General features: G+C 37.3%; 2 protein-coding genes, 71 non-coding genes and 2 pseudogenes across 74 annotated transcripts; 2 read left to right on the top strand and 73 right to left on the bottom strand.

The window, feature by feature from the left end:
- Window positions 1-43064: 43064 nt before the first annotated feature.
- LOC131157541 (DNA-dependent metalloprotease WSS1-like) lies at window positions 43065-76582 on the top strand. 2 transcript variants are annotated; one of them, XM_058111777.1, is made up of 5 exons: window positions 43065-43196; window positions 48953-49172; window positions 49260-49455; window positions 49667-50125; window positions 76205-76582. In XM_058111777.1, exons 2-5 carry the CDS (start codon window positions 49018-49020, stop codon window positions 76394-76396), a joined length of 1002 nt encoding a protein of 333 aa, XP_057967760.1. In that variant the 5' UTR covers window positions 43065-43196; window positions 48953-49017; the 3' UTR covers window positions 76397-76582. The 2 variants fall into 2 exon arrangements, with proteins under 2 accessions (XP_057967760.1, XP_057967761.1); XM_058111778.1 differs by having other exon boundaries at window positions 43067-43196; window positions 48953-49149.
- Window positions 76583-77779: 1197 nt separating this feature from the next.
- Window positions 77780-78304, bottom strand: LOC131158567 (LOB domain-containing protein 24-like; the record flags this gene model as incomplete). The annotated part of the gene is given in 2 exon segments (XM_058113434.1): window positions 77780-77932; window positions 78164-78304. Coding segments are annotated over 2 exon segments (294 nt in total), but the record flags the coding sequence as incomplete, so codon positions are not given.
- Window positions 78305-80775: 2471 nt separating this feature from the next.
- On the bottom strand, window positions 80776-80894 carry LOC131158930 (5S ribosomal RNA). The gene has a single exon (XR_009137557.1). It is a non-coding gene; the product is annotated as a 5S ribosomal RNA (ribosomal RNA).
- Window positions 80895-81116: 222 nt separating this feature from the next.
- Window positions 81117-81235, bottom strand: LOC131158937 (5S ribosomal RNA; annotated as a pseudogene).
- Window positions 81236-81408: 173 nt separating this feature from the next.
- On the bottom strand, window positions 81409-81527 carry LOC131158932 (5S ribosomal RNA). The gene has a single exon (XR_009137559.1). It is a non-coding gene; the product is annotated as a 5S ribosomal RNA (ribosomal RNA).
- A 225-nt stretch (window positions 81528-81752) lies between these two features.
- Window positions 81753-81872, bottom strand: LOC131158927 (5S ribosomal RNA). The gene has a single exon (XR_009137555.1). It is a non-coding gene; the product is annotated as a 5S ribosomal RNA (ribosomal RNA).
- A 218-nt stretch (window positions 81873-82090) lies between these two features.
- On the bottom strand, window positions 82091-82209 carry LOC131158940 (5S ribosomal RNA; annotated as a pseudogene).
- A 234-nt stretch (window positions 82210-82443) lies between these two features.
- On the bottom strand, window positions 82444-82562 carry LOC131158935 (5S ribosomal RNA). Its single transcript, XR_009137561.1, has one exon. It is a non-coding gene; the product is annotated as a 5S ribosomal RNA (ribosomal RNA).
- Window positions 82563-83226: 664 nt separating this feature from the next.
- LOC131158931 (5S ribosomal RNA) lies at window positions 83227-83345 on the bottom strand. Its single transcript, XR_009137558.1, has one exon. It is a non-coding gene; the product is annotated as a 5S ribosomal RNA (ribosomal RNA).
- Window positions 83346-83560: 215 nt separating this feature from the next.
- Window positions 83561-83679, bottom strand: LOC131158925 (5S ribosomal RNA). Its single transcript, XR_009137553.1, has one exon. It is a non-coding gene; the product is annotated as a 5S ribosomal RNA (ribosomal RNA).
- A 227-nt stretch (window positions 83680-83906) lies between these two features.
- Window positions 83907-84025, bottom strand: LOC131158922 (5S ribosomal RNA). The gene has a single exon (XR_009137550.1). It is a non-coding gene; the product is annotated as a 5S ribosomal RNA (ribosomal RNA).
- Window positions 84026-84255: 230 nt separating this feature from the next.
- LOC131158921 (5S ribosomal RNA) lies at window positions 84256-84374 on the bottom strand. The gene has a single exon (XR_009137549.1). It is a non-coding gene; the product is annotated as a 5S ribosomal RNA (ribosomal RNA).
- Window positions 84375-84599: 225 nt separating this feature from the next.
- LOC131158920 (5S ribosomal RNA) lies at window positions 84600-84718 on the bottom strand. The gene has a single exon (XR_009137548.1). It is a non-coding gene; the product is annotated as a 5S ribosomal RNA (ribosomal RNA).
- A 227-nt stretch (window positions 84719-84945) lies between these two features.
- LOC131158919 (5S ribosomal RNA) lies at window positions 84946-85064 on the bottom strand. The gene has a single exon (XR_009137547.1). It is a non-coding gene; the product is annotated as a 5S ribosomal RNA (ribosomal RNA).
- Window positions 85065-85286: 222 nt separating this feature from the next.
- On the bottom strand, window positions 85287-85405 carry LOC131158918 (5S ribosomal RNA). The gene has a single exon (XR_009137546.1). It is a non-coding gene; the product is annotated as a 5S ribosomal RNA (ribosomal RNA).
- A 217-nt stretch (window positions 85406-85622) lies between these two features.
- On the bottom strand, window positions 85623-85741 carry LOC131158916 (5S ribosomal RNA). Its single transcript, XR_009137545.1, has one exon. It is a non-coding gene; the product is annotated as a 5S ribosomal RNA (ribosomal RNA).
- Window positions 85742-85965: 224 nt separating this feature from the next.
- LOC131158915 (5S ribosomal RNA) lies at window positions 85966-86084 on the bottom strand. Its single transcript, XR_009137544.1, has one exon. It is a non-coding gene; the product is annotated as a 5S ribosomal RNA (ribosomal RNA).
- A 217-nt stretch (window positions 86085-86301) lies between these two features.
- LOC131158913 (5S ribosomal RNA) lies at window positions 86302-86420 on the bottom strand. The gene has a single exon (XR_009137542.1). It is a non-coding gene; the product is annotated as a 5S ribosomal RNA (ribosomal RNA).
- A 226-nt stretch (window positions 86421-86646) lies between these two features.
- LOC131158912 (5S ribosomal RNA) lies at window positions 86647-86765 on the bottom strand. The gene has a single exon (XR_009137541.1). It is a non-coding gene; the product is annotated as a 5S ribosomal RNA (ribosomal RNA).
- Window positions 86766-86983: 218 nt separating this feature from the next.
- On the bottom strand, window positions 86984-87102 carry LOC131158911 (5S ribosomal RNA). Its single transcript, XR_009137540.1, has one exon. It is a non-coding gene; the product is annotated as a 5S ribosomal RNA (ribosomal RNA).
- Window positions 87103-87322: 220 nt separating this feature from the next.
- On the bottom strand, window positions 87323-87441 carry LOC131158910 (5S ribosomal RNA). The gene has a single exon (XR_009137539.1). It is a non-coding gene; the product is annotated as a 5S ribosomal RNA (ribosomal RNA).
- A 225-nt stretch (window positions 87442-87666) lies between these two features.
- LOC131158909 (5S ribosomal RNA) lies at window positions 87667-87785 on the bottom strand. Its single transcript, XR_009137538.1, has one exon. It is a non-coding gene; the product is annotated as a 5S ribosomal RNA (ribosomal RNA).
- Window positions 87786-88006: 221 nt separating this feature from the next.
- On the bottom strand, window positions 88007-88125 carry LOC131159128 (5S ribosomal RNA). Its single transcript, XR_009137737.1, has one exon. It is a non-coding gene; the product is annotated as a 5S ribosomal RNA (ribosomal RNA).
- A 223-nt stretch (window positions 88126-88348) lies between these two features.
- LOC131159127 (5S ribosomal RNA) lies at window positions 88349-88467 on the bottom strand. Its single transcript, XR_009137736.1, has one exon. It is a non-coding gene; the product is annotated as a 5S ribosomal RNA (ribosomal RNA).
- Window positions 88468-88691: 224 nt separating this feature from the next.
- Window positions 88692-88810, bottom strand: LOC131159126 (5S ribosomal RNA). Its single transcript, XR_009137735.1, has one exon. It is a non-coding gene; the product is annotated as a 5S ribosomal RNA (ribosomal RNA).
- A 225-nt stretch (window positions 88811-89035) lies between these two features.
- Window positions 89036-89154, bottom strand: LOC131159125 (5S ribosomal RNA). The gene has a single exon (XR_009137734.1). It is a non-coding gene; the product is annotated as a 5S ribosomal RNA (ribosomal RNA).
- Window positions 89155-89373: 219 nt separating this feature from the next.
- On the bottom strand, window positions 89374-89492 carry LOC131159124 (5S ribosomal RNA). The gene has a single exon (XR_009137733.1). It is a non-coding gene; the product is annotated as a 5S ribosomal RNA (ribosomal RNA).
- A 224-nt stretch (window positions 89493-89716) lies between these two features.
- On the bottom strand, window positions 89717-89835 carry LOC131159122 (5S ribosomal RNA). Its single transcript, XR_009137731.1, has one exon. It is a non-coding gene; the product is annotated as a 5S ribosomal RNA (ribosomal RNA).
- Window positions 89836-90063: 228 nt separating this feature from the next.
- LOC131159121 (5S ribosomal RNA) lies at window positions 90064-90182 on the bottom strand. The gene has a single exon (XR_009137730.1). It is a non-coding gene; the product is annotated as a 5S ribosomal RNA (ribosomal RNA).
- A 228-nt stretch (window positions 90183-90410) lies between these two features.
- On the bottom strand, window positions 90411-90529 carry LOC131159120 (5S ribosomal RNA). The gene has a single exon (XR_009137729.1). It is a non-coding gene; the product is annotated as a 5S ribosomal RNA (ribosomal RNA).
- Window positions 90530-90757: 228 nt separating this feature from the next.
- On the bottom strand, window positions 90758-90876 carry LOC131159119 (5S ribosomal RNA). The gene has a single exon (XR_009137728.1). It is a non-coding gene; the product is annotated as a 5S ribosomal RNA (ribosomal RNA).
- A 226-nt stretch (window positions 90877-91102) lies between these two features.
- LOC131159118 (5S ribosomal RNA) lies at window positions 91103-91221 on the bottom strand. Its single transcript, XR_009137727.1, has one exon. It is a non-coding gene; the product is annotated as a 5S ribosomal RNA (ribosomal RNA).
- A 223-nt stretch (window positions 91222-91444) lies between these two features.
- Window positions 91445-91563, bottom strand: LOC131159117 (5S ribosomal RNA). Its single transcript, XR_009137726.1, has one exon. It is a non-coding gene; the product is annotated as a 5S ribosomal RNA (ribosomal RNA).
- Window positions 91564-91781: 218 nt separating this feature from the next.
- LOC131159116 (5S ribosomal RNA) lies at window positions 91782-91900 on the bottom strand. The gene has a single exon (XR_009137725.1). It is a non-coding gene; the product is annotated as a 5S ribosomal RNA (ribosomal RNA).
- Window positions 91901-92126: 226 nt separating this feature from the next.
- LOC131159114 (5S ribosomal RNA) lies at window positions 92127-92245 on the bottom strand. Its single transcript, XR_009137724.1, has one exon. It is a non-coding gene; the product is annotated as a 5S ribosomal RNA (ribosomal RNA).
- Window positions 92246-92472: 227 nt separating this feature from the next.
- LOC131159113 (5S ribosomal RNA) lies at window positions 92473-92591 on the bottom strand. The gene has a single exon (XR_009137723.1). It is a non-coding gene; the product is annotated as a 5S ribosomal RNA (ribosomal RNA).
- Window positions 92592-92810: 219 nt separating this feature from the next.
- On the bottom strand, window positions 92811-92929 carry LOC131159112 (5S ribosomal RNA). Its single transcript, XR_009137722.1, has one exon. It is a non-coding gene; the product is annotated as a 5S ribosomal RNA (ribosomal RNA).
- A 224-nt stretch (window positions 92930-93153) lies between these two features.
- LOC131159110 (5S ribosomal RNA) lies at window positions 93154-93272 on the bottom strand. The gene has a single exon (XR_009137720.1). It is a non-coding gene; the product is annotated as a 5S ribosomal RNA (ribosomal RNA).
- A 223-nt stretch (window positions 93273-93495) lies between these two features.
- LOC131159109 (5S ribosomal RNA) lies at window positions 93496-93614 on the bottom strand. Its single transcript, XR_009137719.1, has one exon. It is a non-coding gene; the product is annotated as a 5S ribosomal RNA (ribosomal RNA).
- Window positions 93615-93840: 226 nt separating this feature from the next.
- Window positions 93841-93959, bottom strand: LOC131159108 (5S ribosomal RNA). The gene has a single exon (XR_009137718.1). It is a non-coding gene; the product is annotated as a 5S ribosomal RNA (ribosomal RNA).
- A 223-nt stretch (window positions 93960-94182) lies between these two features.
- LOC131159107 (5S ribosomal RNA) lies at window positions 94183-94301 on the bottom strand. Its single transcript, XR_009137717.1, has one exon. It is a non-coding gene; the product is annotated as a 5S ribosomal RNA (ribosomal RNA).
- A 228-nt stretch (window positions 94302-94529) lies between these two features.
- On the bottom strand, window positions 94530-94648 carry LOC131159106 (5S ribosomal RNA). The gene has a single exon (XR_009137716.1). It is a non-coding gene; the product is annotated as a 5S ribosomal RNA (ribosomal RNA).
- A 226-nt stretch (window positions 94649-94874) lies between these two features.
- LOC131159105 (5S ribosomal RNA) lies at window positions 94875-94993 on the bottom strand. Its single transcript, XR_009137715.1, has one exon. It is a non-coding gene; the product is annotated as a 5S ribosomal RNA (ribosomal RNA).
- Window positions 94994-95221: 228 nt separating this feature from the next.
- On the bottom strand, window positions 95222-95340 carry LOC131159104 (5S ribosomal RNA). Its single transcript, XR_009137714.1, has one exon. It is a non-coding gene; the product is annotated as a 5S ribosomal RNA (ribosomal RNA).
- Window positions 95341-95568: 228 nt separating this feature from the next.
- On the bottom strand, window positions 95569-95687 carry LOC131159103 (5S ribosomal RNA). The gene has a single exon (XR_009137713.1). It is a non-coding gene; the product is annotated as a 5S ribosomal RNA (ribosomal RNA).
- A 226-nt stretch (window positions 95688-95913) lies between these two features.
- Window positions 95914-96032, bottom strand: LOC131159102 (5S ribosomal RNA). Its single transcript, XR_009137712.1, has one exon. It is a non-coding gene; the product is annotated as a 5S ribosomal RNA (ribosomal RNA).
- A 225-nt stretch (window positions 96033-96257) lies between these two features.
- LOC131159101 (5S ribosomal RNA) lies at window positions 96258-96376 on the bottom strand. Its single transcript, XR_009137711.1, has one exon. It is a non-coding gene; the product is annotated as a 5S ribosomal RNA (ribosomal RNA).
- A 225-nt stretch (window positions 96377-96601) lies between these two features.
- LOC131159098 (5S ribosomal RNA) lies at window positions 96602-96720 on the bottom strand. Its single transcript, XR_009137709.1, has one exon. It is a non-coding gene; the product is annotated as a 5S ribosomal RNA (ribosomal RNA).
- Window positions 96721-96946: 226 nt separating this feature from the next.
- Window positions 96947-97065, bottom strand: LOC131159097 (5S ribosomal RNA). Its single transcript, XR_009137708.1, has one exon. It is a non-coding gene; the product is annotated as a 5S ribosomal RNA (ribosomal RNA).
- A 228-nt stretch (window positions 97066-97293) lies between these two features.
- LOC131159096 (5S ribosomal RNA) lies at window positions 97294-97412 on the bottom strand. Its single transcript, XR_009137707.1, has one exon. It is a non-coding gene; the product is annotated as a 5S ribosomal RNA (ribosomal RNA).
- Window positions 97413-97639: 227 nt separating this feature from the next.
- Window positions 97640-97758, bottom strand: LOC131159095 (5S ribosomal RNA). Its single transcript, XR_009137706.1, has one exon. It is a non-coding gene; the product is annotated as a 5S ribosomal RNA (ribosomal RNA).
- Window positions 97759-97986: 228 nt separating this feature from the next.
- Window positions 97987-98105, bottom strand: LOC131159085 (5S ribosomal RNA). Its single transcript, XR_009137697.1, has one exon. It is a non-coding gene; the product is annotated as a 5S ribosomal RNA (ribosomal RNA).
- A 224-nt stretch (window positions 98106-98329) lies between these two features.
- LOC131159073 (5S ribosomal RNA) lies at window positions 98330-98448 on the bottom strand. The gene has a single exon (XR_009137686.1). It is a non-coding gene; the product is annotated as a 5S ribosomal RNA (ribosomal RNA).
- A 229-nt stretch (window positions 98449-98677) lies between these two features.
- On the bottom strand, window positions 98678-98796 carry LOC131159061 (5S ribosomal RNA). Its single transcript, XR_009137675.1, has one exon. It is a non-coding gene; the product is annotated as a 5S ribosomal RNA (ribosomal RNA).
- Window positions 98797-99025: 229 nt separating this feature from the next.
- Window positions 99026-99144, bottom strand: LOC131159049 (5S ribosomal RNA). The gene has a single exon (XR_009137664.1). It is a non-coding gene; the product is annotated as a 5S ribosomal RNA (ribosomal RNA).
- A 229-nt stretch (window positions 99145-99373) lies between these two features.
- Window positions 99374-99492, bottom strand: LOC131159038 (5S ribosomal RNA). The gene has a single exon (XR_009137653.1). It is a non-coding gene; the product is annotated as a 5S ribosomal RNA (ribosomal RNA).
- Window positions 99493-99720: 228 nt separating this feature from the next.
- Window positions 99721-99839, bottom strand: LOC131159026 (5S ribosomal RNA). The gene has a single exon (XR_009137641.1). It is a non-coding gene; the product is annotated as a 5S ribosomal RNA (ribosomal RNA).
- A 223-nt stretch (window positions 99840-100062) lies between these two features.
- On the bottom strand, window positions 100063-100181 carry LOC131159014 (5S ribosomal RNA). The gene has a single exon (XR_009137628.1). It is a non-coding gene; the product is annotated as a 5S ribosomal RNA (ribosomal RNA).
- A 228-nt stretch (window positions 100182-100409) lies between these two features.
- LOC131159003 (5S ribosomal RNA) lies at window positions 100410-100528 on the bottom strand. Its single transcript, XR_009137617.1, has one exon. It is a non-coding gene; the product is annotated as a 5S ribosomal RNA (ribosomal RNA).
- Window positions 100529-100758: 230 nt separating this feature from the next.
- LOC131158991 (5S ribosomal RNA) lies at window positions 100759-100877 on the bottom strand. The gene has a single exon (XR_009137606.1). It is a non-coding gene; the product is annotated as a 5S ribosomal RNA (ribosomal RNA).
- A 230-nt stretch (window positions 100878-101107) lies between these two features.
- LOC131158979 (5S ribosomal RNA) lies at window positions 101108-101226 on the bottom strand. Its single transcript, XR_009137595.1, has one exon. It is a non-coding gene; the product is annotated as a 5S ribosomal RNA (ribosomal RNA).
- A 228-nt stretch (window positions 101227-101454) lies between these two features.
- LOC131158968 (5S ribosomal RNA) lies at window positions 101455-101573 on the bottom strand. Its single transcript, XR_009137584.1, has one exon. It is a non-coding gene; the product is annotated as a 5S ribosomal RNA (ribosomal RNA).
- A 229-nt stretch (window positions 101574-101802) lies between these two features.
- On the bottom strand, window positions 101803-101921 carry LOC131158956 (5S ribosomal RNA). The gene has a single exon (XR_009137573.1). It is a non-coding gene; the product is annotated as a 5S ribosomal RNA (ribosomal RNA).
- A 230-nt stretch (window positions 101922-102151) lies between these two features.
- Window positions 102152-102270, bottom strand: LOC131158944 (5S ribosomal RNA). The gene has a single exon (XR_009137564.1). It is a non-coding gene; the product is annotated as a 5S ribosomal RNA (ribosomal RNA).
- A 228-nt stretch (window positions 102271-102498) lies between these two features.
- On the bottom strand, window positions 102499-102617 carry LOC131158939 (5S ribosomal RNA). Its single transcript, XR_009137563.1, has one exon. It is a non-coding gene; the product is annotated as a 5S ribosomal RNA (ribosomal RNA).
- Window positions 102618-102838: 221 nt separating this feature from the next.
- LOC131158926 (5S ribosomal RNA) lies at window positions 102839-102957 on the bottom strand. Its single transcript, XR_009137554.1, has one exon. It is a non-coding gene; the product is annotated as a 5S ribosomal RNA (ribosomal RNA).
- Window positions 102958-103187: 230 nt separating this feature from the next.
- On the bottom strand, window positions 103188-103306 carry LOC131158914 (5S ribosomal RNA). Its single transcript, XR_009137543.1, has one exon. It is a non-coding gene; the product is annotated as a 5S ribosomal RNA (ribosomal RNA).
- A 230-nt stretch (window positions 103307-103536) lies between these two features.
- LOC131159123 (5S ribosomal RNA) lies at window positions 103537-103655 on the bottom strand. The gene has a single exon (XR_009137732.1). It is a non-coding gene; the product is annotated as a 5S ribosomal RNA (ribosomal RNA).
- Window positions 103656-103876: 221 nt separating this feature from the next.
- LOC131159111 (5S ribosomal RNA) lies at window positions 103877-103995 on the bottom strand. Its single transcript, XR_009137721.1, has one exon. It is a non-coding gene; the product is annotated as a 5S ribosomal RNA (ribosomal RNA).
- Window positions 103996-104221: 226 nt separating this feature from the next.
- LOC131159100 (5S ribosomal RNA) lies at window positions 104222-104340 on the bottom strand. Its single transcript, XR_009137710.1, has one exon. It is a non-coding gene; the product is annotated as a 5S ribosomal RNA (ribosomal RNA).
- A 230-nt stretch (window positions 104341-104570) lies between these two features.
- Window positions 104571-104689, bottom strand: LOC131158924 (5S ribosomal RNA). Its single transcript, XR_009137552.1, has one exon. It is a non-coding gene; the product is annotated as a 5S ribosomal RNA (ribosomal RNA).
- Window positions 104690-104918: 229 nt separating this feature from the next.
- LOC131158923 (5S ribosomal RNA) lies at window positions 104919-105037 on the bottom strand. The gene has a single exon (XR_009137551.1). It is a non-coding gene; the product is annotated as a 5S ribosomal RNA (ribosomal RNA).
- Window positions 105038-105268: 231 nt separating this feature from the next.
- Window positions 105269-105387, bottom strand: LOC131159020 (5S ribosomal RNA). The gene has a single exon (XR_009137634.1). It is a non-coding gene; the product is annotated as a 5S ribosomal RNA (ribosomal RNA).
- A 230-nt stretch (window positions 105388-105617) lies between these two features.
- Window positions 105618-105736, bottom strand: LOC131158908 (5S ribosomal RNA). Its single transcript, XR_009137537.1, has one exon. It is a non-coding gene; the product is annotated as a 5S ribosomal RNA (ribosomal RNA).
- A 16619-nt stretch (window positions 105737-122355) lies between these two features.
- On the top strand, window positions 122356-122461 carry LOC131158999 (small nucleolar RNA R71). The gene has a single exon (XR_009137613.1). It is a non-coding gene; the product is annotated as a small nucleolar RNA R71 (small nucleolar RNA).
- Window positions 122462-138553: the final 16092 nt, after the last annotated feature.

Raw genomic sequence — 138553 nt, 5'->3', positions numbered from 1 at the left:
CTGTCTCCACCTCCAAGTGGGAGATTGTTGAATTTGCAGGTGTGGAGCCGCTGACAGCTGCACCAACCCAGCCACCACCTTTGACACTGAAGATCGGTGGCCACCTACGCTGCAGATTTTGTTGAAATCTGCAGCCACCTTCTTTGAACTCTCCGCTCCCTCTTGTATAGATATATGTGTTGAGTGTGGAGAGCTTAATGTGTAGTGAGGTGTGTTGCAGAGAGAACTGAGTGCAGAGTGTGTTGTGCAGAGAGTTGAGGTGTGATAGAGAGAGAGAGTAGAGTTGAGCAGTATGGCTCCTCCTCGTTGTATTTATTCTCCAGTTTATAGTGCAGTGGTGTGTGCTCCCGTGGACGTAGGTCAGTTTGGACCGAATCACGTAAATCCAGTGTTCCATTGTGGATGTGTTTAAATTTTTATTCATGTGTGATTGTTGCTCTAGATTTTATTCCCCAACATAGGTGTCATACTCAACTCCTCTAGGAAATAGGTGAGATCCTTTTGTTGCCTATTAAACTTGTCTCCATAAGAGATTTTGCAACATCAATTTCATTGGATCTCTTGAGTAGTGAAAACTTTTATAGTGACATAGACATAGTTTATTCGAAATTAGACGCTTCAAGAGATTGCGATTCTTTGCATTTGTCGCATTAGGTAGTCAGTCATCTATTTGTTCTTCTCCTTTGATTATTTTTATAAGTAACAATCTTTCACCAAGTAAGCCTCCCATTGGGGAGAATTGTAAATGGGTCTACGATATTAGAAGTAACTCAACTAATTCAAATTTGAACCTTACCCTTAATAGTAATTCCTTGTCAATAGCTGCAAATGATGATAGAGAGTATTACTATATTCAGCCCAAGTCGAACCCCTACTGTCATGCGCAAAAAATGCCTTCCACATATGCATATCTAACAGAGGGATCTCTATTAAAAGTTTAGTAACCTTAATAGGATTTATATTTTTATGACTATAATTATTATTTTTTATTATGACTATGATTAATTTTTATATTTTTTTTTTGTAAAAAATAAAAGAAATAAAAATAAAAATAGGATTTTATTTTTTTAAAATTTGCTTTTTAAAAATAAAAAAAATTCAAATTAGAAAAAAATAATTTCAATAATTTATATTTTTTTCATTATTTTATTTAAATCACAAAAAAAAAAACTTAAAAATTAAAAAAAAAAAAAAAGGCAAAAATTTCGTAATTTTCATTAAAAAAAATCCAAAAATGCCACAAAAATTCAAATTTTTCGAAAATGCTAAAACAATTGTAGAAATTGTACGAAGACTAAGAAAAATTTTAGAAAAATCTAGCATAATAAAATGGCTTTAAGCCTTTAATTTCATGCATTAGGAGCATCATTCATTGCTTGTGTGCGTACTGAATCCAACAATGAGACTCAAAAGCTGGGTAATATATAACATCTTCTTAAGATTTCCCGAGGTGATGAATTTCACATGCATGATTGAGATACCAAATGGTTGCGAAAGGACCTAATATATAAATAAAAAAGTAATCATTGTGTCATAATTAAAGAATCAAGGCCCATGTTTAATCAAACTTGAAATAGTGCAGTTATTTTAGGGTATTACCCATGGGACAAGTGTTTTGGAGGGCAAAATTTTTTTCCGAACATATGTTTACTTTAATCTTATGTTTAGAGAGGTTTTGGATTTGGATTTGTATTGAATTTGGATAAAACTTAATATAAAATTAAATTAAAATTTGTTCAAATTCATCAAAATCAAAATTCAAAATTTGAAATCTATGCTCCCAAACATGACATAAGTTCTTTTCAAATAGTAGTATCGTGATACTTAATCATACCTAAAAGGTTAGCAGTAGCTCCATCAGACTAAAAAATATATATGTTTTTTCCTATAATCAAGATATTGTTGGGCTTTTGTGGAATCTAATTGTGTTAAATCTGGATGATAACCCAATTTTTCTTTAATAAGATATTTCTATTATAAGGTTTAGTTCATGGAGTGAAGGATTGGACCATAAGGCGTACATGTGCGGGTCCGGGCCGTGAAAATTTTTCGGCCCGTTTTGTAATTCATTCGGAACCCTACTCGTAGCATATAAAATGATTGTTTTTTGGTGATTAGAGTAAGCAGTCACACTGCACGAGAGAGAGGAAGAGAGAGCATTGTACCTCCGCACTCTCTGTATTTTTTTCCCTGATAATAGTGAAATCCCTGCAACTCCGTGCACGTAGACAAAATTGTCGAACCACGTAAATACTGTCTTGTGCGTGTGATTGATTTTTTTTTGGCGTGTATTCTTTCTCTATTTTGTTTCTCACATGTTTCGGGAATTTGTTGTTAATTCCCAACATATATTTTTCTATGTTTTGATTTGATAGTTTGGCAAATATTTATTTATCTCTATAAAAATTAATTTTATGATGTAAGCATTCAAGATAAAATTTGTAGCAACAACAATTAGCTTATTCATCCATATTCCATAGCATGCATATACATAAACAATTGTCTTAACATGTATGATGCTTAGGTACAAATAATCCTTTGGTGGGTGACTCTGATTCTTACCTTTCATTTCTTAGGAAGTGGATAGTAAAGTTAATTTCATTTTAAATTTTATTTTTAGAAATTTTATTTCAAAAAACTGTTATTTCTATATTTTATATTATGTTTTGAAGATAGACTTGCCTATTTGACCTGCTTTAAGATTCTAGAGGGTGAGCACTGATTTGTTGTGTCCCTTCCTCTAGTATTTATGATATATCTGATATTCTAACTGTGGGCCCTATTTACATGCGAATGGGTGTGACACTGATTCTAAATATTTTGTTTTGTTTCTATTAATCTAACATATTTGTGTGTCCACAAGGTTCTACACTCTAATTATTATTATGCATATTGATAATTTGATATAAAAATATCATAATATGTATTATATCCGAATTCTAAATGTTGATGATGAGATTAAATTTAGTTTTCTAGAATAAAAAAAAGTTTTTCAAAAATTACATTTTATAAGCATAATGTAGCTTTTATTACCTTTATTTTCTATTTACTAACCATTGCCTTATTCCGATCATTTACTTTTTGCAGAGTATGTTGTGTTTAGTTAACCTTCCATTCTTGGCATCGATAAAGGGACCGAGTTGCACTATTTCCAGTTTTATTTTGTTTCACTAGTGGCCCATTGTTCTAAAATTTATTTTGCGCAAATTATCTTAAATTTTATTTTTAGAAGTTTTATTTGATATTAGGGTTTCACTTTGTAGTTAGAAGTTAGTATGAAAAATTGACAAGAACAATGTTATTTTCATAAAACTGTTATTTCCATATTTTATATTATGTTTTGAAGATAGACTTTTTTATAGTCCATCCTAACTTAGCTTAGTGGTATCCACTAGGTTGGGGCATGACACTTTGGCGATATCAGAGTCTAGGTTCTAGGTCATGTAGAATCATATTTCCATACTTTTATATTCTGAACCTTTCATCTCCTTGTACATACTATGCGTAGTTGCAGCTGATACTGCAGGACTCCTCATCATCAGCCTCTTTCTCCTATTCATAGGGATCTAGAGATTTGTCATATTCTTTATGATGAGCATGTACTTGAGCCAAATGTTATTTCTATTCCTTGAGCACCTCCACTTGCACCTGCATCTACACCTATTGCACCTACTAGTGCACTCGAGTTTTGACATACAGTAGATGTACTTTCTTGGGCATTTGTGTTAGTTGTTTCTAGGTTACTGTTATCTTTGGTTTATTCCCAAGAGGGGGGTGAATTGGGTATTTAAATTTTCTCCCTAGGTTTGACCAGACATTCGCAGTATCACACAACCTAAATTATGTTTATGTAATCCCAAATGCGCAGATAAGTATAATATGTAAAAATTTAAATCATGCACATCATTCACACAATAACATACATGTATAGGAATATAAATTGCGAAAATATAAATAGACACACGATATGTTATCGGTGTTCGGCCAACTGTGCCTACGTCCCCGCCTCTAACTCGTAAGCCCAATGATTTCACTAATGCTCACTTAATGGGTGGAGTGGCACCATTTACAACCAAGTCAATTAGTGGGGCTGACCTCAACCTACACTTTACCAAGATGGTGCACTTAACTTTCCTAACCGGGTCTAAGTCAATCCGAGACTATTCAACAGGGCTAATCTCCCTCTTGGAATACAATAGATATGAAATTTATGTATACGTAAATGTTTCTTACACAAGCAGATATGTACCACTACGCATAATATCACAAATCAATGCGCACTACTGAATGATAAGATATGATAAGCTTAATGTAGTTTTGATATCTACTCTCAAAATAATATAAGAATGGCAATCAGTTCGTGAGAGTATATATGTAAGAATCTTTGTGTCAAGATAATGGAATCAATCACAATGCAGCAACAAAGATTTTTAAGCACACTTCAAATATCCGTAACAAATATTTTTCTCAAGATAAATCACAATAAATATTTGTAATTGGTTGGTAAAATAGTATTTATCTTCAAGCACACTTCAAATACCTTCAACAAATATTTTTCTCAAAATAAACCACAAAAGATATTTGAAATAAATTTATAAAATAGTATTTCACAAACAAAATGCAATATGAACTCTTGAATATTGCAATAAATATGCAAAACTCAGAAGCTCTAAGAAGTTTTCCTACAGAAGGCTTATCTACGAAGCTCCTTAGAAAAACTAAAAGCTTACTTTCAAAGAAAAATTAATCTCAATCAAAACAAGCAAGTGAGAGTTTAAGCTTGGTGATATGAACACAATAGCACTCTTACTAAGTGGTATTTGCAATATGGATGAGTAAGAATGGGAGTATGAAGCTTGAATATGAAAAATAGGCTTTTTGAAATTCAAAGGATATTTGCTAATTATGTTTGCTAATCTCTCACTAATTTTTGCAAATGAGGGAGTATATATAGACACCCTTGAATTTTTTACCATTTGGGACCTGTTTGTCAATTTTGGAAATGTTTAAATGAGGTTATTTAAAAAATAACAGCATTTTAACCTCGGTAATTTTGGACAACCCGAGAGGATCGGTCGACCAAACTTAAGGTTCAGTTGACCGAGTGTCTGGATTCGGTTGACCGAAAATATTTTGAACTAGAAAGATGGTCGACCGTACTTGAGGGTTTCAAAGGCGATTTTCCAAATCCTCGCAGTTTGGTCGATCGGATCGTTTTGAACTAGGAGGTTCGGTCAACCGGGCAGTTGTAAATCCCACATGGGGGTTCGGTTAATCAGGGCGTTGCCTATATGTTTCTGGTCGGTCGACCGAGTGGTCAACATGTTGACCCAGGGAGGTTCGGTTGACTAGGGCATTAGAGTACATTTCTGGTCATCGACCGAAGGGTCAAAATGTTGACCCAGTGGAGGTTCGGTCGACCGAAGAGTTCTGCGTGTAAAAGTTTAGTCGACCGAACATGCCCTTTTGTGCATTTTAGTCTTTTTCTTCTTATAAAGTTATCCCTATTCACATGATAATTAACATTAAGATTATGGGCGCCATTTTCATGCAATATTGTGGGTCCTATGGTCAGTCTAAGGTCTTTGAGCATATATCCTAAAAATCTAGCGTCAGTCGACCGAAGGGTGATCCCTAAGGTCCATCTATAGTTTTAAGCTTATCTATCCTACCATGCAGGTAAGACATTAATTATTACAGACTCTTGAACTTAAATTATTACCGACCCAATAATATTACAACAAATATATATATATATATATATATATATATATATATATATATATGCAGGGTCTTCATAATTCTTCAAGTTGCTGCATGCTATCAATGTGATCCAGTTAGTATGATCATACACACAAACTTGAAAGTCACCAAATACAAAGAGCATTTGTCATTATCAAAACCGGGAATGACCTATAAGGTCAATAGTTACCACCCATGCTAAAGGTAAGAAAGCTTTGACGCTCTATTGAGTAGGCTTGTAAGTTGGGAACTACATATTTTTCAACTACTGCATACTCACTTGGGAGGCATAGCATTGGTTTGAGTAGCTAGATAGTTTGTGCTTATAATTATATGGATTACATTGATGAGGAGAAGGTTGACTTTGCCACCTTTCTTCTTAAGGGCAATGCCCTAAAGTGGCGGCAATCAGTAACCCTTTCATACCTAATATTAGGCTACTTTCTAACAAGAGTTTTTCAAGGCTTTTTGTCCGAGAGTTTTGGTGGATAAGAGCCAAAGAGAGTTTCTTGGATTGACTCAAGATTCTTGTCAGTTATGCAATATAAGAAAAGGTTTAAGGAGTTATCCTATTATACAAAGCCTCTGTTTGAGGATAAGGCTGATAGATATATACAATTTGATGATGGATTGCAACCAAAAATTAGGTCTAGTATATATATGCTAGGCCTGACCAACTAACATGCTTTGATTCAAGTAGCGATGAGAATTAAGAAAGATGTAATTGCCTTTTGTAGTTATGCTGATTAGCATAACAAGAGACAAGAGTTAATGGCAATTTCATTTTTGGGGGGGGGGGGGGCAATCGATGTGGGGCCAAGAGGGGATCCACTTCTTCACGCATGTCGCCTGCTTGTAGGACTTAGAGTAGTCATAATGATGAGTCTCGAAGGGTGGAACAACAATGATCCTAGGGTAACTATATATATATCCTATGTAGTTTGTTGCCAACATTTCTAGTAGTTTTAAAGGAGTTTCTTAAAGTTAGGTTGAATCTCAGTGGACAAGACAGTCACAAACTCGCCCTCAGTGTCTTGATTGTGGTAAACAACATGATAGTGAGTGTAGATGGTCCACTAGTACTTGTTTTTGATGTGGGGTAGTTGAGTTATCAAGCTCAACATTGCCCTTTAAAAGTAGTGATGTTGTGAAGACCCGGGGAAAAAAATTAAATAAATAAATAATTATTATTAATTAAATAATATAATATAATATAATATTAATTAAGTTATAATAATATAGATATATATACTTAAACTAACATAAAGGAATGAACTCCTTCAGGTAAAGGATCCAAAGGTGTTCCTCTCTCTCTCTCTCTCTCTTTCACGTTTCCCTTGTCTCTCCTCACGCCTTCCCTCTCTCTCTCCTCAATTTCCTCGTCCTAATGTGCGCCGATCGAAGAATGGAAAATACCCCTAGGTTCCATTCTCCGCCACCAACATTTTCACCGGAGTGGATTCGTGATTAAGGCGCTATATGCACCACTCTTGGGGTAAGGTAAACTCTCACTCTCTCCTCAATTTTTCCTTAAATCTTCAGTCAAATTGACGATCAGACACAACCACAGGGTCCTAGGTTCGATTCTCATCACGTTAATCGGAGCAATTTTTTGATTTGAGGGTCCTAGGCACTACTCCAAAGCTAAGGTGAGGAGCACAAATTATTTCAATTACTTTAGAAATTCAACCAGTTAAATTATAATATGGGATTATTAAATTGGAGTTCTTGATTATAGTAGATTTTTGGGGAATATTTTGGAATTAAGTTAAATTTCAAGGATTTGATTAAATTAGATTTTTGAGAATATTTTGAAATTAGATTAACTATGGGGATTTGATCATATTGGTATTTTTAATATGTTAGAAATTAAATTTAAATATAGGAAGTGGATCAAATCCGTATTTTTAGAATTTAACCGGTTAATGGGGGTGTGTGAGCTTAGGAAATGTTAAAAATAATTGTAATTTTGGGTTTGAGTTAATTGAATTGGAGAAAAAATGATTTTAGGGTTTGGAGCTTTGAACACCATAGAGCGTGAATTTAGGGTTGTTAGCAGGCCTCTCAGTAAGTCAAATAAGGGGAATAAATTATAACGTCTATTTTGGGAAATGAATTATTGATTTAAAGTATGAGAAAATAAAATATGATATTTTGCCTATGGATAACATGTTACAAATATTAGATAAAAATTGTGTGGCATGAGAAATATGATATAACAGGTTTATACTGAGAGGTGTCTCACCCAAATATTTCAGCATTTCAAGAAACCGTGATAGACGAGTAGATAGAGCTAGGAGATAAAAAGGAATTGGTACCCTGATAGACAAGGTGAGTGTTAAAAGGCAGGGATGTATGATTTCCCTAGAGCATTTTGTTGATTTTGGGAATGTGTTTAGATATGTATATAATATATGGATGGTTAGAACTCTGATTATTTGTATTCTGAATGGTTTGTAAGTATTGACTTCCACTGTTAGGTATGTTTGTATGAGATTGATTGTTTACCCAGTGCCCACTTTGGGATGGGTTGTGTTGATATGGTATCAGAGTTGTGACGTGACGGATAATTGTATATTTATTACTTATGGAAAAAAATTGTATGAAAATTGGGGTGTCACAACATATCTAAATTCTAAATATTGATGATGAGATTAAATTTGATTTTTTGGAATAATAATATAGTTTTTTAAAAATTATATTTTATTAGCACATTGTAGCTTTTGTTATCTTTATTATCTATTCATTGAGTGATGCCTCATTCCAACCATTTACTTTTTGTAGAGTATATTGTTTCTAGTTACCTTTCCACTCTGATGGATAGAGGGATTGACTTGTACTATCTCCAATTTTATCTTCTCTCATTAGTGAGTCATTATTCTTTAAATATTTTGATTTTTTAAGACTATTTTAGTTAGATTTGTTGGAAGTTGGAACCTTTATTATTTTTTGTGTGTACTGCAAATTGTAACAACTAAATTTCTCCTTTATTTTGCTGCTCATTATATTATCTTTGGGAAAATGTCTTCTGATGATTAATATTAATTACTTAAAGTTTGAAAATGTAGGTTTTCTATAGTCCATCCAGACGCAGTTTAGTGGGATCAACTGGGTCTGGCTATGACATTCATGCTCAAACTATAAGTATTTATTCACCACTTGGACAACGATGTTGAACTTGTGATCATCTATTCATTATTCATACGCAGTTTAGTGGGATCAACTGGGTCTGGCTATGACATTCATGCTTAAACTATAAGTATTTATTCACCACTTGGACAACAATGTTAACCTTGTGATCATCTATTCATTATTCATCCATCCATGCTCAACTAGTGAGCATATATTCATCATTTATCCATTCGTGCTCAACTAGAGCATCTATTCACTATTTATTCATTTGTACTCAACCAATAAACATCTATTTATCATTCTTCCATCCATACATAACTAGGGAACATCTATCTATTCATCACTCTTCCATCAATACACAACATGCATGCATTTGTTAATCAATGTATCCATTTGTTTGTCTTACCATCCTCTCCTCCATGCTCTCATTCATTCATTCTACATAACAACATTTCTCTGTCCACTTACTTGTGTAATCTTTAATAAGCATTGTAGGATTGTTCATGCAAGCATTAGTAGGTATGATTTTCTTTGGATTTTCCAAGGCACCAACTAGAAGTGTTACATTTTTCTTAGTAAAATAGGTTTAATTGAATTGTGGAAGCAATTGATTTTGAGTCTAAGTCACAAAGACCAAAAGAGCTGCATCTATATGAGTCCTTCACTTATCAAATGCTATTCTTTTCTCTAGGGTAAGAGTACATATGATCTCCTTCACTTATCGAATTCTATTCTTTTTTTTTTTTTTAGATATCGCTCTGGGTGTCCACGTCCGTTTAACGGTCCGTGACTAATCCCGCGCCCCGTGCAAGCCTGCCCCACAGCCCACGGAGAGGTTAAATTTCAGGAGCCCGCCGCAGGAATCGAACCCGGGAGGGGAGAAAGCCCTGACCTCATGAAAGGCACTCCCAAGGTCCGCCCTGCCAACTGAGCCACGCCCTGGGGGCTTATCAAATTCTATTCTTTTCTCTAGGGTAAGAGTACATATGATCAATCTTGATTTTAAGCTTTTAACAAGGAGGGATTTTTCTTGAACTATGCAAAGAAGCAAGCTAATGAAAGCAATTTAAGTCCCCATTTGAAACATCTTAAAAAATAAGTATTTATTATGAAAAGTATTTAAATTAAGTATTTGTGTTAGTATGTAGTGTCTAATTTACAATTAGATGAGTAATTATTCAGAAAGTACTTTTTTCAAGCTACTGTTTGTTTAGGAAAATGAATATTTTTTTATTTTTATTTTTGAAAAAAGTACTTATTTGAAAAAGTACTTATTAGTACTTATAATAAGTAATTTCAGACTACTTTTATATAAGTACTTTTTTCAAATAACTAGTTTTTTTTAAGAAAATTACTTTTCTATAAGTGTTTCCAAACAATCCCATGACCTAGCAAGTAAGTAAACTCGCCTAATCCTTCAAGTCGATCCACTGACACATTGTTTTTTACCAAAGGTGATAATGATAATCCAAGGTAATTGTTCACAAATACTAAACCTAAGAGGTCATATCCTATGACATTGAGGGAAAAACTACCACCTTCACGCAGTCAATTTCAAGAGCAAATGAACAAAGTTGGACTATGAAGAGCCTGAAAATGCAATTGTAACCTCTTTTGAATTTTTGATTTTATAGATAAGACTTCTACGTTACTAAACATTACTAAATGTCTTGAGTAGAAAAAGCCAAGTAACTATTTTTATGCCCAAAAATTTTCTCTTTTTTTTCAATGCTATTTTTTAGTTTTCACTATGCTTATTCATGTTTTGAATTGCAAATAGTTTAATTGATTTTTTTTTTAATAAAAAAACATTTGTTTATCTATCTGTTTTTGATTTTACAAACATATTGCAAAGGCTTCTACAAGACCTAGAATCTAAAGCAAAAGGCCCGACAGAGTATTTTTGTACCAAAAAATATAATTTTTCTTTTGTTTGTTCTGTTTTTCATTTCGGTTATTTTTATTCATATTTTTGGATTATAAATGGTTTAATTGATTCCCCTTATAAACATAAAAAATGTAAATGAAAATGAAGTACATGATTTTTGTGCTTTTTTATTTGTTATGAGTACAATTTTAGCTCGTCACAACACGCTATTTTTTTTTTTCCCCCCAATTTAGATAGAGGTTTTTTCTACTCTACAAGTTTGGCTAGCTACGTGAAATGTAGTGTGAATCTTTTTTAAGATATTTACCCCATCTTTGGTTTGCGAAATCAAACTTGAAATGGAATCTAATCTTAGGAATGAAATTGCATCCTTATGTTTTGTTTACGAAATCGAGGATTGAATTGTATCTCAGTTGGGATATGATTGTGAATGCGAAAATCACGATTTTAGTCCTGATAGGTTGGAATCGATTTTCATTCCATGAAATCAAACTCATTTTATAATAAAAAACTTTAGAAACAACAACAAATGCTAGTAAATACTAATTATTATTACTATTATACTAAAAATAATAACAACTAATAATAATTATAATAACAATAAATAATATTTATTATTATAAAAAATAATAAGAACAATAAGAACAATATTTATAATAAAAAGGCCAAAAAAATAATTATTTTTATTATTTTAATATTAGGGATAATAATTATTATAAACATAATAAAAATTAATAACAATTAATAATAACTACAATATAAATAATATTTATTATTTTTAAAATAATATTAACAAATAAGAGAAATGATAATAAAAAAGAGGCACAAATAATAATAATTATCTTAAGGAGAATCATTATTATAAAAATTAAAAAGATTGTAATTGTTAGTCGTCCCAACCCCGGGAGTATATAGTCTAGAGTGGGGGTGAATAGACTCTTTTCGCAGAATGCGTATTTCTCTACAAAATAAAAACTTTTGGCAAGATACAAGAAATTACATCGCAATATAAGAAAATTTAAATCATGCACAAGACAAATAAAATGAAGAGAAGGGTAGAGAAAATTAACACCGGTATTTTTACATGGTTTGGCCCCAAGCCCACGTCCACGCCTTGAGACCAACCCAAGGATTCCACAATCCACTAAGGAACTCCTTCACTGGCGGAGAAGTCTCACAACTCGGGATCAAATCCCTTCCACGCTAACAAAGAGTCTTCACTCGGGAACAAATCCCTACCCGCTCACAAAGAACCTCTTCGGTTCACAAAGAACTTTCACCAAACGGTTCACAAAGAACCATTACAAGAAGATGATGAAAACAAAATATGATGCTCCTCAAATGAGCAAATATTAAATACAAAGCAAACCTCACACTATCTCTCAAGTAATGAATCAAATAAAAGTAAAGAGCAAGAGAGAATGAGCACTTGTGAAGGAAGAACAACAATGCAAAGTGTTAGGTGTTTAGGTTTTGGTATAAAATGATGTTTTTCACTAAGAATGATCAAAATCCTTCAAAACCATGTTAATATAAGTCTAATAGCTTACATTTATAGCCCAAGAGCCAAAGGAGTCATTAACTAGCCATTAAGGGGAAGAAAAGATTTTTTTATTTGGTAAACTAGCCATTTTCTGCTCATTGGAGCAGTGTTGCCCGTTGTACTCGTCGACAAGACCCCTACTGTAACGACCCGAAGAAAAATAAAATTTAAATAATAAAGAGGAAGGGAAATGGAGATCGGAAACAGAAGGAGGCAGTCGACTTCGTCGACGAGATTGAACTTTGGACGGAATAACGGAAAGGTGACCATCAGGGCTTCATCGACGAAGACTAAATTTCGTCGACAAAGAAATACCGAGAGAGGTTTGAGCCGACTAAATTTCGTCGATGAAGGACTGAATTTCGTTGACGAAATTAATAAAGGATTTGTAGATGAATGACATGGCTCGTTGACGAAATCCCCTATCTATAAATACTAAAAATCTAATTTTTAACTTCCAAATGAAGCCAACTCTCTCCTCTCTCTCTCTCTCTCTCTCTCCCCTTCGATTTTCTCTCTCTCTTTCATCGATTTTGGGCCAGATCTTCGCCGGATCAACAATCCGAAGTCACCACGACGCTCTTGGGGAAATTCTCTCCAAGTTTGCCAGAGCGGATCGTCGGTGGGATTGAGTTGGAAATCATCCCATATCCAGGGTAGGGCTTTTTACTCAATATTTGGATTTTTGACAGCTGTAAAAAGTGATATATGCGTAGAAATACTGAACTTTAATACTGGGAGTTTTCATTTTCAGGGTGTTGAGTTAGGAACCCTGCGAGTGTGGGGCAGTTTTCTTAGGAGCTTTTCAGGAATCAGGTAAGGGGATAAACTAAGCTAGTACTTTTGAGAAAATGCATGCATATATATTTATAGCATTTGATTTTAGGAAAATAAATATATTTATATATGATTTATATTTGGGAAAATACTGTTCAAATGATCATATGTTGAATATGCGGAAAAATCTGTTAGTGTGGCATGAGTATTAATGATATGAAATATTGTTTTCTGGGGAATGTGATTATGATATTGGTTTTTATAATGGAAAATTGGCGTACAGGCCAGGATTTTTATGTGATTTTCCGACGTACGAGCCGTGCTATGTGGATGTGATTTACCAGTGTACGGGTTGTGCTATGATTTGCCGGCGTACAAGCCGTGCTATGTGACTGTGATTTGCCGACGTACGGGCCATGCTATGTGACTATGATTTGCCAACGTACGGGCCGTGCTATTTGACTGTGATTTTCCAGCGTACGGGTTGTGCTATGATTTGTCGGCGTACAGGCCGAGTTATGATATAATGTGTAATACCAGCGTACGGGCCGATGATTTTTATGACACATATATTTATGCAAAATGATATAATTGATGTAAAAATTAATGATATGAGATATCCATGTATCACCATTTCAGTATATGTTATATGATATTAGAACTTGGTGGGCTTGGTCCAAGCTAGCACTTGCACGGTACCGTTGCTTTGTGTCCATGGTCCTCGTGATCATGATATTTGTATTAATGCCACTTTACGGAGTGGTGTGAGATTGGATGGTCGATGTGGTTATTAAAGAAGTGTGTGTGATCGCCTCTGGTGTATAGACCAGGTCAGGCAGACCCATCGGACTTACAGGCTACTGTTGACTTGGCAGTGGTCGGCCAACCATTGTCAGGTCCCGCCTTCGGGCCACACAACCCAGTCATGTGGGGGTAATACATGACAACAGCCAGCTAACCTACTAGGAATGTTTTTGTATTATACTTTATGAGATGAAATATGATTATGGAAATGCAGTATGTTCTGCCATGTTTTGATAATAAATATATGTTTTCCCAAATTTGATAAACAGTTACTGAACATGTTATGTATGGTATATGTAGAACACGGAATACTCATGTTGTCACACACTGGTATTAGTTTATTTTCCTTACTGAGAGGTGTCTCACCCCTAAATTTTTTAAACTTTTCAAGAGCCCCTAATAGGAGAGCGGGAAAAGCCCCGCTGATCTAGAGTTGTTTATTTGCCCTCTGTGAAGGGTAAGTTTTTTTTGTAGGGATAGTTAGATTTTGGGGAAGATGTCCCTAGATATGATTTTTGGGATGTATATACTGAGATACGGTGATTGTAGTAACTCTGGTATATTGTGATATATGGTATTGATATTTATATGATTGTATGTTTCCTACTGTTTAGGCTTCCATGTTGTGTTTTGATTTATCCCTAAGACCCACGGGTCCAAGTGGATTGTGACCTACTGAGCTGGAATGTATGATGTTGATTTTATTATTATAAAAAAAATATGAAAAATAAGCAGGTCGTCACACTTACTCTCGTTGACTAGTCAAACACTGCCACTCGTTGACAAGTCCCCTGTGTTCGTCGAGGAGTGCCCTGAATTAGAAAAAGTTATCAACATGAAAGTTGTGACATTTTGTCTTAGCTTTCCAGGGAAACTAAGATCGTCCTTTTTGAACTTTTTAGCAAAAGTTATGCCCCAAATACCGAAAGGTGTTCAGGACTCAAGGCTGCACTACGATTGTGACGATTGCTTTGTTTTTCCTTATCAAAAAGTATTTTAATGACTTAAAACATTCTTGGACAAAAGTATATGAAATATATTAAGTCTAATGAAGATTAAAACTTGTCCAAATGAGTTTCGTTTTGAATATAAGATATCTTGATTAATAAAACACAATTGAAAACCTATTTTGATATCTTATATGCTTGGTATGTCCTTTTATAAATATACTTGAATTTCTTTGAACCTTTAGGACATGAAACTTGTTTTAACACAATCAGTACTAAGTATAAAAAGTTTCTTAAAATTAGGATGTTAAAATCTTATCCCTTTGAAAACATATTTGAGTTTTAAGATTCATTTGACAACTTCTTGTTTTAACTTAGAAAACTATGAATATTGAGTTTGTAACTTTAGTGCAATCTTATATACTCATGTGTCCTAGTATGCATGCATTTGCTCAACTCTTACTTAGAAATCATGCAAGAAATACACTCGCAAGAGTTACAAAACATACTACCTCACACAACCCTTATTACAAATAATTCTACAAATAAGCTTCCTTTTGGTTGTGCTTGGTTCCTTTCGAGTACGTGTTCATTTGATTTTTCCTTCTTAACGTCACTCGGTTCGATCTTTGCCTTCGATCCAATAATTCATGTACAAGTACCTGTACTAAACATGATCTGCAAAGATAGAAAAACACTAGGAACAACATATAGGTTAATATCATCAAAACACATTAAACAATGATGGTGTAGCCACTAAAACTAATATTCTCCCCCTTTTTGATGATGTCTAACCTATTACTAATTTAATTAATATTTGCATTTGTATTTATACTAATCACGGTTTGATATGCAAAGATAAGCTTACCTAGAACCACTAACGGGTTGTTATCATCAAAACAATGCAGTTAACCTCACATAACCTCTAAGGCTAACATTCTCCCCCTTTTTGATGATGGCAAACCATTGGTGTTCTCCTATAGGGTGAAATTTAAAGTTCCCCCTTAATTTATGCATATTCTATAATGGTACTAAAATATGCTCCCCCTTACTATATGCATATCTATAATTTGCTCTCCCTTACTTTATGCATATAAGGTTTAACTATATTTTTTTCATATCTATGGAGCTTTTGACTTGCAGTGCACAAGATAGAAAGTTCATTCAAAATAAAACAAGTAAGCAAAATGAACTTTCATGCAACCATATGCATTCTACCCCATATGCATCTTCCTTGCATTTACTTCTCCCCCTCACATAACACCACACAACATTTTCCTAACAAAGAGGACACCAAAAATCTTCTCCCCCTTTGATCATCATCAAAAAGAGAGGTACAATTCATTTTACTAAAAAAAATTTCTTCCCCTTAATATAAGATTCCATGGTGGTGAGGTGAGTGTATGTTATACTCATATACCAAAATATTTGCTAAACCATAACATTGGAAAGCCTAGAAGGGCTTTCTTGCAAATACATGAATGTTGATTTTTAAGAAAATATCATATGATGTAGGTCGATCATTCAATGCAAATTTTTAAAATGATCACAAAATATTCATGCTTGTATTGTAAGCATGGTAAATGTATCCAAACAACTTGGTAAAGAGAATGTGTATAATTTAGAGCATTCTAGGAAAATTCAAAGGATTATTGAAAATTTTGCATGTTTTTCAATATAACACACAGTGTTTAGGATTCAACATGCACCACTACCTATTCAATTATTCAATATGCATTATAAAAATATTCATAAAGTTCAATATGCATGCAATGGATTTCAAGCCATGACCATTCAACATGCAAAGGCTTATAATTACCATTGAATCGTCATGCAAATGATCTTTTTATCATGCATCATTATTCATTAATGACAATGTGCATGAACCAGTCTAAGTGACCACTTAAGGTTAAAACACTAAGTTCAACTTGGTCACTATACTGATACTACATAAGACTTTCTAAAGTATTTAAAATTTAAAAATAAGTCTTATGAAGTCATAATTTCAGTCGACTAGCTAGCATATATGTCTAAAATAAATCAATGAATTCAACATGCAAAACCCTAGTCAACTACTAGCATGCAATGTACAAATCTGCATCGGCCAAGCAGATGATGTTCAAATCAAGCATGCAGTTCAGTATATCCAATCAATATAAACTATTCATCAAGTAATATAACATTTAGATAGTAGTGGATGGTAAGCTTTTAGTTCACACAAAGCATCCAAAATAAGATATTTCTAAAATAAGCACAATACAATGATGTATTTATTGAATGAACTTTAGATTTGCTGCTTCCCCTCAAAGCACTAAAATTTAATGATCTCCTGAATATATTAATCATTCAAGCTTCAAGATGAGTTTAGGGCTATATGTGCAAATTCTATAATTCCCTAAAGCTCAATTTTGTATAATGGACAAAATATGTTATATTTTAAGATATTCATATAAAAGCATATGTATATAGCATTTAAAAAATTATTTAACTAGTTAAGATCCTTTATCCATTTAGGGGGTTTACTTAATTATGCAATAACCAATACTATCATATAATAACCAATCATAATGATATATATATATATGTTAAGCGAAAGAGATTGGATGTTTCACTAAAGTTCTCATATTGGCTTGATTTTCCTAAGATTCTTAGTATAATAATAATGTATGCTAAAATTTAAAATTTTAAGCACTTTTTTTTTTTCTTTTTTTTTTAAAGAAGGGTGGTACCTCCATTTATTTATTGATAACCCCTCACTTTTGGCGGAGGAATACCGTGGTTACAAGACAATCAATAAGAGATAACAAAAGACAAACGTTAAAAATCTCCCAAAGAACAACACCAACATCCAGCCAAAACCGGGTTACAAGTCCAAACAAAACAAAACAAATCATGACTACAAAACAAATCTCACACAACATAACAAAACAAAAGAAGAACAGCAAAAAGCATAAGCAAAAACCAAAAGAAAATCAGCTAAACATACCTCATATAACCCTACCCATCTTCTCCAATTTATACAAACCATTGCTAACTTTAGGGAGTTGACTACTATCGAAAAATTCACTCCCTCCAATAAACCAATAAGCTGCTCCCAAAAATCCCACAAATACCACAATGAGCATTTCTTGACTCTAATCCAATTAACTACAATATTCGAATCACATTCAATATCGATACAGGTATGACCCAACTGTTTGCAAATCTTTATTCCTTCCAACACAGCTCTCAATTCAGCTTCATTATTTGAACAAGAACCAAAATATTTTGAAAAACCAAATACAAAAGAACCTGTATGGTCTCTAAGGATGCCACCACCACCCGCCGGCCCTGGGTTCCCCAGGCTGCTCCCATCCAAGTTTAGTTTCAACCTCCCTTGCCTCGGTTTTAGCCATCTTACACTTTGCATAGTTTTAATTCTTTTATTCACAATTTGCACTTCCAGATTCTGCAAAACCCAAAAATCAGCATCCTTTAACTGAACCATTTCTGTCATGTTCCTACTCAAAACCCCCACCCAATACTTAATGGAGAGCCACACATCAGTACTACTCTCTAATTTTCCTCCCATTTTAGCCACACATCTCCTTCTCCACAGCCTCCAAATTACTAAACAAGGAATCAAACCCATCAATGAACCCAGTTGAGAGAACCTAGAAGCCCTATTAAACCACATTTGGACTCTTTCTTTCCAACTTTGTTGCCTAAGGAAAGGAACACCTACCTCCACCGAAACCTTCCTCCAAACCTCAGAAGCAAGGTCTCCCTTATTTAACACATGCTCCAAATCTTCTAATTGCCTTATCTCACAACAATTACATGCCGAAACCAGAGAAACCCCCACCCTTCTCACCTTTTCATCAACACTTAGGCACTCAAAAGCAGCCTTCCACATACAAATAGAAATTTTCTTCGGTAACCATTTGTTTCAAACCCACTTAGCCCAATCAAATTTTGGAGCTCTAACTCTAATAACATCCCATGCGGATTTTGTATTAAAGCAACCATCCTTTTCTGGGAGCCATAACAGAATGTTCGAAAAATTTCTAAGATTTCCCACCTTTTCCATCACTTCATCCGCTTTATTAAACCCCAGAATCCTCTGCAAATTTTCCACATCCCACGCATTTTTGATAACCAAATCTTTTAATTTGATATGAGATTGTGCATCATTTGGACAATTTGCATACAAAGGTCCCGAATCTAGAAACTTATCGTACCACAATTTTACATCTCCTTCTCTAACCTTCCACTTAGATTTACTTAATAGATCAGGCATACCCTGCAGAACTTTCCTCCAAAAGGAAGAATCTGATCCATGCGATCTGCAAAGAGCAATATGTCCTCCTTTCACATATTTAGCTTTAAAAAATCTAGCCCATAAAGAATTCTGCGTTAATAAATGCCAACCAAACTTCATGAATAAAGACCGTTGCACTTCCGAAATGTCCCTTACTCCAATGCCCCCTTCCTCCACAGGAACACACAATTTCTTCCAAGCCCTCCATTTCATTTTTTCTTTTCCATCCTTAAATCCCCAGAAAAAAGAAGCAAACATACCTTGAATCTTTTTAATCACTAGTTTCGGTACATTTAGAACAGCTAACAAATGCAATGACATACTTGAAAGCACATGCCTCACCAAAACAAGACGACCTCCTTGAGACAATAGTCTACTTTTCCAGCCCTCAACTCTCTTACTGATTTTTTGGATTAAAGGGTCAAAATGACAGCCTTTCAATTTACCATCCACTATTGGCACCCCCAAATACGTAAAAGGAAATTTACCCTCAATTAAAACCAGTCTCTTGTAGAATTTCTCCTTTCCTCTAGACACCCAACTTGTTTGAGAAAAAAATAGCTAATTTATCTTTATTCACCATTTGGCCAGTCCAGTTTTCATACTCCTTAATCACCTCCATTAACTGACTAACAGATTTTTTTCCAGCATTAGCAAAAATAACAACATCATCCGCGTACATTAAATGCGATATAATAGGTGCACCACACGGGTGTGCAAATGGTAAAATCTGCTTCTCAGACAACTTTTTTTGAATTAATTTAGAAAGAATTTCTTCCATGATAATGAAAATATACGGCGACAACGGATCCCCTTGCCTCAAACCCCTTTTTGACTTGAAGAAACCTCTATAAGTGCAATGCATCATAACAGAAAACCATGGAGTGGAAATACAATTCTGAATCAACTTACAAAACCAGTTTGGAAAACCAAGAGCCTTAAAAATCTGATCTACCACCTGCCACTCCACTCGATCATACGCTTTGCTCATATCAATCTTTAGCATTATATTACCTCCTCCCACCCGCCTATGTAATAATTTTGTCATCTCTTGAGTAAGCGTTATATTTTCAAAAATACTCCTCCCTTTCACAAAAGCACCCTGTTCTAAAGAAATTAAATCACTCATCACCAACGAAAGCTTACCAACAAGGATTTTGGAGAAAATTTTATAGATTACATTACAAAGGCTTATCGGCCGAAATTTATCAAAAGACTGAGGATCCTTTACCTTAGGAATAAACACTATGTAAGAGGAACAAAAATATCGAGGCAACATATCACTTCTGAAGAATTCTTTTACCGCATCCATCACATCATTTTTAATAATCTTCCAACAGGTAATATAAAAAGAAGACCCAAACCCATCAGGTCTCGGGCTACTATTCACATAAATAGACGAAACAGCTTCATAAACCTCCTCCTCGATCGGGTCTTCACTTAGCTGACCTATAGACTCCTCAGAAACTACCGACTGGATAATCTCTTCCAGGTTTGACCTTTGCACCGAACTATTTTGCCCTAAGAATTGCTCAAAATACTTCACAGCCTCATCATGAACCATCTGCATATTTTCTAACACCGAACCATCAGGAAGCGTCATTGAATTTACACAAGAATTTTGTCTCTTTTGCGTCATCACAGCATGGAAAAACTTTGAATTTTGATCCCTGTCTATCAACCATTTCACCTTTGCTTGTTGCGCCAATCGAACCTCTTCCCTTCTATACCAAACCTCCAATTCAGTTTTAGATACAAGGAACTCTTCTTCAACTGATTCCGAGTATTCTGTCTGCAGTAAATTCTCATAATTTTCCACCCTTTCCTCCAACTCTCGAATAAAACTACCAACACGACCGAAGATCTGTTTGTTCCACACCCTAAGCCTTTGTTTTAGCCTTTTTAATTTACCCGCCAATTTACACAATCCTGAATCTGCCACAATGTGTTCTCTCCAAGATGATTCAACCATTTCCAAAAAATCCCTATGTGACGTCCACATGTTCTGAAACCTAAAAGGCACTGGCCCATACCTCTCCATACTCGCACACAGCTGTAATAAGATAGGAGAATGATATGAAGTATTTCTTTTCAACAAAGAAGTCTTAGCTTCACCATATTTTATAGAAAAAACATTATTAATCAACACCCTGTCCAGTTTCGCCCAACTTCTTCTCAAACCTTGTTGGCCATTACACCATGAAAATTGACTTCCTTTGAATTTGACGTCCAATAACCCACAACTATTAATACAACCATTGAATTCAGCCATAGACGAACCCAAGTGAGGTCTACCTCCCACCCTTTCCTCATCTGACCGAATTACATTAAAATCTCCCATAACAACCCAAGCCATGTCAACACTCGACATCCCTTGAAGCTGTTCCCATAAATCTCTTCTCTCAATATGATAACATTTAGCATATACAAAAGTAAGAAGCAAGGAGTCTCTATCATCTGTTACCAAAACTGTCACACATTGATTTAAGGTACCCACCCAATCCACTTGAACATCATCTTTCCAGAACAACCAAATCTTTCCACCTTCCTCTACATTAGAGCAAAAGTTAGTAAATTGCAAATACAGCGCCCACCTTTGTAACTTTTCTATATCTTGAAAAGGTTCCGAGACAGCCAAAATCGAAACTTTCTGATCCTTCACGATTTGTTTCAATCTTCTTTTCGATGTGCTCAACCCTCTTATATTCCAAAACATAATTTTTTCAATCATAGGTTCAACTTTTAAGGTACTGCCTTAGACCTCTTAGACTTTCTCACTTGTATATCATCTTTCTTTCTTCCTTCTGATTCACCCACTGTCACATTACCTGGATCAGAATAATATTCTTTTTGAGTATCAATGCAAACCTCCAAATCTCCCTCAGATACCACATCATAATTATCCCTCCACAATCCACCCTCCACTTCACCTCTCTCTCATCCACCTCCTCCACTAAAATCAACTCTTCATCCTTATCCTTTTCAACTTCTCCCCTCCCCCCTTCATGAACAACTCCAATTTCCTGAACAGACCTAGAACAATCTCCCCGTTCTACCTGCACCCCTGCCTTCTGGTCTTTACAACGATCGCCTTTCTCTCCACTATTTTTCTCTACCAAATTAACTTCCTCCACTTTTTTAGTACCCACATTATTAACCTCATTCACAATTTCTTTATTTTCTCAATCACCTTCGACGGACCATTCACGTTTCCATCCTTCTTCTCCTCCATCCGTTGTTCCTGACTCTTCAAAATAGGATCTTCCTCTTCAACTATCATATTCTCTTTTCTATTCACTTTTTTCCAAACCATCTCATCTACCTCCTTTCTCATACCTACCTTCCTTTTATCCTTAGACTTAACTCCAAACTGGCATACTATTTCAGTGTGACCTTGTCGACAACATTTGTTACAATAGAAACCCCTCTTCTCATATATTACCCTTTGCCAATTCTGTTTTTGTCCTACCACCAACGGAAAACCCTCCACAAGATCCTTCTGCAAATCCACTTCAACACATAATCTCGCACCCATGGCTCGTGTTCTATATAACGTGGCATTATCCGTTCCCAAGAATCTACCAAATCTTGTGGCCAAACTCTGTAAACAGTCCATTCTATATAAATGTAAAGGCAGACTTGGTAAGAAAATCCATTGAGGTGCGATTGATGGCTCCTTATTGACATCAAAATTTACGGACCAATTAAAAAGCCGAAATTGGCACCCTGCCACCCATCTTCCTTCTCGTGCCCATGCATGAATGTAGTCCTTTTCGTTTACCAAATGCAACAGAACATGGTAGTTATCCATGAAACTTATCATGGGGACTTCAGAGAGACCCCAGGATTGGATAATATGCCTTCGAAGGACATCAATAGACGACCTTGCAGAAAGAAACTTAAGCACCAATGCAAACTTCAGATCCTCCGTAGCCTTTTCCATCTCCACATCTGAGAAAACAAAACCTAATTCTCCATTAATTAGTTCCGGTTTCCTCAATGTGATTTTGAATTTTGAATTTTGAAGATGGAATTGGCCTCTTCAAGGCTTCCGCAAATGATTTTCCCCCAACGAAACCTTCCCCCTTTTCGATCTTAACATCCCCCGAACCACTCCCTGTCTCCCGTATACTAGCATCGACACCTCCCCTCAATCCTCCGGTAACAGTTACCGAAGATGGTTCAGTCATGTCTAAAAAATAAGTTACCTGTTTTCCATATTGACCACCGAAAAGCAAATACAAATAATAAATAACAAATAACAAATAAAAAATAAAAATAAAAAACCAAACCTGTAGTCCCGTAGATCTATGTCTGCCGTCCCCATATGTTTCTTGTGCAGATTCGCTGGCTACGTCTTTTCCCCAACACTCCTCGCAACAACGCCGGAGCCAATCGCTGCCAACACCCGAGGCGAAAACGCTGCCACTGCGTCCTGGAACTCTGTTGCTAGGAGACACGGAAAGCCGCTGCTGCAAGGCCAAATCCGTCATCGACGCGGGCACTCCACAGATGGTCGCGGGATGCCGTTGCTGCAAGGCCCGCTGGCGACGGCAAGGCAGTCCCACCCTAATCTTCGTTCGAAGATCCAGACGCGACGACTAGCGAACGAGGCCACGCGAGTGACAGAGATTACGTCCGGCAACGGCGGCTCGCAAGAAACGCGAGCAACAGTCCGGCGAAGACGGCAGGCTAGGAGATGCGAGCGACAGAGACGTCCAGCGATGGCAGCTCCCAAGAATCTTAAGCACAAAATACTATTTAAGCATTTAAAACATTACTTCCCCTTGTAACCTAATAAGAATCTTATGAGTAAAAAAATTTTCTTTTAAGATATCTCATAAGATAGCATGCAAATATAACCCGTGATTCAATAATGAATTTAACACGAGATGTAAATCATGAATCATGTCATGAGATAAAGTAGAAGGAGGTAGATATACCTTTTCAATTAACTTGACTTTATTTGACAATGCTCTTAGAAAATAGGAGACATGTTCTCCTAATTTGCCACTAATGAAAAGGTATTCCTCAAACATATGATATCACAAATAAATGCTTCATTTTAAAATGCCACTTGTTGTTATGATTATTTTTACTAAAATTCAAAATGTTATGTTTAGATATTCTATTATGCATTCAAACAAGAGCATATATCATCAAAACGAATTATGTGACTAAGACCATTCAGTAGGCCTAGTTACCTTATTTGAAGAGTTGCAGCTTGGTAGGTTGCCTTTTAAATTTTTTAATTTGTGGACTAATCATTTGAAAATTCAGGAAATTATCAAAGAGAGGTGGATGGAGTGCTTTCAGGGGTGCAAGCAGTGTTGCTTCGTCAAGAAACTTCAATCCTTGAAGATAACTCCCTTCAATTTTCCCATATATCTGTGAGAGCTGAACTGGCCTCTAAAGAGTTGATGGAGCTCCAACAGATGCTTCATGATGATCCTGGGAACTCTGAGTTACAGAGGGCTTTGGAACAAAAGAAAGGGGTAGCTATTAAAATGGAGGAAGCAAACAGATTTTTCTTAGCTCAGGTTTCGAAGTGTAAGTATCTCAAGGACTGTGATAGAGGTTCGACATTTTTTCATGCTCTGATGCGAAGAAATACTAACAGGAACCATATTGCTTCTATCACAAGAGCTAATGGAGAAATGACAAAGTCTTATGACCAGGTCATTGAAGAATTCCTGAGTTACTACTGGATGTTGCTGGGAGAGGAGGTGCCATGTTCTATGGTGGATAGCCATATTGTTGCTAATGGCCCTATTTTGAGTGACTCTATGAGAGCTCAGATGACTGGTCCAATTACTGAAACTGAAATTAAGGAGGCCCTGTTCAGTATTGGAGATGAGAAATCTCCTGGTCCTGATGGCTTCTCTGCAGGATTCTTTAAAAAAGCCTGGATTACTGTTGGGGAGGATTTTATATGTGCTGTGAAGGAATTCTATGAAAGTGGGAAGCTACTTAAATAGATCAATCATACTAGTATAGCTCTCGTTCCTAAGACAAATCATGCTGCTTCTGTGAATGACTACAGGCCAATTGCTTGCTGTAACGTGATGTACAAAGTAATCTCAAAGGTTATTGCTGCCAGACTGAAACCTGGGCTTGAGGAGATTATTAATCCTGCTCAGGCTGCGTTTTTTGAGCAGCTGAGTATGGTTGAAAATATTTACTTAATTCAAGAACTGGTAAGAGGTTATGCGAGAAGGAGGATTTCCCCCAAGTGTATGTTCAAAATTGACCTTAAAAAGGCGTATGATTCTGTTTCTCGGTCATTTTTGAAGGATATGCTGTTGCAGCTGAACTTCCCCTCGGCTATGGTCAGTTGGATTATGGAGTGTGTTACTACCACTTCCTATTCTATCTCACTGAATGGTAGAATACATGGATTCTTCAAAGGAATGAAAGGCCTTAGACAAGGGGATCTTATCTCCCCCCTTCTGTTTGTCATAGTCTAGAATACTTGTCCAGATTGCTGAAATCTGTGGAGTGTAAGTCAGGCTTTCATTTTCACCCCAAGTGTGATAAACTAAGAATTACTCACCTGGCTTTTGCAGACGATTTAATGCTTTTTTTCTAGGGGTGACAGTACTTCAGTTGGATTTTTAATGGACTGCTTGAACAAGTTTGCTAGCTGTTCAGGCTTATCTGCAAATTGGCTGAAATCAAATTTGTTTCATGTTGGTGTGAAGGATTAGGAACTGGTGAGCTTACTGCAGCTATCTGGAATGAGTGTTGGGTGTTTTCCTTTCAGATATCTTGGCATTCCGTTAGTTGCTTCTAGATTGAATTGTTCTCATTATGGCCCGCTAGTGGATAAATTTTCTAGTTTTTTTAAAGGGTGGCCTGGACATACCCTATCCTATGCGGGGAGTTTAGAACTTATTAACTCTGTTATTCAGGGTGTTGAGTGCTTCCGGCTTGCGATTTTCCCTATCCCAAAGAATTTCCTTGAGCAGATTGTGAAACTCTGTAGGGTTTTTCTCTGGGGTGGAAAAAGAAAACCTGTGGTCTCGTGGAAGGTAGTCTGTCTTCCCAAATCAGAAGGGGGGCTGAGAGTATTTGATTTGAATGCTTGGAACTTAACTCTACTCACTAAAACCCTGTGGAATATTCATTTAAAGAAGGATTCCTTTGGGCAAAATGGATTCACCAGGTGTACCTTTCGGAATCTGATATTTGGGGAGTCAATTCAAAGCATGGTGATTCCCCCCTATTCAAGAAGATGGTGGAAACTAAATGTCTGTTGCTACAGCACTGTGGAAGTTCTGAAGAGGCTATTAGGCTTCTGAATGGCCGGGACTTGGCCAATAGCTCCCATGGGTGTTATGAATTTTGGAGACATAAAAGTAATAAAGTTCACTGGATGAAGGAAGTCTGGAAGTGTGGATGCACCCCCAAATATGCATTCATACTTTGGCTTGGATTGAAAGGGAAGCTATATACAATTGATAAACTAGTTAGTGATGAGGTTGACCATTCTTGTGTGTTCTGTAAAGAGGAAGTTGAGATGGGAGACAACCTATTCTTGCGGTGCAAGTTCTCCTCATCGTTGTGGGAACGAATTAGAGTGTGGCTGGGGCTTAAAAGAGCAATGGCTACATTGAAGGCTGCTGCCAAATAGCTCCGTAAGGAGGTTAAAGGAACGGGTTACCAGGCAGTGGGGAGGAGAGTTGGCCTTGCGACTGCCGTGTATTTCCTGTGGCATTTCAGGAATAGGAGGAAATTTGAAGGTGCGGACATATCTCCTGAGGACTTGGTCAAGGTGATTCAAAGGCACGTCTTCATAATTGTATTTGGTAAATATGATACGTTCTTCATTACCTAGGAGATTTTTGAATTAAATAGATGGCATGTATCATTAGATTTGATTTTCTTGTTGGCCAAGTTGGCCCCTGGGTATGCCCGGGTTGCCCTGTAATCCCATTTTGATGATTTTGATTGTTTCCATGATAGGGGTTATGTCCCCTTTATCTTGGGGATGCCCAGTATACAATGCATATACTCTTTGATCAATATATATTTATCCAATTTGATAAAAAGAAAAAGAAAAAGAAAAAGAAATACATCTCTTTTCTATAAGAGATGGATTTGCCTATCATAGCATGCCTTTGAACTTGAATTCAAAACCTTTGTAACTTATATGAGAAAAACAAGGTATTTCCCTTTAATAAGCTTGGAGCACATGCTATTTATCCCATAAACAATAGGCAACATTTTCAAAAAGAAACCAATTGATAATGTCATATACAATTAAAGCATCACATTGGTTTTATAATTGGAACTCGTTAATATTGGCATGATTTTCAAAAGTTCCCAACAAAGTAATTTAAACAATTCAAAATTTGGGATTTTTCACTTTGAGCTCATCAAATACTTTTACCTAGGTGGGGTTTAAATCTACCTAAACCTAATTCCTAATCCTAGGTCTTAAGGAAACAATTCAAAGAGCTCATGTGTTTCTTTTTGGTACCTATTCTTCCTTGGGTCCCAAGGGGTTGGTTTTCTTTACAACCCATTTCATTTTTCTTTCTTTACCTCTAGCTCCTCTAAATGGACAAAAATATCTAATATGACCATTTCTTTCACAATATAAACAAATCTTGTTTTCATGTGAGGGTCTTGACTTAATTGCATTATTTTTACTTGTTGAGACATGATCGTGTGATTTACAAGAGGATTTCAAATTCTTTTTCGAAAAGTTATTTCTTTTAACTCCCAAGAATTTATTTGTGTTTTTTTTTTTTTCCTCTTATGATTTTACCATGCTTTTTAACTTTGTTTTTCAAAAGAGTATTTTCTATCAAAACATTTTCAATTTTATTTTTCAAAATTCCTACTTCCCCCTGAAGAATTTCATGGTTTTTTTTAGCTTTTTCTATAAGCTCCTCATTTTCACTTTTTAAAGAGCAATTTTCTTCTTTCAAGATAGAACAAAGACAAGGTTCCTTGCCTTTTAATTTTGACAATTTTCCTTCCAAATTTTCTATCTTTTCTTTAGTTTCATGCTCTTTTTGAGAATTTAAAACAAACTCTTCATTTTTCCTTTTAAGGGATTCTGCTGACTTTTTAAGTCCAATCCTTATTTTAATGTTGACAAAACATAAGTATCTTATCTGTGCACTGAGCTTATGAACAGGGTTAATTCTTCACACACACAAGTGGTAAGGACACAAGGAAGCCATAAGGACTACAAAGATCATACTTCATGATAGCTTAACAAGAGGCAAAAAGAATGAAGACATTTTTGTGTTGTATTGTAATGCATTTAATTTGGTTTGTAATTTATTATGGTCTGTAATAATTGCATCATGCATGATAGGTTTATAAGCTCAACATGACCGTAGATTGACCATAAGGAAATAAATGACCATAGACAGAGGGCGATCGACGCCAAATTTTTTAGGCTAAGTTAAAATGTCTAAAACCTTAAAAAAGACCCTAAGTTCTTGCACTTGCACTTAGGTTAGTTCCTATTATCACATATACTATCAGGGAAAACAATTAAAATGAAACAGGACTTAAAGGACTAAAATTATTGGGCTTCGGGCAACCGAACCTTGGTGTTCAAAACACCTCGGTTGACCGAACCATTGAATAGTCAAAAAGTTTACATGCCTTCGGGCGACCGAACTCAGAATGAATTGAGTGTCCACGGTCGACCGAACTCAAGCCCTAACTTTTTCGAACAACTCAGGTGCCCAAACTTCACGTTCAAAATACTCCCAAGCAACCGTATGTTCAAGTTTTGCAGACCGAACTTGAGACCAGGAGATCAAACCTCGGACAGATTGGAAAATTGCCTTGATCAACAAACTGAACCCTCATTCGGGCACCTGAACTTCAAAAATCACCTTTTTCTGTTTGTGTCTGTTCAGGCGACCGAACCTATAGCTCAGTCGACCGAAATTATTGGGTTGCACAATTTTTACCGCTGGTAACTGCGATTAATTAAGGGTAAATTGATTTTAAAATTTATTAAACAAATTTAAGAATACCCTTTGTGTCCTAATAGTTATGTTTTTGGTGAAAACTATATATAGGGGCTCATTTGCAAAAATTAGTGTGTGATTAGGGATTTTGACTAGGGAAATTTTCTCTGAAAATTTTGAGAGCACCCTCTTCATATACAAAGCCAAATACTCTTTCTTTTATCACTCCTTTGCAAAATCTATTTGAGTAAGAGTATTCTAAAATCATCCTACATTGTTTACCAAAGCTATAACTCTCTTTGCTTTGATTGTTTGATTATTTTTTTATTAAGAGTTTAGCCAAAGTTTTTCCCCCTGATTTAATTAATAAATTCATTGTGTAGGGAAAACCTTTTTTGCTAGTGAGTCTTTGCATTATTACTGCAAGACTTATTAAGCTTATCTTGTGGTTTGTGAAGCAAAAACCCATTTTGACAAACTAGTATTACTAATATCTCTTGTGCTTAAATTTTGAGAAAATCATTTTGAGATATTTGATTACATTCTTGGGAAATCTTTGAAACCCTACTTGTGATTGATATATAGTTATATATTGTTTCAAAGATAGATTGATAATACACTCGCATGCTTAATTGCTTATTGACTTTACCTGGAGTGTTTGTTATTACACATATCTTCATTGAGCTTATAGATCTATCATATGAAAATGCATTAATTATAGCTTGTGTGTGATGACCCAAAAATATATATACAATTAAAGTACAATAATAATAAAATAATAAAAAATGGTTATTAAGTTAATATCAATACAGAAGTATTTTTCTGTAAGATTCTTGATTTCATGTTTGATGCCTAAGAAAGACCTTGTCTTAGCAAGTTTTCAGAGACCATTGCGGCTTAGTCGCTCCCTGGAGGTCGACCTAGTCAAAATGGAATTTTATAGGATAAACAAGATAGACATTGTTTGTACACGTAAATAAGTACATAAAATAATATTTTGACTGACATAATTTGTAGAAATATATGATAAAATAATAATAATATAAGTATTCTATGCGGGGCCCACAAGACTGTGTGGGGCCCACATGAGTCCCGAAGCCGTGTGGAGGTTTATACGAGTCTCGAAACTGTGTAGGGCTCATAAAATCGTATAAGGATTTTTGGAGTTACGTACGATCCATTTGGGTCTCGAAGTTGTGTGAGGCTCACATGAGTTTTCAAAATTCAAATTTAATTTTTGTTTAAAAATAAATAATAAAATAAATAAATACTAAAAATAGTTTAAAGATAATAACAATGTTAATAATAATGATAATAATGATTAAGAAAAATAATAAAATAATAAAATAATAAAATAATTAATTAACTAATTGATTAATTAATTAAAAATTTATTTAATAGGAATGGTGGCAAGTACTCTCACATGGCCTCTATCCTCATCCCATACTCAACTCATACCTTACCCATCCCTTGCCCATTCTTCAATTTTAAAAAAATTATAATTTCACTCATCTCTCCACATTTTTATAAATTTCATTCCTTCCCCAAAATTTTCCTATAAATAGGAAGCTCTCAACCTTTATTTTTCACAACAATTTTTTCAAGGAAGAGAATAATTAGTGAGTGAAAGAATTTGTGGCGGAGAGAGAATTTTTGAGTAAGTTTTCACTCACCCACTCTTTCCGATCTCATTTCTTAGAGATAGTTAATGTGTTCGTAACACAAGGTAAAAGAAGAAGGTAAATAAATTTGATTATGTTAGTTTCTTTTTTATTTAAAATTCATACCTGAATTTATTTTGTAAGTAAATTTCAATTATGTTACTTAGTTCCATAAAATTTTCATGAGTTTATTTTTACGTATATTTAATTATACCAGTTCTATCTTTAATATACTTGCATTTATTTTTGGGTTAAGAAATGTTCTAATCCCCTCGGGTAAATTTTCAGCATTTCTTTCTATGAAAAAAAATTTATATATATTTTTAACACAAAAATTGTGTGGCATGAGTTTATTTTTACGTTGCATTATTCATGAAAATATGAGTAAAGAGGAGATTTTTACGAGATTATTTTAAATTGCATAAATTATAATAAAATGGTTTTAAAACCCCTTATGGCAAAGCAAGTTCAAAAGTTACAAATGTTCTGTATCGCAACTTAAAGTTTAAACGGATCAGAGTACACCCACACTGTTTACAGAGTGGTTATTTATGTTAGTGGATTTCTCCTGAGTGCATACCTAGTTCCGGACCAAGCCTTAATAAGGAAAATCTCACTTAATGTTTATGTACGTTGATTTAGTTTGGTCGACCAGCCAGTTAAGTCCAGTCTTCGGACCGTACAACCCAGTCATTGGGGTAAACATGACTTACGGCAAACAGGCCTAAGGATGGTTTTTACAATATATGTTTATACATATTTAATTACGTGTATAGAGTTATTAATGAGTTGAAGGAAAAGTATAAGTTTATATGAAAAGGGTCATTCTTATGCCTAAATGACGATTTAAAGAAAACGTATAAGGAAAAGTATATCTATGTATATAGTTAAATATTTTTATAGTTTTAAAGTTAAAAGTTTAATTTAACGATCACATGATATGGTTATTAAATTTTACTGTTATAGTAGATGGTAAAAGTTTTATGCAGAAATTTTTAGATTTATATTTATTTTAGAAAAAAATTTGAAGTTATAGTATTAAATATTATTTTACGAAATTTTTAAAATCTCATTTTGGCCACACACTAATAATAATCTTATTTACTTACTGAGCGTCATCTCACTCCAATCATATTTTTATTTCAGATAACCTTGAAGGGCATGTCGGAAATCAAGCTTAGCAAGCACACGGGTGGGGATAGAAAAAAATAAAGATTGATTAGAAATATTAGTATGATGTCAGATATTTATGCTTGTGTAAATTTTCTTCTTTTGAAATAAATGATTGTAATATGGATAATTAGCACTCTGGTTTAATACTAATTGAGTTTATTTACTTCCGCTGTAAATCAATAGTAAAAAGTAAATATCCCAGACCTTTCGGGGTCGAGATATTACATTGTGTGTATCGGTACAAATCTTCTTGTATTAGAATCATCTTTAATTGTACGTAAAAATCATATTGATTATTGTATTCGAGGCGTGGTCTGAGGGGGTTTGATCTAGCCCGTAAGGATTAGGTTGGGGTCAATTCTGTGAATTTGACCTAGGGCCTTCTTCGCCCCGCAAGGAGAGTTTGTAAAGGTTGAGGTCAGCCCTGGAAATTTGACTTAGTTGTAATCAGTGTCGCTCCACCCGTTAAGTGAGCAATAGTGATAATTCTTGAGCTTGCGAGCTGAGGCAGGGATGTAGGCATAGTTGGTTGAACCCGGATAACATATCGTGTGTGCCTTGTTTTACATTTTCGTAATTTATTTACTGCACGTGTATGTATGTTATATTATGAATGTTGCGTATGATTTAATTTCCACATCTTATATTTATCTGCACATTTAGGTTTATGAGTATATATACAGACCCTAGGTTGGGAAATACTGTTTGTGGAACTGAAATCAACCTATGAAGTTTTAAATACCCAATTCACCCCCCTCTTAGGAATACACCAATTCCAACAGATTCACTTTTTTTCTTTCAAAGAAAATTCCATTTGTTTTGACAAAGCAAGTTCTTTCTCAACATTTTTATTCTTCTTTTTTTACTAAAAGTAATTCATCAATCAATTTAACACAACTATTCACAATTTTATCATATGAAGGTGTATAATCCTCCTAATCCAAACTTACTTCATCTTCTTGTTCGTTAGTCATAAAATAAGGATGTGCTTCTTTCTCATTTTCATCATCGGTGGCTAATCCATCGATTCGATCCCAAGTAACATCATTTATGGCATTATGATCCCCATTTAGAAAATTTTCTTCATTTTAATTTAGGAGACAATTTATTATGTCATGCCTAGAGTTAGTACAATTACAACATTCAATCCATGACTCTTCTTTTTCTTTTTGTTGCATTCTTTCCTTAAGATTTTATTAAGTTTTCTTGTAAAGAATGCAATATCATCCTTACCTATTTTTTGGTGATTAGCACAAAGTGTATCTAAGGCAAGATCATTTTTTATTTTAGGTTTTTCTAGATTTCTAACTTCTTCAATGGTTATTGATGACTTAGGTAAAGATTGGAAATTTTTTTTAATATAATCGTTCAATGAATAAACTCTACCATGTGTCTTTAAATTGTTTATGATGTGTGTGAACCAAGTGAGCATGGATGAAATTTCTTCATCTTCATTTAATTTAAATATTTCAAATTCTCTAACTAGTATGCATATTTTTGATTGTTTATTTTGTGATGTGTTTCTATAGATGTTTTCAAGTACATTCCACATTTCTTTTGCAGTTTGACATTCGCAAATAAGACTATGTACATCATCATTTAAACCATAAAGAATAATATGTTTTACTTTAAAATTTAGTTCAACTAACCTTTTTTTCGCTTGGTGATTGTTCTAATAAAGTCTTTGAAATATCCTCATATTTCTTTGTGATTTGAGAAGTCTCCTTTGGAGATGATCTCCCACAAATCAAAGTCATATGTTTGAATGAACACGGACATTTGATTTTTCCACGCGTGGTAGTTTGAACCATTGAATATCGGTGATTGATAAATGGATCGTTCATATGAAGAGATGCTCACCGAATACTCTATTTGATATTTTACGCTCTGGATTTTACTTTGAAAATACAAGCATCTCGCTCTAATACCACTTGTTAGTCGTCCCAGCCCCAGGAGTATATAGTCTAAAGGAGGGTGAATAGACTCTTTTAATGAAATGCGTATTTCTCTACAAAATAAAAACTCTTTGCAAGATACAAGAAATTATATCACAATATAAGTAAATGTAAATCATGCACAAGACAAATAAAATGAAGAGAAGGGTAGAGAAAATTAACACTAGTATTTTTACGTGGTTCGGCACCAAGCCTTGGGACCAACCCAAGGATTCCACAATCCACTAAGGAACTCCTTCACCGGCGGAGAAGCCTTACAACTAGAGATCAAATCCCTACCATGCTCACAAAGAGTCTTCACTTGGGAACAAAACCCTACCTGATCACAAAGAGCCTCTTTGGTTCACAAAGAACCTTCACCAAACGGTTCACAAAGAACCTTTACAAAAAGATGATGGAAATACAAAATGGTGCTCCTCAAATGAGCAAATATTAAATACAAAACAAACCTCACACTATCTCTGAAGTAATGAATCAAACACAATTAAAGAGCAAGAGAGATTGAGCATTTGTGAATGAAGAAACAACGCAAAGTGCTAGGTGCTTAGGTTTTGATATAAAAAGATATTTTTCACTAAGAATAATCAAAAGCCTTCAAAACCATATTAATACAAGTATAATAGCTTGTATTTATAGCCCAAGAGCCAAAGGAGCCATTAACTATCTATTGGAGGAAAGAAAAGATATTTAATTTGGTAAACTAGCCGTTTTTCGCCCGTTAGAGCAGTGCTGCCCATTGTACTCACCGATGAGTCTCCTGCACTCGCGACTAGTCACAAACTGTCACTCGTCAACAAATCCCCTGTTTTCGTCATTGAGTACCCTGAATTAGAAAAATTCATTTACATGAAAGTTATGGCATTTTGTCTTAGCTTTCCAGAGACACTAAAATAGTCTTTTTGTACTTTTATAGAAAAAGTTATGCCCCAAATACCGAAATGTATTTAGAACTCAAGACTGCACTTCGCTAGTGACGATTGCTTTGTTTTTTCCTATCAAAAAGCGTTAATTACTTAATACTTTCTTGGACAAAAGTATATGAAATATATTAAGTCTAATGAAGATTAAAACTTGTCCAAATGAGTTTTCTTTTGAATATTAGATATCTTGATTAATAAAACACGTTTGAAAACTTATTTTGATATCTTATATGCTTAGTATGTCCTTTTATAAATATACTTGACTTTCTTTGAACCTTTAGGACATAAAACTTGTTTTAACACAACCGGAACTAAGTATAAAATTGTTCTTAAAACTAAGATATTAAAAACTTGTCCCTTTGAAAACATATTTGAGTTTTAGGATTCATTTGATAACTTCTTGTTTTAACTTAGAAAACTATAAATATTGAGTTTGTAACTTTAGTACAATCTTATATACTCATGTGTCTTAGTATGCATGTGTTTTGTTGGAATTGGTGTGATTCCAAAAGGGGAGGGGGTGAATTGGATATTTAAAAACTTTTTGGCTAATTAAAACATTTCGATTCACCGCAGTTCATATCTCATTCAATATTTAAAATGTGTATGTAAAATGATTAAACTATCAGTGCAGATATGCACGTGCGCAACATATCGCATTTAAATTAAATGTATGCATGCAATAATTATAACAGGAAACAAGCAAGCATACACATATGGAAATTAAAGGGCAATAATTAAATGAGATAAGGAGAGAGCGACACATGATATTTGTTATCGAGGTTCGGCCAAACTAGCCTACCTCCCCGCCTTGAGCATACCCCCCAAGGATTACACTAACCCTGCTCACTTAAATGGGTGGAGCAAAAGTCGTTACAACCTCGCCTTATAGGACGAGGTAAACCCCAGCTCAATTACAAAGCTAAGCCTAACTTGTCTCACTTACAGGACTGAGACTCCCTAGTTCAATTTCCGAGCTGAACCGAACCAGTCTCACTTATGGAGCTGAGACTCCCCAGTTCAATTTACGGGCTAAACCCAACCGGTACAATAAAAATATTTTTGTACATATAATATGCTTTTAAAAATACAAGCAAAGATGTACACGTTTAAAGCTCAAAATACATGCACTCTAATATGATATGAAATATGCTCAGTAAAGTAAGGGTGCTATCAAATGATTTTGCACAAATAGAATATATAAGAAAAATGAGTATTATTGTTCTCCTATAAATATTTTGCAAATAAAGAATATTTGAAAATTTTAGGAATTTAAACTCAAGAAAATATTTGTACAATAAAAGATTACTTCAAAAAATGTTTATTAAGAAAAATAACTCGAAGAAATGTTAAGGCTACTTTCAAACATGATTTTAATAAGTGAAGATGCAAATGAGAGTAAGTGTATATGAGTGTAAAATAAATGCCCAAAATAAATATGCTCTCTTTCAAAATAAATTTTGAAATAAATAAACGGAAAGAGACTGAAACATATTTGATAAAAATATGCTCCAAAGAAATGATTTTATCAATAAAAATTGGTTTTGAGAAACTTTTATTAACAAAGGGTTTAAAGAGAATTTGGAGTTAATTAAAGTTGCTAATCTGGAGTTATGAGGGGGTATTTATAGATTTTCTGAAAATTATGATCGTTGGGGACACGCTTGGTATTTTAAAAAAGTTTAATTAAAAAATTAATGACGTTTTAACCCTTAAAAAATTTCTAACTCGAGAGGTTCGGTCGACCGTATCAATTTTGAACTACAGGTTTGATCAATCGTCTTATGGTGATTCTAAACCCTTCGTAAGTTTGGTCGACCGAAGCTAAGGTTCGGTTGACCGCTTATGTGGTTTGGTCGACCATGGCTAAAATGAACTATAAGTTCGGTCAACTGAATAATTGGGTGTCATACACATGTCAATTCGGTCGACCGTGGAAGATACGTTCAAAAACTAAACAGTCGACTGATCGAAGTCAACAAGTTGACTTCTGACCTATTTGGTTGACCGAGACATTTATACTGTCAAGGGTTCGGTTGACCAAGACAGTCAAACTTTGACTCAGGGCTGGTTCGATTGACCAACTTAATTTGTATTAAAGGGTTCGGTCGATCGAGGCTTTTGAATTAAGCCTAAAAACCCTACATTCTTCAGTTAATCGAAGTTACCTAAAACTGTTCCAAAACCTTTGTTTGATTTTAATTTTTATGAAAAAGGTTTTTGGCTAAACTCTAAGTGCCCTAAGGTCAGTCTATGGTCATCTCAGCATTCAAGACATATCATATAGATGCATGCATTATTACAAACCAAATAATAAAAATTAAATGCAATTACAATAAGAAATAAACATCTTCTTCGTATTTTTGCTCTTCTGACTTTATGAAATGCGTTTGATCGTATAGACTTTAAGTCCTACAAGCTTCCATCATTATTTCCTTATGTGTGTGTTAAATTAATGGACCTATTCACATGCTAAATACACACATAAGAAACATGTACTTTGTCAGCATCAAAATAGGGATCAGACTCAAAAAGTCAACAAATTTGCTCAACTCTTACTAAAAAATCATGCGAGAAACACACTCGCAAGAGTTACAAAACATACTACTTCACACAACCCTTATTACAAATAATTCTATAATTAAGCTTCCTTTGGCTGTGCTTGGGTCCTTCCGAGTATGTGTCCATTTGATCTTTCCTTCTTGACGTCTACTCGGTCTGATCTTTGCCTTTGATCAAATAATTCATGTACGAGCACCTGTACTAAACATGATATGCAAAGATAGGAAAACACTAGGAACAACATATATGTTAATATCATCAAAGCACATTAAATAATGATGATGTAACCACTGAGACTAACAGTAATAACAACAAGAAAAATTCATATTTACACTAATAATAATCACTATTATGAAAATCACTAAAAAATAATAATCAAACAAACACAACAAATAATAATAATTATTTTTATTGTTATAAAAACAATAAAAACTAATTATAGTCACAAGAACAATAATAAAAACTAATAATATTATTCATTATTATTAAAATAATAACTAAAATAATAATAAAAATAAGAAAAATATTAATAATAAAAGGTCAAAATAATAATTGCTATTATTTTAAAGATAATAATTATTATACAATAATGAAGAAATAATAACAACTAATAATAACTACAATAAAAATAATATTTATTATAGTAAAATAATAATAACAACAAGAACAATAACAATAAAAATGTCAAAAATAATAAAAATAGTAACAACAACAATATAAAATAATAGTTACACTAATAATAATCATCTTACGAAAATAATAAAAAAGCAATAATCAAGCATAAACAACAACAAATAATAATAAATTAATTGTTATTATTATTATGATTATTATTATTATTATTATTATTATTATTATTATTATTATTATTATAAGAACAATAAAAATAATAATAACTAATAAAGATATTTATTACTATTATCAATTAGAACAATAATAATAAAAAATGTAAAAAATAATAATGACTACTATTTTGAGGACATTAGTTATTAAAAAATAATAGTAACAACTAACAATAACTACAATGGCAATAAGAATTATTACTATAGAATAATACCATAAAAACAAAAAAAACAAAAAACAACAACAACAACAACAATAATAATAATGATAATAATAATAATAAAGAATTAATAATTATTGTTATTTTAAGGATAATAATTAGTATAAAATTAAAAAAATAACAATAACAACAATAAAAAAATAATATATAAAAATCACTATTATAGTATAAATACTAATAATTAAATAATTATGTATTACAGATTTTTAATAAAAAAAGACTTATTTTTTATTTCATTATAAAAGTTTTTTTTTTTTTTTAAGAAGGGCGGTATCTCCATTTATTTATTAATAACCTTTCACTTTTGACGGAGGAATACCGTGGCTACAAAACAATTAATGGGAGATAACAAAAGACAACACGTATCTCCCAAAGAACAACATCAACATCTAGCCAAAAACTGGAATACAAGACCAAACAAAACAAAACAAAACATGACCTACAAAACAAACCTCACGCAACAAAACAAAACAAAATGAAATATAAATAACATAGGGCATAAGATAAAACCAAAAGGAAAACAGCTAAACATACCTCATATAAGCCGTACCCATCTTCTCCAATTTATACAAACCATTGCTAACTCTAGGGAGTTGACTACTATTTGTAAACAAACTATTCCTCCCTATAGCACCTTGTCGAGCCAAGGCATTTGCCACTTTGTTCCCTTCTCTATACCAATAAGTTGCTCCCAAAAATTCCACAAATACCACAAAGAGCACTTCCTTGCTCTTATCCAATTAACTACAATATTCGAATCACATTCAATATCGATACAAGTATGTCCCAAATTTTTGCAAATCTTTATTCCCTCTAACACAACTCTCAATTCGGCTTCATTATTTGAACAAGTACCAAAATATTTTGACAAACCAATCACAAAAGAACCTGTATGGTCTCTAAGGATGTCACTACCACCCGCCGGCCCTGGGTTCCCCAAGCTACTCCCATCCAAATTTAGTTTCAACCTCCCTTGCCTCGGTTTTAGCCATCTCACACTTTGCATAGTTTTAATTCTTTTATTCACAATTTGCACTTTCAAATTCTGCAATATCCGAAAATCTGCATCCTTTAACTGAACCATTTCTGTCATGTTTTTACTCAAAACCCCCACCTAATACTTAATGGAGAGCCACACATCACTACTACTCTCTAATTTTCCTCCTATTCTAGTCACACATCTTCTTCTCCATAGCCTCCAAACTACTAAACAAGAAATCAAACCCATCAAAGAAACCAATTGAGAGAACCTGGAAGCCCTATTAAACCACATTTGGATTCTTTCTTTCCAACTTTGTTGCCTAAGGAAAGGAACACCTACCTCCACCAAAACCTTTCTCCAAACCTCAGAAGCAAGGTCTCCCTTATTTAACACATGCTCAAAATCTTCTGATTGCCTCATCTCACAACAATTACACACCGAAACAAGTGAAACCCCCACCCTTCTCACCTTTTCATCAACACTTAGGCACTCAAAAGCAGCCTTCCACATACAGATAGAAATTTTCTTTGGTAACCATTTGTTCCAAACCCACTTAGCCCAATCAAATTTTGAAGCTCTAACTCTGATAACATCTTATGCAGATTTTGTATTAAAACAACCATCCTTTTTCGGGAGCCATAATAGATTGTCTGAAGAATTTGTAAGATTTCCCACCTTTTCCATCACTTCATCCGCTTTACTAAACCCCAGAATCCTCTGCAAATTTTTCACATCCCACGCATTATTAATAACGAAATCTTTTAATTTGATATGAGATTGAGCACCATTTGGACAATCTGCAAACAAAGGTTCCAAATCTAGAAACTTATCATACCATAGATTTACATATCCTTCTCTAACCATCCACTTAGATTTACTTAATAGTTCAGGCATACCCTGCAGAACTTTCCTCCAAAAGGAAGAATCTGATCCATGCGATCTGCAAAGAGAAATATGACCTCCTTTCACATATTTAGCTTTAAAAAATCTAGTCCATAAAGAATTTTGCATTAATAAATTCCAACCATACTTCATGAACAAAGACCGTTGCACTTTCGAAATGTCTCTTACTCCTATGCCCCCTTCCTCCACAGGAACACACAATTTCTTTCAAGCTCTCCATTTCATTTTTTCTTTTCCATCCTTAAAACCCTAGAAAAAAGAAGCAAACATACCTTGAATCTTTTTAATCACCAATTTCGATACATTTAGAATAACTAACAGATGCAATGACATACTTGAAAGTACATGTCTCAACAAAATAAGACGACCTCCTTGAGACAACAGTTTACTTTTCCAGCTTTAAACTCTCTTACTAATTTTTTGGATTAAAGGGTCAAAATGACAGTCTTTCATTTTACCATCCGCCATTGGCACTCCCAAATACGTAAAAGGAAATTTACCCTCAATAAAATCAGTCTCTTGAAAAATTTCTCCTTTCCTATGAACACCCAACTTGTTTGAGAAAAAAAATAGCTAATTTATCTTTATTCACCCTTTAGCCAGTTCAATTTTCATACTCTTTAACCACCCCCATTAACTGACTAACAAATTTTTTTCCAGCATTAGCAAAAATAACAACATCATTCGCGTACATTAAATGTGATATAATCGGTGCACCACACGGGTGTGCAAAAGGTAAAATCCGCTTCTCAGACAACCTTTTTTGAATTAATTTAGAAAGAATTTCTTCCATGATGATGAAAATATATGGCGACAATGGATCCTCTTACCTCAAGCCCCTTTTAGACTTGAAAAAACCTCTATAAGTGTCATGCATCATGATAGAAAACCATGGAGTGGAAATACAATTCTGAATCAACTTACAAAACCAATCTAGAAAACCAAGAGCCTGAAAAATCTGATCTACCACCTGCCACTCCACTCAATCATATGCTTTGCTCATATCAAACTTTAGCATTATATTACCTCCTCTCACCCGCCTATGTAATAATTTTGTCATCTCTTAAGTAAGCGCTATATTTTTAAAAATACTCCTCCTTTTCACAAAAGCACCTTGTTCTAAAGATATTAAATCACCCATCACCAATGAAAACTTACCAACAAGGATTTTGGATAAAATTTTATAGATTACGTTACAAAGGCTTATCGGCCAAAATTTATCAAAAGACTGAGGGTCCTTTACCTTAGAGATAACCACAGTGTAAAAGGAACAAAAATACCAAGGCAACATATCACCTCTAAAGCATTCTCTTACCGCATCTATCACATCATTTTTAATAATCTTCCAATAGGTTATATAAAAAGAAGATCCAAACCCATTCGGTCTCGGGCTACTATTTATAGAAATAGACGAAACAGCTTCATAAACCTCCTCCTCAGTCGGTTCTTCCCTCAGCTGACCTATAGACTCCTCAGAAACTACCGAATGGATGATATCTTCTAGGTTTGACCTTTGCACTGAACTATTTTGCCCTAAGATTGCTCAAAATACTTCACAGTCTCATCATGGACCATCTGCATATTTTCCAACACCGAACCATCAGGAAGCGTCATTGAATTTACACAAGAATTTCACCTTTTTTGCGTAATCACAATATGAAAAAACTTTGAATTCTGATCCCCATCTATCAACCATTTCATCTTTGCTTGTTGCGCCAATCTAGCCTCTTCCCTTTTATAACAAACCTCCAATTCAGCCTTAGAAACAAGGAACTCTTCCTCAACTGATTCCAAGTATTTTGTCTGCAGTAAATTCTCATAATTATCCATCCTTTCCTCCAACTCTCGAATAAAACTACCAACACGCCCAAAAGTCTGTTTATTCCACACCTTAAGTCTTTGTTTTAGTCTTTTTAATTTACCCGCCAATTTACACAATACTGACTCCGCCACAATGTGTTCTCTCCAAGATGATTCAACCATTTCCAAAAAATCCCCATGAGACGTCCACATGTTTTGAAACCTAAAAGGTGCTGGCCTATACCTCTCCTTACTCGCACATAGCTGTAATAAGATAGGAGAGTGATTTGAAGTATTTCTTTTCAACAAAGAAATCTTAGTTTCACCATATTTTATAGAAAAAAACATTATTAATCAGCACCCTGTCCAGTTTCGCCCAACTTCTTCTCAAGCCTTGTTGGTCGTTACACCATGAAAATTGACTTCCTTCAAATTTGAGGTCTAATAACCCACAACTATTAATACTGAATTCAACCATAGATGGACCCAAGCAAATAAGAATACCATGTTCCAAAGAAATTAAAATTGAATTCCTACAATCATTTCATGATACTAACTAGATGCAATAATTACATTCCCAGCTTGATTGCAGTTCTCGCTCTATTCTTTTGTTATTTCAGTTTCATTTCTCAAACCAAACGGAAGAATCCATGTGCCTAATGTAGCCATACTGTTTCAAATATTTGGATTGCTTTACTATGTAGTGTCTGATTCTACACTACCACAATCTATGAATTCAAATTGATTTGAGTATATTTGTATATTTATGCATGTAATTTAATTTTTTATATGCAGATGTTTGCATGTGATCTTAAATTTTGTGTGATAAATACACTATTACTTAAAATTAACATTTATAATTTTAAAAATTAATAATGTTATATCCTACACATCTCTACTATTAATTAATTAGAGAACCTATTTTCAATTTATTTCCCAATCATTTAAAAACAATAATTTTCCTATTTTACACATTTTATTTGAAAACCACGCAACTTTCTAAAAACAAGCCTCATCTATCAAGCTGCATCCTACCCCCAGTCAAGCATCTCCGTCTCTCATCACTGCCGGCGGTCGATGAGAACTGATTGCGATGATCGCAGGTATGCTGTTACCCCTCCCTCTCCACACCACACACGCAGAGACTCACTGTGGAGTTCGTTTGGTCGTGCTGTGTAGCTCAATTTCAGTGATGGTGATTTATGATTGTGCTCTATTTCGTTGTACAGTTACACCATGGTTGAGTTTGTTTATGTGATAAATAGGAGAACTTCGAATCAACTGCTCTTCTGCTTTTTTTTTTTTTAAAGGGGGAGGTTGTGAAGCTGCGAATTCCTTGACTTTGATTTGGGATTTAATTTCCTTGGAGTTAATTTGATTGATGTATGAGTGAATGAAAGCTGATATGTACGCTTCCCGTATACTTTCTTCTTTCTGCAGCAACACAAAGATTCGGATTATAATGATAGTTCTAGTTGTAAATTCAGATGTTTTTGGGTTCGTTAAGATTTGAATTCTAGTCAGTGAAAGAATTGCGGAAATAGTATCTTTAATGAGCTCCTTTAGGTTCCATGGCACTGTCCCTTCCTTGGTCATGTCTTTAACAAGATCCTCTTATAATTCTTCCTCCTAGTCATTATTGCAAATACTCCTTAAATTTAATATAACATGTCATTTATTTAAAGTAGAAGTCATATAAGTATGTGGAGCCATCTAATTTCTTAATTCAAATCTCATGTCCTTAAGACTTCTCTTGTACTTGTCGCTTCATAGTCCAAATTCTATTGTATGTTTCTGCTATTGTTTGTCTTGCTTTAGTCATAAAGATGTTGAGGAACCTTAATCTACTATATAGCAATGGGCGATATTTTGCAATGCACAATCTCTTGGTCCTCCCACTTTTCTCTATTTATTGTTTTTGAGCATTGCAACAAGGGTGGAACTAAAGAAATGTATTGGTCATGATTTGGGGGATTCAAAATAAATTCATTGAAATAATTAGGAGCAACACTGGTGTTGCTTTCTTCCTTTACAAACAAAGAATGGTCACCAAGGAATATTGTGGCAACACACACATATGGCTTTCATATAACTAACACAGACAAAAAAAAAAAAAAATATAGAAACCTATAAAAATAAATAAAAAAGTACTTGGTTTATTCTTGCTTAGCTTCCCTTAAACCAAGTTCTTCAAAACTAAGCATCCCCGACAATTCCTTGAACTTCAAAGAAGTATTCACTTTAATTGGCTTCGTAAAAATATTTGCACATTGATCTTTAGACTAACAAAATTCAGTTGCAGCTTCTTTGTCACACACCAAATCTCAAATTTAATGATACTTGATGTTGATGTGCTTGCTCCTACCATGGAATACCGAATTCTTTACCAAAACAATAGCAGACCCATTATCACAAAAAAAATTGTAAGATTATTGTAATGTTGTAAACTTGTAATACACCAAGTATTCCACACAACGATACTACTTGAGCAGCACTCACTTGTAGTTGCACTATACTCCACCTCAGCCATAGCAAGAGCAACCATTGGTTGTCCTTACTTATTCTTCATTCTTTCTTCATCCTTCTTCTTCTCCTCCTTCTCTTCTCTTATTTATCCTTCTCTCCTTATTTTTCTTTTTTCCTTATATTCCCTTGAGAAAATATCAATTAGTGTCCTAAATCTTTTTAGACAGAGCTAGTCCCAAGCCCAGACAAAGGAGGAGGGTTGCGTTAGGTAGTTGATAGCCAGCTTAAAACTTGTTAGATCTCCATGATATGAATCCAAAAAGTAAAAGTTGCTAAAATGAGAATGCTACGGTGGATGAATGATATAACCTTAAAAAGGATAAGTTAAGGAATGAATATATTCGCAGTAAGCTAGAGTAGATCCTGTAGAAGATAAGGTAACGGAGGGGCGGCTTAGATGGTTTGGGTATATGCAATGTAGGCCAAATAGTGTACCAATGAGGAGGAGTGAGGTCTATTTATTTTAAGGGGTAGTAGTGGACCAGTAGGGGTAAGAGTGGACCTAAAATAACTTAAAATGAGATAGTGAATAAGAATTTAATAGAATTGAAATTGTCATAGGAAAGTGCTTATGGTCGCATAAATTGACGGAAAATGATTCATGCAGCTGACTTCACCTAGTGAGACTGAAGGCTTGGTTTGTCGTTGTTGTTATTGTTCTAAGCCCCTTGGGTCTGGATCTATCTGCACGATCACTGCCCTTCGCTGCCTCTGCTCTCATAGAGAAGATTACATTGACTAGAACAAGCCGCACTCACTTCAATAGACTGTTTATCTGAAGGTTTCGCCAAATACAGCAGCTGTGGGTCATTCAAACATCAGTTCTTTGCAAATATTTTTGTGACTCCTCAACTACCATTGTAAACAGACATGAACAACCAGCTTATATGCATAAATTCATTGGATTCTGACAGTCTGTATGTGCTCACGTGCTGATGAAAGAATTCCTGACACTCCCCCCCCGCCCCTTCAAAATTTCCCCCTTCCCAGAATATTCTTGTCACGCTACTGTTGCCATCAACTTTGTTGATTTCTAATCTGTCAGCTCTCAGAGAACCATAGCCAGAAAGTCATTGCGGGTGACAAATGTGCCTCACACGCTGGCAACATGTGTGACTGAGTCTAAATTGTGAGAATTTCATTTGAGCCATGATATTGTCGGTTTCTTTTTTCCTTGAAATTTGATGCTATCCAGAATATGTTGAACTACTAAGGTGCTGTCAGAATTATGGAGTATAAATTAGTCATGCCACTTCCAGAACCTGACTTGATTGCAGTGTTTTGCGGTAACTTGAGTGAGACTTAAAGAATTTCTGTTGAGGAATTGGAGGAACTAGTAATGGGAAGCCATCTTTTTTAATATTAGGTAAAATATAACTTCTGCTATGTGGGCTTCCATGCTTTGTCTTGAGTACATTGCCTGTTTGGATGGTAATTTTTCCAATGGAGAATTCATAGATTAGCTGTTTTATCTTGATATTTATTTTGAATATGATAGGTACTAGAAATAAGGACAGTATATGCATCTTATAAGCTTGTAGGCTATGCCGCTTTGTTAAGTGATAAGATGGACTGTGATACTACCAAAGACAAGAAGGTAAAATTCCAATCTGCTTTTAGTTTAGAACAAAATGTTTGTTAATGTTTGAAAATTCCTCGTATGTTATGATGAGATGTCCATCCATCTCAAGAGATGAATGTATATAAATATATGTATCTATGTGTGTATGTGTGTATCTATGTACGTATGTATTAGTTTTTATTTTGGGTGACATGAGCTTCAAATCTCACAGCAGCCTATCAAAGATGAAACATGAATTATTATTTGTTATGGACTACAAGTCCACAGCCCCAAAAAGGAAGAAATTGCAAGTCAACATGAAATTCTTCATGGTTTATCATTTTGGAAATGAAAGCTCCATCGACTGTATGGATACTAGATCACACGATGCGATCCTTGAAGAGCAAGCAAATGCAATGAATCAAAGTGTTGTTCAAGTCCTAGAAGAGTCCAAGGAACAGGCAACAAAGTTCAATGCTCAAATTGAGGATTGAATTCAAAGTATGAGATTTTTTGAGGATGAAATTGTTGAATCCTGTGATATGTCTGTGATGCATAGACCCCAAGCATTGATTCATTTTCCAAATTTATCCACTTTATCAACTTAATTGGGATTGAGAATCTTGAGGAGAATTTCTATAATTTGTTGGTGATGTTTTCTTGTCAGTTGGAAATGGACAATATGAAAGATTGCAAGTTGAATGGCTCTTGGATATATATTTTTCCACTCTTTTGCGATTGTTAGCCTCCCCAAGCATTGATTCATTTTCCGAAGTTATCCACTTTATCAACTTAATTGGGATTGAGAATCTTGAGAAGAATTTCAATAATTTGTTGGTGATGTTTGCCTTTCAGTTGAAAATGAACAAAATGAAATGTTGCAAGTCGAATGGCTCTTGGATATATATAGTCTTCATTCTTATTGCGAGATTGTAAGCCTCCCCAAGCGTTGATTCACTTTCCAAAGTTATCCACTTTATCAACTTAATTTGGATTGAGAATCTTGAGGAGAATTTCAATAATTTTCTGGTGATGTTTGCATGTTACTTGAATATGGACAACATGAAATATTGCAAGTTGAATGGCTCTTGGATATATATATATATATATATATTCTTCACTCTTGTTGTGCCATTGTAAGCCTTAAGGCTGGATTTTCTCAAACATGGGGAGTTTGATAGAGGACCTGATAATTCTAGGCGATCATATTTTGTTGAAGATTGAAAAATTAAAATTTTGTTTAAAATACTATAGGAGTTTTAATTAATTTTAGTATTTGTTTTATTTTTAAGTTGGATGGATAAGTACTTTCTGTGTTATACTATACAAATTGTGCTTCTATTTCCTCTCTCTCTACATAAACTCATACAACTCTCTCCAACATCTTCTTCCTCCTGCCTTCATCTTTTTTCTCCCTCTTATTTCTCCTTCTCTCCCTTATTTACGTCTCTTTCCCTGTATCCCTCTACTGAATTGAGTCTTACTACTTGTGAATTTAATTTTGACGCAATCTTGATATGTTTTACTCCATTACATACTTCTAATTGAGAGCTTCCTGAACTCAGCCAAAGCTTTATCGTAAACAATGGGTTGAACTTGTCTAATTAAGGTGTCATTCCACATGTGCTAGGGATGTTATGGCCTTTAAACCGATTGGCAAGATGTATGAGAGCACATATCTTGTCGAGCATTTTCCCATTCTTGGACCTTGTTTCGTAGCTTGTGAACAACATTTTTGGTGCAGTTGGCACCTTGAGTAATCATAAATGCTCTTTTAGGCTTATTCTATGTTCGTCTGTGCTTGACTGAGATTTGTGAATTAGGAAGATAGGTTTATGAGTCACTGATATCCAAGTTGTGTAAATTTTGTTATACTCTGATTCCTGGCTTTTTAAGAAAATTAGAAAAAAAATTCAATTGTGTTTTAAAAATTGGATCTATCCTCTTAACTTCTTGGTAACTTTCAACTCTTTGCACAAGTTCGAACTCTGAAAAGTATTCCCTACTTAATCTATAGTCTCAAGGCAGATGGCAAGACAAAAATTGTTCTTAGTTATAGGTTGCATTCATTTCTTGTGGCTTTCTCTCTCATTAATTTGCTAGAATGCAGGTTGGATTAAAGCTTTAGGACCAAAACAGGATTTGAGAAATGATTATGGTGCTCACCAAAGTGAAGCTATAATTAAAAGAGCAATTGCCCGGCTTATTTCTTATTAAATAAAATATTTAGTAATATCAAAGTACAACTGTGAAAAATCGAACTGGTCCTCATATTTGATGGTGTTTAACAACCCCTCCCCCCATCCCACCAACACCACATTCATCAATTGTTTTCCCTTTATATTATCTTGTTCCTCTACTTTAGAAATCCTTATATCACCCTAGGTACTCACAATGTTGTGAAAATTTGCAACATGCATATGTATGTATATGTTTATTTATTTATTTATTCTCTAAGAGGGTTTCACATTCATCTTACTTTGTTCCCCATTTTGTTTCTGCTCAAGCAGTAAGCTCCAAATGAGTTATTTTTATCCAATTTTGATTTTTTTCTTATATTATGGCATGCATTAAATTTCATGATACTCTTAAAGAAATTGTTTACCTAAAATGGTGCATCTGTGATTCATCCCTTTAGGATATGCTGTTAAGATATGTCAGCTCTAAAGCTACAATAATAATAAATAAAACCTGGGATGCTGTCCTATGGGGCAATCACTTTTAGAATCTCATTTGCCGATTCTTACTTATATTCGGATGGCTGCATTACAGAGATCAGGGGAACGTCTGATAAGTGAACCTTTCTGCTATTTTGATTCATATTTTTCAAAATCCACATGGATCTCAATGATCTTAACAAGGTCTGGGAAATCAAGGCTCTCAAGAAGGTTAGAGAAGATGAAGCAAGGCAGATTCTTGAAAATGTTGCAAAGCAGGTGCAGCCAATCATGCGGAAACATAAATGGAAAGTTGAGATTCTTTCTGAGTTCTGGTACTGTTAGTATTTTCCTTTCTGTTGTTCCATTGTTTTCCCTTTCCCAATGCAGTGTTCTCACCTTCATCATTAATTTGAATGCAGTCCTTCCCATCCATCCATTCTGGGGCTGAATATAGGAGGAGGTGCAGAAGTTAAGCTGAGGTTGCGGAGGCCAAACAATGAGTGGGATTTCTTCCCTTTCAATCAGATTCTTGATACAATGCTGCATGAGCTCTGCCACAATGAATATGCCCCCCACAATACTGATTTTTACAGACTTTTGGATGAAATAAGACAGGTTATTGGCTTATGAATCCTCAGAAATTTATTAAATCTTTGTTGCTTCTTTTGATCCACTTTTCAGATTAACTTTATTTTTTTTTAGGTTTTTATGAAATTAAATTCCTTCATCAATTTTTCCAGCTCAGCTCTGACTTCCTTATCAGTCAGTTTTTCATAATTTGGTTTGGTACATCTGTCTTGGATGTGATTCAGTCACTCTGCTGTAGGAATGTGAGGTGCTGATGGCTAAGGGGATAACGGGTACTGGGCGAGGATTTGATCTTCCAGGGAGACGTTTGGGTGGGCAACCCCCTTCATCATCAGTGCATCAAAATGCCCTGGCTGCTGCAGAAAATAGAACACGGTGTGGAGCACTATTGCCATCAGGACCAAAGCGTATAGGTGGTGACTCCAATATTATGGCTGCACTTAGCCCAATACAAGCTGCTGCTATGGCTGCTGAAAGGAGATTACATGATGATTTATGGTGTGGCTCCAAATCCTTGGAAAGTAAATCTGATATCCAAGGAAATATTGAATCTTCAGGACCTGCTGGAAGGTTAAAAGCTTCAGCATCTTCTGATGACAGATCTATCCAAACTCCATATTTTGAGTCTATCACTCGCCTGGAAAGAGCTGATGATCAAGCTCTGTGGCAGTGCAATACCTGTACTCTGTTAAATCAGGTAAAACTATTCCCATTGCTTTCTCCCTCTGCTTTTAAACTTGCTGCCACAAACGCCTTCCTCATGTGAACATCCCGGAAGCATGGAATTCAAGCCTTGGATTTGGAGTTGTGTGAAATTTGGATAAAATGTTGTTAAATTCCACATAAATCAAAATCCAAGCCTCAAGCTCCATGCTGTCAAACACAGCATATGTTCTTTCTGGTAGAAAATTGATAAAAGAATCAATCCTGCACATCGTTAGTTGACACCTCTGTTAAGAAAGTGGATTAGTGCTTGTTGCTAGTTTCATGTGGGAAGAGAGAGAGAGAGAGAGCATGAGAGAGGGAAAGAGATGATATTATGAGAAACTGGAGAGAATAGAAGGCTTAGGTATTCTTTGTAGGCATAAAGTTATATTGAAGAGACTAATAAATTACAAAAACACCCATTAAAGCATAATCTCTTGTTCATGACATTCCCCTCAAGCTGGACCATAAATATGACATAGTCCAAGCTTGTCACATGCAAATGTTACTTGACCAAGACCTAATTCCTTGGTAAATAATTTGCCAGCTTCTCAGATGGGATGCATGGATCACAAATATCTCTGCTTGACAAGTTTTTTTCTTGCACAAAATGACAATCAACTTTGACAGGTTTGATCCACTCATGAAACATTTGTTTTGAAGCTATATGCACTGCAGCTTGCTAGTCACAATGTATAGCTTCACTGGTGGAGGACTAAAGCCAAGTTCCTGCAACAATTGCTTTAGGCACATCAATTCATAAATCGTGTCAGCCTGTGCTCTATGTTTTCTTTCTTGCTAGATCTAGCACAAACAGTTGCTCTGAAAAATTAGATAACTCCTTGATAAGTGCAATACTGGTAGTAGATTTCCTAATTCCTATAGATGCTGAACCTGCATAGTTATAATAGGAAAATCCAACCAGTTTCATATTACCACAGAACTTATATGGTAAACTAAGGCCTGAAGCTTTCTTCAAATATCATAGTATGTGAATAACTGCATCCTTGCGTGACATCCTAGGCCAATCCATAAATTGGTTCAGAATGCTAAGAGCAAATAATTCAATTTACCTACAAACCTGCTATGACAGTTTAGATTTTCCCCAAAAGCTCCTTCATCAATTACAACTTTAAAATAGGACCCAAAGGCAAATCAACTGGTTTACATTTGTTTCTTCAAGAAAATCAAGCACATATTTTCTTTGAGATAAATTAAGTCCTTTAGGAGAATGACCCACTTCAACTCCAGGAAATATCTCGTTTTTCCCATATCGTAGATGTGAACTTGAGATGAAAAAGCCTTTTAAATTTAAAATACTTATAGTATCATCCCATGTAATAACTATATCATTTACATGGACAGCTTTATAAATCTTCCACTAGCAATGCAGTTGTAAAACACAATATGATGACGTTGATACTGTTTCATCTTGAACTTCAAAATAGATTTGCTAAATTTCTGCAAAACTTTGCATGAAGTGATTGCTTCAAACCATAGATAGCCTTGTTTAACTTGCACACATAACCATGGTATTAAATTTTCACGAAATTGTTGAAATTTCTGATTTTTGTCACCCTTGAAATCGAAACGGCAGTCAATCTCTGTCTTGTATAGTTTCCACTGAAATCTCAACAAATCATTTGAAATTTATCGAAATCTCTAAATTTTAGTGAAACTTGTTGAAATTTGAATGCAATAAAATTTCCTTGGAATTCAAATGAGGGATTTAGGAGTGAAATAAAATTTACTTTTTAATTTATTTTATTTATTTTTATCGAAACACAATGATTATTGCAAGTGCTTTTGAAATTATATGAAAAAATAAACTTACAACAACATTTTATTTAACCATTCATTTCTAAATTATCATTATTTGTATAATAAATAATATTTAAAAGATTTATGAATTTCATTTGTATTAGTTGATTCACTAAATATGTTTAATGTACATTATCTTACTAATATGTTTGACACACATATTATTATACAACTTCTCCACTTTATACACAACATAGATGTATTTACTTGTAATATATTAGTCCTAAAAATTACATTATTTTGTCTATTAATCATTTCTAAAGCTTCATAAAAGAATTCCATGTTTTACTACTGATTTCCACTTTTTTTGCAAATCAAAATCAAAATTTTTTTAATTTTGGAGCTTTGATATTTGAGTCAAACTTGAAATTTAAGACCTTGCACATAACCATTGGCCTCTACTTAGGCAACAAACCTAGGAGGTTGCTCCATATATCCCTCATGTAAATCACAACATAGGAAAGCCTTTTTTAACATCAAGTTGAAATAGGGGCCAATGATAGCTAGCAACAATAGGGAAATGGAAATCAAAACTCAAAGAAAAGTAATTTAGTTGCAAGAGAGACTCTTCACAAACAGATCCATCAGGTTGAAATTTAATTGCATAGAACAGTTGACAACCAACAACTACTTTTGTTGTGCAAATCAATGCACAGCGGAAATAACCGATCGTACAATACAACAACCAACGATGAATAATACGGAAACACAAGGGTTAATGTGGTTTGACAATGCCTACGTCCACGGGAGCAAACGATTGTAATTTTCATTATCTTATCAAACAAGGGTTACAACAATTGTATATATGCTAACCCTCTGCAACCCCCAGAGGTTTTCCCCCGAAATCCCAACCTATTCAACTTCCCAATTCAAAATTCAAAAACAGCGCTGAGTACGCTGAGTAATTGAGCAAAACCGTTGACGGTTTTAGACAAACCATTGACGGTTTATTCCTGAGACCAAATCGTTGATGTAACCATTGGTGGTCTCTTCTTGAGCTTGACTCCGTCGATTGCAACTCTGCAAACCGTCGACGGTTTCCTTTGTAAACCAGCTTCTCTGTTTTTGTCACCATGTTTTCTTTGTACATGTGTTCCACTCAATATATGAGCCACATATTACAACAATCTCCACCTTGGCGAATATACACCCCTTAGGAGAAAAAACAAAAACATAACCCGCAGCTCCACCTGAGACAATAGGTTGGGACGCCTCTCGTTTAGCATATGGAGATGTTGATCAAGTTCAATCAATGCTTGAACTTATCCGTGGTAACAAACTTTGTCAACACGTCTGCTGCATTATCAGAAGTGTGAACTTTCTAAAAATAGTTCACTAGAAGAAACCAATTCACGGATCCTGTGAAACGTCACATCTATGTGCTTGGTTCTCGCATGATACTCTTGGTTCTTCGCCAAATAAATGACACTTTGACTATCTCAACGCAGCTGAACTCCACCTTGATGAATAAATATCGGCTCCTTGATCAATCCTGTAAGTCACAATGCTTCCTTGGCAACTTTGGCCACTGCCATATACTCCGACTCAGTTGAAGATAGTGCAACTAGAGACTATATCATGGACCTCCAACCAAATAGGCCATCCCACAAGAGTAAGCACATACCTTGTTATAGACCTCTTGTCATCCAAGTGCTCTGCATGGTCTGCATCCACATATTCCACAACTGAAGGATCACTCTGTTGCTTGTTGAATATGATGCCATAGTCTGTAGTACCCCTCAAGTATCTAAAAATTCACTTGACTACATCCCAATGCTGTCGACCTGGATTTGAAAGAAACTTGCTCACCACACTGACAGCTTGTGCCAGATCCGGTCTTATACATACCATAGCATACATCAAGCACCCCACTACATTGGCATATGAGACCTTTGATGTCACAAACATCATCATCCATCTTTAGGCATTGGGCGGTAGACAATCTAAAATGATTCGCCAATCGTGCACTCACCAGTTTTGTATTATCCATGCTAAACCTCTCCAAAACCTTCTCAACATAGCCACCCTGAGATAACCACAATCTCCCTGCAGCTTTGTCCATGCGAATCTCCATTCCAAGAATCTTCTTGGCCACACCCAAATCTTTCATGTCAAACTCTTTGCTCAACAGAGTTTTCAACTGATTAACCTCAGTCATACTCTTCGTAGAAATCAACATGCCATCCATATAAAGCAATAGAAATAAGTGAACCATCATTAAGACTCTTCGCATAAACACAACAATCATACTCACACCTCCTCTAGTCAATCCGGATCATGTAGGAGTCAAAACGTTTGTACTATTGCCTCGGAGCTTCAACCCGTAAAGTGATTTCCTCATTTTACAAACCAAGTGCTCATGTCCAGGTTGACTAAACCCTTCTAACTGTACCATGTAAATCAGCTCCTCCAAATCACTATGGAGAAACGCTGTCTTTACGTCCATCTGCTCCAAATGCATATCGAAATGCGCCACCAATCCCAACACTATCCCGATGGAAGTGTGTTGACCGCAGGGGAGAAGGTCTCATCATAATCAACCCCTTTCCTCTGTGAGTAACCCTTTGCTACTAACCGAGCCTTGAAATTTTCTCCTTCTTTTTCCTGATACTGCTTCTTTCTTCTTATGCACCCATTTGCATCCTATCGTTCTCATCCCTTCTGGAAGTTCCACAAACTCCCACATCTAGTTCTTATGCACTAACTCCATCTCCTCCACCATAGCACCCATCTATCTACTTTTCTCTTGGCTGTGCTGGCTGTGCACTGCCTCTTGAAAAGTAGTAGAATCGTTGCTACTATTAATGAGTGCATAAGATACCAGATCATCAAATCCATACTTGGGTGGTGGCCTGATAGTGCGTCTAGGTCTGTGTATAGCTATAGTGTGATGCTGTTGGTCTCTCGAGCTAGAACTCCCTGCATTATGAACATTGTCATCTCTACCCCGAGTCTCTAATTCCACCTGTACTACATGCTCATTGCTGTTACAATTTTCTGGCACATGTTTCTCTTCTTCTTCCTCTTGAGTATGCTGCAACATGGTTTTCTCATCAAAAACCATGTCTCTACTGATCATCACTTTGTTTACCTTTGGATCCCACAGTTTGAACCCTTTCACATCTTTCTGATACCTCAATAAGATACACCGTCTAGACTTTACATCAAGTTTCAATCTCTCCTCACTAGAAACGTGCACATAGACTGGACATCCAAATACTCTCAAACCAGAGTAGTCTATTGTGCCGCCTGTCCACACCTCCTCTGTAACTTTTCCATCTAGTGATGCCCTTGGTGATTGGTTAATAAAGAAACACGTCATATTTACTGCCTCTACCTAGAAGTTCTTTGCAAGCCCTGCATTCAATCTAAGACACCGAGCTCTTTTAGCTATAGTTCTATTCATTCTTTCTGCCACGCCATTCTGTTGTGCTGTCTTGCGCACTGTGAAGTGTCTCCTTATGCCATGTTGCTCGTACAACTTCATGAACCTCAAACTAGTGTACTTAGTTCCATTGTCTGACTTGAGGCATTTAATCTTCCTCTCGGTCTGGTTTTCCACCTTGCTTTTCACAATTTGAAACTGACAAACGTCTTTGATTTGTGCTGCATGAAGTACATCCAGACTTTTCATGAATAATCATCTATAAAACTCACGATGTACATATGTCCTCCCTGTGATGCTACCCTTACCGGCCCCCAAACATCTGAATGAATATAGTTGAGAATCCCCTCTATCTTGTGTGTGGTTGTTTTGAATTGCACTCTATTCAGTTTCCCAAGAATACAATACCTGCAGAAATTCAGCCTGCATGTTTTGACTCCCTTTAAAAGATTTCTCTTATGAAGCTCCATCATTCCATGCTCACCCTTATGCCCTAACTGCATATGTCACAAGACAGTATTATTTGACTCGGACTCTGTAGCTACAGCTCCACCTACAGCTGTGGTACCCAACAATGCATAGATATTTCTTGCTAATTTCTATCCCTTCATCACCATTAAGACACCTTTATACACCTTCATTACCCCACTTTCATACTTGTAGCTAAACCTGTTACAATATAAAGTGGCCAATGAAATCAAATTCTTCTGTAAATCCCGTATATGCCTAACATCACATAATGTTCTCATAATACCACCAAACATTTTAATTCTGATATTCTCTATTCCAACAATTTTGCATGAAACATCATTTTCCATCAGAACAGAACCAGAATTTACTGACTTATAGGTGCTGAACCAATCTTTATTTGGTGTCATATGATAAGAGCACGCCGTATCTAGGATCCAAGAATTTGTGGGATGATTTGAACCCGATGAAACAGAAAGCATATCACCATCACCACTCTTTGAGTCTCTTTCTTCCACTACATTCGCAAATTTTGATGAACCCTCTTGATTTTCTGCATTCCCCGTTTTCTTCTCTAGACCATCTGATTTTATGTGCCCCTTGTTCTCGCACTTAAAACACCATATGTCCTTCTTCCTGGACTCGGACCAAGATTTATTGTTACTCGATCCGCTCCGAAACTTGCTTCTCCCACGTTCCTGGTTATCCTTCACCACAAGCCCTTCATCTTGTGAAATCTCATCGCTGACTTTCTTCCTCTGATGAAAACCTAACAGAGCACTTGTGACCTCCTCCAAATTCAGGGTTTCTTTTCCCCACGTTAGAGTTATAACCAAATTTTCATACGTGTGAGATGTAGGTAGAGAATTCAGTAGCATCAACGCCTTGTCTTCTTCTTCGAACTTCACATCAACCCGCATCAAATCACTAATGATATGATTGAATACATTGATGTGCTGGTTCAAATCTGAACCCTTTGCCATCTTAGGCCAATACAGTTTTGCTTAAGATACAACTTGTTCGTCAACGACTTATACATATACTGAATTTCTAGTTTCTGTCAAACTGCCACTGGAGATTCCTCATCCATGACATGATACAACACGTCATCAGTCAGACAAAGCCTGATAGTTGCCACAATCTTTGCTTCCAATTCCTTCCAACTTGTTTCATCCATGCCTTTCAGTTGACTTCCTTGCACTAACAGATCCTTAACCCTCCTTTGCTATAGTCCAAAATTTCCCGATCCGTCGAACTTGACAACGTTGAACTTTGCAGAAGAAATCCCAGCCATTGTAACAAATTTCTCTAATACCAATTTGTTGTGCAAATCAATGCGTAGAACTGATCGTACAATACAACAACTAGCAATGAATAATACGGAAACACAATCACGTAGATTATATGAAGGCAATAAAACAATGATGGAAAGGATTAACGTGGTTCAGCAATGCCTACGTCCACGGGAGCAAACAATTGTAATTTTCACTATCTTGTCAAACAAGGGTTACAAGTTACAACAATTGTATATATGCTAACTGTCTTCAACCCCCGAAGGTTTCCCCCCCGAAATCCCAACCTATTCAACTTCCTAATTCAAAATTCAAAAACAGCACTGAATAACCGAGCAAAACCATTGACGGTTGAAGACAAATCGTCGGAAGTTTATTCTCGAGACCAAACCGTCGATGGTGTCTGCCAAACCGTCAATGGTTTCTTCTTGAGCCTGACTCTGTCAATGCAACTCTACAAATCGTCGACGGTTTCCTCTGCAAACCAGCTTCTCTGTTTTTCTATGTGTTCTACTCAATATATGGGCCACATATTACAACAAATTTTTTGGAAGAAGAGGAGCAAGTTCCTTATGTGATGAAGGGTTTCAATGGCTTCACTCATAGTTGCCTTCCAACCCACATCAACCATGGGTTTTTGCAATGACTTTGGAAGAAGTGGCAAAGAAAAAGAAGCACTAAAGCAAATGATGTGATGGGCATAAAGTGAATAACAAGTATAACTTTCCTCAGGATTTGTGGCATTGGAACTAGTTCTCTTCCAAATAGCAAGAGGGAGATCCAAATCATACATGGAGATTTAGGAGAAATGGTAGTACCTAAAATAGAGTCATCAAAACACGTGGCGAGAAAGGAACCTTAAACGGATCATGTATTGATGAAGGCATGGATTGGAATGTTCTATTGTGCTCTTAGATCTTTGTGATTGGAGGCTTGTAGGTGCTCAACTCAGTAAAATCAATAGGAGGATGAGAAGGTGGAATGATAAGGGGAGGAATGTACCAAGATAAATTATAATGCTTCAGAGGAAAAACAAGGAGAGGATTCAAAGCAGGTGACTTCTTTATAAACTAATGATGAGAGGGAGGATAAAAAGAACAATACCCTTTTTTACTGCAATAATAGATTAGTAGCCGAATAATACTCATTTAATAGACTGAAGAACGAATTTACCAAAACCAAGAGTGAGATTATAGACAACAAATACAACCAAATTTATGCAACTAATTTTTTTTTTTTTTTAAAGATGAAAATTGACTCACTCTAAAAATGAGCAGCGCGAAGGCTATCCCAAGTATATGGGTTCAGTTGTGTAATAATTAGCTCAATGGTCAGATCGTCTCCTTAGGGAATACAGTTTAATTCCAAATTTTGTGTAAATCCAAAAGAAAATAAAAAAAGAAAATTTTACTGAACACAGTTTAGATTCAGTTTCTTGGATTTTTGAGATTTTTGTAATGAAACTTAAAACAACATAAACCCTAACTAAAAGATTAACATGCATAAAAATAACTAAATAGATGCTAGACTCAATACCAGAATAGCGAAGTAAATAAACCCTGCAATCATCCAACTGAATAAAAACAAACTAAACTAGTTAATAAATAAAGCTCAACTAAATAAAAATACTGAATTTAATAACAAGCCTAAACAAGATTAAACAAAATAAAAATGCTGACTTTAATAAAAAGAATACTCAAAGTAAATATTTAAACCCTACAAAGATGTTTAAATAAAACAAAAGAGAGCAAACTACTGAATAATCCAACCACAATTTAAAGTTCAATAATTATTTTAAAGAAAGAAAGAAAAACAAATTGAAATTAACAATGCTCCAATAAATATTAAAGAGACATAAAAAGAGAGAGAGAGATTAAATAAAAATTAATCTAATAAAAGGATTCTCCAACAATAAATTAAAATAAACACACTAACTTAAACAATTATTCATTCCCAACTTTACTTTAAATAAAAATAACTAAAAACTTAACCATGAGAGAGAGAGAGAAGGAAAGAGAGAGAAGGAGAGATGAGAGAGTAAAGAGAGATAAGAAAGATGAAAGAAGAGATGACAAGAGAAGAGAGAAAAAAAAGAAAAAGAAAAGCAGGCTGTGAGATGAAGTTGCTCGGGTCCTCCACGCCCAGCTGCTGTGCATGGCCCTCCTGCGGCGCACCAACCCAAAAAAGAAGACCTCCCAAACTTTTTCTCCAACCCTACTAAAAGCTAATAATCTAATAAAGCCTACTTTCCCCCCTTTTTACCCTAGCCTTTTGCTTTATATTAAATGCTCTCCAAAAAGACTTACACAAGGAACCCAGCTCTCCATTCGGCCAGCTCAAAGAGACCTCCAGCGCATTGGGCCATGCATGGCCGTGTCACATCCGCAAGCTCACAAACCTACTCACTTTTCAAATGCCTAGCCCAGCCCACAATTTTTGACATTTCCTTTCTTCCTTTTGTTAGCACAAGGCCGGTTCTTCTTCAATTTGAAGCCCTCAAGCCAGCCCACATCCATCTTACATTGAAGGGCAGCGCATTGCACAATGTATATATATACACACATATTTTTCTTTTTGATTTTTCTTTAAATGTCCAAGAGAGCCTTTGGCGCTTAATCTCATTTGATGCTCACTGATTGCATGGCTGCTTCATGTACACGACCTCTCTTTGGTTGCATGGCCCGGTTTTAATTTCCAAAAATTATCCTGCAGTAATAAAGCACGAATATCTGTAAAATTTCGGCAAAATAGGATAATTATCTTAAAATTATCAAATGAGCTCAATATTAAAGTATGAGACATAATCAGACATTTAAGTGAAATTGTAATATTTAATTAACAATTTTAAACGTCTAATTTCGCAACTTTGATGCGTAATAAAAAATAGCATAAAAAAACAAGTTTAATTTCGAATTATGGAAGAAGATTGACAATTAGAAGATAAATATTTCAAATCTAGGATGATCCAAATGACTAATTGAGAAAATAGAAAACATAGGGTTAGAGAAGGTAGGAGTGGTTAGCTAGACCTTGAACAGAGGTACATACTGCACGCTTTAGATTACCCTAAATATATTGTTAAGCAACACCACTTTACCTAGAAGCCTAATCTGTTAAGTTGTTGGCCAAGTGAATGTCCCCAAAGTTTTTTGGAGTGATGCCATGCTTATGATATAGTATCGTATTAATAAAATGCCATCCTTTCTCCTTTACTCCTTGGTGGAAACATATATTCAATTCTCTTCCCAAAGGCTCCTTTGTTCTCATTTCCTCCCAAATCCCAATATATTTGGCATTGTGTCCTTTGTCCATCATTTAAGTGCAAGAACAAGTATGTTGGATCCTTGTGCTACTAGATGGATTTTTTTGTGATACTCTTGCACTCATAAGGGATATTGATGTTATAGCCCTACTTTACATTGATTCTTTGTGCTTGCTAATGTTCTTTTCTTTTGAGTGTACACCACACTATTCAAATTTCTTGAGCCTTGCCAACCTTGATGAGTCCTTTCTCTGCCTAGGCTTACTGATTCTTACCTATAATTTTTGCCTAGTCCTACTCATCTTCATCCAGTTCTTCTTGTCACTTGTGTTATCTTAATTTGTAGACATACACATGTGACCAACTCAAGGGAGGAGAGCCTCCTTGAGATTCCACTTCTATGCCTTTGGTTTTGTGCCTTAGATGTAAATTTTCCTTGTGACGTTTGGAAAGATAAATGCACCTATACCCAACATCCAATCTCTAATTTTGTTTGCTATGATTTTTTGTCACCCTCATTTTACTGTTTTGTTAGTGTGCCATCAGCTATTACTCTTCCTTAGTTGACGCCTTATCCCATTTTCGTGGGGGATCGCAATGGTTGAATATATGTGTCTTAAAGGAAAATTACACTTGGAGTTGGTACCTCTTGATGCCGATAAGTTTGTGATTAGCTTATTGGCTTCGTGGCTCATTAGAAGAATTGCTTTGTTGCTCAAGGATATACTCAAGCGTATGGATTGGATAATTGTGGCACATTTTGTCTAGCTCCCAAACGTGCCTCGATTAATTTGTTAATTTCCCTTGATACTATGTCATTGGTCTTAGCATTGATTATATGTGAAGAATGCCTTCCGACATGGTGAAGTTTGAGAGCTCTATATGGAGCAACCACCTTGGGTTGTTGTTTAGGGAGAGATAAGATCAGTGAGTTGACTCGAGAAATCTCTATGGTCAAACTGAAAGGATGATTGAGTGTCATAGTGCTTGAGTTCGGTCTTCAGCGTGTGCAATAGATCATTTTGAATTTTATTCGATATGATTTTGCTTCTTGTATATGTGAATAATATTGTGATTACTAATGACGATGATCAAGGAATCTAAAGCCTGAAGCATTTACTGCAGACTGAATTTCAGACCAAAGATTTAAGGTTGTTGAAAATTTGAAATACTTCTTGGGTATAAAAATCTCCTAGTTTTGTATTAGGACAGTTTTGTCGCAGGGGAAATATGTTCTAGACTTTTTATGAGACTAGGCTGGTATCCAAATCAGTCGATACACTTATGGATACTATAGCAAATTAGCTCTAGACATGGTTGATTTCTTGGCTAACCACCACAAATTTGTCGGAAAGTTGAAATCTTAGTCACTTGACCATATATATCTTTCTTAACAAACAGTGTGAGTTGGTTTCTTGATTCTTTGAGAACAAGTCAATGGATGCATCATTTGTATCTTGAGATACCTTGTGCACCTAGGTGATGTAGACAAGAAGCAAGATCTTGGAAAGATCCATGATGGAGAATAATTAAGAAGATTTAGGTATAAGGTATTGTGGGGCTTAGTTAGTAGTTTATTATGTGTTTAGTTTAACTAGTATAGTATTATGTGTTTTTGGGGGCTTGTTTGTAATTATTGTGTATGTAAGGGTTGTGTTTGTAATGTAATATAGTTTCAAGGGTATATGTGTAATTTCATGTGAAGAGGCTTTCTTATAGAAAGTGTGTGAAAGCCATGATGTAGGCAAATGTTGAATTTGAATTGAAGTGAACGTTTCCCCCTTGTATCTTCTCTCTCCTCTCTTCCCCATCTGTCCTTTTCAATTCCTTCTAATCTCTGCCATGGTTGCAGATCCTTGATACTGCCCCCACATCACTAGGAGAGGTCTCTTCTATTAGGATTGAGGTTGTACTCACTTTAAGGATAAACAAATGTAGATTGGGCTAGGTCACTTTCGGAAAAAGATCCACAATAGGAGATTGTCTTTTTGTTGGTAGCAACTTGGTATCCTTGAAGATCTACCAACTGTGGTGGCCTAGATGAGTGGTGTGTCAAAGTATCAGGTCTTGATCCGCACTGCCTGTGACAATGTTGGGCTAAAGAGCACATTGGGAGGACCTGATTTTTCACATTTTTGGCCTATATAGTTAATGTATGATAATTGAGTTGCTGCTCATATTGCCTCTGACCCAGTCTTCTATGATCCAATAAAACACATTAAAGTTGATTGTCACTTTGTTTGGAGAAACTTGTGTAGAAGCTTAGTACAATGACTCATGAAGTTTGAATTCCAACTTGCTGGATTATTCACTAATCCCTTGTTTGGTTTGTGGAATTAGGGCCGGAATGAATTATTATTCTGTGCTTGATTCCCATTCCCATGTCTAATTTGCGTAAGGCTGGAAGATGATGACTAACATTCAATGGAATGCTGGTTCCTCCTTTTACAGTTAGGAAGCGCAATTCCATTCCTTACGCTTTTTGGAAGACAATTATAACCCTCATTAGATAATAAATTCTTAAAAAGACAAGTTGACCATCTCACCACTGTTAATGATGATGAAGAAGATGATGATCATAATTGTTGTCAATAATAATAGTAGCTAAATAATAATCACAATTATTATTATAAAATATAAAATAATAATAATCAAACAAAAAATAATAATTATAAAAATAAAAATAATAATTATAAAAACGAATATTTTTTAATAATTAGTAAAAATAACAACAACAACAATAAGAAAACAATTATTATAATGATAAGAATAATAATAATTACTATAAAAACAATAAAAATTGTGATAACAAAATAAAAATAATTATGATCATTACACTAATAATTATTATAAGAAAATAAGAAACAACTACGACTAATAAAAAATATCAACAACAAATAATAATAGTTTGTTATTATTATTTTACTTATTGTTTATCTTTGAAAAATAACAAGAAATTCAAATGAAAATATTATTTATTATTACTATTTAAAAATATTAAAAAATTATGGCCCAAAAAAATGTAAAACATTTCAATAAAAAGTAGAATTGAAGTGAAGTCATATATTTGATAATTTAAAAAATTATAATAGTTTTGTATTAGGGATATTTTTGAAAATTGAAAAAATTAAAATTGCAATTCCTACAGTCAATTCGTGTTTCTAACTAAATGTAGTAATTGTATTCCAAAAGTGATTCCAATCCTGTCCTTTCCATTCCTCTGGTTCTTTTCCTATTTCAGTTTCATTTTGCAAACCAAACAAAAGTATAGTCTTTTCCTTGTTTAAATCCATTTTGTTAACTAGCCAGTAATCATATCTATGCTTTAGCTTGAGGGAGAGTGTTATTGGTTACTTTAGTTATTTACCATTGTTGTTGTGTTAGTCAACGTGAGTTGGTGCATTAGTAGGGGTTTCGTCATGGTCATGTACTTGGCATATATTATAAATAAAGTGTTGGCCTAATATGACTTTCAAATCTTATTTTGATGATAACAAATCAAGGTAAATTTAACATGTTGTGGTTTAAGTAATGATGTTTCAAGAAATCAAGTATATGAAGTTCAAAAGTTCAAGTATTAAGAGTCCAAGATCATAAGTGATTATTAAAAGTTCATACTCCAACAACAAGTGAACAAAAGGAAGCTTAAAAGGTCAAAGATAGACAAATCTTGTGGAAGCTTAAAGGATATTGAGCTCAAGATAAAATGGACTCAAAGCAAACATAAACATGAAGACTTCAAGTTTAGAAAGTTTTAAAGTCTTAAGGAAGTCTTGTGTAAGTACTTCAACTAAATATCAAAATGAATGCTTTGAAGCTCATTAGGGTTGATCATGACCTAGAGACCTTATTTTGGAAACCCTTGAAAATATCTTTCAAAAGTATCAAAACAAGTTGGCAAAAGTTTTTGGAAACAAGGTTTAAAAAATAATGTTCTAATTGCCTAGGCGACTGACCCTTGTCTGGTGGCGACTGACAATTTTGCTGAATTAAAATGGGAAGACAGTATAGGCACAGGTGACTGACTCCTGTGAGTTCAGGCACCTGAGCCTATTCTGACTGTGATAATACGCTGTATTTAAAGTCCAGGCGACTGACCCCGATGAGTTCAGGCGCCTGACCTTCGTAACGGCTATTTTAAAACAGCTTTTAAATGTTTCCAAATTAAGTTGCTTGTGCCCCAAACTTTGTAAAAACTTGGGAAACACTCTAAGTAATTTGGGCAACACGAAAATATGACTTTTTAAGCTTATAAATACATGATTTCACAAATCAGATCTTACAAAGAATTCATAACAGCAATCAAGCATACAACTTTCATACTCTTCCAAAAGCTTTCTTGCTCACATACTTGCTGGAGTTTTACTGATATTTACTAAGCTATTTTTCACCGATCTTTGAGCATAAAACTCTGAGTTTGATCAATCCAAAGAAACCCGGTGATATAATCTATGAGTTTCAATTCTATTCTTCATTGATATTTAAATTGAAGTATTCTTAGCTATGCTATAACTTGTACTAATCTGCTCTTTTTGAGAGTAATTCTTGTACGCAAGAAGTTCTTTCTTGTTTTCTTGACGGTTTAGGGTTGTTGAATCATTGTACCGAGCGTGGGGTATCGTTTGGAGAGGAGGGTTCCAACCTATTGAAGGAGTGTTGTAAGGTTGCTCCTATCCGTAAAGGAGTGGTATAGTGGAATTTTTAGGTATGTTGCCTAAGGTGAGGACGTAGGCGAGTATAGCCTAACCTCGTAAAAAACTCGGTCTCACTCTCTTCCCAACTCTTTAATTTTCTGCATATATAAATTGCGTGGATGTTTATTTAAGTGCTGGAAATTAAATTGATATTGAGATTGAGGAAAAATTTTAATTAAAGGGAGTACGTTGATTAATCTTTTGCGGAAACCTTAAAGGGAGTACGTTGATTAATCGTTTGCGGAAACCTTGATTAAACGAAGAACATTGATCAAGAAACCTAATTGATAACAAAGTTTGAATCTTGAAAGCACTGCTGCAATTCATATATTATTTAAGTAACTTATGGATTGTGTGGCTTATTGATTGATTGATTGATTGGGTGTGGATTTAAATTGCTGCAAAATCAAGTTAATATACTTTCTAATTAAGATTTAAAAGTAAATTTGGTTTTCAGCTGATATTGTGATTGAAATTTATACTTCATTTAATTGACTAACTTGTGAATTGAGATTGGCTTATTATTTGGGTATTAAGTTAAAATTGCTGCAAGATCAATATACTTGCTCATAAAGTTTTAAAAGTGAATATTGATTTCTAGCTGATATTGTAATTCAAATCATCCTAGCGTGATTACTAAACTTACCATAAGTTGGGAATTTATAAAAAGAGTTCAAAGAAATTTTTAAAAAACCCAATTCACCCCCCCCCTCTTGGGACTACATCGTACTTTTCAATTGGTATTAGAGTGAGGTTGTAGCAAATAGAATTGACATGCTCACTAGTGAATATGAAGCCTTTAGGATGAACCTGGATGAAACCATTACTAATATGTACATTAGGTTCACTCATATAATAAACTCCCTCAATGCCTTAGGGAAAAACTACTCTACATATGAGATGATCCAAAAAATCCTTAGAGGTCTTCCACCCATTTTGGAACCTAAAGCCACAACAATTACAGGAGGAAGAAATCTCAAAAATACCTCCTTAGACGAATTAATTGGATCACTTCTCACCTATTAGATGACAATGAATGAAAGGAATGCTGAAAGTAAAAATAAGAAATCTATAGCCCTTAAAGCTACAAAAGAAAGCTCTAGTGAAGAAGAGGAAGATGAAAACGAATTAGATAATGATGAGATAGTACTACTCACCAGAAGACTTGGAAAGTTCTTTAAAAGAAATAAGAAATTTGTTAGAAAGTTTAGAGGTTTAAAATTTGAAAAAGGAGAGACAAGTAAAAAGAAAAATAAGAATGAACTCCTTACTTGTTATAATTGTAAAAAGGTTGGACATATTAAACCTGATTGTAAGGACTATAGATGGAGAAACTAGAGAATTTCCAATTGCCATAGGTGTACATCAAGGATTTGCTTTGAGTCTTTATCTTTTTGCTTTAGTGATGGACCAATTGACTAAGAGTATTCAAAAGGAGGTTCCATGGTGTATGTTGTTTGCAGATGATATTGTATTAATTGATCAAAGTAGGGACGGAGTAGAGGCTGAGTTAGAATTATGGAGAGAAGCTTTGGAATCTAGAGGCTTTAGGATAAGTAAAAATAAAATAAAATATATGAAATGTAATTTTAGTAATGATAGGAGGAATATTGGAGACAAAGTTAAACTTGATGATAAAGAAATAAATAGCACTTGTAGATTTCGATACCTTGGATTTGTTATGCAAGTTGAAGGAGAAATTGAAGATAATGTAATGCATAGAGTTAAAGCAGGAGGGTTAAAATGGAGAATTGCTTCAAGTATGCTGTGATCGTAGAATACCCTTAAAATTGAAAGGGAAGTTTTGTAAGACAACTATAAGACCAGCTATGCTATATGGATTGGAATGTTGGGTGACGAAGAAACATAATATCCAAAAAGTAAAAGTTGCCAGATGAGAATGCTTAGATGGATGAGTGGTATAACATTGAAAGATAAATTAAGGAATGAACATATTCGTGGTAAGTTAGGTGTAGCTCCTATAGAAGATAAGATAAGGGAGGGATAGTTTAGATGGTATGGACACTTGCAACGTAGGCCTTATAGTGCACCTGTGAGGAAGAGTGACTTAGTTACTATGGGGGGCAGTAAAAAGGGTAGGGGTAGACCTAAAATAACTTGGGAAGAGATAATAAGTAAGGATTTAATATCCTTGAATCTATTAAAAGAATGGTTTATTTTCGCATAAATTGGCGGAAAAGGATTCATATAGCCTTCCCCACTTAGTGGGACTAAGGCTTGGTTTTGTTGTTGTTGTTGTATATTGAAAATAGAATAGCTTCCCAAGAGGGGGGGTGAATTGGAATTTTTAAGATTAATTCAATTTTAATTCTTTGTTTACTATCAACAACCACAATAAGTAATTCAATCACAACTAATCAAGAATTCAATCTTTGTCTCAATAGCCCTGTAATGAATTGAAAATCAAGCTGAATTTATGTAAGCCCTGTGTTTATTTCAAACTCACAAGTCTTCTTTATGTTTAGCTTTTAAACAAACTTTCAGATTAATAAGTTTAGGTTGATCAACTAACGTAGTCCCTTTCGGTTTCCGCAATCAATGCTGATCAAACCAAAAACAAATTATCCTCTGGTCTATTTAACAACTAAACACTCAGAATTAACAATTTAAAAACATACACGCAGGTTATAAGTCTTTGCTGAAAAAGTAAAGAGTAAGGAAGAAGAGAAACACAAGATTTTACGAGATTCGGCTTATACCCAGCCTACGTCCTTGCCTTTGGCAAAATACCAAAGGATTCACTAGTTTAGTTCCGTTGATGGGTGGAACAATACCGATTACAAACACTCCTTCCGTTAGGCTAGAGCCTGCCTCTCCAAATGATATTCCCTCGTTTGGTCCAAAGATTTTACAGCCCTGAATCGTCTATGAATAAGAATCAAGAGAAAGATTTTGTGTACAAGAAAACACTCTCATAGTAGAGTAGGTTAGTACAAAAATTCAACACAATAGTACATCAAAGCAATTCAAATATAAAAGAATTTAAAGCTCAATACTTAATTTGAATCACCAAATATCTTCCAAAATATGAAAGATTCTGACTTTGAAAGCTTTGTTTCGGAGTTTGAATCAGTAGTAATTCAGTAATTGAACACAAGAAAGTTTGAGAGCCTTTGAGAACTTTGATTGCTTGAAAATTGCTTGGATATCTCAAACCTTTGAGGATTGGGGCTCTTTATAGATGTTTAGAAGCAATTCCTTACCCCCAAAGTTTCCTTAAAATAGTTTCCAAATTTTTAAAAATAATTATGTCCAAAACTTTGTTTAAAAAATCTTCCCGTTAAGAGTTTTTAAGCCAACGTTCGAGTGGATGTCTCCTGCCATAGAACAAACTCTTAACACAGAATACTGGAAGTTGCTTGCCAGAACCAAGGCAGTCGCCTGGCATGTTCATGCAGGCGCCTGACATGTTTAGGCAGTTGCCTGCCATAGAACAAACTCTTAACACAGAATATTGGTAGTCGCCTGCCAGAACCAAGGCAGTCACCTGGCATGTTCACGCAGGCGCCTGACATGTTTAGGCAGTCACCTGTCTTGCTACTGTCTCTTTAAAAAATCTTCTTACTTAATTTGGCAGTCGTCTGCCATATCATGGCAGTCGTCTGGCCCTTCTCTATTTCAAAAGTTTTTCTTTTTCAAAACCCTTTCTTTTCATTGACTATAAAAATATTCTTTAGAATATATAAAAATATAATTATGAATATGTTTAAGAGTTTCAATTCAATTTATATTTGAAATTTACTTGAAGTACTTACATTTAGAACATCTTTAAAAAATATGATCCTTTGATCTTCAATCTTGTTCTTCCATCATCTTTGGGTTTTAAATCGTTTCTTTGAGCTTTCACCAGTATATCTTTAATCCTTATGCTCTTTAGTATCTTTTTGTAATCCATAAACTTTATTATGCTCTTCAAGATTTCTTTTAATCCATAGGCTTCCTTATGCTTTTGAGCTTTGTCACTTCCTTTAAACTTTGCTTTTTTCCTGAAAAACTTTCACTTGAACCATATTAAACACATCATTGATTTGTTATCATCAAAATAAGAATTGTAAGCCTTATTAGGCCAACATATATTAAACCCGATTGTCCATAGTTGAAGAAAGACAAAAAGAAGAAGAAGAAGGCAATGAAAGCTACATTGGATGATACAAGCTCAAGTGAATTAGAGAACGAATCAAGTGAACAAAAGATGACAAACATATGCTTCATGACTCATAATGCTGAGGTAAACTCCTACTATAGTTCACCTGTAGAATCCAGTGATGAGTCATGTAGTGAATCATGTGATAGTATGCCTTCATATAAAGAAATCCAGGCTGAATTATTTGCCTTACACAATAGGTTTGTAAAAGTAACTAAAAGAAACATTGCCTTGAAGGAACAAATAAAAAGCTAAAGAATCAATTAGAAACTTCAATATCTACTGAAAAAGAAAAAGACTCACATATTGATGATCTTATGAAGTAAATAAATGAGATGTCTCAAGATTTAGTTAAATTACAAGTGAATGGTGAAAGCAAGGAGGACCTAGAAATAAAATACCTTAAAAGTAAAATTGAGGATAAGGATAGAATCATCAACAATTTTATAGAAGGAAAAGAGAACTTTGAAAAGTTGATTGGAACTCAAAGAATGTCATTAGACAAAGAAGGACTAGGAGACAATAGAATCGAGAACAAAAAGAAAAAGAATTTATATATGGGATACTTTGTAAAAGAATCAAAACATTATGCAAGCACATCTTCCATCAATATCTATGAACACACTACGTGCTTCTTTTGTAAGAAAAATGGACATATAAAATTTGAATGCCCATTTAAAAGAAAAAATGTCAAAGTTAAGAAAGTATGGAAAGTCAAAGAAAATAAATCTGATATAAAAAGATCTAAGAAGGTTTGGGTACCTAATAGTAACACATTAAACCCTTCTTGTAGGTTTGCTTTAGGACAACCCCATCAAAAGACAAATGTTACTTGGACTGCGAGTGTTCTAGGCTCATGATCGGAGACAAATCCAAGTTCACCATATTAAGGCAAAAAGATGGTGGATACGTCACATTCGAAGACAATGCCAAAGGCAAAATTATTGGGATTGGTGAAATAGGTAAAGAACCTACCCTCACCATTGATGATGTCTTATTGGTAGATGGATTAAAGCATAACCTATTGAGCATAAGCCAATTGAGTGACAAAGACTTTGATATAATTTTTATGCAAGACAATTGTATTGTTGAAAATAAAGAAAAACATAATATTCTATTCACCGCCAAAAGAATTGGTAATGTGTATTGCATAAATTTTGAAAAGCTAAAATCTCAAAATATCACATGCTTAGCAACTATGAATGAGGCAAGTTGGTTATGGCATAGAAGACTAGGACATTCTAGTATGGACTTCCTATCAAAGCTAGTCAAGAAGAACTTAGTTAGAGGACTACCTAGCACAAAGTTTGTTAAAGATAAAATTTGTGATGCTTGTCAATTAGGAAAACAAACTAAGTCTAGCTTTAAGAAGAAGAAACACATCTCCACTAGCAAGCCCTTAGAGCTTATTCACTTAGACTTATTTGGTCCCACTAGGACACAAAGTATAGGAGGAAAGCAATATGCTTTCGTCATTGTTGATGACTACTCCAGGTTTACCTGGGTACTTTTCTTGGCCTCAAAAGATGAAGCATGTAATATGTTGATAAACTTGTGTAAAAGACTTCAAAATGAAAAAGGCTATGATGTTCAAAATATTAGAAGTGATCAAGGAAGAGATTTTAATAATAAAGATGTTGAAAATTTTTTTGCAATGAACATGGAATTAGATATAACTTTTCAGCACCTAGAACTCCACAACAAAGTGGAGTTGTCGAAAGAAAGAATAGATCCCTTCAAGAAATGGTTAGAACTATGTTAAATAAATACAAGCTCCCTAAGCACTTTTGGGCTGAAGCGATTAATACTGCATGCTATGTAATGAATAGAGTTTCCATTAGATCAAGTTTAAATAAAACTCCCTATGAATTATGGAAAGGAAGAAGACCTAACATAGCTTACTTTCATGTATTTGGATGTAAGTGTTTTGTACTTAATGATAAAGATGACTTAGGGAAATTTGATACAAAATCAGATGAAGGTATCTTTTTAGGGTATGCATTAAATAGTAAAGCCTTTCGAATTTATAATAATAGAACTCTCACAATCATTGAATTAGTCCATGTAACCTTTGATGAATCTAATCCTTTTACAAAAGCAATTGAGATTGAAGAAAACAATGATGCTTCACAAAAACTAGAAAATGTAGAAATCATAGAAGTTAAAGAAGAGAAAAATGAAGAAACTCCAATGATGATCGTATAGAAAAACCTGAGTTACCCAAAGAATGAAAATTTGTAAGAAATCATCCTAAAGATCAAATCATAAGAGAACCTTCTCTAGGAGTATCTACTAGATCATCATTGAAAAACTTATGCAACCACTTTGCATTTCTATCCCAAGAATAACCTAAAAACATTGAAGAAGCCTTTAGTGATAATTCTTGGATAATAGCTATGCAAGAAGAGTTAAATCAGTATGAAAGAAATAGAGTATGGAAAGTAGTTCCTAAACTCAATGACCATTCAATAATTGGAACATGATGGGTATTTAGGAATAAAAAGGATGAAAATGGCATAGTAGTAAGAAATAAGGCAAGACTTGTAGCTCAAGGATACAATCAAGAAGAAGGAATAGACTACGATGAGACTTTTGCTCCCGTAGCAAGAATGAAAGCCATTAGAATGTTGTTAACATATGCATCTTATAAAGAATTCAAACTCTATCAAATGGATGTCAATAGTGCATTTTTAAATGGATTTATTAATGAAGAGGTCTATGTGGGAACAACCTCCTGGTTTTGAGGATATAAATAACTTTGATTATGTATTTAGATTAACAAAAACATTATATGGGTTAAAACAAGCTCCTAGAGCTTGGTATGAGAGGTTGAGTGGATTTTTATTAGAAAATGGATTTTCAGGAGGAAAGGTGGATAGCACGTTATTCATAAAAACTAAAAATAAGGACATGCTTATCATACAAGTTTATGTTGATGATATTATATTTGGTGCTACAAATGAAGATTTATGCAAAAAATTTACCAAATGTATGCAAGATGAGTTTGAGATGAGCATGATGGGAGAGTTAAATTACTTCCTAGGATTACAGATTAAGCAAGTTAAAAATGGAACTTTTATAAATCAATCAAAATATATAAGGGACATGCTTAAGAAGTTTGACATGGAAGGAAGTAAGCCCATAGGAACTCCCATGAGTACCTCAATAAGTCTTGATAATGATGAAAAAGGAAAACCAGTAGATATGATATACTATCGAGGTATGATAGGAAGTTTATTGTACTTAACAGCTAGTAGACTAGATATAATGTTTAGTGTATGTTTGTGCGCTCGGTTTCAATCAGCTCCCAAGAAATCCCATCAGATAGCTGTCAAAAGAATCCTAAGATGCTTAATAGGCACAATTGATTTAGGATTATGGTATCCTAAGGTCACCGGGTTTGAAATGATTAATTACTTAGATGCGGACTATGCGGGTCGTAAGATTGATAGAAAAAGTACAAGTGGGACTTGTAATTTTCTAGGACGGACTCTTGTCTCTTGGTTCTCCAAGAGACAAAATTCCGTAGCTTTATCCACCGTTGAAGTTGAGTATGTGGCAGCAGGTAGTTGTTGTGCACAAATACTCTATATGAAACAACAATTAAAAGACTTTAATTTAGAATACTCAGCCATACCAATTAAGTGTGATAATACGAGTGCGATAAAAATTTCTAAAAATCCGATATCACACTCAAGAACCAAGCACATAGATATAAGACATCATTTTCTAAGAGATCATGTGCAAAAAGAAGATATACTATTTGAATTCATAAATACAAATGACCAATGGACGAATATTTTCACAAAACCTCTTCTAGAAGATAGATTTATATCAATTAGAAGAGAACTTGGTTTATTACATAATAGAGAAGTTGTTTTGGAAGAAGACATGATGAGTGAAAAACTAAGAATGGAACTTTTTTTGTGAGGTCAGGCGATTGTGCTTGGAAGCCCAGTCAACCGGACTATGAAAGGTGCTTGAGCTTTTTGACCTCAGCCGACTGAAGTGCTATTGACTTGTGAAAATTGAATTTCATTAAATGAGACTGATGGGACTTTATATATTTTGAGCGCGAAAACCCTAACCTTTCAAATCCCAGTCAACTGACCACTGTTCCATCACTCACCCGAGCCTCCCTCTCTTGATCTCCCTTGATCCTTAGCCTCAAAATCCTTTGAATTAAAGCCGCAAAATCACTTTCCTACACCTTTCTCCATGAATTCTAGGGTTTCTCTTCGTTTGGTTCTCTGAAATCAAGATGCCTCACACTAAAACTGCGGCGAATCATGGTGCCTCTTCCGAGAGAGATGACGGAAATATCGAGAGATGACTCGTAACTCCTCAATCTCAGCATTGATACTGAACTCATTTTCGTTCTACGGATCCGATTTTTGGTAAAATCCTTGATACCATGTTCTTTAGGTCAAAATTTTCAGGCATTCTACCAATGTTTCAGGAAATTGGATGGAAAAATTTTGTAGTTTATCAATCAAAAGACCTTTATCCGAACTTAGTGAAAATATTTTATGCAAATATGGTACAAGGTGAGTCCGTATTAACCACTGAGGTTAGGGGAAAGGCTATTGCCTTAACACCACAGACTTTGGCCTTTATCTTGCACATTAGCCCAGGAGAATTTGAATGTCCGGCACTTGCTCAATCATGGATTATGGAGCAAGGGTTCACCCCTGAGGAATTTTTGCCGTTGATCATGGTTGAGGAACCAGTATACTTTGGACATCCTCCCTTGTATAAGCAGCTGAACCTACAAACACAAATCCTTTAGAAAATAATTACGAACAATATCCTACCCCAAGTTGGTTCATATAATCACATATCCTATGGTATTTGTTAAAATGGAAGAAACTTGATTTGTCCAGCTTAATTCTGAAATGGATGTGGTCTAAATTGGAAGCTCGTCGAGTCACTCTTCCATATGGTGGTATTCTAAACCTTCTAAACCTCCTATTTGCTCACCTTAGTGTCACCACTCCTTCTGAGCTGTTCATAAAGAGAACTCGATATGATCTTTTCAATTCTATGACCCTGAAACAAGTGGGATATGTAAAATATCAGCAGGGTTGGTTTCTAAAAGGGGGTAGACCATCGAGACAAGCAGATGCACCTCCACCTCTAGCTCAGCAACAAGAACCTGAGCCTGACACTCCATCTTGGTTTGTACACTTCCATCATCAGTTCACTACATTTAGTAGTGATATGCGCTCAGGACTACAGTCACTTCAAGAGAACGTGACCTCACTCCAAACTACCTGTGTCTCACTTGACCAGCACCTTACTTGCATAGAGCAGTATAGGGTTAGTTCTTCTCGGAGTGCTGCTCCATTTCTAAATAGTTCTACTTTCAAAATAAACTATTTTTTAGGAGAATAGAAACCATTTCCTTGATTTGAAAACGATTCTGGAAACGATTCAAAAGAGAGAGAAAATAGAAACCATTTCCTTTATTTGATCCAAAAGGCCCTTGGAATAGGTTTCAAGGCTTTCCGCATTGAAGAATACTGAATTTTTGGATTTTTGAGTAATTGGATTTGATTGGGAACCAATTGGATATATTGAATTTGTGTTGGATGTGAGTATACCTGTTGTATGATAATTTTTTACATCTAAACATACAAAATACATTTAAAATGAAATATATTGATGAAATTTGAATGATCATGTATCCTAATATACATGCATGAAAAGTACATCACTTGTTAGAAAGTTGAAAAAAAATGAATGTAACTCTTGGAAATGTTGAAGTACTAAAATATCTCCATTTCTAAACAGTTCTACTTTCAAAATAAACTATTCTTGAGGAGAATCAAATAAATGGAGACTTTATGGAATTGCAAACTTTGTAGTAAAGATCAAGGAGTCCAAAATTTTGAAAACAATTCAAAATGGAGAGAAAATAGAAGCATTTCCTTTATTTAATTCAAAAAGGCTATTGGAAAAGTTTTCAAGGCATTATGCATTTTAGTTGTGAATTTTTGGATTTTCAAGTGGTTGGTTTGATTGGGAATCAATTGAATATTTTGGATTTGGATCAGATGTGCATACCTAATGAATCATGATGACTTTGTAAGATTTGAATTGGGAATCATAAGATTTAATTCAGGAATCATAAGATTCAAGCTCATTCTTGCATCTTTCAACTCATGTACTAGATTCAAATTAGAATTGAGAGTTGTGCGATTTTAACAGCTGGGGGTTAGGCGCGTTTCCTTCTTTTCAAATCTGTTTATTGATGTGTTTTGGACTTTGATATCAACATTTCAAGCATGGACCTATTGCTTGCAAGCTCCATCTCGCAGTTATCCTGGTGGTTTAATCTGACAAATGCCTTCTTTGCCCATGTTTTTTGTTAAATTTTTATTTTCATTAAAAATTACTACTGCAGAATAATGTTTGACAAACTTGGGATTTAAAATGCTAAGTGGGGTTCAGGATCATGGGATCCTCTTTTCTATCAGATGGGAAGGGCTGTAAGGGAAAATGTGCTTCCAAGTAATTGCCCCATAGATCCAATATCTATTTATATGAAGAAGAAATCATATGATGAAGGGGATTCTTCGTTATACAAATGGTACTTCAAATTCAGAAAGAGCATGAAGAAAATAATGATTCTTCTTTGCCCATTTTAATAGTCGTTTTTGTTTGTCTTGTGTTTACTAAATGTTACTTCTGATCTATACAACTATGGGCAGGTGTCATAACTTCAGAATATTGGGCAAGTGTAAGCTGCAATATATATATATATATATATATCACCAGGAGTTGTCGTAATGTTCATTGATTTATTTTTATTGATAAATAAGTTGAAAAAAATTGATTTGTACGCATCAATAGAAAGAAAATATCAGGTTTTACAAATACTTGCTCATTTATTTGGAGAGACAGTTGCTTATTAGTTAATAAATATCCCGTGTGTGCGCGCGCGTGTTCATGTGTTTCTTATGCTTGAATGTGTTATTGCAGCCACTTGCTCTAACATGTGGAGCTTGCGGGATCCAAAAGAACATGAGCGTTGGCACCCAGTTGAAGGCATGGTCTTGCAAATTCTGTACTCTGGATAACAGTGTTGAGTTAGACCGATGTGTGGCTTGTGGAGAATGGAGATACTCATACGGCCCTCCTGTTGCCACTCCAGGACCCTATCTTGGCACTTGAAAGAGGGAGCTAGGGACAGAATCATATGCCCTATTTACGAGTTCTGGTATACGTGTCTTTAAATTCAATTGTCACTGTTGTTACAAGGAGCTATGTTTACAAATGTACAAATGTGCCTACTCAACTAAAATGTTATTATACTTCAATTTTGTTCATAAAAATAATGAAAGATCTTATACTAGTCCACTCTCAAGTGCAACACTATATATACATTGGCAAAAATACTCTAATTTTTAAATTTTCATCCAAAAAGACAGATCTTAGGCAATGATGTTACTGCCTTTTAATCTCTCATTGGCAAAGATCTTAGGCAATGATGTTACTGCCTTTTAATCTCTCATGCATGAATAACAATTAAGCTTTTAAGTTGGGGAGTTATATATATGACTGTTTTTTGCAGCACATTAGAACGATTATGACACTATTAAGTTTTGAATGTCGTCAACTTTTTTTTTTTACAATTTTAATTCAAGTTATATTATGTCTCTGACTTTCTGTTCATTAGCCACCAGTGTTAACTAAATTACTTTCTTGTTAGAGCTGTATTACATGTGTAAAAATGAGGATACCAATGTGTTGGAAAAGAAAGATGGAGAAAATATTTTAATAAGTTATATATGAGAATGAAACAAAATCCTACATTTAGAATTGAGTAATGAGTTGAAAGGCTAAATGATTAAGATATATTTGTAAAATTAGAGCACATGAAGTTAATTCACACCACTGTTGATTTAAACATGTCATGTATTTTTCCAAAATCACTTGTGTTCCTCTCAATGGTTTACATATTTTCCACTAACTAGAAATATTTATGTGTAATAACTGGACTAATGTAGCTAGATGCCATCTAAGAACAGAAAAGAATTATATCTGCTATGAGTTTATCTAAAATAATGCAATTTATTTTCAAACTATCGACCCATTAGTTCATTTATCGTGTAATATATCATTAAAATAATTAATGGATTGGATATATAATAATTATCAAAATACTATATATTATTTTGAATAATAGTTTATGTTGTTATGGAAAATATATAAGACTTTCAAGTGCCTTTGAAAATAAACATTACATGTTTAAATCGACAATGGTGTAATTCATAAGTAATATTAATACCCAAAGTCATGCCACACATGGCTTACCCAACTTTAAAAACTCTAGAAAACTCATAAAACAACATGAGACATTGTCTCTACTCTTAAAAATCAAAGGAAACAAACCCTAATAATTTGATCAAACTGAATCATTTTTCTTGGGGTACCAGACACAAGTGCAGCTGCATAAACCGATTATAAGGGGATTTGGTATAAGGATGTCGTTAGGGGGCGGCGCCACCATGTTGAAGAGGTTGATGATGAAGATGAGCATTGAGGAATGCAATCTCAGCCTGGATTGGCCTGCTCTCTTTCTGAATTTTGTATTTGTTGGTGCAGTAGAGATATGGTTCTCACACATCCTTACACTGGGGCTTGCATCCTACACTATGCCTCAAAATATAAATTTTCTACTGGCCCTCTTTGGTCCACCGGGACTGGCTGACCATTAGTGATTAACAAGATATTAAGTTAATTAAATGGATCAAACTATGGAGAAAAAAAGATTAAAAAATAAAAAGCATGTAGCTAATCTCAAACCTAGATTTGAAAATGCAGGCACATAAATGCTTTTGCATGTAGGCTGTAGCATTGTTGCAATCTTTGGACCGTAGTTTTTTTCCTTTTTTTTTTTTCCCTAGAGAGAGAGAGAGTTAATATGTACATAGGCACAATGATAAGTTTACCTGCAAAATTGCTGGCACCATAGATTTTGTGAACACGAGCAAATTTTTTAGGATTATTAGAAGGAAAATAAGGTGAGAAATTGCAATCTAAGACACATTTTCTTCTCAAATATTTGCAAGTTGCACAACGATTAGAAATTGTTAGTGATAATAATTATTTGCATTATATCAGGGTAGAATAGTTTTTTTTCCTTTATTTTTGTAGGTGATATAAATCATCTTTATCTCTTTTGGAACCCTAATGATTCAATGAAAGCTTTTTGTTGGCCTAACAAGGCTTAATCTTGTTTTAATGATAACAAATCAAGGTTACCTAACATGTCTATGTAAGTTTGAATGTCAGGATTTAAGTGTTTTTGTGAGCGTACTTGAAGAACTTAATTAATTTGAACACTTAAAGTCATGAATCATGAAGGATATAAAGTTATGTGGGACATGAAGCTTGTTGAAGCAGTGCATAAAACTCAGAAGACATATTGGAAGCTTCACAACATGAAGACTTAGGCACTTAGATAGAATAATAAGATAAAAGTCTCATGTAAGTACTTCAAAATCCAATATTGAATGAATGAAGCTCCTAGGATATGTCATTGGACTTAGATACCTGATTTTGTACATGAAAATATTTTTTAATAGTTCAAATTAAGTTATTCAATAAAGGAATTTAAGTTTGAAACCAAAAATAATGAAAAACAAGTTTTCTGAAAGGTTAGGCAACTCATGATACTTCATCAGGCAACTGTAGTGCTACTATCTTTGAAAATATGCAAACAGAATAGGCACAGGCGACTGACCTATCAGGACCAGTCTACTGACCCCATTCTGACCTTCAGAATGCGCTAATTTTAAAAGAGCACAGGCGACTGACCCTTTGAGTATAGTCGACTGATGTGTATGTTTAAATGAGTTACAATGCTGATCTTGTTTCCATATCTTGCTTGATTGGTTTCCGAATTAAGAGAAAACTTTAGGGAAACCTTTTGAAACCCTAATGTACTATTTAAATGTACTATTCTCGCACATTAGGGCAAGACAAGAGAGAACGACACACACATTTTTCCTGGTTATACTACTACTGTGTTCTTACTGCGAACAAAAGAAATTTTGATTTGTTCTTTTCAAACTTACACTCGTAAATCAGATTTATGGTGATATATTTTCAAGCTTCAACTTTCATACTATTTATTTGAAGTATTTTTGGATACTAACATGTACTAATCTGCTTATTTGAGGAGCTTTTTATTGTACAAGCAATTGTTGCTTTCATTGTATTGTTTTGATGATTTAGGTATTGTGAATCATTGCCTAGTGACAGAGTTGTTCTCATTAGAGAGGCGAACTCCACCTTGAACGGAGAGAGGTTGTAACTTCATCTGGTAACGAAGTTGGGAAAGGAAATCCTCATAGTGGGTTGCTTGATGTAAGGACGTAGGTTGCGGCCAAACCTTGTAGAAATAATGGTGTTTAGCTTCTTCTTCCCTACTCTTTTTAATTTCCACAAGATTTAAACTGCGTGCATGATTTTATTTTCATAAGAACTTGTTGAATATTACCTCTTGTTGAATATTTGATATTGTGTTGAATATTTAAGAACTTGTTGAAAATTGGAATCTTATTGAAAATTGTGAACTTGCTAGACATATTTTTGTGTGATCAAATATATATCAGTTACTTGATTAAGGTGTTGACTTGAAAATTCAAAAAAAGCTTAAAACTCTGAATTCATAAGTAAATAATATGAGATTAATTAGTTGTAAATTGATTTTCAGATAAAGGCTTAAGTGCTGAAGTTAAACAAGAGTTTTATAGAGATTTTTTTGAAGGAAAATATTATCTTTGCTGAAAATATGATCTTAATATTAATTATATCATTGAGATATAAGTCGAATCACTGAATTCATTTTTCTTGATTATATTGTTGTAAATCTTATTGATTCTAGCTGAAAGTTATATTCTGAATAAGTGCTTATGTCAACCTTATAGGTCATACACTGTTTTGATTATGACAAATAATCAAGTATTTAATGTCTATCAAGTTTGTGTGCATGTTTATATTAGCAAGATCACTTGATGGCATAAGAAGACTTAAAGTCTAAAGACCTAGAAGATTGATTCTTGTTGTAATTTATTTTATGCTCATTCGGGTCTGTAATAGAAATATAGGAAAAGGTCTGTAATAATTACTTTATATCATGCATGTAGATGCAATAAGCTCAAAATACCTTAGAAAGACCTTAGGACCTTGCACATACACATAAGTTGTCATCAAAAACACTTATATTATCAGGAAAATTAACTGAAGTAAAACTAGACTTATAGGATAAAATTAGTGAGGCTTTGGGCGATCGAATAGTTGTGTTCAAAACACTTTGGGTGACTAAACCATTGACCAGTCAAAGTGTTGACTTGGTTTCGGGTGACCGAACCAAAAGGAACGTGGCGTCCCCGATCAAACGAACCACAATTCTCACTTTTCCCACCAACTCGGCAACTCGAACTTCACTTTCAAAAATGCTTCGGGCTACCAAACACATAAGTTCGGTAAACCAAAAAAAGCAACAAAAAGAGCCGCTGCACGAAAATTATTTTCAAAAAAAAGGGGTGCAACGCGAGGGTTTCCTAGGAGGTCACCCATCCGAGTACTACTCTCACCCAAGCACGCTTAACTGCAGAGTTCTGAAGGGTTCCGGTGCATTAGTGCTGGTATGATTGCACCCATTCTTGTAGCTCTCCTTCTTTCCTTATAAATGCCTCCCTTGCTCGGTTGTCCATCTTTAGCAAAACGTTAAAAGGGCATATCTTTATACTCGGTTGTCTGTTTTAGGTGATTTTTTTAATTCCATGTAACTTTTCGAGACGTAGGTGATGGCAAAGGAAAAAAACAAAAAGGAAAATAACAACAAAAAGAGCCACGACACGAAAATTATTTTCAAAAAAGAGGGGTGCAACATGAGGACTTCCCTGGAGGTCACAAATCCTGGTACTAGTCTCGCCCAAGTAACCTTAACTGCGGAGTTCTGATGGGATCCGGTGCATTAGTGCTGGTGTGATCGCACCCATCCTTGTAGCTCTTCTTCTTTCCTTATAAATGCCTCTCCTGCTCAGTTGTCCATCTTTGGTGAAACGTTAAAAGGGCATATCTTTCTGCTCGACTGTCTGCTTTAGGTGAATTTTTTTTTTTGATTCCATGTAACTTTTCAAGACGTAGGCGATGACAAAAGAAAAAGAAAAGGGGTGCAACATGAGGACTTCCTAGGAGGTCACCCATCCTAGTACTACTCTCGCCCAAGCATGCTTAACTATAGAGTTCTGATGGGATCCAGTGCATTAGTGTTGGTATGATCGCACCCATCCTTGTAGTTCTCCTTCTTTCCTTATAAATGCCTCCCCTGCTCGGTGGTCCATCTTTGCCGAAACGTTAAAAGGGCATGTCTTTCTGCTCGGTTGTCCATTTTAGGAGATTTTTTTTTATTCCAAGTAACTTTTCGAGACATAGGTGATGGCAAAGGAAAAAAAAAAAAACAGGAAAACAGCAACAAAAAGAGCCGCGGCACGAAAATTATTTTCAAAAAAGAGGGGTGCAACACGAGGACTTCCTAGGAGGTCACCCATCCTAGTACTATTCTCGCCCAAGCACGCTTACCTATGGAGTTCTGATGGGATCCGGGTGCATTAGTGCTGGTATGATCGCACCCATCCCTGCAGCTCTCCTTCTTTCCTTATAAATGCCTCTGCTGCTCGGGTGTTCATCTTTGGCGAAACGTTAAAAGCGCATATCTTTCTACTCGGTTGTCCGTTTTAGGCAATTTTTTTTATTCCATGTAACTTTTCGAGACGTAGGTGATGGCAAAGGAAAAAAAGAGAAAGGAAAATAATAACAAAAAGAGCCATCGAAAATTATTTTCAAGAAAGAGGGATAAAACACAAGGACTTCCCAGGAGGTCACCCATCCTAGTACCACTTTCGTCCAAACACACTTAACAATGGAGTTCTGATGGGATTCAATGCATTAGTGCTGGTATGATCACACCCATCCTTGTAGCTCTCCTTCTTTCCTTATAAATGCCTCCCTTGCTCAGTTGTCCATCTTTTGCAAAACGTTAAAAGGGCATATCTTTCTGCTTGGTTGTCCGTTCTAGGCGATTTTTTTTTTTTGATTCCATGTAACTTTTTGAGACGTAGGTGATGGCAAAGGAAAAAAAGAAAAAGGAAAATAGCAAAAAAAAAAAAAAAAAGCCGAGGCACCAAAATTATTTTCAAAAAAGAGGGGTGCAACACAAGGACTTCCTACGAGGTCACCCATCCTAGTACTACTCTCGCTCAAGCACGCTTAACTACGGAGTTTTGATGGGGTCCGGTGCATTAGTGCTAGTATGATCGCACCCATCCTTGTAGCTCTCCTTCTTTCGTTATAAATGCCTCCCTTGCTCAATTGTCACAACCTGGACTAACTTCAAACCAAGCCCATTGGCAGAAGAACCTAGCTGAATTTAATTTTGATTTTGAATACAAAGCGAGGAAGACGAATGAAGTGGCCGATGCTTTAAGTAGAAAAACCGAATTGGCAACATTGAAACTCATTAGCCATTTATCAACTAGTCGAGTGATGTTATGTTTAAAAAATCTTATCAGGGAACATTTAGGTATAGACCAGCAGGCGCAGTCACTGAGCAAACTAATAGAAGAAGGGAAGACATGACAATTCTGGGTAGAAGATGGACTGATAATGACTAAAGGCAGGAGAGTGTATGTGCCCAAAGCTTGAAACTTGGGGAAAACCTTACTTAAAGTGTGCAATGATACATTGTGGGCTGGTCATCAGGGATGGTGAAGAACTCATGCATTGATTACATAGGGGTACTATTGGCCGAATATGCAAGATGATGTGACAACGTTAAAAGGGCATATCTTTCTGCTCGGTTGTCCATTTTAGGCGATTTTTTTTTATTCCATGTAAACTTTTGATACATAGGTGATGGAGAAGGAAAAAAAGAAAAAGGGAAATAGCAACAAAAAGAGCTGCGACATGAAAATTATTTTCAAAAAAGAGGAGTGCAACACGAGGACTTCCTAGGAGGTCACCCATCCGAGTACTACTCTCGCCCAAGCACGCTTAACTGGGGAGTTGTGACGGGATCCGGTGCATTAGTGCTGGTATGATTGCACCCATCCTTATAGCTCTCCTTCTTTCCTTATAAATGCCTCCCCTGTTTAGTTGTCCATCTTTGGCGAAAAGTTAAAAAGGCATATCTTTATGCTCAGTTGTCCGTTTTAGGCGATTTTTTTTATGATTCCATGTAACTTTTCGAGACGCCCGTAATGGCAAAGGTAAAAAAAAAAATAGCAACAAAAAGAGTCCGGAACGAAATTTCTTTCAAAAGAAGGGGTGCAACACGAGGACTTCCCAGGAGGTCACCCATCCTAGTACTACTCTCGCCCAAGCACGCTTAACTGCGGAGTTTTGATGGGATCCGGTGCATTAGTGCTGGTATGATCGCACCCATCCTTGTAGCTCTCCATCTTTCCTTATAAGTGCCTCCCCTCCCCCGGCTGTCCATCCTTGGCGAAACGTTAAAAGGGCATAACTTTCTGCTCGGTTGTCCATTTTAGGCGATTTTTTTTTTGATTCCACGTAACTTTTCGAGACGCACGTCATGGCATAGGTAAAAAAAAAAAATAAAAAAACAACAACAAAAGGGCCCCGGAACGATAATTTATTTCAAAAAAAGGGGGTGCAACACGAGGACTTCCCAGGAGGTCACCCATCCTAGTACTACTCTCGCCCAAGCACGCTTAACTGCGGAGTTCTGATGGGATCCGGTGCATTAGTGCTGGTATGATCGCACCCATCCTTGTAGCTCTCCATCTTTCCTTATAAGTGCCTCCCCTCCCCCGGCTGTCCATCCTTGGCGAAACGTTAAAAGGGCATAACTTTCTGCTCGGTTGTCCGTTTTAGGCGATTTTTTTTTTGATTCCACGTAACTTTTCGAGACGCACGTCATGGCATAGGTAAAAAAAAAAAAAAAAAGGAAAATAGCAACAAAAAGAGCCCCGGAACGAAAATTTCTTTCAAAAGAAGGGGTGCAACACGAGGACTTCCCAGGAGGTCACCCATCCTAGTACTACTCTCGCCCAAGCACGCTTAACTGCGGAGTTCTGATGGGATCCGGTGCATTAGTGCTGGTATGATCGCACCCATCCTTGTAGCTCTCCATCTTCCTTATAAGTGCCTCCCCTCCCCCGGCTGTCCATCCTTGGCGAAACGTTAAAAGGGCATAACTTTCTGCTCGGTTGTCCGTTTTAGGCGATTTTTTTTTTGATTCCACGTAACTTTTCGAGACGCACGTCATGGCATAGGTAAAAAAAAAAAAAGGAAAATAGCAACAAAAAGAGCCCCGGAACGAAAATTTCTTTCAAAAGAAGGGGTGCAACACGAGGACTTCCCAGGAGGTCACCCATCCTAGTACTACTCTCGCCCAAGCACGCTTAACTGCGGAGTTCTGATGGGATCCGGTGCATTAGTGCTGGTATGATCGCACCCATCCTTGTAGCTCTCCATCTTTCCTTATAAGTGCCTCCCCTCCCCCGGCTGTCCATCCTTGGCGAAACGTTAAAAGGGCATAACTTTCTGCTCGGTTGTCCGTTTTAGGCGATTTTTTTTTTGATTCCACGTAACTTTTCGAGACGCACGTCATGGCATAGGTAAAAAAAAAAAAAAAAAAAATAGCAACAAAAAGAGCCCCGGAACGAAAATTTCTTTCAAAAGAAGGGGTGCAACACGAGGACTTCCCAGGAGGTCACCCATCCTAGTACTACTCTCGCCCAAGCACGCTTAACTGCGGAGTTCTGATGGGATCCGGTGCATTAGTGCTGGTATGATCGCACCCATCCTTGTAGCTCTCCATCTTTCCTTATAAGTGCCTCCCCTCCCCCGGCTGTCCATCCTTGGCGAAACGTTAAAAGGGCATAACTTTCTGCTCGGTTGTCCGTTTTAGGCGATTTTTTTTTTTTGATTCCACGTAACTTTTCGAGACGCACGTCATGGCATAGGTAAAAAAAAAAAAATAGCAACAAAAAGAGCCCCGGAACGAAAATTTCTTTCAAAAGAAGGGGTGCAACACGAGGACTTCCCAGGAGGTCACCCATCCTAGTACTACTCTCGCCCAAGCACGCTTAACTGCGGAGTTCTGATGGGATCCGGTGCATTAGTGCTGGTATGATCGCACCCATCCTTGTAGCTCTCCATCTTTCCTTATAAGTGCCTCCCCTCCCCCGGCTGTCCATCCTTGGCGAAACGTTAAAAGGGCATAACTTTCTGCTCGGTTGTCCGTTTTAGGCGATTTTTTTTTTGATTCCACGTAACTTTTCGAGACGCACGTCATGGCATAGGTAAAAGGAAAATAGCAACAAAAAGAGCCCCGGAACGAAAATTTCTTTCAAAAGAAGGGGTGCAACACGAGGACTTCCCAGGAGGTCACCCATCCTAGTACTACTCTCGCCCAAGCACGCTTAACTGCGGAGTTCTGATGGGATCCGGTGCATTAGTGCTGGTATGATCGCACCCATCCTTGTAGCTCTCCATCTTTCCTTATAAGTGCCTCCCCTCCCCCGGCTGTCCATCCTTGGCGAAACGTTAAAAGGGCATAACTTTCTGCTCGGTTGTCCGTTTTAGGCGATTTTTTTTTTTGATTCCACGTAACTTTTCGAGACGCACGTCATGGCATAGGTAAAAAAAAAAAAAAAATAGCAACAAAAAGAGCCCCGGAACGAAAATTTCTTTCAAAAGAAGGGGTGCAACACGAGGACTTCCCAGGAGGTCACCCATCCTAGTACTACTCTCGCCCAAGCACGCTTAACTGCGGAGTTCTGATGGGATCCGGTGCATTAGTGCTGGTATGATCGCACCCATCCTTGTAGCTCTCCATCTTTCCTTATAAGTGCCTCCCCTCCCCCGGCTGTCCATCCTTGGCGAAACGTTAAAAGGGCATAACTTTCTGCTCGGTTGTCCGTTTTAGGCGATTTTTTTTTGATTCCACGTAACTTTTCGAGACGCACGTCATGGCATAGGTAAAAAAAAAAATAGCAACAAAAAGAGCCCCGGAACGAAAATTTCTTTCAAAAGAAGGGGTGCAACACGAGGACTTCCCAGGAGGTCACCCATCCTAGTACTACTCTCGCCCAAGCACGCTTAACTGCGGAGTTCTGATGGGATCCGGTGCATTAGTGCTGGTATGATCGCACCCATCCTTGTAGCTCTCCATCTTTCCTTATAAGTGCCTCCCCTCCCCCGGCTGTCCATCCTTGGCGAAACGTTAAAAGGGCATAACTTTCTGCTCGGTTGTCCGTTTTAGGCGATTTTTTTTTTTGATTCCACGTAACTTTTCGAGACGCACGTCATGGCATAGGTAAAAAAAAAAAAGGAAAATAGCAACAAAAAGAGCCCCGGAACGAAAATTTCTTTCAAAAGAAGGGGTGCAACACGAGGACTTCCCAGGAGGTCACCCATCCTAGTACTACTCTCGCCCAAGCACGCTTAACTGCGGAGTTCTGATGGGATCCGGTGCATTAGTGCTGGTATGATCGCACCCATCCTTGTAGCTCTCCATCTTTCCTTATAAGTGCCTCCCCTCCCCCGGCTGTCCATCCTTGGCGAAACGTTAAAAGGGCATAACTTTCTGCTCGGTTGTCCGTTTTAGGCGATTTTTTTTTTGATTCCACGTAACTTTTCGAGACGCACGTCATGGCATAGGTAAAAAAAAAAATAGCAACAAAAAGAGCCCCGGAACGAAAATTTCTTTCAAAAGAAGGGGTGCAACACGAGGACTTCCCAGGAGGTCACCCATCCTAGTACTACTCTCGCCCAAGCACGCTTAACTGCGGAGTTCTGATGGGATCCGGTGCATTAGTGCTGGTATGATCGCACCCATCCTTGTAGCTCTCCATCTTTCCTTATAAGTGCCTCCCCTCCCCCGGCTGTCCATCCTTGGCGAAACGTTAAAAGGGCATAACTTTCTGCTCGGTTGTCCGTTTTAGGCGATTTTTTTTTTTGATTCCACGTAACTTTTCGAGACGCACGTCATGGCATAGGTAAAAAAAAAAAATAGCAACAAAAAGAGCCCCGGAACGAAAATTTCTTTCAAAAGAAGGGGTGCAACACGAGGACTTCCCAGGAGGTCACCCATCCTAGTACTACTCTCGCCCAAGCACGCTTAACTGCGGAGTTCTGATGGGATCCGGTGCATTAGTGCTGGTATGATCGCACCCATCCTTGTAGCTCTCCATCTTTCCTTATAAGTGCCTCCCCTCCCCCGGCTGTCCATCCTTGGCGAAACGTTAAAAGGGCATAACTTTCTGCTCGGTTGTCCGTTTTAGGCGATTTTTTTTTTGATTCCACGTAACTTTTCGAGACGCACGTCATGGCATAGGTAAAAAAAAAAAAGGAAAATAGCAACAAAAAGAGCCCCGGAACGAAAATTTCTTTCAAAAGAAGGGGTGCAACACGAGGACTTCCCAGGAGGTCACCCATCCTAGTACTACTCTCGCCCAAGCACGCTTAACTGCGGAGTTCTGATGGGATCCGGTGCATTAGTGCTGGTATGATCGCACCCATCCTTGTAGCTCTCCATCTTTCCTTATAAGTGCCTCCCCTCCCCCGGCTGTCCATCCTTGGCGAAACGTTAAAAGGGCATAACTTTCTGCTCGGTTGTCCGTTTTAGGCGATTTTTTTTTTGATTCCACGTAACTTTTCGAGACGCACGTCATGGCATAGGTAAAAAAAAAAAAAATAGCAACAAAAAGAGCCCCGGAACGAAAATTTCTTTCAAAAGAAGGGGTGCAACACGAGGACTTCCCAGGAGGTCACCCATCCTAGTACTACTCTCGCCCAAGCACGCTTAACTGCGGAGTTCTGATGGGATCCGGTGCATTAGTGCTGGTATGATCGCACCCATCCTTGTAGCTCTCCATCTTTCCTTATAAGTGCCTCCCCTCCCCCGGCTGTCCATCCTTGGCGAAACGTTAAAAGGGCATAACTTTCTGCTCGGTTGTCCGTTTTAGGCGATTTTTTTTTTTGATTCCACGTAACTTTTCGAGACGCACGTCATGGCATAGGTAAAAAAAAAAAAAAATAGCAACAAAAAGAGCCCCGGAACGAAAATTTCTTTCAAAAGAAGGGGTGCAACACGAGGACTTCCCAGGAGGTCACCCATCCTAGTACTACTCTCGCCCAAGCACGCTTAACTGCGGAGTTCTGATGGGATCCGGTGCATTAGTGCTGGTATGATCGCACCCATCCTTGTAGCTCTCCATCTTTCCTTATAAGTGCCTCCCCTCCCCCGGCTGTCCATCCTTGGCGAAACGTTAAAAGGGCATAACTTTCTGCTCGGTTGTCCGTTTTAGGCGATTTTTTTTTTGATTCCACGTAACTTTTCGAGACGCACGTCATGGCATAGGTAAAAAAAAAAAAAAAAATAGCAACAAAAAGAGCCCCGGAACGAAAATTTCTTTCAAAAGAAGGGGTGCAACACGAGGACTTCCCAGGAGGTCACCCATCCTAGTACTACTCTCGCCCAAGCACGCTTAACTGCGGAGTTCTGATGGGATCCGGTGCATTAGTGCTGGTATGATCGCACCCATCCTTGTAGCTCTCCATCTTTCCTTATAAGTGCCTCCCCTCCCCCGGCTGTCCATCCTTGGCGAAACGTTAAAAGGGCATAACTTTCTGCTCGGTTGTCCGTTTTAGGCGATTTTTTTTTTGATTCCACGTAACTTTTCGAGACGCACGTCATGGCATAGGTAAAAAAAAAAAAAAAAAATAGCAACAAAAAGAGCCCCGGAACGAAAATTTCTTTCAAAAGAAGGGGTGCAACACGAGGACTTCCCAGGAGGTCACCCATCCTAGTACTACTCTCGCCCAAGCACGCTTAACTGCGGAGTTCTGATGGGATCCGGTGCATTAGTGCTGGTATGATCGCACCCATCCTTGTAGCTCTCCATCTTTCCTTATAAATGCCTCCCCTGCTCGGTTGTCCATCCTTGGCGAAACGTTAAAAGGGCATAACTTTCTGCTCGGTTGTCCGTTTTAGGCGATTTTTTTTTTGATTCCACGTAACTTTTCGAGACGCACGTCATGGCATAGGTAAAAAAAAAAAAATAGCAACAAAAAGAGCCCCGGAACGAAAATTTCTTTCAAAAGAAGGGGTGCAACACGAGGACTTCCCAGGAGGTCACCCATCCTAGTACTACTCTCGCCCAAGCACGCTTAACTGCGGAGTTCTGATGGGATCCGGTGCATTAGTGCTGGTATGATCGCACCCATCCTTGTAGCTCTCCATCTTTCCTTATAAGTGCCTCCCCTCCCCCGGCTGTCCATCCTTGGCGAAACGTTAAAAGGGCATAACTTTCTGCTCGGTTGTCCGTTTTAGGCGATTTTTTTTTTTGATTCCACGTAACTTTTCGAGACGCACGTCATGGCATAGGTAAAAAAAAAAAAAAAATAGCAACAAAAAGAGCCCCGGAACGAAAATTTCTTTCAAAAGAAGGGGTGCAACACGAGGACTTCCCAGGAGGTCACCCATCCTAGTACTACTCTCGCCCAAGCACGCTTAACTGCGGAGTTCTGATGGGATCCGGTGCATTAGTGCTGGTATGATCGCACCCATCCTTGTAGCTCTCCATCTTTCCTTATAAGTGCCTCCCCTCCCCCGGCTGTCCATCCTTGGCGAAACGTTAAAAGGGCATAACTTTCTGCTCGGTTGTCCGTTTTAGGCGATTTTTTTTTTTGATTCCACGTAACTTTTCGAGACGCACGTCATGGCATAGGTAAAAAAAAAAAAAAGGAAAATAGCAACAAAAAGAGCCCCGGAACGAAAATTTCTTTCAAAAGAAGGGGTGCAACACGAGGACTTCCCAGGAGGTCACCCATCCTAGTACTACTCTCGCCCAAGCACGCTTAACTGCGGAGTTCTGATGGGATCCGGTGCATTAGTGCTGGTATGATCGCACCCATCCTTGTAGCTCTCCATCTTTCCTTATAAGTGCCTCCCCTCCCCCGGCTGTCCATCCTTGGCGAAACGTTAAAAGGGCATAACTTTCTGCTCGGTTGTCCGTTTTAGGCGATTTTTTTTTTTGATTCCACGTAACTTTTCGAGACGCACGTCATGGCATAGGTAAAAAAAAAAAAAAGGAAAATAGCAACAAAAAGAGCCCCGGAACGAAAATTTCTTTCAAAAGAAGGGGTGCAACACGAGGACTTCCCAGGAGGTCACCCATCCTAGTACTACTCTCGCCCAAGCACGCTTAACTGCGGAGTTCTGATGGGATCCGGTGCATTAGTGCTGGTATGATCGCACCCATCCTTGTAGCTCTCCATCTTTCCTTATAAGTGCCTCCCCTCCCCCGGCTGTCCATCCTTGGCGAAACGTTAAAAGGGCATAACTTTCTGCTCGGTTGTCCGTTTTAGGCGATTTTTTTTTTTGATTCCACGTAACTTTTCGAGACGCACGTCATGGCATAGGTAAAAAAAAAAAAAAGGAAAATAGCAACAAAAAGAGCCCCGGAACGAAAATTTCTTTCAAAAGAAGGGGTGCAACACGAGGACTTCCCAGGAGGTCACCCATCCTAGTACTACTCTCGCCCAAGCACGCTTAACTGCGGAGTTCTGATGGGATCCGGTGCATTAGTGCTGGTATGATCGCACCCATCCTTGTAGCTCTCCATCTTTCCTTATAAGTGCCTCCCCTCCCCCGGCTGTCCATCCTTGGCGAAACGTTAAAAGGGCATAACTTTCTGCTCGGTTGTCCGTTTTAGGCGATTTTTTTTTTTGATTCCACGTAACTTTTTGAGATGCACGTGATGGTAGAGGGAAAAAAAAAAAGGAAAATAGCAACAAAAAGAGCTGCAGCAACGAAAATTTCTTTCAAAAGAAGGGGTGCAACACGAGGACTTCCCAGGAGGTCACCCATCCTAGTACTACTCTCGCCCAAGCACGCTTAACTGCGGAGTTCTGATGGGATCCGGTGCATTAGTGCTGGTATGATCGCACCCATCCTTGTAGCTCTCCATCTTTCCTTATAAGTGCCTCCCCTCCCCCGGCTGTCCATCCTTGGCGAAACGTTAAAAGGGCATAACTTTCTGCTCGGTTGTCCGTTTTAGGCGATTTTTTTTTTTGATTCCACGTAACTTTTCGAGACGCACGTCATGGCATAGGTAAAAAAAAAAAAAAATAGCAACAAAAAGAGCCCCGGAACGAAAATTTCTTTCAAAAGAAGGGGTGCAACACGAGGACTTCCCAGGAGGTCACCCATCCTAGTACTACTCTCGCCCAAGCACGCTTAACTGCGGAGTTCTGATGGGATCCGGTGCATTAGTGCTGGTATGATCGCACCCATCCTTGTAGCTCTCCATCTTTCCTTATAAGTGCCTCCCCTCCCCCGGCTGTCCATCCTTGGCGAAACGTTAAAAGGGCATAACTTTCTGCTCGGTTGTCCGTTTTAGGCGATTTTTTTTTTGATTCCACGTAACTTTTCGAGACGCACGTCATGGCATAGGTAAAAAAAAAAATAGCAACAAAAAGAGCCCCGGAACGAAAATTTCTTTCAAAAGAAGGGGTGCAACACGAGGACTTCCCAGGAGGTCACCCATCCTAGTACTACTCTCGCCCAAGCACGCTTAACTGCGGAGTTCTGATGGGATCCGGTGCATTAGTGCTGGTATGATCGCACCCATCCTTGTAGCTCTCCATCTTTCCTTATAAGTGCCTCCCCTCCCCCGGCTGTCCATCCTTGGCGAAACGTTAAAAGGGCATAACTTTCTGCTCGGTTGTCCGTTTTAGGCGATTTTTTTTTTTGATTCCACGTAACTTTTCGAGACGCACGTCATGGCATAGGTAAAAAAAAAAAAAAAAAATAGCAACAAAAAGAGCCCCGGAACGAAAATTTCTTTCAAAAGAAGGGGTGCAACACGAGGACTTCCCAGGAGGTCACCCATCCTAGTACTACTCTCGCCCAAGCACGCTTAACTGCGGAGTTCTGATGGGATCCGGTGCATTAGTGCTGGTATGATCGCACCCATCCTTGTAGCTCTCCATCTTTCCTTATAAGTGCCTCCCCTCCCCCGGCTGTCCATCCTTGGCGAAACGTTAAAAGGGCATAACTTTCTGCTCGGTTGTCCGTTTTAGGCGATTTTTTTTTTGATTCCACGTAACTTTTCGAGACGCACGTCATGGCATAGGTAAAAAAAAAAAAAAGGAAAATAGCAACAAAAAGAGCCCCGGAACGAAAATTTCTTTCAAAAGAAGGGGTGCAACACGAGGACTTCCCAGGAGGTCACCCATCCTAGTACTACTCTCGCCCAAGCACGCTTAACTGCGGAGTTCTGATGGGATCCGGTGCATTAGTGCTGGTATGATCGCACCCATCCTTGTAGCTCTCCATCTTTCCTTATAAGTGCCTCCCCTCCCCCGGCTGTCCATCCTTGGCGAAACGTTAAAAGGGCATAACTTTCTGCTCGGTTGTCCGTTTTAGGCGATTTTTTTTTTGATTCCACGTAACTTTTCGAGACGCACGTCATGGCATAGGTAAAAAAAAAAAATAGCAACAAAAAGAGCCCCGGAACGAAAATTTCTTTCAAAAGAAGGGGTGCAACACGAGGACTTCCCAGGAGGTCACCCATCCTAGTACTACTCTCGCCCAAGCACGCTTAACTGCGGAGTTCTGATGGGATCCGGTGCATTAGTGCTGGTATGATCGCACCCATCCTTGTAGCTCTCCATCTTTCCTTATAAGTGCCTCCCCTCCCCCGGCTGTCCATCCTTGGCGAAACGTTAAAAGGGCATAACTTTCTGCTCGGTTGTCCGTTTTAGGCGATTTTTTTTTTTGATTCCACGTAACTTTTCGAGACGCACGTCATGGCATAGGTAAAAAAAAAAAAAAAATAGCAACAAAAAGAGCCCCGGAACGAAAATTTCTTTCAAAAGAAGGGGTGCAACACGAGGACTTCCCAGGAGGTCACCCATCCTAGTACTACTCTCGCCCAAGCACGCTTAACTGCGGAGTTCTGATGGGATCCGGTGCATTAGTGCTGGTATGATCGCACCCATCCTTGTAGCTCTCCATCTTTCCTTATAAGTGCCTCCCCTCCCCCGGCTGTCCATCCTTGGCGAAACGTTAAAAGGGCATAACTTTCTGCTCGGTTGTCCGTTTTAGGCGATTTTTTTTTTGATTCCACGTAACTTTTCGAGACGCACGTCATGGCATAGGTAAAAAAAAAAGGAAAATAGCAACAAAAAGAGCCCCGGAACGAAAATTTCTTTCAAAAGAAGGGGTGCAACACGAGGACTTCCCAGGAGGTCACCCATCCTAGTACTACTCTCGCCCAAGCACGCTTAACTGCGGAGTTCTGATGGGATCCGGTGCATTAGTGCTGGTATGATCGCACCCATCCTTGTAGCTCTCCATCTTTCCTTATAAGTGCCTCCCCTCCCCCGGCTGTCCATCCTTGGCGAAACGTTAAAAGGGCATAACTTTCTGCTCGGTTGTCCGTTTTAGGCGATTTTTTTTTTTGATTCCACGTAACTTTTCGAGACGCACGTCATGGCATAGGTAAAAAAAAAAAAAAAAAATAGCAACAAAAAGAGCCCCGGAACGAAAATTTCTTTCAAAAGAAGGGGTGCAACACGAGGACTTCCCAGGAGGTCACCCATCCTAGTACTACTCTCGCCCAAGCACGCTTAACTGCGGAGTTCTGATGGGATCCGGTGCATTAGTGCTGGTATGATCGCACCCATCCTTGTAGCTCTCCATCTTTCCTTATAAGTGCCTCCCCTCCCCCGGCTGTCCATCCTTGGCGAAACGTTAAAAGGGCATAACTTTCTGCTCGGTTGTCCGTTTTAGGCGATTTTTTTTTTGATTCCACGTAACTTTTCGAGACGCACGTCATGGCATAGGTAAAAAAAAAAAAAAAATAGCAACAAAAAGAGCCCCGGAACGAAAATTTCTTTCAAAAGAAGGGGTGCAACACGAGGACTTCCCAGGAGGTCACCCATCCTAGTACTACTCTCGCCCAAGCACGCTTAACTGCGGAGTTCTGATGGGATCCGGTGCATTAGTGCTGGTATGATCGCACCCATCCTTGTAGCTCTCCATCTTTCCTTATAAGTGCCTCCCCTCCCCCGGCTGTCCATCCTTGGCGAAACGTTAAAAGGGCATAACTTTCTGCTCGGTTGTCCGTTTTAGGCGATTTTTTTTTTGATTCCACGTAACTTTTCGAGACGCACGTCATGGCATAGGTAAAAAAAAAAAAAAAGGAAAATAGCAACAAAAAGAGCCCCGGAACGAAAATTTCTTTCAAAAGAAGGGGTGCAACACGAGGACTTCCCAGGAGGTCACCCATCCTAGTACTACTCTCGCCCAAGCACGCTTAACTGCGGAGTTCTGATGGGATCCGGTGCATTAGTGCTGGTATGATCGCACCCATCCTTGTAGCTCTCCATCTTTCCTTATAAGTGCCTCCCCTCCCCCGGCTGTCCATCCTTGGCGAAACGTTAAAAGGGCATAACTTTCTGCTCGGTTGTCCGTTTTAGGCGATTTTTTTTTTGATTCCACGTAACTTTTCGAGACGCACGTCATGGCATAGGTAAAAAAAAAAAAAAAAAAATAGCAACAAAAAGAGCCCCGGAACGAAAATTTCTTTCAAAAGAAGGGGTGCAACACGAGGACTTCCCAGGAGGTCACCCATCCTAGTACTACTCTCGCCCAAGCACGCTTAACTGCGGAGTTCTGATGGGATCCGGTGCATTAGTGCTGGTATGATCGCACCCATCCTTGTAGCTCTCCATCTTTCCTTATAAGTGCCTCCCCTCCCCCGGCTGTCCATCCTTGGCGAAACGTTAAAAGGGCATAACTTTCTGCTCGGTTGTCCGTTTTAGGCGATTTTTTTTTTGATTCCACGTAACTTTTCGAGACGCACGTCATGGCATAGGTAAAAAAAAAAAAAAAGGAAAATAGCAACAAAAAGAGCCCCGGAACGAAAATTTCTTTCAAAAGAAGGGGTGCAACACGAGGACTTCCCAGGAGGTCACCCATCCTAGTACTACTCTCGCCCAAGCACGCTTAACTGCGGAGTTCTGATGGGATCCGGTGCATTAGTGCTGGTATGATCGCACCCATCCTTGTAGCTCTCCATCTTTCCTTATAAGTGCCTCCCCTCCCCCGGCTGTCCATCCTTGGCGAAACGTTAAAAGGGCATAACTTTCTGCTCGGTTGTCCGTTTTAGGCGATTTTTTTTTTGATTCCACGTAACTTTTCGAGACGCACGTCATGGCATAGGTAAAAAAAAAAAAAAAGGAAAATAGCAACAAAAAGAGCCCCGGAACGAAAATTTCTTTCAAAAGAAGGGGTGCAACACGAGGACTTCCCAGGAGGTCACCCATCCTAGTACTACTCTCGCCCAAGCACGCTTAACTGCGGAGTTCTGATGGGATCCGGTGCATTAGTGCTGGTATGATCGCACCCATCCTTGTAGCTCTCCATCTTTCCTTATAAGTGCCTCCCCTCCCCCGGCTGTCCATCCTTGGCGAAACGTTAAAAGGGCATAACTTTCTGCTCGGTTGTCCGTTTTAGGCGATTTTTTTTTTTGATTCCACGTAACTTTTCGAGACGCACGTCATGGCATAGGTAAAAAAAAAAAAGGAAAATAGCAACAAAAAGAGCCCCGGAACGAAAATTTCTTTCAAAAGAAGGGGTGCAACACGAGGACTTCCCAGGAGGTCACCCATCCTAGTACTACTCTCGCCCAAGCACGCTTAACTGCGGAGTTCTGATGGGATCCGGTGCATTAGTGCTGGTATGATCGCACCCATCCTTGTAGCTCTCCATCTTTCCTTATAAGTGCCTCCCCTCCCCCGGCTGTCCATCCTTGGCGAAACGTTAAAAGGGCATAACTTTCTGCTCGGTTGTCCGTTTTAGGCGATTTTTTTTTTGATTCCACGTAACTTTTCGAGACGCACGTCATGGCATAGGTAAAAAAAAAAAAGGAAAATAGCAACAAAAAGAGCCCCGGAACGAAAATTTCTTTCAAAAGAAGGGGTGCAACACGAGGACTTCCCAGGAGGTCACCCATCCTAGTACTACTCTCGCCCAAGCACGCTTAACTGCGGAGTTCTGATGGGATCCGGTGCATTAGTGCTGGTATGATCGCACCCATCCTTGTAGCTCTCCATCTTTCCTTATAAGTGCCTCCCCTCCCCCGGCTGTCCATCCTTGGCGAAACGTTAAAAGGGCATAACTTTCTGCTCGGTTGTCCGTTTTAGGCGATTTTTTTTTTTGATTCCACGTAACTTTTCGAGACGCACGTCATGGCATAGGTAAAAAAAAAAAGGAAAATAGCAACAAAAAGAGCCCCGGAACGAAAATTTCTTTCAAAAGAAGGGGTGCAACACGAGGACTTCCCAGGAGGTCACCCATCCTAGTACTACTCTCGCCCAAGCACGCTTAACTGCGGAGTTCTGATGGGATCCGGTGCATTAGTGCTGGTATGATCGCACCCATCCTTGTAGCTCTCCATCTTTCCTTATAAGTGCCTCCCCTCCCCCGGCTGTCCATCCTTGGCGAAACGTTAAAAGGGCATAACTTTCTGCTCGGTTGTCCGTTTTAGGCGATTTTTTTTTTGATTCCACGTAACTTTTCGAGACGCACGTCATGGCATAGGTAAAAAAAAAAAAAGGAAAATAGCAACAAAAAGAGCCCCGGAACGAAAATTTCTTTCAAAAGAAGGGGTGCAACACGAGGACTTCCCAGGAGGTCACCCATCCTAGTACTACTCTCGCCCAAGCACGCTTAACTGCGGAGTTCTGATGGGATCCGGTGCATTAGTGCTGGTATGATCGCACCCATCCTTGTAGCTCTCCATCTTTCCTTATAAGTGCCTCCCCTCCCCCGGCTGTCCATCCTTGGCGAAACGTTAAAAGGGCATAACTTTCTGCTCGGTTGTCCGTTTTAGGCGATTTTTTTTTTTGATTCCACGTAACTTTTCGAGACGCACGTCATGGCATAGGTAAAAAAAAAAAAAAGGAAAATAGCAACAAAAAGAGCCGCGGAACGAAAATTTCTTTCAAAAGAAGGGGTGCAACACGAGGACTTCCCAGGAGGTCACCCATCCTAGTACTACTCTCGCCCAAGCACGCTTAACTGCGGAGTTCTGATGGGATCCGGTGCATTAGTGCTGGTATGATCGCACCCATCCTTGTAGCTCTCCATCTTTCCTTATAAGTGCCTCCCCTCCCCCGGCTGTCCATCCTTGGCGAAACGTTAAAAGGGCATAACTTTCTGCTCGGTTGTCCGTTTTAGGCGATTTTTTTTTTTGATTCCACGTAACTTTTCGAGACGCACGTCATGGCATAGGTAAAAAAAAAAAAAGGAAAATAGCAACAAAAAGAGCCGCGGAACGAAAATTTCTTTCAAAAGAAGGGGTGCAACACGAGGACTTCCCAGGAGGTCACCCATCCTAGTACTACTCTCGCCCAAGCACGCTTAACTGCGGAGTTCTGATGGGATCCGGTGCATTAGTGCTGGTATGATCGCACCCATCCTTGTAGCTCTCCATCTTTCCTTATAAGTGCCTCCCCTCCCCCGGCTGTCCATCCTTGGCGAAACGTTAAAAGGGCATAACTTTCTGCTCGGTTGTCCGTTTTAGGCGATTTTTTTTTTTGATTCCACGTAACTTTTCGAGACGCACGTCATGGCATAGGTAAAAAAAAAAAAAAGGAAAATAGCAACAAAAAGAGCCGCGGAACGAAAATTTCTTTCAAAAGAAGGGGTGCAACACGAGGACTTCCCAGGAGGTCACCCATCCTAGTACTACTCTCGCCCAAGCACGCTTAACTGCGGAGTTCTGATGGGATCCGGTGCATTAGTGCTGGTATGATCGCACCCATCCTTGTAGCTCTCCATCTTTCCTTATAAGTGCCTCCCCTCCCCCGGCTGTCCATCCTTGGCGAAACGTTAAAAGGGCATAACTTTCTGCTCGGTTGTCCGTTTTAGGCGATTTTTTTTTTGATTCCACGTAACTTTTCGAGACGCACGTCATGGCATAGGTAAAAAAAAAAAAAAAAATAGCAACAAAAAGAGCCCCGGAACGAAAATTTCTTTCAAAAGAAGGGGTGCAACACGAGGACTTCCCAGGAGGTCACCCATCCTAGTACTACTCTCGCCCAAGCACGCTTAACTGCGGAGTTCTGATGGGATCCGGTGCATTAGTGCTGGTATGATCGCACCCATCCTTGTAGCTCTCCATCTTTCCTTATAAGTGCCTCCCCTCCCCCGGCTGTCCATCCTTGGCGAAACGTTAAAAGGGCATAACTTTCTGCTCGGTTGTCCGTTTTAGGCGATTTTTTTTTTTGATTCCACGTAACTTTTCGAGACGCACGTCATGGCATAGGTAAAAAAAAAAAAAAAGGAAAATAGCAACAAAAAGAGCCCCGGAACGAAAATTTCTTTCAAAAGAAGGGGTGCAACACGAGGACTTCCCAGGAGGTCACCCATCCTAGTACTACTCTCGCCCAAGCACGCTTAACTGCGGAGTTCTGATGGGATCCGGTGCATTAGTGCTGGTATGATCGCACCCATCCTTGTAGCTCTCCATCTTTCCTTATAAGTGCCTCCCCTCCCCCGGCTGTCCATCCTTGGCGAAACGTTAAAAGGGCATAACTTTCTGCTCGGTTGTCCGTTTTAGGCGATTTTTTTTTTTGATTCCACGTAACTTTTCGAGACGCACGTCATGGCATAGGTAAAAAAAAAAAAAAGGAAAATAGCAAAAAAAAGAGCCCCCGGAACGAAAATTTCTTTCAAAAGAAGGGGTGCAACACGAGGACTTCCCAGGAGGTCACCCATCCTAGTACTACTCTCGCCCAAGCACGCTTAACTGCGGAGTTCTGATGGGATCCGGTGCATTAGTGCTGGTATGATCGCACCCATCCTTGTAGCTCTCCATCTTTCCTTATAAGTGCCTCCCCTCCCCCGGCTGTCCATCCTTGGCGAAACGTTAAAAGGGCATAACTTTCTGCTCGGTTGTCCGTTTTAGGCGATTTTTTTTTTGATTCCACGTAACTTTTCGAGACGCACGTCATGGCATAGGTAAAAAAAAAAAAAAAAGGAAAATAGCAACAAAAAGAGCCCCGGAACGAAAATTTCTTTCAAAAGAAGGGGTGCAACACGAGGACTTCCCAGGAGGTCACCCATCCTAGTACTACTCTCGCCCAAGCACGCTTAACTGCGGAGTTCTGATGGGATCCGGTGCATTAGTGCTGGTATGATCGCACCCATCCTTGTAGCTCTCCATCTTTCCTTATAAGTGCCTCCCCTCCCCCGGCTGTCCATCCTTGGCGAAACGTTAAAAGGGCATAACTTTCTGCTCGGTTGTCCGTTTTAGGCGATTTTTTTTTTTGATTCCACGTAACTTTTCGAGACGCACGTCATGGCATAGGTAAAAAAAAAAAAAAGGAAAATAGCAACAAAAAGAGCCGCGGAACGAAAATTTCTTTCAAAAGAAGGGGTGCAACACGAGGACTTCCCAGGAGGTCACCCATCCTAGTACTACTCTCGCCCAAGCACGCTTAACTGCGGAGTTCTGATGGGATCCGGTGCATTAGTGCTGGTATGATCGCACCCATCCTTGTAGCTCTCCATCTTTCCTTATAAGTGCCTCCCCTCCCCCGGCTGTCCATCCTTGGCGAAACGTTAAAAGGGCATAACTTTCTGCTCGGTTGTCCGTTTTAGGCGATTTTTTTTTTTGATTCCACGTAACTTTTCAAGACGCACGTGATGGCAATGGAAAAATAACAAAAAAATAGCAACAAAAAGAGCCGCGGCACTAAAATTTTTTTCAAAAGAAGGGGTGCAACACGAGGACTTCCCAGGAGGTCACCCATCCTAGTACTACTCTCGCCCAAGCACGCTTAACTGCGGAGTTCTGATGGGATCCGGTGCATTAGTGCTGGTATGATCGCACCCATCCTTGTAGCTCTCCATCTTTCCTTATAAGTGCCTCCCCTCCCCCGGCTGTCCATCCTTGGCGAAACGTTAAAAGGGCATAACTTTCTGCTCGGTTGTCCGTTTTAGGCGATTTTTTTTTTTGATTCCACGTAACTTTTCGAGACGCACGTCATGGCATAGGTAAAAAAAAAAAAAAGGAAAATAGCAACAAAAAGAGCCGCGGAACGAAAATTTCTTTCAAAAGAAGGGGTGCAACACGAGGACTTCCCAGGAGGTCACCCATCCTAGTACTACTCTCGCCCAAGCACGCTTAACTGCGGAGTTCTGATGGGATCCGGTGCATTAGTGCTGGTATGATCGCACCCATCCTTGTAGCTCTCCATCTTTCCTTATAAGTGCCTCCCCTCCCCCGGCTGTCCATCCTTGGCGAAACGTTAAAAGGGCATAACTTTCTGCTCGGTTGTCCGTTTTAGGCGATTTTTTTTTTTGATTCCACGTAACTTTTCGAGACGCACGTCATGGCAAAGGTAAAAAAAAAGAAAAAAGGAAAATAGCAACAAAAAGAGCCGCGGAACGAAAATTTCTTTCAAAAGAAGGGGTGCAACACGAGGACTTCCCAGGAGGTCACCCATCCTAGTACTACTCTCGCCCAAGCACGCTTAACTGCGGAGTTCTGATGGGATCCGGTGCATTAGTGCTGGTATGATCGCACCCATCCTTGTAGCTCTCCATCTTTCCTTATAAGTGCCTCCCCTCCCCCGGCTGTCCATCCTTGGCGAAACGTTAAAAGGGCATAACTTTCTGCTCGGTTGTCCGTTTTAGGCGATTTTTTTTTTTGATTCCACGTAACTTTTCGAGACGCACGTCATGGCAAAGGTAAAAAAAAAGAAAAAAGGAAAATAGCAACAAAAAGAGCCGCGGAACGAAAATTTCTTTCAAAAGAAGGGGTGCAACACGAGGACTTCCCAGGAGGTCACCCATCCTAGTACTACTCTCGCCCAAGCACGCTTAACTGCGGAGTTCTGATGGGATCCGGTGCATTAGTGCTGGTATGATCGCACCCATCCTTGTAGCTCTCCATCTTTCCTTATAAGTGCCTCCCCTCCCCCGGCTGTCCATCCTTGGCGAAACGTTAAAAGGGCATAACTTTCTGCTCGGTTGTCCGTTTTAGGCGATTTTTTTTTTTGATTCCACGTAACTTTTCGAGACGCACGTCATGGCATAGGTAAAAAAAAAAAAAAGGAAAATAGCAACAAAAAGAGCCGCGGAACGAAAATTTCTTTCAAAAGAAGGGGTGCAACACGAGGACTTCCCAGGAGGTCACCCATCCTAGTACTACTCTCGCCCAAGCACGCTTAACTGCGGAGTTCTGATGGGATCCGGTGCATTAGTGCTGGTATGATCGCACCCATCCTTGTAGCTCTCCATCTTTCCTTATAAGTGCCTCCCCTCCCCCGGCTGTCCATCCTTGGCGAAACGTTAAAAGGGCATAACTTTCTGCTCGGTTGTCCGTTTTAGGCGATTTTTTTTTTTGATTCCACGTAACTTTTCGAGACGCACGTCATGGCATAGGTAAAAAAAAAAAAAAAGGAAAATAGCAACAAAAAGAGCCGCGGAACGAAAATTTCTTTCAAAAGAAGGGGTGCAACACGAGGACTTCCCAGGAGGTCACCCATCCTAGTACTACTCTCGCCCAAGCACGCTTAACTGCGGAGTTCTGATGGGATCCGGTGCATTAGTGCTGGTATGATCGCACCCATCCTTGTAGCTCTCCATCTTTCCTTATAAGTGCCTCCCCTCCCCCGGCTGTCCATCCTTGGCGAAACGTTAAAAGGGCATAACTTTCTGCTCGGTTGTCCGTTTTAGGCGATTTTTTTTTTTGATTCCACGTAACTTTTCGAGACGCACGTCATGGCATAGGTAAAAAAAAAAAAAAAAGGAAAATAGCAACAAAAAGAGCCGCGGAACGAAAATTTCTTTCAAAAGAAGGGGTGCAACACGAGGACTTCCCAGGAGGTCACCCATCCTAGTACTACTCTCGCCCAAGCACGCTTAACTGCGGAGTTCTGATGGGATCCGGTGCATTAGTGCTGGTATGATCGCACCCATCCTTGTAGCTCTCCATCTTTCCTTATAAGTGCCTCCCCTCCCCCGGCTGTCCATCCTTGGCGAAACGTTAAAAGGGCATAACTTTCTGCTCGGTTGTCCGTTTTAGGCGATTTTTTTTTTTGATTCCACGTAACTTTTCGAGACGCACGTCATGGCAAAGGTAAAAAAAAAAAAAAGGAAAATAGCAACAAAAAGAGCCGCGGAACGAAAATTTCTTTCAAAAGAAGGGGTGCAACACGAGGACTTCCCAGGAGGTCACCCATCCTAGTACTACTCTCGCCCAAGCACGCTTAACTGCGGAGTTCTGATGGGATCCGGTGCATTAGTGCTGGTATGATCGCACCCATCCTTGTAGCTCTCCATCTTTCCTTATAAGTGCCTCCCCTCCCCCGGCTGTCCATCCTTGGCGAAACGTTAAAAGGGCATAACTTTCTGCTCGGTTGTCCGTTTTAGGCGATTTTTTTTTTGATTCCACGTAACTTTTCGAGACGCACGTCATGGCACAGGTAAAAAAAAGGAAAATAGCAACAAAAAGAGCCGCGGAACGAAAATTTCTTTCAAAAGAAGGGGTGCAACACGAGGACTTCCCAGGAGGTCACCCATCCTAGTACTACTCTCGCCCAAGCACGCTTAACTGCGGAGTTCTGATGGGATCCGGTGCATTAGTGCTGGTATGATCGCACCCATCCTTGTAGCTCTCCATCTTTCCTTATAAGTGCCTCCCCTCCCCCGGCTGTCCATCCTTGGCGAAACGTTAAAAGGGCATAACTTTCTGCTCGGTTGTCCGTTTTAGGCGATTTTTTTTTTGATTCCACGTAACTTTTCGAGACGCACGTCATGGCAAAGGTAAAAAAAAAAGAAAAAAGGAAAATAGCAACAAAAAGAGCCGCGGAACGAAAATTTCTTTCAAAAGAAGGGGTGCAACACGAGGACTTCCCAGGAGGTCACCCATCCTAGTACTACTCTCGCCCAAGCACGCTTAACTGCGGAGTTCTGATGGGATCCGGTGCATTAGTGCTGGTATGATCGCACCCATCCTTGTAGCTCTCCATCTTTCCTTATAAGTGCCTCCCCTCCCCCGGCTGTCCATCCTTGGCGAAACGTTAAAAGGGCATAACTTTCTGCTCGGTTGTCCGTTTTAGGCGATTTTTTTTTTTGATTCCACGTAACTTTTCGAGACGCACGTCATGGCAAAGGTAAAAAAAAAGAAAAAAGGAAAATAGCAACAAAAAGAGCCGCGGAACGAAAATTTCTTTCAAAAGAAGGGGTGCAACACGAGGACTTCCCAGGAGGTCACCCATCCTAGTACTACTCTCGCCCAAGCACGCTTAACTGCGGAGTTCTGATGGGATCCGGTGCATTAGTGCTGGTATGATCGCACCCATCCTTGTAGCTCTCCATCTTTCCTTATAAGTGCCTCCCCTCCCCCGGCTGTCCATCCTTGGCGAAACGTTAAAAGGGCATAACTTTCTGCTCGGTTGTCCGTTTTAGGCGATTTTTTTTTTTGATTCCACGTAACTTTTCGAGACGCACGTCATGGCAAAGGTAAAAAAAGGAAAATAGCAACAAAAAGAGCCGCGGAACGAAAATTTCTTTCAAAAGAAGGGGTGCAACACGAGGACTTCCCAGGAGGTCACCCATCCTAGTACTACTCTCGCCCAAGCACGCTTAACTGCGGAGTTCTGATGGGATCCGGTGCATTAGTGCTGGTATGATCGCACCCATCCTTGTAGCTCTCCATCTTTCCTTATAAGTGCCTCCCCTCCCCCGGCTGTCCATCCTTGGCGAAACGTTAAAAGGGCATAACTTTCTGCTCGGTTGTCCGTTTTAGGCGATTTTTTTTTTTGATTCCACGTAACTTTTCGAGACGCACGTCATGGCAAAGGTAAAAAAAAAAAAGGAAAATAGCAACAAAAAGAGCCGCGGAACGAAAATTTCTTTCAAAAGAAGGGGTGCAACACGAGGACTTCCCAGGAGGTCACCCATCCTAGTACTACTCTCGCCCAAGCACGCTTAACTGCGGAGTTCTGATGGGATCCGGTGCATTAGTGCTGGTATGATCGCACCCATCCTTGTAGCTCTCCATCTTTCCTTATAAGTGCCTCCCCTCCCCCGGCTGTCCATCCTTGGCGAAACGTTAAAAGGGCATAACTTTCTGCTCGGTTGTCCGTTTTAGGCGATTTTTTTTTTTGATTCCACGTAACTTTTCGAGACGCACGTCATGGCAAAGGTAAAAAAAAAGAAAAAAGGAAAATAGCAACAAAAAGAGCCGCGGAACGAAAATTTCTTTCAAAAGAAGGGGTGCAACACGAGGACTTCCCAGGAGGTCACCCATCCTAGTACTACTCTCGCCCAAGCACGCTTAACTGCGGAGTTCTGATGGGATCCGGTGCATTAGCGCTGGTATGATCGCACCCATCCTTGTAGCTCTCCATCTTTCCTTATAAGTGCCTCCCCTCCCCCGGCTGTCCATCCTTGGCGAAACGTTAAAAGGGCATAACTTTCTGCTCGGTTGTCCGTTTTAGGCGATTTTTTTTTTTGATTCCACGTAACTTTTCGAGACGCACGTCATGGCAAAGGTAAAAAAAAAAAAAAAGGAAAATAGCAACAAAAAGAGCCGCGGAACGAAAATTTCTTTCAAAAGAAGGGGTGCAACACGAGGACTTCCCAGGAGGTCACCCATCCTAGTACTACTCTCGCCCAAGCACGCTTAACTGCGGAGTTCTGATGGGATCCGGTGCATTAGCGCTGGTATGATCGCACCCATCCTTGTAGCTCTCCATCTTTCCTTATAAGTGCCTCCCCTCCCCCGGCTGTCCATCCTTGGCGAAACGTTAAAAGGGCATAACTTTCTGCTCGGTTGTCCGTTTTAGGCGATTTTTTTTTTTGATTCCACGTAACTTTTCGAGACGCACGTCATGGCAAAGGTAAAAAAAAAAGAAAAAAGGAAAATAGCAACAAAAAGAGCCGCGGAACGAAAATTTCTTTCAAAAGAAGGGGTGCAACACGAGGACTTCCCAGGAGGTCACCCATCCTAGTACTACTCTCGCCCAAGCACGCTTAACTGCGGAGTTCTGATGGGATCCGGTGCATTAGTGCTGGTATGATCGCACCCATCCTTGTAGCTCTCCATCTTTCCTTATAAGTGCCTCCCCTCCCCCGGCTGTCCATCCTTGGCGAAACGTTAAAAGGGCATAACTTTCTGCTCGGTTGTCCGTTTTAGGCGATTTTTTTTTTTGATTCCACGTAACTTTTCGAGACGCACGTCATGGCAAAGGTAAAAAAAAAGAAAAAAGGAAAATAGCAACAAAAAGAGCCGCGGAACGAAAATTTCTTTCAAAAGAAGGGGTGCAACACGAGGACTTCCCAGGAGGTCACCCATCCTAGTACTACTCTCGCCCAAGCACGCTTAACTGCGGAGTTCTGATGGGATCCGGTGCATTAGTGCTGGTATGATCGCACCCATCCTTGTAGCTCTCCATCTTTCCTTATAAGTGCCTCCCCTCCCCCGGCTGTCCATCCTTGGCGAAACGTTAAAAGGGCATAACTTTCTGCTCGGTTGTCCGTTTTAGGCGATTTTTTTTTTGATTCCACGTAACTTTTCGAGACGCACGTCATGGCAAACATTATTTTCCTTAAAAAATGCTGTTTTGTTGGTCCATTATTTTCCTTAAAAAATGCTGTTTTGTTGGTCAAACATTTGGTTTGATTTGATGTTAGTGAAAGATTAGAAAGTCTTTCTGGGCTGCATATGATGCAACCTGTTTCCCAACACATGGATTTTATTGGAAACCGATTACTAAAGAAGGAAAGGGAAATCAGTGTAGTATCTCATGGGAAGGCATGAAATCAAGCTACCATGAGTAAGCATGTGCTTAAACTAAGCCAATTTTTGTTTTAAGTATAATTGTTTAAATCCTTGACCTAGAAGAGAGTTTACTACCCTATAGATACATTCTGTTGAACTATATCACCAATCTGTATTTCAAAGGAAGATTGTCCCTATAATGATGAAACTAAGGTAGAATATGAGGTTCCATAACCTAAATGTTTCATGTGAATGCCATATAAATGCACCTAGTCATGCCACAAATGTCTATTCTCTTAAACATGGGGTACAAGACTTAATTGATCCCAACATCTTGAAGTTCCAATTAGTTGGAGATGTTGCCAATCCTAACATAAATAATAATCTATAATAGACTAACTTTCATCAATGCCTTGGAAATTTCTGAAGTTAGAAATTCCAAATAATCCATTACCATTACTTACACTCTAGTATATACATTCAATACCATGTACCATCCCCAACTACTGTGGAATCCATAACCATCAAACCACCTTCACCATTTCTATTGGCCTAACAAGGCTTACGAATCTTATTTTGATGATAACAAACCAAGGCAATTTAACATGTTTTGGTTAAAGTGATGATGTTTCAAGAATCAAGTATTAGATTTCAAGATCAAGAGGTCACAAGTGTTATGAAAGCCTACATTCTAAAGACATGTGAAAAAAAGAAAGCTCAAACGATCAAAGAAAGACAAATCTTATGAAACCTTAAAGAATATTGAAGCTCAAGTCAAGATGGACTCAAAGAAAGACATACATGAAGACTTCGTGTTTAGACAATTTTAAGTCTTAAGAAAGTGTTATGTAAGTACTTCAATTAAAAGTCAATATGGATGCTTTGAAGCTCAATAGGATTAATTATTGACTTAGAGATCAAATTTTGAAAAAACCTTGGAAAATATCTTGAAAAGACTTAAAGTGATTTGGCAAAAAAAAGCTCACAAAAGTTTTGGAAAACAAACATAAAAGCATGATTTTTTTATCTATCCAGGCGACTGACATTTATGCTGAATTAATTCTGAGAAGACCAAATGGGCCTGATCAATTGACCCAGGCGACTGACCCTAAGTCCAGTCGACTGTCCTACGCGACTGGCCCCATTCTGACTTTGATTTTTCACTGAAATTTAAAGTCTAGGTGACTGAACTTCGTAATGACTATTATTTTATAGCAAATAAAAGTTTCCAAATTAGATTTCTTGGACCCCAATCTTTATAAAAACTTGGGAAACACTCCAAACAATCAAAGTCTATTATTCTCATACTCTTCAAATCTCTCTTGCTCACATATTCTTGCTGAAGTATTACTAAATTTCTATTGATACAATCACATGATTCTTGTGCTCTTACTAAGATTCTTTCAATCTAAAGAAGAACACGGTGATTAATTTATTGAGCTTCAAATTCATTCTTTATTGATATTTAAATTTAAGTATATTAGTTGTGCTCTAACTTGTATTAATCAGCTCTGTTTTGAGAGTGTCTTTGTACATAAGAATTGTTCTTGTTCTTGTTGTTCTTTTGACTGTTCAGGTTGTTGAATCGTTGTACCGAGTGTGGGGTATCGCTTGGAGAGGGGGGCTCTATCCCACTTGAAGGAGTGTAAACAGTTTGCTTTTCCTGGTTAAAGGAGTGATATAGTGCGATATTTGGGTGGTGTACCTAAGGCGAGGACGTAGGCTGATATAGCTAAACCTCGTAAAAATCTTGATGTCACTCTCTTCCCTATTCTCTTTAATTTTCTACTTATATAAACTACATGGTTATGTACTTAATTTGCTGAAAATTAATTTGCCTTTGGGAATTGCAGAAACCATAAGGGAGTACGTTGATTGATCAATATTATTGTGAAAACCGCAAAAGAGTACGTTGATTGATTAATAACAAAGCTCATTAATAAATTGGTTGGTTACATATTTAAATTCAAGATACTTATTTGATATTGATATTTGAATTTTAAAAGTTTGGTTGGATTTTTTATTTTATTTCATATTGTGAATTCAAGCTCACCTCATTGATTGGATTGATATTGAGAAGCTTGGTTTTGAATACTGAAGTTTGAATCATCATCATCATTCATCAATAAATACTAAATCTAGGATTGAGTGTTGGTTATTACAAATCAATTGTAAAGTTCTTGCGTGTAATTGCAAATTAACTCATATTGATAAAGTGGTTAATATTTAACTAAAAGAATGTATAAAACAAGAATTTACCAAAAAAATTTTTTTTTAAAAAAAACCCAATTCACCCCCCTCTTGGGAGAACACCTTCGCTTTTCAATTGGTATCAGAGCGAGGTTGTAGTAAATCTGAATCTAGAAGCTACACAAAATCCCTATGGCACACCTAGGTGTATCTCCCTTCGCCGAGGGTCAATCCTCAACTACACCTCCTATCTTTTGTGGTATTAACTACACATTTTGGAAACAAAGAATGAAAATTTACTTACAAACTATGGATTGGAAAGCATGGAAATTCGTCACACAATGTAGCCTTATCCCCACTCAAATTGTGGATGGTAAGGAAATACCTAAAGAAGAAAAAGAGATGACTGACAATGACCATAAGATGTTGCAAGTAAATTCAAGTGCTATGAATGCATTATATTGTGCTCTTGATGCAAATGAATTCAATAGGGTCATGGCATGTAAATCAGCTAAAGAAACATGATAAACTAGAAGTAACCTATGAAGGAATGGTTGATGTTAGAGATAGTAGAATTGACATGCTCACAAGTGAGTATGATGCCTTTAGGATGAATCCAAATGAAACTATTAGTAGTATGTACACTAGGTTCACCCATATAATAAACTCCCTTAATGCTTTAGGGAAAAATTACTCAACCTATGAGATGATTCTAAAAATCCTTAGAGGACTTCCTCCAATATGGGAACCTAAGGCCACTGCTATAATAGAAGGAAGAAACTTGAAAAATACTTCCTCAGATGAATTAATTGGATCTCTTCTCACTTATGAGATGACTATGAATGAAAGGAATTCTGAAAATAACAAACAAAAGAAATCAATAGCCCTTAAACCTGTAAAAGAAAGCTCTAGTGAAGAAGAAGATGAAAACAAATTAGACAATGATGAAATAGTATTACCCACTAAGAGACTTGGAAAGTTCTTTAAGAGAAATAAGAAATTTGCAAGAAAATTCAGAGGCTCAAAATCTGAAAATGGATAAACAAGCAAAAAGGAAACTAAAAATGAACCTCCAACATATTACAATTGCAAAAAAAATTGGACACATTAAACCTAATTGTCCACAACTCAAGAAAGACAAAAAGAAGAAGAAGAAGGCAATGAAGGGTACTACATGGGATGACACAAGCTCAAGTGAATCAGAGAGTGAATCAAGTGAACAAGAAGTGGCAAACATCTGCTTTATGGCAAAAGATGATGAGGTAAATTCTTATTATAGCTCATCTGAAGAGTCTAGTGATGAGTCGTGTAGTGACTCTTGTGAAAGTATGCCTTCATATAGAGAAATTCATGTTGAGTTGTTTGCATTATATAATAGGTTCATAAAAGTATCTAAAAGAAACGTAGTTTTAAAAGAACAAAATGAAACACTTAAAAATCAAATAGAAACTTCAAAATTAGTTGAAAAAGAAAATGAATCACACATTGATGAACTCATGAAGAAAATAAACAATATGTCTCAAGATTTCGTAAAATTCAAGTAAATGGTGGAAGCAAGAAAGAATTAGAAATAAAAATCTTAAAAGTAAAATTGAGGATAAAGAAAAAATCATCTACAATTTTACAAAATGAAAAGAGAACTTTATAAAGTTAATTGGAACCCAAAGAATGTTATTAGATAAAGAAGGAGTTGGATATAATGGAATTGAAAACAAAAAGAAAAAGAATCTATATATGGGATACTTTGTAATGGAATCAAAGTATTATGCAAGCATATCTTCCACAAATATCTATGAACACACTACGTGCTTTTTGTGAAAAAAAAAAGGACATGTAAAATTTGATTGCCTATTTAAAAGAAAAAATGTTAAAGTCAAAAAGGTATGGAAAGTCAAAAAAAAATAAAATAAAAATAAATCTGAAATAAAAAGACTTAAGAAGGTTTGGGTACCTAAAAATAACACATTGAATCTTTTTATAGGTTTGCTTTAGGACAACGCCATCGAAAGACAAATGGTACTTGGACTGCAAGTGTTTAAGGCACATGACCGGAGATAAATCTAAATTCACCACACTAATGGAACAAGATGGTGGATACTTCACGTTTGGCGATAATGCTAAAGGTAAAATAATTGGAATTGGAAAAATAGGTAAAGAACCTTCTCTGACCATTGATGATGTCTTGTTGGTAGATGGGTTGAAACATAATCTTTTAAGTATATGCCAATTAAGTGATAAAGGATTTGACATAATTTTCAAACAAGACAAATGCATTATTGAAAATAGAGAAAAACATAATGTCCTATTCACCGCTAAAAGAGTTGATAACGTGTATTGCATAAATTTTGAAGATCTAAAATCTAATGATATCATAGCAAGTTGGCTATGACATAGAAAACTAGGACACACTAGTATGGACTTACTATCAAAATTAGTTAAAAAGAACTTAGTTAGAGGATTACCAAACACTAAGTTTGTAAAGGATAAAATATGTGATGCTTGTCAACTAGGAAAGAAAACTAAGTACATCTTTAAGAAGAAGAAACATATTTCCAATAATAGGCCCTTAGAACTTGTCCACTTAGATTTATTTGGCCCTACTAGAACACAAAGTCTAGGAGGAAAGCAATATGTTTTCGTCATTGTTGATGACTACTCTAGGTTTACCTGAGTTCTCTTTTTAGCCTCAATGAAGCTTGCAATATGTTGATAAACTTGTGTAAAAGACTTCAAAATGAAAAAGGATATGGTGTTTTAAATATCAGGAGTGATCAAGGAAGAGAATTCAATAATAAAGATATTGATAAATTTTGCAATGAACATGGAATAAAACACTATTTTTCATCACCCAAAACTCCATAACAAAATGGAGTTGTTGAAAGAAAGAATAGATCCCTTTAAGAAATGGCTAGAACCATGTTAAATGAACACAAGTTACCTAAGTACTTTTGGGCTGAAGCTGTTAATACCACATGTTATGTAATGAATAGAGTTTCCATAAGATCAACCTTAAATAAAACCCCCTATGAACTAGGGAAGGGAAGAAGACCTAACATTACTTACTTTCATGTATTTGGATGCAAGTGCTTTGTACTAAATGATAAATATGACTTAGGGAAATTTGATACAAAATTAAATAAAAGGAATCTTTTTAGGGTATGCGTTGAATAGTAAAGCATTTAGAATCTATAATTGTTGATTTTTGGGTCCATCTCCTATTTTGATTATGAAAAACCACAGTATCTCATTTGTGTGCTAAGTGTATGAATATATTTACTTTTATAAGAACAGATGACAGATGAGAAATGGAAGTTAAGAAGCACTTAAACGAGCACATCTTTCGGCATATTCCATAGAATTGCAAAGGAGCAGTGCATGAAGATTGACTTCCTTTTCAAGTTGTATTATATTTTCTTTTATTCATTTTGGGTCTGTAATAATTAATGCATGACATGCATGGTAGGGACTATAAGCTCAAAGACCATAGAATGACCTTAGGGATCACCTTCGGTTGATCGACGCCTGATTTTTGGGCTTAATTTAAAAGCTTAGGCCATAGACTGACCTTAGGTCCCCAAGCACCTCATAACATGTCCTATATAACTTATAAGTTATACTTAGAAGTTAAACTTATGTGAATAAAGGTGACTTTAAATGAAAATCAGGACTTAAATGCACACTTTAAGTGGTTTCGGTCGACTGAACTCGAAGCTATATAGAAGCTTTGGTCGACCGAACTTACCAGAGTTAGCATGTTGACTACTCGGTCGATCGTCCTAAAATGAACTTGCCTTCCATGGTCAACCGAACTGACACGTGGTTGACTCCTAACAACTTGGTCGACCGAACCACTAGTTCAAAACTAACTTGGTTAACCGAACCTTAGAAAATGGTCAACTGAACCTGCCTTGGTCGACCAAATCATGAACAGTTCAAAATCACCCGAATACGGTCGACCATATTCTCAGTTGAAAAACTCCACGGTCAACCAAAGCTTATAAAGTGGTTAATCGAACCCTTAGTACGGTCGACCGAAACTCTCGGGTTGTTTAATTTTTACCGAGGTTAACTAGGATTATTTTCTATTAACCTTACTAAATTTTTTTTAGAAATACTGAATGAGTCCCGAACGGTTATATTTTTTGGAGTGTCTATATATACTCCCTCATTTGGTTTAATTAGCAATCGATTAGCAAACATCATTAGCAAAATATTCTCTGAAATTTCAAAAACCTATTTCTCTCATACAAGCTTCAAAAACCTACTCTCACCCATTCCTATTGCAAGATATCCTTTGTGAGTGTTTCTAGAGATTATACATATAAGCTTATACTCTCATTGTTGTGATTGCTAGCTAATTTTACTGAGAGTTAAGCAGAAAAGTTTTTCCCCATAGATTTAATTCATAAATCTTTTTTGTGGGGAAACTTTTATTAGCTTGTGAGTCTTTGTATTTTTATTGTAAGACTCTTGAGCTTGTCTTGTGTTTCGTAGAAAATATTTTTGAAAAGCTTGTTTACTAAATATCTCGTGCTTAAACTTTTGGAAATCCTTTTTGAGATATTTGATTATACTCTTGAAAATATTTGAAACCTTATTTGTGGTTGATATATTTATATATATTATTTCAAAGAAACTTTGCTAAACTCACTCTCACACTTTGATTGCATATTGACATTATATTGAGAGTAGTTTCATATATATTCACTGAGCTTATATTTCCTATCATATTGAAGTGCATTGGTTATTGCTTGTGCTTATCAGTACAAATTTGCTTGTGTTAGAAGCATCTTTATTTGTACCCAAAATTTTATTGATTATCTATTGTATTCTAGGCATGGCTTGAGGGGGTGTTGATCTAGCTCATAAGGATCAATTGTAAAGGTTGAGGTCAACCCTGGTAATTTGACCTTGTATTGTAACCGGTGCCACTCCACCCATTAATTGAGTATTAGTGGAATCCTCAGGCTTGCGAGCTGAGGCAGGGACGTAGGTAGTATTAGCTGAACCCTGATAACATATTGTGCGTGCACTGTTTTCTATTTCCATAATTTATTTTCTTGCACATATATGCTATATTTGATATATTTAATTCTACATATTATTTTTATCTGCACAATTGGTATATGCTTAGAAAGACCTTAGGTTGTGTATTACTGATATTTGGTTTAACCTAGGAAGAAGTTTTAAAATTTCAATTCACCCCTTTCAACAATAATAAAAGAACACTTACAATTATAAAATCAATTCATGTAACCTTTGATGAAGTAAATTCATTTACACAAGTAAGTGGTATTGAAGAAGTTAAAGCTAATGCTACACAAAAACTAGAAGACTTAGAAATCATAGAAGTGAAAGTTGATCTTTTGTGTCTTGGTTCTCCAAGAAGCAAAATTTCATAGCCTTATCTACTGCTGAAGCTGAGTATGTGGCAGCAAGTAGTTGCTTTGCACAAACACTCTACATGAAACAACAATTAATAATTTAGAGTACTTAGCTATACCTATAAAGTGTGATAATACTAGTGCTATAAATATTTCCAAAAATCCTATATCACACCCAAGAACCAAGCATATAGACATAAGACATCATTTTCTAAGAGATCATGTGCAAAAAGAAGATATATTACTTGAATTCATAAATACAAATGACCAATGGGTAGATATTTTCACCAAACCTTTTCCAGAAGATAGGTTTATATCAATAAGAAGAGAACTTGGCCTATTACATAGTAGGGAAGTTGTTTAGGAAGGATACATGATGAGTGAAAAGAGTTTGTTTAAAAGTTTGGTGAGGTCAGGCGACTGACCTAGTCGACTGACATGCTACCGACTTGTAAAAATTAAAATTAACTAATTGTTAGGTGACTGACCCAGTTGATTGGACTGATAAGATTTTAAATACTCCCTCGCTTGAAACCTTAACTTTTCAAATCCCAATTACCTGACCTTGTTCCATCACTCACCCGACCTCCCTTCTCATTGGTTTCCTTTGATTATAACCTCAAAATCTTCTGATAAAAGTGAGAACATCATCTTCCTCTATCACCTACCCACGATTCCTAGGGTTTTTATTCTCCTCTGAAATCAACATGCTACGAACCAAGAATATGGCAAACTGCGAAGTGACTTTGGGAAAGGATGACAAAAATATTGAAAGATGGCTCATTGCTCCTCACTTCAAGCAACGATATTGACAACATCTTCGCTCTAGGGAACCCATCCTAGGTAAAATCCTTGATACCACATTCTTTGAGTCAGAGTTTCCCAATATTCTACTGATGTTTAGGGAAATAGGTTGGAAAAACTTTGTTGTTTATCAATCAAAATGGATTTATCTGAATTTAGTAAAGATCTTTTATGCGAATATGGTGCAAGGAGGATCAGTACTCACTACCAAAGTTAGGGGAAAGGCAATCGCCCTAACTCCTTAGACATTAGCCCCCATTCTCCATATTAGCTGGTAGGCTCACCAAGGCTTGTGTCCTTAACTACCAAAAATAATATTTATAAAACCTAACTATCCCAAGTTTAGTAGAAAGTGGGCAAGTCAGGTATCAATCCACGGAGACTTAAAGTGCAGTTATCAAACCACTTCCATATTAGTTTATTATAGCCCTCTTATGAAAAAGAAGTAAAAGGTGGTATTTTTCCAATGGGTGAAATCTAGCCAACTACTGGAAAGCAATTAAATGAAAACAAGTAAATTTATATTAATTCTACTCCCACAAAGTAGTGTTTAGCTATGAGTATAGTTTAGGATGTTGTTCTGCTTACTCCAAGCTTAATGAGTTTATCGTACTAAACTAACCGAAACCCGACTAAACAATCCAAGGAGCCGTTTGAGGGTATAAAGTAGCAAGGGTGCACCAGTTGTCCGCGACATGGTCGAAAACCAAATTATACTCTAGCACAATGATCATGAGAACCTCTATGGGAGACTGTAGCCTAATACGTGTACCTAACTGAAGCAATAGAGGTGCTAATCTTGTCACTAAACATCATCACAATCTAAACCATAAATGAAAGAAGTAAAGGAAAGCTGTAAATGAAAACATGTAAAAAGATCATCTTTTTGCATTCATCATGTCTGTCACTAATGCTAGGAAGTACAAAAGAATATCCTAATGTACACAACTATTGTATGAACGTCACCAATTGTCACAGGCCGTCAGACACTCCATACATGAACCGAAACTACTCTACTCCTATTCTAACTTGGCTCTCAATGACTTCCTAGGTTTGTCACTAACCTAAGAGAGGACAAAGAGGAACCCAAAGCTTGTGCTTATAGCGAATACTTATAGGCTCTAGGGTTTACAAGGGTTGTTGATTAAGGTGTAATCCCAAGAGGGGGGGTGAATTGGATATTAAAAAAATAATTCACTTAATTTTCTTTTACACACTTCTTATAAGTTTACCAACTACTTCTAGTTGCTCAATTATGTATGAGTGTGGCAATCTTATCTATGCATGCAATATACTCAATTTAAATACAATGCGGAAAATAAAGAGTAAAAGGAAGAGAGATGACAAATGCGATTTTACGAGGTTCAGTCGACTTGGCCTACGTCATCGCCTTGAGCAACCACTCAAGGATTCACTAATAACCCTACTCCTTAAAGTGGGACGGAGCTTCCCTTACAAACCGCTACTTACAAGAGGTACAACTCCCTCCTTATCCGCTGCTCACAAGAGGTACAGCTTCCTTCTCACACCCGGTTCACAACCCGAACCGTGTTTACAATGAAATCTAAAAAATAACACTCAAAACAATGCTTCCAACAAAAGCTTGTGAGTACAATTCAATTTCCTAGTACATTATCATATGATATAACTTGAAGCTCAAGAATGTATGAAAAACAATACAATCGTTTGATGTATGATATGTGTCAACACACAAATTCATATTTAATCAAAAACTCCCAAGTGAAAATATATTTGGAATGCTTTGGAGTCCACTAGGGTTCTTGATTCACTTTGTAAAGATGCTCAAGTATATTTGAAGTGAGCTATTTAACAAAAATTTGACTTGAATACAACTCAATCAAAAATCACAAAGTTTTCCTTCAAGTTCCAATATTTTAATCAAAGTAGGTTTTTCAATAAGAAGCCCAATGAACAATATATATGAATATGTGTTTATCTACTTCTTGAAGTTCAAATCAATCAACCAAGGTAACAAGTTTTTCTCAAAACATGATCTTCCTGAAATTCAGTTTTTATATGTGAATACCCACTCAAGATCAAAACCTCTTTCTAATGATAAACAAGTAAAAAAATGAGAGATTCTTGAAAAATGATATCTTGATAGATCAAACCTTAATACTGGATCAAAGTTTAGTTGGATGAATGAATGCTCTTTTGATTTCAGTAGAGATTTTCCCAAACGAAGATGGAAGAAGATTGAAGTGCAGAAAAATCGGCTCTTGGGTTCAAATCTTGCAATGAGAAGTATGTCTTTCTTGGTTTGTCCTTGTGCATATGTTCTAGGGTTTAGATATTCATAATATATATTATATTACCCTTAGAATTAATCTCAGCCATTGGATCAATAAGATACTTTGTGAGTCTTTTTAATAAAGAGCTAATTTTTAGGCTTTCCCGCGAGTTCAGGCAACCGAACTCGACTTCAGGCTCCTAAAGTGTCAACTTCAGGTGCCTGAGGTTCTAAGGTCAGGTGACCGAAGAGCCTCGGCCAGGTTCTGTCTTCTCCATTTAATTCTTCAGGCGACTGAACTTAATCTTCAGGCAACCGAAGAAATTCTTTAGGTTACTGAGGTTTGAGTTCAGGCGACCGAACTACTCATTCTCTCAAATTTTTATTTCTAACTAAAAATTTTCTTGGCTTCTTTTCTTGGATCTTTCATAAAATATATTTTTCATGATTTTGAAAACATTTCAAGGTCCATGAGAGTTTCCTAATGATGTACATGAAATGCATGAATCCTAAAACCATTCTAAGTTATAATGAGCTTCAAAATAAATCATATGCCAATGTAAATACATAAGCTCTAAATACCTTTCCCAAGATATTCTTGAACTTTGCCGCTTGCATCTTGATTCCCGTACTCTTTGAGTTCCATGGATCTTGCCAAGATTTGTTAACTTTCCATGCATGCTTAGTGTAAGTCCTGTTCACAAACTCAATGCACAGATCAAATATCAAGCGATTTGTCATTATCAAAACAAGATTGGACTCATAGAGTCAACAAGGGTTGTTTTACAAGTTAGGAAAGTTTGCAGCAAATCTCGCGCAGTATATCGTCGCTGTTGACCAAGTCGCCCTTCTGTCATTCTTGTGCGCGCCTTGGTCAAGACTCACGGGAAGTCAGGGATTCGAATATTCAATATCTTTGACTTCGTCATGCCTCAGGATCTTGCTGGTCGAGTTGATGGTCGAGACTTGTAGGATCTCGATTATCAAGAAATCTCAGGAACTTGACATAGTCGCCCCTGGAGGTCTTTTTGTTGAACACTTCGTCAAGACCCTCGGTATTTCTTCTTTCAGTTCCGTCTCAGTATCTCGACATGGCCGCTCCAAGGTGTCACTTGGTCATGCATTTGGTTGAACCTTGTAGCATTCTTATCTCAGTCTGAACCTTGGAGCTACAGTGGAAGACTAAGTTGCCTATGGTTTGCTGGTCATGCCTCATTGTCGAGCATCATCTTCTTGTCTATTTATGATCTGAAGCTTCTGGAGCTTGGCTAAACATCTGAATCGGAGCTTTGAATCCTCCAAATCCTCTTTGGCATCTTGTAATGGCTAACTCCATGGTTTTAACCTATTTTTCGTGAAAAGAGAAACAAACCTTGCATTGCTCTAAACAATGATAACTCTGGGTAAATGCATAATAAAATGAGAATAAACAAAGGTAAATAAGGGTATAAAATCATGTATTTTAGAGACTCATCACAACCCCCAACTTACACTTTGCTAGTCCTTGAGCAAAGCAAAATCTAAGAAAACTACCAAATCTTACCTACATCCTCTTTCGCGGGAAACACGATTACATTTACCATATGCAACAATGCTTTAAACCCCTAGGTTGATCTTGGATGAGTTCTAGTCTCGAGGGGTTTTCCAGGGTGATACCCATAAACACCAATTTAGTAAATAAAAGATGGAAACACATGAAACATAATCATACCATTCTACATACAGAAATATAACATTATTACATACAAATTCCTTCATACACAACTCCATTATACACACGCTTCGCAACATTTCAATCATGCAAACCTTAACACAACATAGCTATTTTAAGACACCACTCACAAGGAATCAACCCATGATTATAATTCAAAGTTAATATTAGCATATAAATCCAAGTGCGGATAGGCCATGTCACATGGCATGTGTAAAGGATGTGATTTATTTCACTCAGAATGCTCATAGGCACCTACAGAATAGTCGTCTTGACTTGGCCTCACTGGTCCATTCCCTTAAAATTCACTCAAGAGAACGGGTTCACTCTCATATGTGAGGAAGAGTGTCATGATCAAACGTCCCATATATTTGAAGAACTAACGCTAGAAGTGTGGAGTGGACTAGTCTTATAGGAAAGGAATCCAATCTTTATTGAGGTGTCGGGTCCTTCACCCTAGCATATTCTCACTTACTCACCACATTTATTCAAGACTGCACTAGAGAAACTTATTCCCAGACTTGCATGAATTCAGAAAATGCATTTGTCAGAAGATCCTTCATACATGCAGATTTGTAGTGTGTGTCCTTAGCTTGACCTTTTTATCTTTTCTCAGAGCAGGTGTATATTTTTGTTTTTATTTTTCTTTGCTTAGGTTTCTCTTTCTTTTTCATTTTCCTTCTTTTCATGGTCAGCTGAAACAATCATCACCTTTTATATTGTCTTCATGTTTCCAATGAGAATGTAGTTCGAACAGGAGTCCATGGAAAAATTCAGTCTCTAAAGGTGCTTAACCTTTATGTCTTGCTAAGCTACAAGACTTAGATTTATATCTCCCCACTTGATGTCACCTTTAGGCTAGAAAATACAAGGGCAAAGACTAGTTGTCAAAAGAAAATCCAGCAAAAGAAGGAAAGTTGAGTTTTATAAACTCAGAGTTTGACGTTAAAAACTTAAGCAATGAACGAATGGCCCAACAGTACCTCACAAGGTGTCATAGTCGCCACAATTGTTCTCTCAATGCTCTCAAAGAACCCTAAGTGTTACAAATCATGTGTAAGTGTGTTTTTAGCCCCATGTAGTACCATATAAATACAAGAGTTTACATTACAGTATTAACCCAAACAAACCACTAGTTAATGACCTAGAGTAATATCAAGTTGTCAACCATGTTATGTGATCTTTGCACAATTAATTTACTACATTGTTAGTGAGCATAATGAAATTGTGCATGTAACATTAGGTTATATAGGTGTATGTAGAGGGTATAAAATATGTTAGCATAGTTCACTGGAAGTTATTTTCAAAAATTTAAAATTGTATCATTTTTATGCATGAATGTGCCATGCAGTGTGCCACCCCCTACCCCCAACTTAGAACTTCAGTGCCCTCACTGAAGTGTTGAAAACAAAATAGAACTCGGGAAAGGGATAGGACAATGCACGGTGCCAATAAGAACAAATGATGTACCTACAAAATATAATACCATACTAGCATGTATGCAGATACGCTGTAGCATAAAAGACCAATGCCATCCAAAAGCACCATGCATATGTCATTAGTATCAATAGTTGGTACAATGGTGGAGAAGACATTATAGTGAGTGTGGAATGATACTAGTGACAAGGTTGAAAGGAGAACAATGAAGCGGGAAAAGAGTTGAGCATGAAAGCTTGTTTTGAATGATGTTGCTGAGTTGTCGACTAGTGCGCACACAGTTTGGTGCTGGTCATGGACATCGTTGCTCCGCTAATCATACCCCCAACTTATCCTATGACCTACTCTAAGGACTTTGACTTCGAGTTAGTCTCTTCTAACTATCCTAAGGACTCAAAAAGAAAAGAAAAACTATTAGGTTGCCTCCCAAAAGTGCTAAGTTTACCGTCTTCATCCAGATGCTTTGAAGCTCAATTTGGACTCATCTCGATTCCCAGGTAGCATTGGCTTCTCTCTTTTCTTCCTCACACCCGAAGTTGCATACCCCCAACTTATGTTTAGAATTGGGGACCCACTCATGTTTTATTATAAATTGCTCAAAAGGGTCCACAAATTCAGCAGTGGTAGGGCTGTCAAGTTGAAGTGTACTTTCTCAAGGGTGTTTCCATAGCATTGAAAGAGTTGCTTCCCTAACAATTTTGTCAATTAGGTTCGTCCACAACTTGGGCAGTGTTCAAAGGATGTTGGGAAGCATTGAATATGTTTAGCCTACGTTGCTTATGTCCCCATGAAATGTCCATAATCCCCATCCTACATTGAATGCAGGTGTTAACCGTGGCTAGGAATGGTCATCCCAAAAGGATAGGGATCAAGTTTGTGTCTAAAATAAGTAAATCAATGGGGTAATGGAAACCTACCACCTTGACTACCACGTCTTCTACCACATCCTGGGGTTGCTTAAAAGATCGATTAGCAAGGCATAAAGAAACTGAGGTGGGTCGCAACACTCCTGGGTCAAGTTTTTGGTAGGCTGAATATGAAAGGATGTTCACACTTGCTCCTAAATTTATAAGGGCCCCATTAATGGTGTAATCACCAATTACACACGAAATAGTTGGTGAGCCAGGGTCTTTTAGTTTAGGAACAAGGTGCTTTAGTATTATGAAGCTTATATGCTCGACCTGCTTAACCAAACCATCCATGTGCGACCTTGATTCTATCCCTTGCATTGACAAGTCCCTAAGGAATTTTATGAATGCAGGTGATTGCTTAATGTCATCGAGGAGAGGCTTATCCATTCTCACTTGTTTAAACATGTCCTAGATGGACTCAGTGGAGGCCTCTATCCTAAATGTAGAGGGTGTAAGTGGAGCTTCCGGATGTGTCATTGAGTAGCCGTACAAATCCATATGGGGGGCGAAGTGAGGTGTGGTCCTTGTGGTGGTGGGTGTGAGACTTAATGGTCTTTGTACATGACTAAAGGAAGAAAGAGTGCATGAATCAGCGTTGGGTGCTTCCAGTTTTTCATCTTGGGTCTCCCCCGTGCTTAGCTGCTCCTTGCCTTGTTTAGATGTGAGCCTGCCATTTTGAAATGTGGTTACCACCTGGGCCTACTTAGAATATGATGAGGGGCTAGCGTCTGATTCACATTCTACCCTATATTGTCCCCTAGGATTTACTATAGGCTAACTTGGCAACTTACCTTCATCTCTCTGACTCAAGGTGGCAGCTAATTGTCCCAAAGTGGCTTCTAGATTTGCAATGGATTGGGAGTGAGAGTAAAGAAGTTGCTGACCCGCTTGGCATCAGCTTCAATATTCTCAAGGGACCTCAGCACCGTCTCTTGAAATGTGTCATACTTGGGTTACGAGGGAGATGACTACTGGACGGTTTAAAATTTGGGGGCTTAATTAGGATGACTTTGGAGATTTTGGTATGGTCGTGGAGGTAAAGCATTTGGGGCTTGTGGAGGTCTTTGGGCTTGAAAACCCGAAGCTTGCGGCCTCCATATGAAGTTAGGATGTTGTTTCCATCCAGGGTTGTATGTATTTGAATATGGGTCATTAAATGACTTATCATACTAGTTGTGGGTGGCCTTTACTTCCTCATACCAAAGATCAAGTGGGGAATGCACGTGTGGGCAATTATAACATGTATGGGAAGGGCCAGAGTAAATTGCACATATCTCTACACATACCATTGTTTGCGGTCCTAGGGACAAGCATTGATCTAGCTTTTTGGATATGGCATGCAGAGTAGGAGCTAAGTGCTAGCTCATGGAAAACTCGTAAACTCCATTAGGTTTAGAAGTTGATGGATTAGGTAGTCTATAGGTGGCAGCCACATGCTGCTGAGAGTTTTCAGCTAGATTTTCAAAGAGAATCCATGCCTCGTTCTCGTTCTTAGTGAGGAAAGTACCTCTGCACAATGCACTAACCATGGACCTATCTCTCTCAGCCAACCCTTTATAGAAAGTTTGGACTAATTGCCACTTGGGGACTTGGTGATGTGGGCATTTACAGAGCAGGTCCCTAAAACGCTCCGAAGTCTCGAAAAAGAGTTCCCTATCCATCTGTGAGAAACTTGTGATGGCTCTTCGAAGCTAGTTAGTCTTCCCAATTGGAAAGTACTTTTTAAGAAATTCATGTTGCATGGTGGCCCAGTTGGTCACAGAGTTCGGTTCCAAGGACATTAATCAATATTTGACTTTATCCTTTAGAGAGAACGGGAAGAGCCTAAGAAGGAGAGCATCATCACTGAAAATATTGATGCGGACGGTGGAACAAATTTTAGAGAACTCATCTAGATGCTGATAAGGATTTATAGTCGAGTTCCCATGAAAGTTGGGCAACTTCACGATAATTGAAGTCTTTAACTCAAATTGTGCTGCTTGAAAATATGGGAACCGGATGCAAGACGACGATGTGTATGCATTAGGTACAAAATACTCCCTCAGAGGTCGAAGGTGTTGCTCTCCCACCACAGGTAGGTGGGGAGCATGGGGTTTCGGGATTTATTCAGTGGGAATCAGGGGGCTTATCTTCGGCCATTGCTTTTAGTTTAGAAGACTCAGCCTTATCCAAATTAGAGATAGGTTTCCTGAGGGACTTATGAGATTTTTAAATCTCAAGATCGATGGGAATTATCTTGGGTTCCAAGGAACGCAGACCAAACATACACACGTGTAAGCACACAGATTCAAACTTCAAAAATAGAAAAAAAAAATAAAGAAAATAGAAATTAACAAAGAAAGTGAAAACAAAAGGAGATCAAATCAAAAGAGCAAGGCAATAATACTCTAAAGTGGAAGTTGGCTTATAACTGTAGCCAAGTCCCCAACAGCGGCGCCAAAATTAGGTAGGCTCGCCAAGGCTTGGGTCTTTAACTACCAAAAATAATATTTATAAAACCTAACTATCCCAAGTTCAGTAGAAAGTAGGTAAGTCGGGTATCGATCCGCGGAAACTTAAAGCGCAGTTATCAAACCACTTCCTGATTAGTTTATTGTAGCCTTGTTATGAAAAAGAAGTAAAAGGTGGTATTTTTTCAATGTGTGAAATCTAACCAACTACTGGAAAATAATAAAATGAAAGAAAGTAAATCTATATTAAGTCTACTCCTACAAAGCAGTGTTTAGACATGAGTATAGTTTAGGATGTTGTTCTGCTTACTCCAAGGTTAGTGAGTTTACCGTACTAAACCAACCGGAACCAGGCTAAACAATCTAAGGGACCGTTCGAGGGTATAGAGTAGCAAGGGTGTACCAGCCGTCTGGAGCACTGTCGGGAATTGGAGTATACTCTAGCACAATGATCATAAGAACCTCTATGGGAGACTGTAGCCTAATACATGTACCTGAATAAAGCACTAGATGTGCTAATCTTGTCACTAAAAATCATCACAATCTAAACCATAAATGAAAGAATTAAAGGAAAAATGTAAATGAAAGCATGTGAAAAGATTATCCCTTCGCATTCATCACGTTTGTCACTAACGCTAGGAAGTAAAAAAAGAAGATCCTAATATACATGGCTATTGTATGAACACCGCTGGTTGTCATAGGTTGTCGGACACTTCATACATGAATCAAAACTACTCTACTCCTATTCTAACTTGGCTCTTTAATATCTTCAACTTTGTCACACCTCAGGATCTTGCTGGTTGAGTTGATGGTCGAGACTTGCAAGATCTTGATTATTAGGAAATCTCAGAAAGTCAATATAGTTGCCCCTAGAGGTCTTTTGGTCGAACACTTTGTCGAGACTCTTGATATTTTTGCTTTTAGTTCTGTCTTAATATCTCAACGTGGTTGCTCCAGGGTGTCACTTGGTCGTACACTTGGTCGAACCTTGTAGCATTCTAATCTTAGTCTGAACCTTAGAGTTTGTAGTAGAAGACTAAGTTGCCCCTGTGGTTTGCTGGTCGTGCCATATAGTTGAGCTTTATATTCTTGTCTATTTATGATATGAAGCTTTTGGAGCTTGATTGAACATCTAAATCCGAGCTTTGAATCCTCCAAATCCTCTTTGGTTTCTTGTAATGCCTAACTCCATGGTTTTAACCTATTTTTCCTGAAAAGACAAACAAACCTTGGATAGCTCTGAACAATGATAACTATGGGTAAATACATAATAAAATGAGAATAAGAAAAGGTAAATGAGGGTCTAAAATCATGTATTTTAGAGACTTATCATTAGCCAAGGTGACTTTGAGTGTCCTGCTCTTGCACAAACTTGGATTATGGAACAAGGCTTTACCCCCGAGGAATTCTTACCATTAATAATGATTGAAGAGCCTGTATATTTTGGAAATCCTCCTTTGTATAAACAATTGAACCTCTAAGCGCAGATGCTTCAGAAAATAATCACGTACAATATTTTACCCCAAGCTGGTTCACATGATTATATGTCTTATGTCGTCTGCTTTGTCAAGTGGTGTCTATTGAAAGGGAAGAAACTCAACTTGTCAAGTTTAATTCTTAAATGGATGTGGTCAAGATTGAAAGCCTGATGAGTTACTCTTCCATATGGTGGTATCCTTAATCTTCTGTTTGCTCACCTTGATGTCACCACTCCTACCAAGATATTTATAAAACAGATAAGATACGATCTTTTCTCCTCCACAACCTTGAAACAAATGGGATACGTGAAACATTAACATGTTTGGTTTATCAAAGGAAGTAGACCCCCAAGACAAATAGCTGCACCTGCTCTACTTTCAGATTAGCAACCAGAACACCAGATTGATGCTCCTTCCTAGTTTATTCCATTCCATCATCAATTCACTACTTTCAGTAGTGATATGCGTTTTGGACTTCAGTATCTTCAGGAGAGCTTTACCTCACTTCAGTTTACCTATTCCTCACTTGACCAACGACTTAGTTGTATGGAACAACATTGGGTTAGTTCCTCACATAGTGTAGGTCCCATGGAAATCAGCTTTGCACCTCCTAGTGATGATACATCTGATGAAGAATCTGAGGAAGATGAAGAAGATGATGAAAGTACTACAGTTGATGATGCCATTGATGATGATGTAGCTGATGATGATGCCGCTGATGATGATTGATATTACTTTTTGTTGTTTTTTTTTTTTTTATGTTGTTCTATAGCTATATTTGATTTATATCTCAATTTGTATCTCCAGATCTTTTTTGACACTATATACACCTTTGGATGAATATGAATATTTGCTTTGTGCTATTCTATGTCTACATTTTCCTTTACTTTGTTATTTTTCTCTTTTTGATTGATGTCAAAAGGGGGAGAACGTTTGAGCAAAAATAAGAGAAGTTGACATGAAATATTGTTGTTAATACTGATATGATGATATTACCTATGTTGCACTGATACTTAATTGATATATAGATCTTGAAAAATGAACTTAGATAGCATCTGAACTTGAATATAGAACTATTTGATCATATGAATGATTATTTTTTTTCTTCTTTAAAAAACATTGTAAAAAGTATGTTTATTGTAAGGGGGAGCCTTATCAAGGTTCACTCCCTTTTGCTCTTTATTTGTCATCATCAAAAAGGGGGAGATTGTTGGCCTAACAAGGCTTACGAATCTTATTTTGATGATAACAAACCAAGGGAATTTAACATGTTTTGGTTAAGGTGATGATGTTTCAGGAATCAAGTATAAGAGTTCAAGATCAAGAGATCACAAATGTTATGAATGCCTACATTCTAAAGACATGTGATTAAAAGAAAGCTCAAATGGTCAAAGAAAGACAAATCTTATGAAAGCTTAAAGAATATTGAAGCTCAAGTCAAGATGGACTTAAAGAAAGGTATACATAAAGACTTCATGTTTAGAAAGTTTTTAAGTTTTAAGAAAGTCTTATGTAAGTACTTCAATTAAAAGTCAATATGGATGCTTTGAAGCTCATTAGGATTAAATTTTGACTTAGATACCAAAATTTGAAAAACTCCAGAAAATATCTTCAAAAGACTCAAAGTGATTTGGCAAGAAAAAGCTCACAATAGTTTTGGAAAACAAACATAAAAACATGATTTTTTTTTATCTATCTAGGTGACTGGCCTATTTTGGTCAGGTGACTGACATTTATGTTGAATTAATTCTGAGAAGACATAACAGACTTGGTTGACTAACCCAGGCGATTGACCCCATTCTAACTTTGATATTTCGCTGAAATTTGAAGTCCAGGTGATTGACCTTGATTAGCCTAGTCGACTAAACTTTATAATGACTATTTTTAAACAGTGAATAAAAACTTCAAAATTAGATTTCTTGGACCCCAATCTTTATAAAAACTTAGGAAACACTCCAAGCAACTTGGGGAATACGAAATACTACTTTTTCTATTTATAAATACATGATTAAACCCAAGAATCAAAGACAACTACTTACAATTAGCAATAAAGTCTATAATTCTCATACTCTTCAAAAGATCTCTTGCTCACATATTTTTGCTGAAGTATTGCTAAATTTCTGCTGATACAATCACACATTTCTTGTGTTCTTGCTAAGATTCTTTCAATCTAAAGAAGAACCCAGTGATTAATTTCTTGAGCTTCAAATTCATTCTTTATTCATATTTAAATTGAAGTGTATTAGCTATGCTCTAACTTGTACTAATAATCTATATCTCTAGAGTGTCTTTGTACACAAGAATTGTTCTTGTTCTTGTTTTTCTTTTGATGATTCATGTTGTTGAATCGTTGTACCGAGCGTGGGGTATCGCTTGGAGAGGAGGGCTCTATCCTACTTGAAGTGTTGACTTTTTGAGTTCGATCCTTGTTTTGATGCTGAAAAAGCACAAGTTACTTATGTGTGTATTTATTGATTGAACATGTTATAATTCAACACACACATAAGGGGATTGGAAATGGAACAAATGAAGGACGTAAAGACTATACACTCAGGTGCTTTCCATGAAGCCAGAAGAGCAAATAAGAAGACATTTTGATTTAATTTTTATTGCATTTAATTTTTATACCTTTGCTATGTAATTATGGATGCATCTGCATGTTATGTTTGAATGCTTAGACAAGACGAACCATAGACCGACCGTAGGGAATCAAAGGCCATAGACAACCCTTATGGAAGATTTTGGTCGACCTTTGGTCAACCAACATTGGATTTTTTGGGTTAATTAAATAGCCTTGGTCGACCAACCCCATTGACATTTAAATCAGCTCAGTTGATCGACCAGTTAGAAGTCAAAATTTGACTTGGCTCATTTGATCGAACGTTTTTAAACTAAGTGGCCATGGTCAACCATTGTGCCAATTTGACTTTCCCACCACCCTAGGTCGATCGACCAAATTAGTTCAAAATCAGCTTGGTCAGCCGAACCTCTTGAGTGGCCAACTGGTCTTTTGCCTTGGTCCACCGAACCTATGAAGGGTTCCAATCTCCTCTCGTTAGGTTGACTGACCCGATCCCTAGTCAATCGAACCCACTTTAATTGTCAAATTCTTTGTGAGTGCTCAGTCGACCGTTCTGAGCACCGATCGACCGAACCTCTTGAGTTGGGTTAATTTTCAGGACTTAAATACGATTAATTTTTTAATTAAACAAATTAAAAAAAATACCGAACGTGTCCTTAACTGTCAAAATGATCATAAAACTATATATACCCCTTTCATTTGTTTAATTAGCAACTTTGATTAGTCTTACAATTCTCTCAAATTATTTTTAATCAAAGTTCCCCCAAATAATTTTTTTATTGCAAAACTCTTTCTTTGGGGCAAAAATCTTTATACTCTCCCAACTCTCTTTCTTTCATTCTTCGAATATTTTCTTTAAGAGAGCATTTTGTTTTGGGCATTTATTTTTATTGTATTTATTGCAAAAACGTTTTGAGCATAAATCCTAACTTCCCTAAACATATTTTAATGCAAATCTTTGTTGGAGAAAACTTTTATTTCATTTTGATCTTCGAGGTTCTCACTTTACATCAAAGATCATATGTTTTGTTTTTGCAAAAAATATTTTTAGAGAAAAAACCCTAAATTCTTCTGTTATTCTTTGAAAAATAATATTTGGGAGAAAATTTTATTAGGGTTCTATCTTTGATCACACACTTCATTTCTCAAATATTGAAAATATTGTTTTGAGAAAACACGCTTAGTCCCTGAGCATATTTCATATCATTAGAGAGTGCATTTTGAGCTTTAACTTTTACATCTCTACTTGTAATTTTTCAGAAGCATTTTATATGTACAAAAATGATTTTTATTGTATCGGTCTAGTTCAACCCAGAATTGAATTGGGGAGTCTTTGTCCTATAAGGGAGACTGGTTGTGTTCATCCCGTAAATTGAATTGGGGAGTCTCAACCTCGTAAATGAGATCGGTTGGGTTCAACCTGTAAATTGAACTGGGGAGTCTCAGCCCCGTATGTGAGACTGGTTTGGTTCAGCCCAGTAAATTGAACTGGGGTTACCTCGCCCCATAAGGAGAGGTTGTAATAGCTTCTGCCCCACCTGTTTAAGTGAGCTGGGTCAGTGGAATCCTTGGGGGTTATGCCCAAAGCGGGGATGTAGGCTGGTTTCTCCGAACCTCAATAACAAATCTGTGTGTGTGTGTGTGTGTGTGTGTGTGTGTGTGTGTGTCTCTCTCTCTCTCTCTCTCTCTCTCTCTCTTATTTAAATTACAGCACTTTAATTTCTGCACGTGTACGCCAGTTTATATTCATTGTCATACTCATTTTCATACACACATTTAATTTAAATAAGATTTACTACATATGTGTATGTTTGTGTTCACTGCTAAAGTTATTCTACATACATTCATGTACTTTGAATGGGATATGATCTGTGGTGAATCGGTGAAATATTGAAATTAGCCAAAAAGTTTTTAAAACCCAATTCACCCCCCTCTTAGGAATACACCAATTCCAACATGAAGGAGTGTAAACGGTTTGCTCCGCCCATTTAAAGGAGTGGTATAGTGCAATCCTTAGGCGGTGTACCTAAAGCAAGGACGTAGGCGAATATAGATGAAACTCGTAAAAATCTTGGTGTCACTCTCTTCCCTATTCTCTTTAATTTTCTGCTTATATAAACTGCGTGGTTGTGTACTTAATTTTCTGCAAATTAATTTGCCTTTTGGAATTGTGGAAACCATAAGGAAGTATGTTGATTGATCAATATTATAGCGGAAACTGCAGGGGAGTACGTTGGTTGGTTACATAGTTAAATCCAAGATACTTATTTGATATCAATATGAATTTTGGAAGCTTGGTTGGATTTTATATTTTATTTCATATTGTGAATTCAAGCTCACCTCACTAATTGGATTTGTAACGACCTACTTAATAAACTGATGTTTTTATTTATTTATTTATTTTATACTATGATAATCTACATGCTCTGATACCCTATTGAGATAAGCCCATCCATAAACCTAAGCAGCAAGAAGCAGAAACTGAATAAACATAACCATAAACAATTATATACAATACGAAACCAATACCAGAGTACTACTGTGTTCACCAAAATATACACATATCACTAAATCCCCAAATTACCCTCAGCTAACTAGGGAAAATACAAAAACCCTCCACTGTACTCACTTTGATGATAGGGCACTACAGACGCCCCTTTATTTGCAAGCCTGATCTGCTCGCCTACCTGGATCACCTGAAAAATGTTTCAACACTGGGATGAGCCAACGCTCAGTAAGAAGAAATATGCTATTACTAGTGTGTGGCAAATGAGCTACTATATATCATGAAATCTGTTTTCATATAAACATGAATAACTAAGTACAAAAGTACAGTACAAATAATAAAATACACCACCCCTTTTTCCCTATTGCTTAACATAACAGTATTATGGTTATAATTCAAAGTACTTCTAGTGTACATAAGTATGGTCCCTGTTTCTGTAAATCCGTATGTATGTAATAGTAATTGAAACTGTTCCTTGTGGCTATCTGTGTGTCATGACTTGCCCCCTCATGACAAGGTTGTGCGGCCCGTAGGTTGGATTTACCCTGGTTGGCCAACTAGGAATAAATCACTGAACTCTGTTAGTCGATCTGCCCACCTCAACCCATATTTGGATGGGGAGCCTAACCTCTTCAAGGCCCTAGGTGATCTACCTTACCACGTATTATCTGAATAGGTGGTTGCACATATAAAGTAACATAATATCTGTAGCAACGGTACCGTGCTCTGTAGCTGCAAGTCCAACAGGGTCTGATATCATATAATATATTTCTATACATATCTCTCTAATTTACCATGATTCTGAAGTAATCGTAATAACCATGATGCTGTATAAACTGTAATGTAATTCATATATCGTAATACTAAGAACTGAATAATCATAACACTGAAACTGCATAATTATAATACTGATATTCGTATAATCATGGTACTGAAATCCGTATAATCATGGTACTAAAATCCATAAAATCATAGTACTGAAATTCATATAATCATGGTATTGAAATTCGTAAAATCATGAAACTAACATTCGTAAAACATATACCCGTACCATATTCATATTTACAAGCCACACCATACTTAAAAACATAATTTTCATAATTAAATAAGTTGTATAGTATTTTAAGAAATACCTAGCATAGCATATTTCCCTTACTTGACTACTAGAAAGCCCCTAGGGAATACTAGCCTAACACCCGCAGGGCCTCCTACAAAACACCCTAAAACCAACATATGCCAGAACATAATATCAGTATTTTTCTGCCTACATTATTTCCTATAACTACCATAAGGCCAAAAATAGGTTAAAATGCTTTAACTTGAATTTGGAATGAAATTTAACTTTGTTTTCCCGACGATCTTGTAACACCCCAACCTCGAGGGGCCTGGGATATTAACTTTTTACTATTGATTTACAGCGGAAGCAAATAAACTCAATTTTTATTAAACCAGAGCACTAATTATCCATATTACAATCAATTATTTCAAAAGAAGAAAAATTACATAAGTATAAATATCTGGCATCATACTAATATTTCTAAAAAATCTTTATTTTTATACCCCCACCCGCATGCTTGCTAAGCCTGATTTCAAACATGCTCTTCAGAGTTATCTGAAATAGAAATATGATTGGAGTGAGACGACGCTCAGTAAGTAAATAAGATTATTATTAGTGTGTGGCCAAAATGAGCTTTTTAAAAATTTTGTAAAATAATATTTAATATTATAACTTCAAAATTGTCTCTAGAATAAATATAAATTTAAAAATTTCTGCATAAAACTTTTACCATCAACTATAACAGTAAAATTTTATAATCATATACTATAACTGTTAAATTAAACTTTTAACTTTAAAACTGTATAAATATTTAATGATAAATATACATATACTTTTTCTTATACGTTTTCTTCAGATCGTCATTTAAGCACTAGAATGATCCTTTTCATGTAAACTTACACTTTTCCTTCAAAATCATCAGTAACTTTGTACACGTAATTAACTATGCATAAATATATATTGTAAAAACCACCCTTAGGTCTGTTTGCCGTAAGTCATGTTTACCCCCATGACTGGGTAGTGTGGTCCGAAGACTGGACTTAGCTGGCTGGTCGACCAAACTAAATCAACGTACGTAAACTTTAAGTGAGATTTTCCTTATTAAGTCCTGATCCGGAACCAGGTGTGCACTCAGGAGAAATCCACTAACATAAATAACCACTCTGTAAACAGTGTGGGTGCACTCTGATCCGTATAAACTTTAAACTGCAATACCAAGCATCTGTAACTTTGAACTTGCTTTGCCATAAGGGGTTTTAAAAACCATCTTATTATAATTTATGCAATTTAAAATAATCTCGTAAAAATCTCATCTTTACTCATATTTTAATAAAAAAATGCAACGTAGAAATAAACTCATGCCATGCAATTTTTGGGTTAAAAATATATATAATTTTTGTTTTAAATAGAAAGAAATGCTGAAAATTTACCCGAGGGGATTAGAACATTTCTTAACCAAAAAAAATAAATGCAAGTATATTAAAGATAGAATTGGTATAATTAAATATGCGTAAAAAAAATAAACTCATGGAAATTTTATGGAACTAACATAATTGAAATTTACTTACAAAATAAACTCAGGTATGAATTTTAAATAAAAAAAACTAACATAATCAAAATTTGCTTACCTTATTCCTTACGAACATTGTAACTATCTCTAACAAATGAGATTGGAAAGAGTGGGCGAATGAGAACTTATTCAAAAATTCTCTTTCCACCACAAATTCTTTCACTCACTAATCTTTCTCTTTCTTGGAAAATTGTTGTAAAAAATGAAAGTTGAGAGCTCCCTATTTATAGGAAAATTTTGGGGAAGAAATGAAATTTATAAAAGTGTGGGGAGATGGGTGAAATTATAATTTTTAAAAATTAAAGAATGGGCAAGGGATGGGCAAGGTGTGGGTTGAGTATGGGATAGGGATGGAGGCCATGTGGGAGTGCTTGCCACCATTCACATTAAATAAATTTTTAATTAATCACTTACTTAATTAATTAATCAATTAGTTAATTAATTATTTTATTATTTTTCTTAATCATTATTATCATTATTATTATCATTGTTATTACTTTTAAACTACTTTTAGTATTTATTTATTTTATTATTTATTTTTGAACAAGAATTAAATTTAAAATTTGAAAACTCATGTGGGCCCCACATGGTCTTTTGGGCCCCGCACAACTTCGAGACCCGAATGGATCCTACGTAACTCCAATAATCCTCATACGATTTTATGAGCCCTACACAGTTTCAAGACTCGTGCAAACCTCCACACGGCTTCGGGACTCATGTGGGCGCATAGGATACTTATATTATTATTTTATCATATATTTCTACAAATTATGTCAGTCAAAACGTTATTTTATGTACTTATTTAAGTATATAAATAGTGTCTACTCTGTTTTATCCTATGAAATTCCATTTTGACCAGGCCGACCTCCAGGGAGCGACTGAGCCGCAATGGTCTCTGAGCGCTCACTTAGACAAGGTCTTTCTTAGGCATCAAACATGGAATCAAGGATCCTAACAGAGAAACACTTTCGTTTTAATACTAACTATTATTATTATTCATTTTTTTTCTTGGGTTATTATAGATCTGCTTCGGCAAACTTGTAGAGAACTCCGCCAGGAGCGTCGTGGTAGTTTCAGATCATCGATCCGACGACTAGTGGGGCCAGGATTGAAGAGAGAAGGGAGAGGGAGACGTAGAGAGAGGAAAGAGAGAGGCGCGGTGAAAATGATAAAAATACCGGGTTTCCACTATTTATAGGGCCAGGTTTGTCGACGAAACATGTCACTTCGTCGACGAATCCTTCAGTATATTCGTCAGCGAAGCCCTATATTCGTCAATGAAATTCAGAGAAGCCCGAACCGTCTCTCGGTATTTTCTCGTCGACGAAGCCCTGTATTCGTCGACGAAATTCTTTAAACCTTCGTAGACGAAACCCTATGTTCGTCGATGATGTCTATGGCCTCCTTTTGTTTCTGTATCTATTTTCTCTCCCTCTTATTATTATTAAAATGCTATTATTCTTCGGGTCACTACATTCTCCCCTCCTTATAAAATTTCGTCCTCAAAATTTACTATCTGAATATCTATCTATACTTCCATCATTCTATAAAGAAAAGGGTCTACTTATTTTATTACCTGCCCTCACTTATGGCGGAGGAATACCGTGGTTACATGAGTGGTTCGAGGAAATTACACATATAAAAGTAAAAACTATCTACTATCCAAGATCAATACATGTACCTGCAAAAGAAACTTATCTAACTATTATACTTTACCTGAGTATCTCTATTCCTTTTGGAACAACTGTGAATATCTCTGTCTGATCTGCTCCTCGAGTTCCCGAGAAGCTTCCTCTATGGCGTGATTCCTCCACAAAACTTTAACTAACTGTATTTCTTTAGTGCGTAAAGTCTGGACCTTTCTGTCCAAAATTTACTTCTTCATATGCCAATGAATCCTTATGCTCTATCTTTACATAGCTAATGATGTGGGATGGGTCTGGGACATATTTCCGTAACATGGTAACATGGAACACATCATGAATATGAGCCAAAGTTGGCGGCAAAGCTAGCCTGTAGGCAACTGACCCAATTCTCTCAAGTATCTCAAAATGGCCAATATACCTAGGGCTCAATTTGCCCATCTTTCCAAACCTCATAACTCCTTTTAGAGGAGCTATTCTCAGAAAAACATGATCGCCTACTCCAAATTCTAGTTCCTGGAGGCGAGTATCTGCATAACTTTTCTGTCGAATCTGTGCTGCACTGATTCTATCTCGAATAAGTCGAACTTTATCACATGCTTACTGAATTATCTCTGGACCCAAAACTCGCCTTTCACCAACTTCATATCAGAAAAGAGGAGATCTACATCTCCTACCATATAATGCTTCATAGGGTGCCATGCCGATGCTAGCCTGATAACAGTTATTATAAGCAAATTCAACTAGCGGCAAAAACTGAATCTAGCTACTTCCAAAGTCTAGCACACAGGCACGAAACATATCTTTCAATACCTGGATGGTTCTTTCAGTCTGACCATCGGTCTGAGGATGAAAAGCTGTGCTGAATGCTAGCTGAGTCCCTAGTGCTTCCTGTAAACTCCTCTAGAACCGTGATATAAAATGTGGATCACGGTCTGAGACAATGGATACTGGCACTCCATGGGATTGTACAATTTCCTGTATATATATCTCTGCTAACCGGTTCATAGGGTAGCTGACTTTAATAGGCAGAAAATGTATTGTCTTCGTCAATCTATCAACTATCACCCAGATGGCATTCTATCCATGCAATGCCAGTGGCAGCTCAGTAACAAAATCCATGGATACGTGGTCTCACTTTCACTCGGGAATGAAAAGTGGCTACAACTGACCAGCCGACCTCTGATGCTCAGCCTTAACCTGCTGGCACGTCAAACACTGCTACACAAACTCTGCTATCTCCCTCTTCATGTCACTCCACCAGAAAGAATCTCGCAAATCCTTATACATTTTCGTACTGCCAGGATGAACAGTGTATAGAGATCTATGCATCTCCTCTAAAATCGTCCTCCTGATGCTATCATTTGCAGGCACACACAATCTGGTGCGAAATCTCAGAGCCCCATCATCTAAAATACTAAACTCTTCCCCCTGACCATCCTGTACTCTGGCTATCACCTCCACTAACTCTGGATCATCTTTCTGAGTAGCTTTAATCTACTCATATAACGTGGGTTGTACAACCAAACTGGCTATAAGCGCCTGAAAATCATTCTCCACTAACTCCACACCAAGTCTCTCTAAGTCCATTTGAATTGGATGCTGAACTATCGCTGGTAACTGTGCTGTGTCTCCTGATTTATGGCTCAGAGCATCAGCCACCACATTTGCTTTACCTGGGTGGTAACTGATGGTACAGTTGTAATCCTTGATAAGTTCCAACCACCTCCTCTGCCACATATTCAGCTCTTTCTGTGTAAAGATGTATTTTAGGCTTTTATGATTAGAAAATATCTCACACCTCTCACCATAAAGGTAATGCCTCCAGATCTTCAGTACATGTACAACCGCATCCAATTCTAGATCGTGAGTAGGGTAGTTCTTCTCATATTCTTTTAGCTATTTGGACGCATACGCCACCACCCTACCCTGTTGCATCAACACACAACCGAGCCCTTTCAAGGACGCGTCATTGTAGATAACATAACCATCACCTCCCGATGAAATCATCAGAACTGGTGCAGTGACGAGTCACAGCTTTAATTCCTAGAAGCCCTGCTCGCACTCTTCATCCCACAAAAATTTGGCATTTTTCCTAGTCCACCGCGTAAGAGGACCTGACAAGGCTGAAAACCCCTTAACAAAACGATGGTAATAACCTGCCAGTCCTAAGAAACTCCTGACTTCCTGCACATTTCTCGACCTAGCCCAATTTACCACCGTATCAATCTTATTGGGATCCATTGAAATACTGTCTCCTGAGATTACATGGCCTAGAAATGTCACCTCCTTAAGCCAAAACTCACACTTGCTAAACTTAGCATAAAGCTTCTCCTCCCTGAGTATCTGCAGCACCTGCCTCAAATGCACCTCATGCTCCTCAAAGCTCCTCGAGTATACCAGTATATCATCAATGAAAACTACTACAAACTAATCTAGATACTGGTGAAAAACTCTGTTCATCAAGTCCATGAACACAGCTGGGGCATTCGTCAGACCAAATGGCATAACGAGAAATTCATAGTGCCTGTACTTGGTCCTGAAGGCTGTCTTCGCGACATCCTCTGCTTTTACTCTCACTTGATGATACCCGGATTTGAGGTCAATCTTGGAATATACCCACGTACCCTGGAGCTAATCAAACAAATCGTCTATACGGGGTAGATGATATTTATTCTTGATAGTTACTTTGTTTATTCCCTGTAATCAATGTACATCCTCATGGATCCGTCTTTCTTCTTTACGAACAACACTGGAGCTTCCCATGGCGATACATTAGGTCGTATAGACCCCTTGTTCAACAAATCCTATAATTGCTCCTTTAATTCTCCCAATTCAGCTGGAGCCATATGATACGGGACCTTGGAGATCGGCGCAGTCCCTGGAGGTAAATCTATAGGAAAATCTACCTCGCGCACGGGAGGTAACCCTAGTAACTCCTCTAGAAAAACATCTAAAAATTCTTGTACTACTGGAGTGCTGTTAATCTTAAATTCATTTTTAGATACTTCTTTCAAAAATGCTATAAACCCCTGACCTCCTTCCAGGAGTAATCTGTTCGCCTGCACGGCGGACACCAACTGTGTTGGAGCACGTACCCGTGAACCAACGAATCTGAATTCCTTCTCTCCAGGAGGTCTAAAAATTACTTCCTTCTGGAAACAATCAATGCTGGTGTGATTGGCAGCCAACCAGTCCATGCCCAGTATTATATCGAACCCGCACATATCAAACACAATAAGATCTGCTGGTAGTACTTTCCCTTGAATTTCTATCGAATAGCCTCTAAGTACACTCTGACATCTGATCACTAATCCTGATGGTGTAGCTACCGATAGTGCTATATCTAATGACTGGGTCTCACTGTCACATAATTTAACATAAGATGCGGAAATAAAAGAATGAGTAGCACCCGAGTCAAAAAGAACAATAACTGGATGTGATAAAACAGTAAATGTACCTGTCACCACATCCGTAGTAGTCTCTGCATCACCTGGTGTCAGGGCATAAACTCGCGCTGGAGCTACATTCCTCTGCTGGCCACCCCGGGACACTTGGTATCCTCCCCGAGCTGCTTGATGTCCTCCTTGATAAGGTCAGGGTGCTGGGACCTGACCCTGCTGACCTGGGCACTCACGCATCACGTGACTGGGTCTCCCAAAATGATAACATACACTCTTGCCTACTCGGCACTCACCCAAATGATGTCTCCCACATGTCTGAAAAACCGGGTATGTCTACGAACCCTGGTTCCCACGAGGTCCTGCCATCTGCCTCTGGTCACCCCTATCACGACCTCCTCTCCATGGATCCTTATTGGAGCTAGCCTGCAAACCCTGAGGCGCAGGCCTCTTCCTCTGACTCTGAGCTGCCAGACCCCTTTGAATACCACTCTCAATGATTGCAGCTATATCTACAACCTTTGTAAATATCTGAGCCCTGAAACCAATCACCTGCTCAAACAGATTCTACCTTAGTCCTTCTTCAAACTTCCTTACCTTCTTCTCTTCATCAGGTGCTAAATGTGGAGCAAAACGCTTGACAAACCAAGTCACGTACTAAGATACAGTCATCTGCCCCTGTACCAAATGCAGAAACTCTGCTGCTTTCGCACTCCAAACGATAGTAGGGAAATACCGCTCGAAGAACAGATCCTTGAATTGGTCCCACGTCACTGGTACTGGAATCGGCCTCTACTCCTCTATCAGACGCGCTGCTCTCCAGCAGCGCTTCACCTCCCCTATCAACTTAAATATGGCAAATGCTACCTTCTGCTCATCCGTACATGGAAGCACTACCAATGTCTCCTCAATATTCTGGACCCAATTCTCCACTACGATTGGGTCATCACCTCCAGTAAAGGATGGGGGTTTCATACACATAAATTGCTCAATCAAACAACCACGCTCCCCAGAACTCCTGGCTATCTTAGCCATCACCTGCCGAGTGACACTGAGCAGAATGACATCCGTATCTCCTTCACCTATACTGGAAGGTCCT

This window comes from Malania oleifera, chromosome 6 (assembly GCF_029873635.1).
Source record: "Malania oleifera isolate guangnan ecotype guangnan chromosome 6, ASM2987363v1, whole genome shotgun sequence".
In the NCBI taxonomy this organism is placed as follows: domain Eukaryota; kingdom Viridiplantae; phylum Streptophyta; class Magnoliopsida; order Santalales; family Ximeniaceae; genus Malania; species Malania oleifera.
This window is presented reverse-complemented; position numbering and strand designations above follow the sequence as displayed.

Coding starts and splice junctions, on each gene's coding strand:
- LOC131157541 (XM_058111777.1), top strand. CDS start 49,018: ATGGATCTCAATGATCTTAACAAGGTCTGGGAAATCAAGGCTCTCAAG. Junction 49,173..49,259: donor GAGATTCTTTCTGAGTTCTG/GTACTGTTAGTA, acceptor ATTTGAATGCAG/TCCTTCCCATCCATCCATTC. Junction 50,126..76,204: donor CCTGTACTCTGTTAAATCAG/GTAAAACTATTC, acceptor GTGTTATTGCAG/CCACTTGCTCTAACATGTGG.